The sequence below is a fragment of the Hemitrygon akajei genome, chromosome 17 (genome assembly GCF_048418815.1).
Source record: "Hemitrygon akajei chromosome 17, sHemAka1.3, whole genome shotgun sequence".
NCBI lineage: Eukaryota > Metazoa > Chordata > Chondrichthyes > Myliobatiformes > Dasyatidae > Hemitrygon > Hemitrygon akajei.
Genome location: NC_133140.1, coordinates 86505428 through 86649606, shown reverse-complemented (window position 1 = coordinate 86649606; position 144179 = coordinate 86505428). Strand labels below are relative to the sequence as shown.

The window sequence follows — 144179 nt, the reverse complement described above, 5'->3', positions numbered from 1 at the left end:
CTCTGCCCAGCACTGAGCCTTGCGGTACCCCACTAGTCACTGCCCAGCACTGAGCCTTGCGGTACCCCACCAGTCACTGCCCAGCACTGAGCCTTGCGGTACCCCACCAGTCACTGCCCAGCACTGAGCCTTGTGGTACCCCACTGGTCACTGCCCAGCACTGAGCCTTACGGTACCCCACTAGTCACTGCCCAGCACTGAGCCTTGCGGTATCTCACCAGTCACTGCCCAGCACTGAGCCTTGTGGTACCCCACCAGTCACTGTCCAGCACTGAGCCTTGTGGTACCCCACCAGTCACTGCCCAGCACTGAGCCTTGTGGTACCCCACTAGTCACTGCCCAGCACTGAGCCTTACGGTACCCCACTAGTCACTGCCCAGCACTGAGCCTTGCGGTATCTCACCAGTCACTGCCCAGCACTGAGCCTTGCGGTATCTCACCAGTCACTGCCCAGCACTGAGCCTTGTGGTACCCCACTAGTCACTGCCCAGCACTGAGCCTTACGGTACCCCACTAGTCACTGCCCAGCACTCAGCCTTACGGTACCCCACCAGTCACTGCCCAGCACTGAGCCTTGTGGTACCCCACTAGTCACTGCCCAGCACTGAGCCTTACGGTACCCCACTAGTCACTGCCCAGCACTGAGCCTTGTGGTACCCCACCAGTCACTGCCCAGCACTGAGCCTTGTGGTACCCCACTAGTCACTGCCCAGCACTGAGCCTTGCGGTACCCCACTAGTCACTGCCCAGCACTGAGCCTTGCGGTACCCCACTAGTCACTGCCCAGCACTGAGCCTTGTGGTACCCCACCAGTCACTGCCCAACACTGAGCCTTGTGGTACCCCACCAGTCACTGCCCAGCACTGAGCCTTGCGGTACCCCACCAGTCACTGCCCAGCACTGAGCCTTGCGGTACCCCACTAGTCACTGTCCAGCACCGAGCCTTGTGGTACCCCACCAGTCACTGCCCAGCACTGAGCCTTGTGGTACCTCACTAGTCACTGTCCAGCACTGAGCCTTGCGGTACCCCACTAGTCACTGCCCAGCACTGAGCCTTGTGGTACCCCACTAGTCACTGTCCAGCACTGAGCCTTGCGGTACCCCACTAGTCACTGCCCAGCACTGAGCCTTGTGGTACCCCACTAGTCACTGCCCAGCACTGAGCCTTGTGGTACCTCACCAGTCACTGCCCAGCACTGAGCCTTACGGTACCCCACCAGTCACTGCCCAGCACTGAGCCTTGCGGTACCCCACCAGTCACTGCCCAGCACTCAGCCTTGTGGTACCCCACCAGTCACTGCCCAGCACTGAGCCTTGTGGTACCCCACTAGTCACTGCCCAGCACTGAGCCTTATGGTACCTCACCAGTCACTGCCCAGCACTGAGCCTTGCGGTACCCCACCAGTCACTGCCTGAGCCTTGTGGTACCCCACCAGTCACTGCCCAGCACTCAGCCTTGTGGTACCCCACTAGTCACTGCCCAGCACTGAGCCTTGCGGTACCCCACTAGTCACTGCCCAGCACTGAGCCTTGTGGTACCCCACTAGTCACTGCCCAGCACTGAGCCTTGTGGTACCCCACCAGTCACTGCCCAGCACTCAGCCTTGTGGTACCCCACCAGTCACTGCCCAGCACTGAGCCTTGTGGTACCCCACCAGTCACTGCCCAGCACTGAGCCTTGCGGTACCCCACCAGTCACTGCCCAGCACTGAGCCTTGTGGTACCCCACCAGTCACTGCCCAGCACTGAGCCTTGCGGTACCCCACCAGTCACTGTCCAGCACTGAGCCTTGTGGTACCCCACCAGTCACTGCCCAGCACTGAGCCTTGTGGTACCCCACCAGTCACTGCCCAGCACTGAGCCTTGTGGTACCCCACCAGTCACTGCCCAGCACTGAGCCTTGCGGTACCCCACCAGTCACTGCCTGAGCCTTGTGGTACCCCACCAGTCACTGCCCAGCACTGAGCCTTGTGGTACCCCACCAGTCACTGCCCAGCACTCAGCCTTGCGGTATCTCACCAGTCACTGCCCAGCACTGAGCCTTGTGGTACCCCACCAGTCACTGCCCAGCACTGAGCCTTGTGGTACCCCACCAGTCACTGCCCAGCACTGAGCCTTGCGGTACCCCACTAGTCACTGCCCAGCACTCAGCCTTGTGGTACCCCACCAGTCACTGCCCAGCACTGAGCCTTGTGGTACCCCACCAGTCACTGCCCAGCACTGAGCCTTGTGGTACCCCACCAGTCACTGTCCAGCACTGAGCCTTGTGGTACCCCACCAGTCACTGCCCAGCACTGAGCTTTGCGGTACCCCACCAGTCACTGCCCAGCACTGAGCCTTGCGGTACCCCACCAGTCACTGCCCAGCACTGAGCCTTGTGGTACCCCACTAGTCACTGCCCAGCACTGAGCCTTGTGGTACCCCACCAGTCACTGCCCAGCACTGAGCCTTGCGGTACCCCACCAGTCACTGCCCAGCACTGAGCCTTGTGGTACCCCACCAGTCACTGCCCAGCACTGAGCCTTGCGGTACCCCACTAGTCACTGCCCAGCACTGAGCCTTGCGGTACCCCACTAGTCACTGTCCAGCACTGAGCCTTGCGGTACCCCACCAGTCACTGCCCAGCACTGAGCCTTGTGGTACCCCACTAGTCACTGCCCAGCACTGAGCCTTGCGGTACCCCACTAGTCACTGTCCAGCACTGAGCCTTGCGGTACCCCACCAGTCACTGCCCAGCACTGAGCCTTGTGGTACCCCACTAGTCACTGCCCAGCACTGAGCCTTGTGGTACCCCACTAGTCACTGCCCAGCACTGAGCCTTGTGGTACCCCACTAGTCACTGCCCAGCACTGAGCCTTGCGGTACCCCACCAGTCACTGCCCAGCACTCAGCCTTGTGGTACCCCACCAGTCACTGTCCAGCACTGAGCCTTGTGGTACCCCACCAGTCACTGCCCAGCACTGAGCCTTGTGGTACCCCACCAGTCACTGTCCAGCACTGAGCCTTGTGGTACCCCACCAGTCACTGCCCAGCACTGAGCCTTGCGGTACCCCACCAGTCACTGCCCAGCACTGAGCCTTGTGGTACCCCACCAGTCACTGTCCAGCACTGAGCCTTGTGGTACCCCACCAGTCACTGCCCAGCACTGAGCCTTGCGGTACCCCACTAGTCACTGCCCAGCACTGAGCCTTGTGGTATCCCACTAGTCACTGCCCAGCACTGAGCCTTGTGGTATCCCACTAGTCACTGTCCAGCACTGAGCCTTGTGGTATCCCACTAGTCACTGCCCAGCACTCAGCCTTGCGGTACCCCACCAGTCACTGCCCAGCACTGAGCCTTGTGGTACCTCACCAGTCACTGCCCAGCACTCAGCCTTGTGGTACCTCACCAGTCACTGCCCAGCACTGAGCCTTGTGGTACCTCACCAGTCACTGCCCAGCACTGAGCCTTGTGGTACCCCACCAGTCACTGCCCAGCACTGAGCCTTGCGGTACCCCACCAGTCACTGCCCAGCACTGAGCCTTGTGGTACCCCACCAGTCACTGCCCAGCACTGAGCCTTGCGGTACCCCACCAGTCACTGCCCAGCACTGAGCCTTGTGGTACCCCACTAGTCACTGCCCAGCACTGAGCCTTGCGGTACCCCACTAGTCACTGCCCAGCACTGAGCCTTGTGGTACCCCACCAGTCACTGTCCAGCACTGAGCCTTGCGGTACCCCACCAGTCACTGCCCAGCACTGAGCCTTGCGGTACCCCACCAGTCACTGTCCAGCACTCAGCCTTGTGGTACCCCACTAGTCACTGCCCAGCACTGAGCCTTGTGGTACCCCACCAGTCACTGCCCAGCACTCAGCCTTGTGGTACCCCACTAGTCACTGCCCAGCACTGAGCCTTGCGGTACCCCACCAGTCACTGCCCAGCACTGAGCCTTGTGGTACCCCACCAGTCACTGCCCAGCACTGAGCCTTGCGGTACCCCACCAGTCACTGTCCAGCACTGAGCCTTGCGGTACCCCACTAGTCACTGCCCAGCACTGAGCCTTGCGGTACCCCACCAGTCACTGTCCAGCACTGAGCCTTGTGGTACCCCACTAGTCACTGCCCAGCACTCAGCCTTGTGGTACCCCACTAGTCACTGCCCAGCACTGAGCCTTGCGGTACCCCACCAGTCACTGTCCAGCACTGAGCCTTGTGGTACCCCACCAGTCACTGCCCAGCACTGAGCCTTGTGGTACCTCACCAGTCACTGCCCAGCACTGAGCCTTGTGGTACCCCACCAGTCACTGTCCAGCACTGAGCCTTGCGGTACCCCACTAGTCACTGCCCAGCACTGAGCCTTGCGGTACCCCACTAGTCACTGCCCAGCACTGAGCCTTGTGGTACCCCACCAGTCACTGCCCAGCACTGAGCCTTGCGGTACCCCACTAGTCACTGTCCAGCACTGAGCCTTGTGGTACCCCACTAGTCACTGCCCAGCACTGAGCCTTGCGGTACCCCACTAGTCACTGCCCAGCACTGAGCCTTGCGGTATCTCACCAGTCACTGTCCAGCACTGAGCCTTGTGGTACCCCACCAGTCACTGCCCAGCACTGAGCCTTGCGGTACCCCACTAGTCACTGTCCAGCACTGAGCCTTGTGGTACCCCACCAGTCACTGCCCAGCACTGAGCCTTGCGGTACCCCACTAGTCACTGTCCAGCACTGAGCCTTGTGGTACCCCACCAGTCACTGCCCAGCACTGAGCCTTGTGGTACCCCACCAGTCACTGCCCAGCACTGAGCCTTGTGGTACCCCACCAGTCACTGCCCAGCACTGAGCCTTGTGGTACCCCACCAGTCACTGCCCAGCACTGAGCCTTGCGGTACCCCACTAGTCACTGCCCAGCACTGAGCCTTGTGGTACCCCACCAGTCACTGCCCAGCACTCAGCCTTGCGGTACCCCACTAGTCACTGCCCAGCACTGAGCCTTGTGGTACCCCACTAGTCACTGCCCAGCACTGAGCCTTGTGGTACCCCACCAGTCACTGCCCAGCACTCAGCCTTGTGGTACCCCACCAGTCACTGTCCAGCACTGAGCCTTGCGGTACCCCACTAGTCACTGCCCAGCACTGAGCCTTGTGGTACCCCACTAGTCACTGTCCAGCACTGAGCCTTGCGGTACCCCACCAGTCACTGCCCAGCACTGAGCCTTGTGGTACCCCACTAGTCACTGTCCAGCACTGAGCCTTGCGGTACCCCACTAGTCACTGCCCAGCACTGAGCCTTGTGGTACCCCACTAGTCACTGTCCAGCACTGAGCCTTGCGGTACCCCACCAGTCACTGCCCAGCACTGAGCCTTGTGGTACCCCACCAGTCACTGTCCAGCACTGAGCCTTGCGGTACCCCACCAGTCACTGCCCAGCACTGAGCCTTGTGGTACCCCACTAGTCACTGCCCAGCACTGAGCCTTGAGGTACCCCACTAGTCACTGCCCAGCACTGAGCCTTGTGGTACCCCACTAGTCACTGCCCAGCACTGAGCCTTGTGGTATCTCACCAGTCACTGCCCAGCACTGAGCCTTGTGGTACCCCACTAGTCACTGCCCAGCACTGAGCCTTGTGGTACCCCACTAGTCACTGCCCAGCACTGAGCCTTGCGATACCCCACCAGTCACTGCCCAGCACTGAGCCTTGTGGTACCCCACTAGTCACTGCCCAGCACTGAGCCTTGTGGTACCCCACCGGTCACTGCCTGAGCCTTGCGGTACCCCACCAGTCACTGTCCAGCACTGAGCCTTGTGGTACCCCACTAGTCACTGTCCAGCACTGAGCCTTGTGGTACCCCACTAGTCACTGCCCAGCACTGAGCCTTGCGGTACCCCACTAGTCACTGTCCAGCACTGAGCCTTGCGGTACCCCACCAGTCTCTGCCCAGCACTGAGCCTTGCGGTACCCCACTAGTCACTGCCCAGCACTGAGCCTTGCGGTACCCCACCAGTCACTGCCCAGCACTGAGCCTTGCGGTACCCCACCAGTCACTGCCCAGCACTGAGCCTTGTGGTACCCCACTAGTCACTGCCCAGCACTGAGCCTTGTGGTATCTCACCAGTCACTGCCCAGCACTGAGCCTTGTGGTACCCCACTAGTCACTGCCCAGCACTGAGCCTTGTGGTACCCCACTAGTCACTGCCCAGCACTGAGCCTTGTGGTACCCCACCAGTCACTGCCCAGCACTCAGCCTTGTGGTACCCCACTAGTCACTGTCCAGCACTCAGCCTTGTGGTACCTCACCAGTCACTGTCCAGCACTGAGCCTTGTGGTACCCCACCAGTCACTGTCCAGCACTGAGCCTTGTGGTACCCCACCAGTCACTGTCCAGCACTGAGCCTTGCGATACCCCACCAGTCACTGTCCAGCACTGAGCCTTGCGATACCCCACCAGTCACTGCCCAGCACTGAGCCTTGTGGTACCCCACTAGTCACTGCCCAGCACTGAGCCTTGTGGTACCCCACCGGTCACTGCCTGAGCCTTGCGGTACCCCACCAGTCACTGTCCAGCACTGAGCCTTGTGGTACCCCACTAGTCACTGTCCAGCACTGAGCCTTGTGGTACCCCACTAGTCACTGCCCAGCACTGAGCCTTGCGGTACCCCACTAGTCACTGTCCAGCACTGAGCCTTGCGGTACCCCACCAGTCTCTGCCCAGCACTGAGCCTTGCGGTACCCCACTAGTCACTGCCCAGCACTGAGCCTTGCGGTACCCCACCAGTCACTGCCCAGCACTGAGCCTTGCGGTACCCCACCAGTCACTGCCCAGCACTGAGCCTTGTGGTACCCCACTGGTCACTGCCCAGCACTGAGCCTTACGGTACCCCACTAGTCACTGCCCAGCACTGAGCCTTGCGGTATCTCACCAGTCACTGCCCAGCACTGAGCCTTGTGGTACCCCACCAGTCACTGTCCAGCACTGAGCCTTGTGGTACCCCACCAGTCACTGCCCAGCACTGAGCCTTGTGGTACCCCACTAGTCACTGCCCAGCACTGAGCCTTACGGTACCCCACTAGTCACTGCCCAGCACTGAGCCTTGCGGTATCTCACCAGTCACTGCCCAGCACTGAGCCTTGCGGTATCTCACCAGTCACTGCCCAGCACTGAGCCTTGTGGTACCCCACTAGTCACTGCCCAGCACTGAGCCTTACGGTACCCCACTAGTCACTGCCCAGCACTCAGCCTTACGGTACCCCACCAGTCACTGCCCAGCACTGAGCCTTGTGGTACCCCACTAGTCACTGCCCAGCACTGAGCCTTACGGTACCCCACTAGTCACTGCCCAGCACTGAGCCTTGTGGTACCCCACCAGTCACTGCCCAGCACTGAGCCTTGTGGTACCCCACTAGTCACTGCCCAGCACTGAGCCTTGCGGTACCCCACTAGTCACTGCCCAGCACTGAGCCTTGCGGTACCCCACTAGTCACTGCCCAGCACTGAGCCTTGTGGTACCCCACCAGTCACTGCCCAACACTGAGCCTTGTGGTACCCCACCAGTCACTGCCCAGCACTGAGCCTTGCGGTACCCCACCAGTCACTGCCCAGCACTGAGCCTTGCGGTACCCCACTAGTCACTGTCCAGCACCGAGCCTTGTGGTACCCCACCAGTCACTGCCCAGCACTGAGCCTTGTGGTACCTCACTAGTCACTGTCCAGCACTGAGCCTTGCGGTACCCCACTAGTCACTGCCCAGCACTGAGCCTTGTGGTACCCCACTAGTCACTGTCCAGCACTGAGCCTTGCGGTACCCCACTAGTCACTGCCCAGCACTGAGCCTTGTGGTACCCCACTAGTCACTGCCCAGCACTGAGCCTTGTGGTACCTCACCAGTCACTGCCCAGCACTGAGCCTTACGGTACCCCACCAGTCACTGCCCAGCACTGAGCCTTGCGGTACCCCACCAGTCACTGCCCAGCACTCAGCCTTGTGGTACCCCACCAGTCACTGCCCAGCACTGAGCCTTGTGGTACCCCACTAGTCACTGCCCAGCACTGAGCCTTGTGGTACCCCACCAGTCACTGCCCAGCACTGAGCCTTGTGGTACCCCACTAGTCACTGCCCAGCACTGAGCCTTGCGGTACCTCACCAGTCACTGCCCAGCACTGAGCCTTGCGGTACCCCACTAGTCACTGCAAACCAAGATTCCAGTTGCCATTGAGGCCTGGGTCTTGAAGCTTATTGATTAGTTTTGATGGGATGATAGATATAGTCAGTGAAGAGCGTTCTGATGATTTACATCTTCACTGCCCAGATGTCTCACGGTTGAGTGATGAGCCGGTGAAATGGTATCTGCTGACCTGTTGTAGCAGTAGGCAAATTGGAGTGGATCCAAGTTGCTTCTCGGACAGGAGTCGACACGTTGTCAAAACGGTTAAGCATCGTGGATATAAACACGTCTGGATGATGGTCTATGAGGCAGGTTACCACCTTCTTAGACCCCGCTATGAATGAAGCCTACTTGAAACAGATGGTCTCCAAGAGGACCACGTGGTTCGGAGGCTTGCGTGCCTCAATGGTCCAGAGGACTATGCAGGCAGGATCCAGGGCTTTATGCTTTGGCTCTTGGTAGGGTCACTCATACAGATGAAGAGGACAGTCTAAGAGTGGTCCACCGGTCCTCCAGGTTCGGGGGTTCAGCTCAGGGTAACAACCCTGACTGGAAAAACAAATAGTTACAGAAACAGCAATGAAGAATCCTTCTACATCTGAGTGTGACGGTATTCCTGAGCCTCCACCTGACTGACAGTAGTGAAATCTGAGAGGAAGCTACTGACAAGATGAAGGAAGCGCTGAACCCTGCCAGAGATGGAGGAGCTTCCTCTCTGCACCAAAGCCAGCGGCGTAATGGGCCGTAAGTAAGTCAGTAAAGCCGGCGGGAATCGCAGACTGTCAGAGGGATGGGTTCGAGATATCAGTGAACACTCCAGCACGTGGCCAGGTACCCCGTCTGGGCTGGATGTTTTCTGTGGGTTCACCTCCCTGAAGAATGTCCTCACATTGGTCTCGGAGACTGAAATCACAGGGTTATCTGCGGCTGTGGGAGGTTGTAAGGACGCCAGTCAAGCTTTTGACTCTATCTTGCTACATGTGTCAATACTAAATCAATACCTACTACTGGCAGGGTGTGTGGGTGTCCAGGGAGGGCTAGCACCTCTGATGAAGGGTCTTGTCATGTATTCTGGGACGGCTCAGTCACCTTTGATCCCCACCAGACACTCAGCTCTCACCTGTGGCTCCAAGCAGCAGCGGCCACACCCTGGTGCATCCTTTCAACAGACGGGCTAAACCAGGTGAGGGTAGCCGGTGGCCTCACATCCCACCCAGTGAGATAGGGGCATGTCTGTCCGACCATACGAAGTTGTCTCCGGTGGACTGGGGGGGGTGAGATCTACAGTGAGATCCAACGGCCAGGAAGCTGGTACTGCAACGCTCCGTGGAGAGCGATGTCTGGAAGTACCCTAGTGCAAAGGCTTTAAAAAATCTGCCGCACATGCTTCCTGTCATCGTGGGACACGAGGGACATCCCACAGATATTCGCTGAAATTTAAAGTAAATCAAGTTTACTTTAGAAGCTAAAGAAAAGGACGAGCAAGTTAACGGCAAAGACAGTCAACAAATACTTTATATTTCTCTTCAGAGTGGACTACACTGGAGGTCTAGCAAGTCAGTAAAGATTTCACAGAAAGAGAACTGGACAAATCAAAGGGAAAAGGTACTGATAAGCCCCCTGGATATGATATCCAATGGTTCTAAAAGAGATTAAAGAGATAGAGCTGAGCTTTACTTGTCACATGTATATGGAAACATAGTGAAATGCATCTGTTTTCATCAACGACCAGCAGAGTCTGAGGAAGTGCTGGGGCAGCCTGCAAGTGTCACCAACCAGTGTAGCGTGCCCACAACTCACAAACACTAACCCATACATCCTTGGATTGTGGGAGGAAACTGGAGCACAGACGGAAACCTATGTAGTCACAGAGAGAACATACAAACTGTGGCAGGAACGGAACATTGATCGGCCTTCACTGGTGCAGTAAAGCATTGAACTAACCACCAAGTTGTCGTGCCTGATCCCCTGCTGCCTGATGGTAGATTAATTACAACCCGATTACACCACCCTGCTGCCTGATGGTAGATTCATTACGACCCGATTACACCACCCTGCTGCCTGATTGTAGATTTATTATGACCTGATTACACTCCCCTGCTCCCTGATGGTAGCTTCATTACAACCCAATTACATTACCATGCTGAGTGATGGTAGATTCACTGACAGCGGAAGAGATACTAGATTTATTGGCTCTGACCTTCTTAAACAGAATAGATTCAGGAAAAGTTCAAGGGCAAAGGGAACAGAAATCATTAACACTTCTAAAGGCTAAAGCAGAGGATTTTATTCATTCTGCAAGAAAATTCTAGAATCCATTACATGACACAAAAGACATATAGAAAACTAAAAGGAGAAAGGACGAAACTTGTTCCCCCTCAAGAGGTTTGAAGACATGATGAGCACAGCAGGCTCATGCATGAGATATCGAGACTATGTTTTCTGCAGCAGGACAAGTGGCTGATGAGGTGTTGTCTGTTCAACCTTTCTGCCCAATGAGTCACACCACCTAATAACATACAGTTTTAACCCTAGCCTGATCACAGAACAATTTACAATGACCAATTATACTAACTTGTACGTCTTTGGGAAGTGGGAGAAACTGGAGAAAACACATGCACTTACAAGGAGGATCGTACAAAACTCCTTACGGAATGCATCAAAATTTAACTCCAATCTCTGATGACCCGACCTGTCATGGCATTGCACTACCCACTACATGACCATGGTGCCCCTAACCGTTACGCTACCATGGCAGTCATGTAATATAGAAATATTGGAAATGATTGACAAATAAGAACGAGGATAGTCCAAATAATTCAAGTTTAATTGTCATTCAGACAAACATGGATACCCATGAATACAGCCAAACGTTACTCCAGGGCCAAGGTGCAAAACGCGTTACCAGCAGTCACACTCAGCACAAAGCACAAATAGCACATCGAAGATAGCAAGCACATATAAGATATCAATGAAATACAGTTCGAGACCCTGAGTCCACAAATGTTGCAGCATCGAATACAGCTTGTCTTCTGCTGAGTGAACACTGGGTGGCAGCACCAACTCCAGTTTGGGCGATGCGCGACAGCGCCTCCGAACATGATCTAAATACACAAGCATGAAGATCGAGAGGGACCTGCATCAAACTTTTAAAGTGATAGGGCGTATTGAAGGAGAAGTTCATAAAGCAGAGATTTAAAGATTAGCTTTATTTGCCAGATGTAAAATGTGTCAATGACCTAAGGATGCGCTGGGGGCAGCCGACAAGTGCTACCACAGCTTCAGCACCAACCTAGCCGCCACAACTTCCTAACCCTAACCCGTACATCTTTGGACTGTGGAAGGAAACCGGAGCACCCAGAGGAAATGCGCGTGGTCACAGGGAGAACGTGGACAGCAGCGGGAATGAAGCCTGGATCACTGCCACCGTAAAGCACCACACTAAACGCTGTGCTACTGTGGCGCCCGGAGGAATGCACAGAGTCTGAAAGGAGCATGCCGGGAAAGGCAGGAAGAGGACACATTCAGAGGGTGGGAAAATCTGGAGCTCTCTTTGGAAAACAAGACTTGTGTATGGACCTGAGACCGATACACTTTTCAAATGTTGGTGCTGAAGCTGAAATTTGAGAAGAATGCGGAAAATTCTGGAAAGATAATCAGGTGAAGGAGCAGCTGTAGAGGAAGAAACTGAGCTCACCTTTAAAGTCAATGTCCTTGCTTCACATTTCTGCCAACAAAAGAGATCATGGGGCAGTACGGACCTTGTATCTGGGTCACAACCTCAGTGATGGGGGGGGGACACACTCACTAAAAACATTTTATTTTGGCTTGAACCTTCACTTTATAAGCAGTGGGATTGGTAGCCAAGGCTGAGATCGATCACTAGGTTTTGATTCATTGATAACAGGTTAGTGCTGATCATACCAGGTCTGATGATGGGGTAATTGATTTTCTAAGCCACAGATTGCTTACGTAGAACATAGCGCACAAAACAGTACAGAGCAGGCTCTTCGGCCCAATGCTGTGCCGAAACAATTCAATTAGGAGTCAAACGGCCAACCAGATAAGTGTGAAGTGCTTCATTTCAGTAGGTCAAATTTGAAAAGTGGATACATTATTAACGGTAAAACTCTTGGCAATGTGGGGGATCAGAGGGATCTTGGGGTCCGTGGCCATAGGACACTCAAAGCTGCTGCGCAGGTTGACAATGTTGTTGAGAAGGCGTATGGTGTGGTGGCCTTCATCAACCATGAGATTGAGTTCAAGAGCCGTGAGGTAGTGTTAAAGCTATATTAGACGTTAGTCTGACCCCCTTGGAGTACTGTGTGCATTTCTGCTCACCTCACTACAGGAAGGATATGGATACTATAGAGAGAGTGCAGAGGAGATTTACACGGATGTTGCCTGGATTGGAGGATGTACCTTACGAGAATAGGCTGAGTGAAATTTGGCCTTTTCTCCTTGGAGTGACGGAGGATGAGAGGTGACCTGATAGAGGTGTATAAGATGATGAGAGGCATTGATTGTGTGGTCAGTCAGAGGCTTTTTCCCAGGGCTGAAATGGCTAACACGAGAGGGCACAGTTTTAAGGTGCTTGGAAGTAGGTACAGAGGGGATATCAGGGGTATTTTGCAGAGACTGATGGGAGTGTGGAATGCACTGTCGGCGATGGGGGTGGACGTGGATACAATAGGGACTTTTAAGAGCCTCTTAGATAAGTACATGGAGCTTAGAAAAATAGAGGGTTGTGCGGCAGGAAAATTTTATGCAGTGTCTAGAGAAGTTGGCACAACATTGTGGGTCGAAGTGCCTGTAATGTGCTGTAGATTTCTATGTTCTGTGTTCTAAATAATCTCTTCTGCCTACACAATGTCCACATCCTTCCATTTTCCTCACATTCATGTGTCTATCTAAACGTCTCCAGTGTTTGGAGCATTTCTAGTGTTTCTGCCTCTACCCCCACCCCAGGCAGCTCCTCATACCTTCTTTGCAATTATCCCCTCTCACCCTAAATCCATGTCCTCTGGCATTAGACAATCCAACACTGAGGAAAAGATTCTGTCTGTCTCCTCTATCTCTGCCTCTCACAATCTTATAAACCTCTCTCAGATCTCCCCTCAGCCTCCGGCGCTCCAGAGAAAACGGCCCAAGTTTATCTAAGCTCTCGTTATAGCACACGCCCTCTAAACCAGGCAACATCCTGGGAAACCTCTTCTGCACCTTCCCCCAAAAGTGTTGACCTCCTTCTTATAAAGGGGCGATTAGAACTGTACACAATACTGCAGACGTGGCCCAACTAGAGGTTTAAAGCTGGAAGATAAGTTCCTGACTTTTGAACTCAATGCTTTGACTAATAAAGGCAAGCTTCTTGAGTGTCTGTACTGGACGATCTGTTAAAGAGCAGGTGCAGTGAGATTGAGGAAGAGAATATTCTTTACTCCTCGTGACTGAGGGTGTCCAAGGCTGCTTGTGACAGAGCTTTGCTCAGCAGGCTGTGCATTCTGTACAGATACTGAGATGTAACATCGGCCTTTCAAAGAAATACAGCTTATTGGACACAGGGGAGCATTTTACTGGAGGACAATGTTTCTCCTTCATATCAAATACAGCAGTTATGAAAATGGTGCACACCTATCAGATAAACAGACAGCTTCTACAGCATATAAAGCAGCCCAGAAACTGCAGTTTAAATGCATAGCTTCGCACTGAAGCCAGAATTCTACTCTCCCTCCAAATTAAATTTCCTGCAAAGCCTTGAGGGTAAATTTCAGCCGAGAGGAGAGTTTGCATTTCAGTGGAACAGCAAAATTAAACAGCAGATTCTTCCCCAATGCACTTCATCATCGAGCTCACTCCAGTTCAATATAACACCAAATCAATGAAGGAATGGAGCCCCACGTCCCCTGGCCTTGAAGGAAGGGGCATTTCTCATCAACATCCTGTGCCTCTTGGCAAAAGGGGACCCTGATGTGTGAAATCAGATTTGAGGGTTATGTGAGTGGGGACAGGTGTGTGGGTTATGTGAGTGGGGACAGGTGTGAGGGTTAGGTGAGTGGGGACAGGTGTGTGGGTTAGGTGAGTGGGGACAGATTTGAGGGTTAGGTGAGTGGGGACAGGTGTGTGGGTTAGGTGAGTGGGGACAGGTGTGAGGGTTAGGTGAGTGGGGACAGATTTGAGGGTTAGGTGAGTGGGGACAGGTGTGAGGGTTAGGTGAGTGGGGACAGGTGTGTGGGTTAGGTGAGTGGGGACAGGTGTGAGGGTTAGGTGAGTGGGGACAGATTTGAGGGTTAGGTGAGTGGGGAAAGGTGTGTGGGTTAGGTGAGTGGGGACAGGTGTGTGGGTTAGGTGAGTGGGGACAGGTGTGAGGGTTAGGTGAGTGGGGACAGGTGTGTGGGTTAGGTGAGTGGGGACAGATTTGATGGTTAGGTGAGTGGGGACAGGTGTGAGGGTTAGGTGAGTGGGGAAAGGTGTGTGGGTTAGGTGAGTGGGGACAGGTGTGAGGGTTAGGTGAGTGGGGACAGATTTGAGGGTTAGGTGAGTGGGGACAGGTGTGTGGGTTAGGTGAGTGGGGACAGGTGTGAGGGTTAGGTGAGTGGGGACAGGTGTGTGGGTTAGGTGAGTGGGGACAGATTTGATGGTTAGGTGAGTGGGGACAGGTGTGAGGGTTAGGTGAGTGGGGACAGATTTGAGGGTTAGGTGAGTGGGGAAAGGTGTGAGGGTTAGGTGAGTGGGGACAGGTGCAAGGGTTAGGTGAGTGGGGACAGATATGAGGGTTAGGTGAGTGGGGACAGGTGTGTGGTTTAGGTGAGTGGGGACAGATTTGATGGTTATGTGAGTGGGGACAGGTATGTGGGTTGGGTGAGTGGGGACAGGTGTGTGGGTTAGGTGAGTGGGGACAGGTGTGAGGGTTAGGTCAGTGGGGACAGGTGTGTGGGTTAGGTGAGTGGGGACAGATTTGAGGGTTGGGTGAGTGGGGACAGGTGTGAGGGTTAGGTGAGTGGGGAAAGGTGTGTGGGTTAGGTGAGCGGGGACAGGTGTGAGGGTTAGGTGAGTGGGGACAGATTTGAGGGTTAGGTGAGTGGGGACAGGTGTGAGGGTTAGGTGAGTGGGGACAGATTTGAGGGTTGGGTGAGTGGGGACAGGTGTGAGGGTTAGGTGAGTGGGGACAGATTTGAGGGTTGGGTGAGTGGGGACAGATTTGAGGGTTAGGTGAGTGGGGACAGATTTGAGGGTTGAGTGAGTGGGGACAGATTTGAGGGTTAGGTGAGTGGGGACAGGTGTGAGGGTTAGGTGAGTGGGGACAGGTGTGTGGGTAAGGTGAGTGGGGACAGGTGTGAGGGTTAGGTGAGTGGGGACAGATTTGAGGGTTGGGTGAGTGGGGACAGGTGTGAGGGTTAGGTGAGTGGGGACAGGTGTGTGGGTTAGGTGAGTGGGGACAGGTGTGAGGGTTAGGTGAGTGGGGAAAGGTGCGAGGGTTAGGTGAGTGGGGACAGATTTGAGGGTTAGGTGAGTGGGGACAGGTGTGTGGGTTAGGTGAGTGGGGACAGATTTGAGGGTTGGGTGAGTGGGGACAGATTTGAGGGTTAGGTGAGTGGGGACAGATTTGAGGGTTGGGTGAGTGGGGACAGATTTGAGGGTTAGGTGAGTGGGGACAGGTGTGAGGGTTAGGTGAGTGGGGACAGGTGTGAGGGTTAGGTGAGTGGGGACAGATTTGAGGGTTGGGTGAGTGGGGACAGGTGTGAGGGTTAGGTGAGTGGGGACAGGTGTGTGGGTTAGGTGAGTGAGGACAGGTGTGTGGGTTAGGTGAGTGGGGAAAGGTGTGTGGGTTAGGTGAGTGGGGACAGATTTGAGGGTTAGGTGAGTGGGGACAGGTGTGTGGGTTAGGTGAGTGGGGACAGGTGTGTGGGTTAGGTGAGTGGGGACAGATTTGTGGGTTAGGTGAGTGGGGACAGATTTGAGGGTTAGGTGAGTGGGGAAAGGTGTGAGGGATAGGTGAGTGGGGAAAGGTGTGTGGGTTAGGTGAGTGGGGACAGGTGTGAGGGTTAGGTGAGTGGGGACAGATTTGAGGGTTAGGTGAGTGGGGAAAGGTGTGAGGGTTAGGTGAGTGGGGAAAGGTGTGTGGGTTATGTGAGTGGGGACAGGTGTGAGGGTTAGGTGAGTGGGGACAGGTGTGTGGGTTAGGTGAGTGGGGAAAGGTGTGTGGGTTATGTGAGTGGGGACAGATTTGAGGGTTAGGTGAGTGGGGACAGGTGTGAGGGTTAGGTGAGTGGGGAAAGGTGTGAGGGTTATGTGAGTGGGGACAGGTGTGAGGGTTAGGTGAGTGGGGACAGATTTGAGGGTTAGGTGAGTGGGGACAGGTGTGAGGGTTAGGTGAGTGGGGACAGGTGTGAGGGTTAGGTGAGTGGGGAAAGGTGTGAGGGTTAGGTGAGTGGGGACAGATTTGAGGGTTAGGTGAGTGTGGACAGGTGTGAGGGTTAGGTGAGTGGGGACAGGTGTGTGGGTTAGGTGAGTGGGGACAGATTTGAGGGTTAGGTGAGTGGGGACAGGTGTGAGGGTTAGGTGAGTGGGGACAGATTTGAGGGTTAGGTGAGTGGGGAAAGGTGTGAGGGTTAGGTGAGTGGGGAAAGGTGTGTGGGTTAGGTGAGTGGGGACAGGTGTGTGGGTTAGGTGAGTGGGGAAAGGTGTGAGGGTTAGGTGAGTGGGGACAGGTGTGAGGGTTAGGTGAGTGGGGAAAGGTGTGAGGGTTAGGTGAGTGGGGACAGGTGTGAGGGTTAGGTGAGTGGGAACAGGTGTGTGGGTTAGGTGAGTGGGGACAGGTGTGAGGGTTATGTGAGTGGGGACAGGTGTGAGGGTTAGGTGAGTGGGGAAAGGTGTGAGGGTTAGGTGAGTGGGGACAGGTGTGAGGGTTAGGTGAGTGGGGAAAGGTGTGAGGGTTAGGTGAGTGGGGACAGGTGTGAGGGTTAGGTGAGTGGGAACAGGTGTGTGGGTTAGGTGAGTGGGGACAGGTGTGAGGGTTGGGTGAGTGGGAACAGGTGTGTGGGTTAGGTGAGTGGGGAAAGGTGTGAGGGTTAGGTGAGTGGGAACAGGTGTGTGGGTTAGGTGAGTGGGGACAGGTGTGTGGGTTAGGTGAGTGGGAACAGGTGTGTGGGTTAGGTGGGTGGGGACAGGTGTGAGGGTTAGTGAGTGGGGACAGATTTGAGGGTTGGGTGAGTGGGGACAGGTGTGAGGGTTAGGTGAGTGGGGACAGGTGTGTGGGTTAGGTGAGTGGGGACAGGTGTGAGGGTTAGGTGAGTGGGGAAAGGTGCAAGGGTTAGGTGAGTGGGGACAGATTTGAGGGTTAGGTGAGTGGGGACAGGTGTGTGGGTTAGGTGAGTGGGGACAGATTTGAGGGTTGGGTGAGTGGGGACAGATTTGAGGGTTAGGTGAGTGGGGACAGATTTGAGGGTTGGGTGAGTGGGGACAGATTTGAGGGTTAGGTGAGTGGGGACAGGTGTGAGGGTTAGGTGAGTGGGGACAGATTTGAGGGTTGGGTGAGTGGGGACAGGTGTGAGGGTTAGGTGAGTGGGGACAGGTGTGTGGGTTAGGTGAGTGAGGACAGGTGTGTGGGTTAGGTGAGTGGGGAAAGGTGTGTGGGTTAGGTGAGTGGGGACAGATTTGAGGGTTAGGTGAGTGGGGACAGGTGTGTGGGTTAGGTGAGTGGGGACAGGTGTGTGGGTTAGGTGAGTGGGGACAGATTTGTGGGTTAGGTGAGTGGGGACAGATTTGAGGGTTAGGTGAGTGGGGAAAGGTGTGAGGGATAGGTGAGTGGGGAAAGGTGTGTGGGTTAGGTGAGTGGGGACAGGTGTGAGGGTTAGGTGAGTGGGGACAGATTTGAGGGTTAGGTGAGTGGGGAAAGGTGTGAGGGTTAGGTGAGTGGGGAAAGGTGTGTGGGTTATGTGAGTGGGGACAGGTGTGAGGGTTAGGTGAGTGGGGACAGGTGTGTGGGTTAGGTGAGTGGGGAAAGGTGTGTGGGTTATGTGAGTGGGGACAGATTTGAGGGTTAGGTGAGTGGGGACAGGTGTGAGGGTTAGGTGAGTGGGGAAAGGTGTGAGGGTTATGTGAGTGGGGACAGGTGTGAGGGTTAGGTGAGTGGGGACAGATTTGAGGGTTAGGTGAGTGGGGACAGGTGTGAGGGTTAGGTGAGTGGGGACAGGTGTGAGGGTTAGGTGAGTGGGGAAAGGTGTGAGGGTTAGGTGAGTGGGGACAGATTTGAGGGTTAGGTGAGTGTGGACAGGTGTGAGGGTTAGGTGAGTGGGGACAGGTGTGTGGGTTAGGTGAGTGGGGACAGATTTGAGGGTTAGGTGAGTGGGGACAGGTGTGAGGGTTAGGTGAGTGGGGACAGATTTGAGGGTTAGGTGAGTGGGGAAAGGTGTGAGGGTTAGGTGAGTGGGGAAAGGTGTGTGGGTTAGGTGAGTGGGGACAGGTGTGTGGGTTAGGTGAGTGGGGAAAGGTGTGAGGGTTAGGTGAGTGGGGACAGGTGTGAGGGTTAGGTGAGTGGGGAAAGGTGTGAGGGTTAGGTGAGTGGGGACAGGTGTGAGGGTTAGGTGAGTGGGAACAGGTGTGTGGGTTAGGTGAGTGGGGACAGGTGTGAGGGTTATGTGAGTGGGGACAGGTGTGAGGGTTAGGTGAGTGGGGAAAGGTGTGAGGGTTAGGTGAGTGGGGACAGGTGTGAGGGTTAGGTGAGTGGGGAAAGGTGTGAGGGTTAGGTGAGTGGGGACAGGTGTGAGGGTTAGGTGAGTGGGAACAGGTGTGTGGGTTAGGTGAGTGGGGACAGGTGTGAGGGTTGGGTGAGTGGGAACAGGTGTGTGGGTTAGGTGAGTGGGGAAAGGTGTGAGGGTTAGGTGAGTGGGAACAGGTGTGTGGGTTAGGTGAGTGGGGACAGGTGTGTGGGTTAGGTGAGTGGGAACAGGTGTGTGGGTTAGGTGGGTGGGGACAGGTGTGTGGGTTAGGTGAGTGGGAACAGGTGTGAGGGTTAGGTGAGTGGGAACAGGTGTGTGTTAGGTGAGTGGGGACAGGTGTGTGGGTTAGGTGAGTGGGGAAAGGTGTGAGGGTTAGGTGAGTGGGGACAGGTGTGAGGGTTAGGTGAGTGGGGACAGATTTGAGGGTTAGGTGAGTGGGGACAGGTGTGTGGGTTAGGTGAGTGGGGAAAGGTGTGTGGGTTAGGTGAGTGGGGACAGATGTGTGGGTTAGGTGAGTGAGGACAGGTGTGTGGGTTAGGTGAGTGGGGACAGGTATGTGGGTTAGGTGAGTGAGGACAGGTGTGAGGGTTAGGTGAGTGAGGACAGGTGTGTGGGTTAGGTGAGTGGGGACAGGTGTGAGGGTTATGTGAGTGGGGAAAGGTGTGTGGGTTAGGTGAGTGGGGACAGGTGTGTGGGTTAGGTGAGTGGGGAAAGGTTTGAGGGTTAGGTGAGTGGGGACAGGTGTGAGGGTTAGGTGAGTGGGGACAGGTGTGAGGGTTAGGTGAGTGGGGACAGGTGTGTGGGTTAGGTGAGTGGGGACAGGTGTGTGGGTTAGGTGAGTGGGGACAGAGGGCACTCACTACCAATATGTCAGTTATTTATTTACAGGCACTAAGTATTCAGTAAACCAAGATACACTCGGTTTCAAGAACGTACCTAAACAGAGCCCAGATCTACTCTGCAAGGGTTACTGTTGAAGTGTGCTGCAGTAATGAAAGCCCGGGTTCACACTTTAGATAAGCATTTGCCACTGTGTGTATGTTCAGTGTCTGTTTAGTCCCGCAAAAGCTTATCTAAAGTGTGGACCTGGGCTCTCTGTACTACAGCAGTCATCTTTGCAGAGTAGAACTCCCTGTACATTCCCTTTCCAAGTTTATCCTGGACAGAAACAAATGGAGATGAAACCCACTAAGCTAAAATAATTTTGGACCCAGGTACCAAAACAGATTTGAGATGGTCCCACAAAAATTTAACCATCTCTGTTGGAAAACACAGATAGGAATTTATGCCAGCACATTTGGAAATCCTAATTGAATCAAGACATGCTCTATGTGAAAATTATTTTATTTTATTCAGAGATACAGGCCCCTCTTGCCCACCAAGCCTGTGCTCAACCCCACCAATCTGACCAATCTAACCTGTACATCTTTGCAATGTGGGAGGAAACCCGAGCATCCGGAAGAAACCTACTGGGAAAACATGCAATCTGCTTAAGGGCAGCAACAGGAATTGAACCCCAGTCTCTGGCATCCTGCTAACCATTACACTACAGAGCCAATCTAATTCAGTCTCCACAGCTACCAGGAGTAGATCCCATCCACCCATCAATTCCCTTCAATACCTTGAAAAGCCTCAGCATTCAGGGTCCTCTTCTCACTGTTACCATCAGGTAGGAGGTACAGAAGCCTGACGACACACACTCAGTGATTCAAGAACAGCTTCTTCCCACCACCATCAGATTTCTAAATGGACATTGACCACATGAACACTACCTCACTTCGGGTTTTTTTTGCTCTCTATTTCACTATTTAATTTAATTTCATATATACGAGTAGTACGCATATGTGTGTGTGTGCGCATGTGTGTGTGTGTCTGTGTGTTTGCGTGTGTGTGTGTGAGTGTGTGTGTGCATGTGTGTGTGTCTGTGTATGCGTGCGTGTGTGTGTGCCCGTGTCTGTGTGTGCATGTGTGTGTGTGTGTGCGCGTGCGTCTGTGTGTGTGCGCGCGTGTGTGCGTGTGTCTGTGTGTGTGTGCGTGCATGTGTGTGTGAGTGTGTGTATGTGTGTGTGCGCGTGTGTCTGTGTGTGTGTGCGTGTGTGTCTGTGTGTGTGCGTGTGTGTGTGTCTGTGTGTGTGTGCATGTGCCTGTCTGTGTGTGCATGTGTGTGTGTGCCCGTGTGTCTGTGTGTGCATGTGTGTGTGTGCGCGTGTCTGTGTGTGTGCGTGTGTGTCTGTGTGTGTGCGTGTGTGTGTGTCTGTGTGTGTGTGCGTGTGCCTGTCTGTGTCTGTGCATGTGTGTGTGTATATAATTGTAATTAACAGTTTTTATTATGTATTCCATTCTACTGCTGCCACAAAACAACACATTTCATGACACACATATGCAAGTGATATTAAACCTGATTCAAGCCTTTCCTCGTAATGCCACATTTGAAGTCCAGATTTAATTCTGTTGATTCTAAGATGTCCTTGTTCCTTCCCCCCGGTATCCACGACAATATTCACGTGTTGTTCTCTGTCTGAAAGTTTCAACTGGTCCTGAAGCAAACAGCCTTCAGGCTAAGAGACTGCCCACCTTCCTCCTCCACAGAGTCACAGATGAACCACCAGCCCTACCTCACTATTTTTGCTCCAGTTATTTATTCTTACTATGAGATGACTGAACAGCCTGCCCCCAGCCACATCTCATCACACCACACATGAAGAACCAGTGCTGTTGTACTGTTTACCTTTAAATGCACCTTATCATTTGCTACGTTATTCATAGTAATATTACTTTAGGGTGGCAGGGTAGATGTACATCTCTGCCAAAAGAGGTGTAAGAGGCTCCTTCCCTCCACTAGCCTGCAGGCTGCCCCTGAGCAGGGTGTAGCATCTGCCTAGCCCTTCCCCCCGATCACGGTCACGTGAAGCCATGGGAGCTGGAGGTGGATGGTTTTATGTGCTGTGTTGTGCACCTTGATCCGGAGGAAAGTTGTTTCGCTCAGTGATTACATGCAGATGGGTCAATGACAATAAATTTAAATTTTTTTCTGATATTTAATTCCAGTTGTAAATTATGGTGTATTTTCCATCTTGGACTGTACTGCTGCCTCGATGCAACAAATTCACAACATACCTCAGAGACAATAAACCTGGTTCTGATTGCACAGTGGAAATCTTTCGTTCTTTAGCCTTGCTTTCATCACTTCTGAAAAATACCTACAGATCCACTCAGCTTTCATGGTGAAGGATGCCTTTGACAATTTCCTCCCATGTTACAGATTAGTGTTAGTCAGCTGTGGGCTTGCTGTGTTGGCATCAGAAGCCTGATAGCACTTGTGGGATGCCCACAGCACAGCCTCGGCCTGTGTTGGTCATTGACATAAATGAATCTGAGCACCACTGACACAGTGGTTCGTGTGGCGTTATTACAGCTCAGGGTGGCAGAACTTGGCCTCCTTTGTAAGAATGGTTGTACTTTCTTCCCGTGAGCACTTGGGTTTCCTTCGGGTGCTCCAGTGTCCTTCCGCTGTCCAAAGACATACCGGCTAATGGGATTTGTACACTGTCCTGTGATGCGGCTAGGGATTAACGAGTGAGATGATTGGTGGTGCGGTTTGTTGGGCCGGTAAGAGCCTGCTCCATGCTGTATCTCCAAATAAAATAAAATTATACAGATTAATATTCACATTTTCTAGCTGTAACTCTCACAAATGTGCTGCTTAATAATTTACCTTCTGTCCTTTGGCTACAGAACACACTGCACTCTCCTGCCTTCCTGTACTGCAGCACCTTCCACTTCAGCCCCAAGCTGGGACAGTTAGTATTACACGATTCCAGTGCCATCCACCTGGGGTCCGTTCCCACTGCTCCCTGTGAGGAGTTTATACGTTCTCTCTATCACCGAGTGCTTCAGTTTCCTCCCACATTCCAAGGACGTACGGGTTAGTAGGTTAACTGGTCACGCGGGTGTAATCGGGCTCGTTGGGCCGGAAGGACCTGTTATCGTGCTGTATCTCTGAATAAGAATTAAAATCAGTGAATTAAAACAGAGTGAAAGAATGCCCAGAGTGTATCACTATATTTAACTTAGAACAGTACAGCACAGGAACAGGCCCTTCAGCCCACAAAGTTGTGCTGATCCAATTAAATTAGTAATCAAATGGCCAACTAAACTAATCCCCTCTGCCTGCCCAATGTCCACATCCTTCCATTTTCCTCACAGTCATGTGCCTGTCTAAACGTCTCATAAAATTCCCCAATTTTTCTGCCTTTACCCCCACCCCAGGTAGTGTATTCCAGGCACCCACCACTCTCTGTGTAAAATCTTGCCCCTTGAATCTACTTTGAAAATACCCCCTCTCACCTTAAATGCACACCCTCTGTTACTGGGAAATAATGTGCCATCTGTCTGCTCTATCTGTGCCTTTCATGATCTTAAAAGCCTCGATCAGATCTGCCCTCAGCGTCCGGCACTCCAGAGAACACAACCCAAGTTTGTTCATCCTCTTGTTTGTCTGGATTAGAGGCACATTCCCTCTAATCTAGATAACATCCTGGTAAACCTCTTCTGCACTTTCTCCAAAGCCTCGACATCCTTCCTATAGCTGGGAGACCAGAACTGGATGCAATACTCTAGAAGTGGGCAAACCAGAGCTTTAAGAAACTGCAACATAACCTCCTGACTTCTGAACTGAATCCCTCAGCTTATAAAGGCAAGCTTTTCATGTGGCTTCTTCAGCACCTTATCGACCTGTGCTGCCACTTTCAGGAAGGTATGAACTTGGACAAAACATTAACCATTTGCCCAAAAATGCATTCACTGTCTCCTATTGTGCCGGAAAAATCACTGTGCCCCCCTAGACTCCCAGGGGGTTCTTCCCATGCACCTGGGGTATCTCGGCTGGAGGGTGCTGCATAGAGCGGTGCCCTGCAATAAGTTTTTCAGTTTGTACATGGATCTCCCACCCGCATGCCACTTCTGCGGGCTGGAGGAGACCGTGTACCACATGCACATGGAGTGTGCGAGGCTGCAGCCTCTTTTTGCGTATTTGCGTGGGCTGCTTCTCGCCTTCTGGCTGCATTTTAGCCCCACCCTATTTATATACGGTCATCCGATAAGGAGGGGGCATGGAGGGATGAGGATGTCCTAGTTAACTTGCTCCTGGGGCTGGCGAAATCCGCCATCCGAGGGTCTTGGAAACGGGTGGCGGGAGGATCTCCCCGGGCAGACTGCCTGGCAATGTTTAGAGGGTATGTTCGTGCCCGGGTAAATATTGAAAAAGAACACACGCAGTCCACGGCGACATTAGAGGTGTTTTGAGACCATTGGGCTCCGCGGGTTGTAAATGCCATCGTGGATAGAGATGGCAACATTTTGGTGTAATGTCTATTGTCTATTTCTAGTTTAGTAATTGTGTTTGCCACTGTTTTGTATATATTGTATAGCACCGATATTTGTAATAAAGGATTTTGTAATAAAAAAAAGTGGCACACACATCGACGCCCTTAACAGCCCTCCTCAGCAACTCAGCATTCACACATTTCTGGATCACACTGATACTGCGATGAAAAATTAATATGACACTGACAGACATAGCAAAAATAAACCCAGCTAAGTACCTGCCACTTGCCAACACATCTTGAGCAAGTCATTTCACATTCCGAGAGGTGTCTGCAGACTGCCTGCTGTGTGATGCAAGTTTAATCAAGGTTGTTAGAAAGTTCCTGCATTTCTCAGTGTTTTTCTGCGTTGCAACACATACAACACACTGGAGGAGCTCAGCCAATCAGGCAGCATCTATGGAGAGGAATAAACCAAAGGTGTTTGGTGCCGAGAACCTTCATCGGGATTGAAGCACGGAAACGCCAGAAAGATGACGACACTTGCGAGACCATAAGGCATAGGAGCAGAATTAGGCCTTTCAGCCCATCGAGTCTGCTCTGCCATTCCATCATGGCTGATCCCGGATCCTACAACTGTCTTGTCGCTATAACCTTTGATGCCCTTGACCAATCACGAAACTATCAATTTTCACTTTAAATATACGCACAGACTTGGCCTCCACCGCAGTCTGTGGCAGAGCATTCCACAAATTCATTACCCTCTGGCTAAAAAAGTTCCTCCTTACCTCCGTTATAAAGGGTCGCCCCTCAATTTTGAGGCTGTGCCCTCTAGTTCTGGCCACCCCCACCAGAATGCCTACCGTGTTATTCCACGCCCTCACTTTGGGAATTCTGATCACCTGGGTGCTTTTCTACTCCCTGAGTACAGGCAGAGACTGAAGACTGCAGCACCAGCAGTGAGGACCAAGAAGGTTTGGACAAGGGAAGCACAGGAGCGCTTACAGGACTGCTTTGAATTGGTGGACTGGACTGTATTCAGGGATTCATCTTCGAACCTGGATGAGTATGCTGCAGTTGTTACCAACTTCATTAAAACCTGTGTGGATGAGTGTGTGCCCACAAAGACTTACTGTACATTCCCAAACCAAAAGCCGTGGATGAACCAGGAGGTATGTCGTCTGCTGAAGGCAAGATCTGCGGCTTTCAAGTCTGGCGACCCAGGCCTGAAACAGAAAACCAGATATGATTTGCAGGTGGCTATTTCAAGGGTGAAGAGACAATTTCGAACGAGGTTGGAGGCAACGTCAAATGCACAACAACTCTGGCAGGGTTTGCAAGACATTACTTCCCACAAAGCGAAACCCAATAGTATGAATGGCAGCGATGCTTCACGACCAGGTGAACTCAATGCCTCCTATGCCCTCTTTGAAAGGGAGAACACAACTACAGCTGTGAAGATCCCTGCTGCACCTGATGACCCTGTGACCTCTGTCTCAGAGGCCGATGTTAGGCTGTCTTTAAAGAGAGTGAACCCTCGCAAGGCAGAAGATCCAGATGGAGTACCTGGTAAGGTTCTGAAAACTTGTGCCAACCAACTAGCAGGAGTACTCAAGGACATTTTCAACCTCTCACTGCTACAGGCAGAAGTTCCCACTTGCTTCAAAAAGGCAACAACTATACCAGTGCCTAAGAAGAATAATCTGAGCTGCCTTAATGACTATTGCCCCGTAGCACTCACATCGACAGTGATGAAATGGTTTGAGAGGTTGGTTATGACTAGACTAAACTCCTGCCTCAGCATGGACTTAGACCCATTGCAATTTGCCTATCATCACAATAGGTCAACGACAGATGCAATCTCAATAACTCTCCACACAGCTTTAGACCACCTAGACAGCACAAACACATACGTCAGGATGCTGTTCATTGACTATAGCTCAGCATTTAATACCATCATTCCCACAATCCTGATTGAGAAGTTGCAGAACCTGGGCCTCTGTACCTCCCCCTGCAATTGGATCCTCGACTTCCTAACCGGAAGACCCAATCTGTGTGTATTGGTGATAACATATCCTCCTCACTAGTGCACCTCAGGGGTGTGTGCTAAGCCCATTGCTCTACTGTCTATAGCTCAAATACCATCTATAAATTTCCTGACAATACAACCATTGTTGGTAGAATCTCAGGTGGTGATGAGAGGGTGTACAGGAGTGAGATATGCCAACTAGTGGAATGGTGCCACAGTAACAACCTGGAACTCAATGTCAGTAAGACGAAAGAGCTGATTGTGGACTTCAGGAAGGGTAAGATGAAGAAACACATACCAATCCTCATAGAGGGATCAGAAGTGGAGAGAGTGAGCAGTTTCAGATTCCTCAGTGTCAAGATCTCTGAGGACCTGGTCCCAACATATGATGTAGTTATAAAGAAGGCAAGACAGCGGCTATACTTCATTAGGAATTTGAAGCAATTTGGCATGTCAACAAATACACTCAAAAACTTCTATAGTTGTACTGTGGAGAGCATTCTGACAGGCTGCATCACTGTTTGGTATGGAGGGATGGGTTGGGGCTACTGCACAGGACCGAAAGAAGCTGCAGAAGGTTGTAAATCTAGTCAGCTCCATCTTGGGTACCAGCCTACAAAGTACCCAGGACATCTTTAGGGAGCGGTGTCTCAGAAAGACAGAGTCCATTATTAAGGACCCCCAGCACCCAGGACATTCCCTTTTCTCACTGTTACCATCAGGTAGGAGGTACAGAAGCCTGAAGGCACACACTCAGCGATTCAGGAACAGCTTCTTCCCCTCTGCCATCCGATTCCTAAATGGACATTGAACCCTTGGACACTACCTCACTTTTTAAAAATATACAGTATTTCTGTTTTTGCACATTTTTTAAAATCTGTTCCATATATGTAATTGATTTACTTGTTTATTTATCATTATTATGTTTTATTCTATTTATTTATTATTATTTTTCTCTCTCTGCTAGACTATTGAACTGCTGCTGCTAAGTTAACAAATTTCACGTCACATGCCGGTGATAATAAACCTGATTCTGATTCTGATCCATCTCCCTCTCAACCCCATTCTCCTGCTTTCTCCCCATAGCCTTCCATGTCCTGCATAGTCAAGAACCTATTAACCTCTGTCTTAAACAGCTGTCTGTGGTAATGAGTTCCTGAGATTCACTATCGTCTGCCTAAAGAAATCCCTCCTCATCTCCGTTCTAAGTGGACGTCCCTCTATTCTGAGGCTGTGTCCTCTGGTCCTAGACTCACCCTCGACAGGAAACACTCTCTCCACATCCACTCTCTCCAGTCCTTTCAACATTTAATAGGTTTCAATGAGATAGCTCCATTCTTCTAAATTCCAGTGAGTAGAGGCCCAGAGCCCCCAATCGCTGCTCATATGTTAACCCTTTCATTTTTGGAATCATTCTCGTGAACCTCCTCTGAACCCTCTCCTTTCACATCCTTTCTTAAATAAGGCCCCCAAAACTGCTCACAATACCCGTGAGGCCTCAGCAGTGCCTGATAAAGCCCCAGCAATACATCCTTGCCTTTATATTCCAGTCTTCTTGAAATGAATGCTAACATTGCATTTGCCTTCCTCACCACTGACTCACTCTCCAGATCATTCTACAAACATTTGTATAAGAATCCTCCCTGAGGATTCTCAAGTCCCTTTGCACCTCGTATATTTTAATTTTCTCCCCGTTTAGAAAATAGACTATGCTTTATTTCTTCTACCAAAGTGCGTGACCATACACTTCCCTGCACAGTATTCCATCTGCCACCTCTTTGCCCACTCTCCAAATCTGTTGAAGTCCTTCTGCAGTCTCCCTGCATCCTCAACGCCACCTGCCCCTCCACCTATCTTCATATCATCCATAAACTTGGCCACAAAGCCATCAATTCCTTTACCCAAATTGTTGACATACAGCGTATAAAGACCCATCCTTGTGCGACTCCACCAGTCACCACAGACAATCAGAAAAGGCTTCTTTTAATCCCATTGTTTGCCTCCTGCCAATCAGCCAATGCTCTATCTATCCTAGCATTCTTCCTGTAATAACATGGGCTCTTACCTCAGTAAGCAGCCTCACATGCTACACCTCGTCAAAGGCCTTCTGAAAATCCAAGTACACAACATCCACCGATTCTTCTTTGTCTATTCTGCTTGTTATTTCTTCAAAGAATTCTAACAGATTTATCAGGCAAGATTTACCCTTAAGGAAACCATGCAGACTATGGCCTATTTTAGTCCCCCTGACGTTAACCCTGTTTTCCTGTTTATAAGTTCAAAACGTCTGTGACATGGAAAGTCTACTTATTCCTCACCATTGACAGAAGAGAATTAATATCTCCATAGTGTTAACCGTTCCAAATCAAACTACAAATATACACCAGTTTTGCAGGTAGCTGTTTTGGGACACGTGCACCCTTCTCAAAGACACTCTCCCGGTTGACAGCACACACACAAATGCAGCCCACTGCTTACAGTACAGGGTAGATAAAAGTGTGTACCTTCTCCCTGACGAAGTTTAACCTCAAAATGTAATTTCTTATTTATTCTGGTCAGACGAATGTTATGAAGGTGATGTGATCCCGACTGGGTAATGAAATTGTGTGTTCACCAGAAGCAAAGAAAGCAGGGTTGGGGAAGGTTGCTGCGGTAACCATCTCCAGAACAATCCACCCGTCTGTGACTGCAGGCCGATTCTTCACCTTAGGCACTGGTTGCAGAGGGAGAGAGGAGGGGGAAAGGAGAGAGGGGGAGAGGGAGAGGGAGGAGAGAGAGAGACAGGATAGGGAGGGAGAAGGGGAGAGGGGGAGGGAGGAGGAGAGAGGGGATGGAGAGAGAGGGAGGGAGGGAGAGGGGAGGGAGAGAAGGAGAGGGAGAGGTGAGGGAGTCAGAGGCATGAAGAGAGGGGAGGGAGAGAGGGAAGGAGAAGAGTGAGGGGGAGAGGTGGGAGGGAGAGAGAGGGAGGGGGAAAGAGAGGGGGAGGGGAAGGGAATGTGGGAATGAGGAGAGAGGGGAGGGAGAGAGAAGGGAGAGGGAGGAGAGGGGGAGAAAGGGAAGGAGAAGAGGGAGGGGAGAGGGGATGTGGGAATGAGGGAGAGAGGGGAGGGAGAGAGAAGGGAGAGGGAGGAGAGAGGGGGAGGAAAAAGGGGGAGAGAGGGGAGGGAGATAGGGGAATGGTGGGAGGGAGAGAGAGGGGCAGAGAGGAGGAGGGTGGGAGGGGAGAGGGGATGGAAGGAAGGAAGGAGGAGGGAATGAGAGAAGGAAGAAGGGAAGGGATATAGAGAGATAAAGACAGACAGAGGGGGAGAGAGAGAGAGACATAGACAGTGCTCCTCAACCAAATGTCAATCAGCCTTGCAGAAACAACAGTGGGCACAAAAATACTGATGATCCCCCCCCCCCACCGAATGATTCACAAAATTCTCCACCTGCGAATTATTTCATTGGCCTGGTTCAGATTGCAAGGTAGGTGAGCTGGGGTGGGGGGGGAGGGGGGAAGCGGAGGGAAGATGGGTTCCATGTTCCAGTCAAAAATAAAAATGGTCAATAGAAACCAGAAAAGAAATCCCAAAGCCTTCAATAAACAACACCAGCTGAAAAGAAACACCACGCTTCGAGACTCAGTATTCCAGACGTAAAGGAGCCAGGCCAGTTCACTACCTTGTCCTTGAAACAGAGAGATGAACGGGCAGCTATGTCCATACATAAACACAAGAAATTAGGAGCAGGGAAGGCTACTCGGCCCCTCAGACTGGTCCACAATTCAGTACGATCGCATAACATCGACTATACCAGTGACTCCTTCCTAACACTTTAAGCAACTTCAAGGCCTGCAACACGACACTGGCCACGGACGCTGCCCCTCCCCCTCCCCCAGGTGATCAGGCATTGTCCATAACAGCAGCAGATGTGAAACGGACTCTGCAGAGAGTCAGTCCCCACAAGGCGGCCAGGCCTGACCGCATCCCAGGCCGAGTACTCATGGAGTGTGCACACCGGCTACCGACATCTTCAACACATCACTCATGCAGGCTGCAGTCCCACACGATGATTCAAATCAACCACCATCACATCTGTACTCTACACCTCTAGAGCTAAACAACTACCGCCCAGCACCACTGACTCCAGCCATTATGAGATGCTTTCAACGGATGTCGTCTATTTGTCCAGCTTCATCTTAAATAAATCGAGTGATCTGGCTGTGGTGTTACCGAAAGAAAATCCTCTCCAAACCTACTGTGGGGGGGGGGGGAGAGGGTTGTTAGCTACAGAGACACAACATTTATAACACTACCCCTCACGATCATGGCTACAGCCTATTAATGAGGATGTAGAATTTTTATTTCTCTTGCTGGTTAACTTTCCTATGCTTGCTTATAATTCTTATATAATCACCGATATATCTGTAATTGTTCAGTGAATTTTCCAGTAATTCCTCCAAGAGAAGCACAGCCTTGTCGCAGGGTTTGGAGGCTTGTGTGCCTCAGTGACCAGCAGAGTTCTGTTGATGGAGTCAGGCCTTTATGCTTTGGCTCCTGGTAGGGTCACCCATGCCAAACAGGTCAAAGGGCAGAGGCCAGACTAAGAGTGGTCCACAGGTTCCGAGGTTCAGCTCAGGGCTAACAGCTGTGACTGGTCAAACAAAACTGTTACAAAAACAGCAATGAAGTATCCTTCTACATCTGAGTGGCCAAGGACAGAGAGATGGAGGACCCTAAATGCCAGCAGGCGTAACGGGCAGTAAGTCAACAAGTTTCCAGTAACTGCAGTTCAGCTGCATCTGTATTTTTCTAAAAACTTCGTAGTGTTTCTGCAGCAGGTGTTAAGCCGCTTGAATCTGCCTACATCACTGCAATATTGTCATTTCTAGCTTGAGTATCAGGTGACTATAACTTCTTTTTCAGATTTCGGAGACATTAACGATGATCTTTCAAGAATTGGTAGATTCTGGCATTGTACCAGATGACTGGAAAATTGCAAATGTTACTCTGCTATTTAAGAAGGATGGGAGGCAGCAGAAAGGAAACTATAGACCAGTTAGCCTGATGTCAGTGGCTGGGAAGTTGTTGGAATTGATTGTTAGGGATGAGATTACGGAATACCCGGAGGCACATGACAAGATAGGCCAAAGCCAGCATGGTTTCCTAAAAGGAAGATCCTGCCTGACAAACCTACTGCAATTCTTTGAGGAAATTACAAGCAGGGTAGACAAAGGAGATGCAGTAGACGTGGTGTACTTGGATTTTCAGAAGGCCTTTGACAAGGTGCTGCACACAAGGTTGCTTAGCAAGGTAAGAGCCCATGGAATTACAGGGAAGTTACTAGCATGGGTGGAGCATTGGCTGGTCGGTAGAAAACAGAGAGTGGGAATAAAGGGATCCTATTCTGACTGGCTGCCAGTTACCAGTGGAGTTCCACAGGGGTCGGTGTTGGGACCGCTGCTTTTTACAATGTACGTCAATGATTTGGACTACGGTATTAATGGATTAGTGGCTAAATTTTCTGATGATACAAAGATAGGTGGAGGAACAGGTAGTGTTGAGGAAACAGAGAGCGTGCAGAGAGACTTAGATAGTTTAGGGGAATGGGCAAAGCAGTGGCCAATTAAATACAATGTTAGAAAGTGTATGGTCATGCACTTTGGTGGAAGAAATAAACAGGCAGACTATTATTTAGATGGGAGAGAATTCAACATGCAGCGATGCAAAGGGACTTGGGAGTCCTTGTACAAGATACCCTAAAGGTTGACTCCAGGTTGAGTCAGTTGTGAAGAAGGCAAATGCAATGTTGGCATTCATTTCTAGAGGTATAGAATATAAGAGCAGGGATGTGATGTTGAGGCTCTATAAGGCACTTGTGAGACCACACTTGGAGTTTTGTGTGCAGTTTTGGGATCCTTATTTCAGAAAGGATATACTGACATTGGAGGGTTCAGAGAAGATTCACGAGAATGATTCCAGGAATGAAAGGGTTACCGTATGAGGAACGTCTGGCAGCTCTTGGGCTGTATTCCCTGGAGTTCAGGAGAATGAGGGGGGATCTCATAGAAACATTCTGAATGTTAAAAGGCCTGAACAGGTAAGATATGGCAAAGTTATTTCCCATGGTAGGGGAGTCCAGGACAAGAAGGCAAGACTTCAGGATTGAAGGACGTCCTTTTAGAACTGAGATGCGGAGAAATTACTTTAGTCAGAGGATGGTAAATCTGTGGAATTTGTTACCTCGAGTAGCTGTGAAGGCCAAGTCATTGGGTGTATTTAAGGCAGAGATAGTTAGGTTCTTGATTAACCAGGGCATCAAAGGGTGTGGGGAGAAGGCAGGGGAGTGGGGATGACTGGAAGAATTGGATCAGCCCCATGATTGAATGGCGGAGTAGACTCGATGGGCTGAATGGCCTACTTCTGCTCCTGTATCTTATGGTTTTATGGTCTTTTTCTTTCTCCTTCTGGAAATAAAAACCCTCCCCTCCCCTCTTCTTCTATTCCCTACTCTGGCCATTTATCTCTTCTCACCTGCCTATTCCCTCCACTGTGCCCCCTTCTCCTTGCCTTTCTCCCATGGTCCACTCTCCTCTCCTGTCAGATTCCTTCCTCTCTAGCCCTGTACCTTTCCCTCCCTACTTGTTTCATCTATCACCTTCTAGCTATCCTCCTTCCTCTACCCCTACCTTTTTATTCTGGCACCTTCCACCTTTCTTTCCAGTCCTGATGAAGCGTCTCGGCCTGAAACACTAATTGTTTATTCATTTTCATAGACGCTGCCTGGCCTGCTGAGTTCCTCCAGCATTTTGTGTGTGTTGCTTTGGATTTCCAGCATCTATAGACTTTCTTGTGTTTATTCCTTTTCTTTGTCTGTTTTATTGTTCATTCTTATATTGCAATATTTATCTACTTGTTGATTGATTACTTGATTGATCTAACACGGTAAATAAAACGATGGTAACCGCCAAGTTTTTTTCTTGACTTCTGAAGAACCTTTGGGTCAGTAATGCAGATCCAACAAGCCTGAGCCAACCATCCTCAGCCGGAGTCCGCAGGTCAGGTAGCATCGTGGACGGAAGAAACCTGTCGGTGTTTTGGATCGAGCCGCTGAGAGTGGAGAATGAGTCACTCTGTAAAGGGGAGAGGGAGAGGGGAAGCAGTGAGACAGGAGACAGGAGTCGAGGTGGCAGGTGAACCGTGGTGTGTGAAGGACGATGGTGAGATGGAATCAGGGTGAGTGTGACGATGAGACGGGGGTCGATGATCAGTGACGTCACAAAGGTTACAAGTGTTGGGATCTGAATGTGTTCTCTCCCTCCTCCAGTCCTCCAATTAATGCCCCCTTTCCCATATCACCCTCCAGGCTCTCAGCACCTATTTTTCTACCCCTCCCATTTCCAAATTACCTGCAACTCTGAGAATTTACCTACTGATTCCCTCTCCCTCCCCCCATCCCAGCCTCACACAATCTAATTCCACCTACCTTTCACCAACACCTCTACTTCCTCAGGAGACAGGAAAGTCAGTATAGATTTTATTGATGCACCATAGAAAGCGTCCTGTCCAGATACAACTCATCTCGGTACGGCAACTGCTCTGCCTGTGATCGCAGAGACGGCTCAGCTCGTCACAGGAACCAGGCTCCCTCCCTCCCTGTCTACACTTCTCACTGCCTCAGTAAAGCATAATCAAAGACCCCCCCACCTCCCTCATCACCTCTTCTCCCATCCCCCATCAAACAGAAGATACAAAAGCCTGAAAGTACATACTACCAGGCTCGAGGACAGCTTCTACCCCCACTGTTATCAGTCTCCTCGTTTGATAAAATGGACTTTATCTCACTAGGATCCTGTACTTCATTGTTTACCTGTGGTTTGTCTGTAGATTGTACACCTTATTCTGCATTATTATTATTACTATTGTTTTATCATGGTTCTTTAAGGTTGTTATAGCCAGGGATGTTAACGCTCCCTTTGCCTATTAAATGCTCCCAATGGCCTGCGTCTCAAATAGCCTCTGACAACCAAGTCCAGCTCCTGGCCTTCACGTGTGGCTCAGCTACGAAGCCTAACAGAACCGTTTCTACTGACAGGAGAAGGGGCAAAGGCGGGTTACTGGTGCCTTAAAACCAGTCACTTCGGGCAGATGGGGCTCACCAGCTGTGGTTAGATAGATAGATAGATAGATAGATAGATAGATACTTTATTCATCCCCATGGGGAAATTCAACATTTTTTCCAATGTCCCATACACTTGTTGTAGCAAAAACTCATTACATACAATACTTAACTCAGTAATAATATGATATGCATCTAAATCACTAACTCAAAAAGCATTAATAATAGCTTTAAAAAAGTTTTAAAAAGTTGGCAGCTCATCTAGGAGAAGGAAAACTCTGATCTCAAACCTCTGCTGCCTTGTGGCTGAACCCACTCATGGGGAAGGCTTCAGGAGTAAACCTCGAGGAAAGATCTGGAGTTGGAGTCCCTAAGGCAGTCCTACGTTGACTGGCAGCTCCAGTGATGTCAAATGGTATCGGTCTCTGCCGTTCCTTAGGGTTCATCAGCACTGTAGAGAGGGGGAGCCTGTGCACGGGGCAACAGCTTGTTTTCCGTATCCTCCTGCCCAGGCTTGTGTATCTAGCCAGCTAGGACTCAAAATCCACGGTCGACCCTGACCGATGGAGGCTCCTATCATGCCATCTTGATTTACCTTGTTCTACCTCAATGCACTGTGTGATGATCTGATCTGTATGAACTGTCGTAAGACAAGTTTTTCACTGTATCTCGGTACATGTGACAACAATAAACCAATACCTCTTCCCTAATGGCTCCCGGTATTAACTAGCATGTTCATCAGCTCCCAACACTGCAGAAACACAAGAGTGGGCATCACGAGCAAAGTATACAAAATGCTGGAGGAGCTCAGCATGTCAGGCTGCCTGATCTGTTGAGATTCCACATCACCCCCTCCAGGCAGCTGTCACAACCTTCTCCTTCCTCATCCCTACCGTCCTCCATCCTACACCCTCCTTGGTTCACGACTTACCCTCTGGAAATCCCACCCTATTTGCCTCCCCCTCCCCCTCCTCACTAACTCCCTCTGCTGAGGCATTGGTCAGACCACACTTGGAGTATCACAAGCGGTTTTGGGGCCCTTAACTAAGGAAGGATATGCTGACATTGGTGAGGTTTGCAAAAATGATCCAGCAATGAAAAGGTTAACATTTGAGAAGCATTTGATCGTTCTGGGTCTGGCCTTGCTGGAATTTAGAAGATTGAGGGGAGCTCATTGAAACCTATGGAGTATTGAAAGGCCTCCAGAGAAAGGACGTGGAGAGGATGTTTCCCATGGTGGGGGAGTCTAGGACCAGAGGGCACAGCCTCAAGGTTGAAGGATGTCCTCCTTAGAACAGAGATGAGAAGGAATTTCTTTAGCCGGAGGGTGCTAAATCTGTAGAATTCATTGCCACAGACAGCTGTTGAGGCAATTCATTGGGTATATTTAAAGCAAAGGTTGATAGATTCTTGATTAGTCAGGGTGTCAAAGGTTATGGACAGAAGGCAAGAGTTGAGAGGGATAATAAATCAGCCATGATAGAATGGCAGAGCTTACTTGATGGGCCAAATGGTCTAATTCTGCTCCTATGTCTTGTTGTCCTCCTATACAATATACGGTCCCTCTCCACTCTCGACCTGAAGCGTTGACTGCCCACTCACCTGTCTCTCCACACCCACACAGTCACTGCTGAGCCTGACAGTACATTGTGCTGCTCCTGGCTCCGGCGTCTGACTCCACAGCGCCACCTGCAGGAACTGGGCAAAACTGCATCCCATTTCAGATTAAAGTTTAGCTTTACTTGTCACAGGGGGTGAAGCCACCAGCACAGTCCGGGGATGTGCTGGGGCAGTGTGTAAGTGTCACCACTCCTATGAAGACATCAAACACGCCCACAACTTCCTAACCCAAACCCATACGCCTTTGGACCGTGGGAGGAATCTGCAGCACCCGGAGGAAACCCACGGTCATGGGGAGAGCATACAAGCTCCTTTCAGCCATGTCACTGGTGCTGTAAAGCATTATGCTAACCACTACACTACCATGCCAAACCAGCAGGGGCACAGAAATGCAATGTTAGATCATTTCGGGAGGGGGTGAGGTGAGGGGGGTGGGAGATGGAGAGAGGGGGAGCAATGTTTTAAAACTGTGTGGATGAACAAATCACATTCCTGTGATCAGGGCAGACCAACATTACAATAATTAGTTAAATTAGTTAAATTAAAGAAACGTGAAAGTGACAGAAATTACACAAAACAAAATCGCTTCCGGGTCAGTGGCTGGTGCAGTTGAACAGGGCTGAAAATGTGCTCTTCAATTTAGTCTCAAAGTGTGTCAAAGAAACTCTTCCACCTTCCAGCCCAGCTTGTTCCCTGTGAGCTAGTGGCACTGCCTGCCTTTGGCTCCTTTCACTCTAAACCTTCCCTAACCTCGTACGTATCTGTAAAATGGCCTGATACAGATAAAAGGCAACACGAGTGAATCTGCAGATGCTGGAAATAAATAAAAAACACAAAATGCTGGCAGAACTCAGCAGGCCAGACAGCATCTATGGGAGGAGGTAATAACGACATTTCGGGCCGAAACCCTTCATCAGGAGTGAAGTAACATGGGATGGTCGAGGGGGGATAAGAAGTGGGGGGAGGGATAAAGTAGAGAGCTGGGAAGTAATAGGCTGGAGGGAAATGGGCTGGGGGAAGGTGGAGAATTATGGGAAATAAAAGAGAAAGAAAGGTAGGGCTGGGGGGAGAGATTATAGTGAGGGGGGAAAAGAGAGAGAAAGAGAACCAGACTAAAATAATAGATAGGGATGGGGGTAAAGGTGGGGGGTAGGGGTATCAACGGAGGTCAGTGAGTTGGATGTTCATGCCAGCAGGAAGGAGGCTACCTAGGCGGGAGATAAGGTGTTGCTCCATCGACCTGCGTGTGGCCTCATCTTGACGGTAGAGGAGGCCATGGACAGACATGTCGGTGTCATCCCTGCAAACGGAAGAAGTGCTACACCTGCCCCCACACTTCTTCCCTCACCACCATCCCAGGCCCCAGACAGTCCTTTCAGGTGAGGCACCTCTTCACCTGCGAGTCAGCTGGGGCGATATACTGTATCCGGTGCTCCGATGTGGCCATTTATACATTGGGGAGACCCGCCACAGACTGGGAGACCGTTTCGCCGAACACCGGCGCTCAGTCCTCCAGCAGTGGCGGGATCTCCCTGTGGCCACACACTTCAATTCCACAGACCACTCCCACTCCGACATGTCTGTCCATGGCCTCCTTTACCGTCAAGATGAGGCCACATGCAGGTCGATGGAGCAACACCTTATCTCCCGCCTAGGTAGCCTCCTTCCTGCCGGCATGAACATCCAACTCACTGACCTCCGTTGATACCCCTGCCCCCCACCCTTACCCCCATCCCTATCTATTATTTTAGTCTGGTTCTCTTTCTCTCTCTTTTTCCCCCCTCACTATAATCTCTCCCCCCGGCCCTACCTTTCTTTCTCTTTTATTTCCCATAATTCTCCACCTTCCCCCCCCCAGCCCATTTCCCTTCAGCCTATCACTTCCCAGCTCTCTACTTTATCCCTCCCCCCACTTCTTATCCCCCCTCGACCACCCCATGTTACTTCACTCCTGATGAAGGGTTTCGGCCCGAAACGTCATTATTACCTCCTCCCATAGATGCTGTCTGGCCTGCTGAGTTCTGCCAGCATTTCGTGTTTTTTATTTGATACAGATAAAAGCCTGAATTATCTGTTTATTCTCCTCCACAGATGCAGCCGGATCCACTGAGTTCCTCCAGCAATTCCCATGCATTCCTCAATTCATTTGAGCAATATAATTGCTCCTGCCCTATCAGCTCCTCTCCCTTTGATTTCAGACTACCCACCCTGGGGGGAAGGCAATGACCATTCCCTTTCCCTATTCCCCTCATGATTTTAAATAACTCCACGAGGTCACCCCTCAGCCTCCTTCCCTGCATAGGAAATCCACAGCCTATCCTATGACTCCTCATGAGACGCCATGCTAGCGTAGCAGTTAACATGATGCTATTACGGTTCAGAGTTCAAATCCAGCTTCCTCTGTAAGAAAGTTTGTGGAATGTGTGGGTTTTCTCTGGGTGCTCTGGTTTCCTCCTACAGTCCAAATACGTACCGGTTAGTGGGTTAATTAGTCATTGTAAATTTGTCCTATGATTAGGCTAGGGTTCAGTTCGTGGGTTGCTGGTCAGCATGGGTCAGTGGGCCAGAAGGGCCTGTTCCGTGCTGTATCTCTAAATAAATAAAATTATAAGTACTAAATGAGTAAACAGTCGACGTGTGTAACATCAGTTGTTTGTTCATTTTCATACCTGCCTGACCCGCTGAGTTCCTCCAGTGTTTTGACTGTGTTGCCCTGGTATCCAGCATCTGCGGAGTCTCATGTGTTTATAATTCAGTCCTGCCAGACCCGGTCACATCCTTACACCAGGAGCAGAATTAGGCCATTTGGCCCATCGAGTCTGCTCCACTATTCAATCATGACTGACTGATCCTTTTTTTCCCCTCCTCAGCCCCACTTCCCAGCCATCTCCCCGTAATCTTTGATGTTGTGTCCAATCAAGAGCCTATCAATCTCTGCCTTAAATACACCCAACAACCTGGCTTCCACAGCTGCATGCGGTAACAAATTCCACAAATTCACCACCCTTTGGCTAAAGAAATTTCTCTGCATCTCTGTTTTGAATGGATACCCCTCTATCCTGAGGCTGTGCCCTCTTGTCCTAGACTCCCCCACCATGGGAAACATCCTTTCCACATCTACTCTGTCTGGGCCTTTCAACATTCAAAAGGTTTCAATGAGATCCCACTCATTCTTCTAAATGTGAGTACAGACCCAGAGCCATCAAACATTCCTTGTATGATAACCCTTTCATTCCTGGAATCATCCTTGTGAACCTCCTCTGAACCCTCTCCAATGCCAGAACATCTTTTCTAAGATGAGAAGCCCAAAACTGTTCACAATACTCAAGGTGAGGCCTCACCAGTGTCTTATAAAGCCTCAGCAACACATCCCTGCTCTTGTATTCTAGACCTCTTGAAATGAATACTAACATTGCATTTGCCTGCCTCTCCACCAACTCTACCTGCAAGTTAACCTTCAGGGTGTTCTGCACAAGGACTCCCAAGTTCCTCTGCATCTCAGATTTCTGGATTTTCTCCCCATTTAGAAGATAATCTGCACATTTGTTTCTTCTATGGAAGTGCATGACCATGCATTTTCCAACATTGTACTTCATTTGCCACTTTCTTGCCCATTCTCCAATATAAGTCCTTCTGCAGCCTTCCTGTTTCCTCAACACTACCTGCCCCTCCACCAACCTTTGTATCATCTAAAAGCTTGAAAACAAAGCCATCTATTCCATCATCTAAATCATTGAAATACAGCATAAAAAGAAGTGGTCTCAACACCGACCCCTGTGGAACACCAATAGTCACTGTCAGCCAACCTGAAAAGGATCCTCTTATTCCCACTTGCTGCCTCCTACCCATCAGCCAATGCTCTAACCATGTCAGTAAATTTCCTGTAATACCATGGACTCTTAACTTGGTAAGCAGCCTCATGTGTGACACCTCGTCAAAGTCCAAATACACAACATCCACTACATCCCCTTTATCTATCCTACTTGTAATCTCCTCAAAGAATTCCAACAGTTTCGTCAGGCAAGATTTTCCCTGAAGGAAACCATGCCGACTTTGTCCTATCTTGTCCTGTGTCACCAAATACTCTATAACCTCATCCTTAACGATTGAATTCAACATCTTCCCAGCCACTGAGGTCAGGCTAACTGGTCTATAATTTCTTTTCTGCTGCCTTCCTCCTTTCTTAAATAGAAACATTTGCAACTTTCCAGTCCTCTGGCACCATGCCAGAGTCCAATGACTTTTGAAAGACCGTTACTAATGCCTCCACAATCTCCATTGCTACCTCTTTCAGAACCCTGGGGTGCAGTTCATCTTGTCCGGGTGACTTATGTACCTTTAGGTCTTTCAACATTTTGAGCACCTTCTCCCTCGTAATAGTAACTGCACCCACTTCTCTTCCCTCACACCCTTCAACACCTAGAACATTGCTAGCATCTTCCACAGTGAAGACTGATGCAAAATACTCATTTAGTTCAGCAGCCATCTCTTTGCCGCCATTATTATTTCTCCGGCCTCATTTTCTAGCGGTCCTATATACACTTTTATCTCTCTTTTATTTTTTACATACTTAAAAAAGCTTTTACTATCCACCTTGATATTGTTTGCTAGCTTGCTTTCATATTTCATCTTTTCCCTCCTAATGATTCTTCTAGTTGCTTTCTGTAGTTTTAAAAAGCTTCCCAATCCTCTACCTTCCCACTATTTTTTGTTTTGATGTACATTAGCTTTGACTTCCCTTGTCAGCCACAGTTGTACTATTTTGCCATTTGAGTATCTCTTTGTGTTTGGAATACATCTATCCTGCTCCTTCCTCATTTTCCCCAGAAACTCACACTGCTGTCATCCCTGCCAGCATCTCCTTCCAATTTACTTTGGCCAACTCCTCTCTCATTCCACTGTAATTTCCCTCACTCCACTGAAATACTGACTTTACATCAGACTTTACTTTCTCCCTATCAAGTTTCAACTGGGTGAATCCACAACCTTTTTGTATGCAGATAGTTCGAGGATGTAATCATGCTTCTCTTGTACTGGAAGAATCCACCTACGAATTTTCAGAGTTAACCTAACATTTCCAACAAAGCACAGCTCAGCTCCTCAAGATGGAAGGACAAGCCTGGTGGTTCAATTGTTTCAGTCTTGACAAAAGCAACAGCCATCCTGCAAATTCATTACTTTACTTTCTCCCTATCAAGTTTCAAGTTGAACTCAACCATGTTGTGATCTCCTAAGGGTTTCTTTACCTTCAGCTCCCTAATCACCTCTGGTTCATTACGTAACACCTAATCCAGTATTTCTGAGCTCCAAGTAGGCTCAACAACAAACTGCTCTAAAAAGCCATCACGTAGGCATTCAACAAACTCTCTCTCTTGAGATCTGTTACCAACCTAATTTTCCCAATTTACCTGCATGTTAAAATCTCCCATGACTATCATAACATTGCCTTTTTGAAACACTTTTTCTATTTCCTGCTGTAATCTGTGGTCCACCTCCCAGCTACTGTTTGGAAACCTATATATAACAGCCATCAGGGCCCTTTTACCCTTGCAGTTTCTTAACTCAATCCACAAGAATTCAACATCTTCCGATCCTATGTCACATCTTTCTACTGATTTGATGCTATTCTTTACCAGCAGAGCCACACCACCCCCTGCCCACCTTCCTATGTGTATAACCTACAATGTGTAACCTTGAACATTCAGCTCCCAACTACAACCATCCTTCAGCCATGATTCAGTGATGTCCACAACATCACACCTACAATCTGTAAAAGAGCAACAAGATCATCCACCTTATTTCCTATACTCCATCCATTGAGATACAGTATAACACTTTGAGAACTGAATTTTGTCTGATCATCTACCTGTCCTTCCTGACAATCTGACTGCATGCTATCTTTGCTTCTTTAACTATCTGTCCTATTCTGAATCCTGTCACTCCTGTTCCCATTCCCCTGCCAAATTAGTTTAAACCCTCCCCAACAGCTCTAACAAATCTGTCCGCGAGAATATTGGTCCTCCTCGGGTTCAGATTCAACCCGTCACTTTTGTACCAGTCATACCTCCCCCAGAAGAGATCCCAGTGATCCTGCCCCCTACACCAGCTTCTTACTCACACATTAATCTGCAAAATCATCCTGTTTCTGCCCTCACTGAACCTTTTCAGCATCCTTTCCAGGTTAATGATGTCCTTGCCACAGCCAGGCAACAAAGAACTGTACAAAATATGGTCTCACCAACACCTTATACAGTTCTAGTGTGATGCCTCAGCTCTTGTCCTCCGCACAGACACAAGACAGTAGACGCTGCAGTCTGGTCCAACACACTATCTGCCGGAGGAACTTTGCAGTTTCAGCAGCGTCTGAGGGCAGGAGGGAGGGAAGGGAAGGAATTGTTGATGCTTCTGCTTTCTCCTTGCATCAGGACTCTGACCTGGTGAAAGATCTCAGCTGCAAAACTGTTTACCCTCATCCGTGGATGCTGCCTGACCTGCCGAGTAAACATCAACTGTTTACCCTCATCCATGGACGCTGCCTGACCTGCCGAGTAAACGTCAACTGTTTACTCCTTGTCCGTGGATGCTGCCTGACCTGCCGAGTAAACGTCAACTGTTTACTCCTTGTCCGTGGATGCTGCCTGACCTGCCGAGTAAACGTCAACTGTTTACTCCTCGTCCGTGGACGCTGCCTGACCTGCCGAGTAAACGTCAACTGTTTACTCCTCGTCCGTGGATGCTGCCTGACCTGCTGAGTAAACATCAACTGTTTACCCTCATCCATGGACGCTACCTGACCTGCCGAGCAAACGTCAACTGTTTACCCTCATCCGTGGATGCTGCCTGACCTGCCGAGTAAACATCAACTGTTTATTCCTCATCCGTGGACACTGCCTGACCTGCCGAGTAAACATCAACTGTTTACTCCTCATCCGTGGATGCTGCCTGACCTGCCGAGCAAACGTCAACTGTTTACTCCTCATCCGTGGATGCTGCCTGACCTGCCGAGTAAACATCAACTGTTTACCCTCATCCGTGGATGCTGCCTGACCTGCCAAGCAAACATCAACTGTTTACTCCTCGTCCGTGGACGCTGCCTGACCTGCTGAGTAAACATCAACTGTTTACCCTCATCCATGGACGCTACCTGACCTGCCAAGTAAACATCAACTGTTTACCCTCATCCGTGGACGCTGCCTGACCTGCCGAGCTCCTCCGGTATTTTGTGTGTGTTGCTTGGATTTGCAACATCTGCAGAATCTCTTGTGTTTGTGATCAGGACACTCTGCTCTGACTGATAAAGACAAGCATGCAAAACACCTCCTTCACCACCTAGTGTGTGTCACCTTTTTCAGGGAACGATGTACTTGTAGGGCTGTGCTCTACACCACTCCGTCATTTACTGTGTAAATCTTCCTGGTTTAACTCACCAAAATGCAACATCACTGCCCTGTCTGAAAAGACTCCTGTTTTATATTTGGAATATTCCTTCATTACTAGGTCTAAATTCTGGCTGATCCCATCTCAACAGTAGCCATGTGGGCTTCTTCACTCCGTGAAATACCCTCCGTCCGTGAGTCCTGGGGTCGATACTGAGCGTTGTAGACCAAAGTTGGCAAGTCCAGAGTCAAGGGCAATGGTCAGATACTGGTGGGGGGGGGGGGGGGGGAACCATGTCTGGATGTCAGAGGCTGAAGCCTTGTGAGTCCACAGAAGCGTCGTTGCGGGCAGTGGAGTGAGCCGGGAGTAGAGTGGAGGCCTAAGGGCTTTGGCTCAACGGGCTTCGGCGGAACCGGGCGAGACGAGGCGAGGAAGACCGGAGCTGCAGAGCTCTCACAGCTAGTTGCTTGGTAAGTAGTCCTGCTTCCTTTTACACTTATAACTTTAAAAGTATTGTTAAATAGTGTGATAGTTAGCTGTATCGGGGCAAAGGGTTCTTGCATAACTAATACTAGTACATTAAATGAACTATATAGCATGGAGCAGGTGATGTAATACTGCTGCGAGATGTGGGAACCAGTAGACCCCATTGAGGGACACGGCGACTACATTTGCAGCAAGTGTTTGTTGCTCGAGGAACTCCAGCTTCATATTGATGAGCTGCAGTCCGAGCTTCAGACACTGCGACACATCAGGGAGGGGGAGAGTTACCTGGACTCTGTGTACCAGGAGATAGCCACACCTAATAGATTAACTAATGTAGATTGCAGTCAAGCACAGGATGGTGTGGCTATGAGTGAGGCAAGTAGGGGAATCCAGGAGGTAGGGCTGGAGGAGATGCAGGCCTCGCTCTTGTCCAACAGATTCGAGGCTTTAACTCCCTGTGAGGGCAGGAGCGGGGACTGTGGGGAGGATGAGCAACCTGCCCATAGCACCGTGGAGTGGGGGGCCATTCCAGAGGGGGGAGTCAATAGAAATGTTGTAGTAATAGGGGACAGTATCGTCAGGGGGATAGATAGGGTTCTCTGCAACCGAGAGCGAGAGTCCCGAAGGCTATGTTGCCTGCCTGGTGCCAGGGTTAAGGACATCTCTTCTGGGCTGGAGAGAAACTTGCAGTGGGAGGGGGAGGATCCAGTTGTCTTAGTACACATCGGTACTAATGACATAGATAGGACAAGGAAGAAGGTTCTGTTACAGGAATATGAGCAGCTAGGGGTCAAATTAAAAAACAGAACCTCAAGGGTAATAATCTCTGGATTATTACCTGAGCCACAAGCAAATTTGGCTAGGTTAAATAAAATTAGGGAGTTAAACGCGTGGCTCAAAGACTGGTGTGGGAGAAGTGGGTTTTGCTTCTTGGGACACTGGCACCAGTACTGGGACAGGAGAGAACTGTTCTGGAGGGACGGGCTTCACCTGAACCGGGCTGGGGTTAGTGTCCTGGTGAATCATATAACTAGGGCTGCAGAGAGGTCTTTAAACTAACTAGTGGGGGGGAGGGTTCTAGAGAGCAAATAATTAAAAAGACAATGGAGAAGGTAATGGATGTAGGTAAAAGTGGAGGAATAAAAAGACAGAGTGTGTCAGGAGGGGAAAGAATGTACGGAGATAAGCGTAAAGTTGTACAAAAGGAAAAGGTAGGAAATAAGTGTCAAACATATTTGAAAGTCCTTTATTTGAATGCACGTAGTATTAGGAATAAAATTGATGAGTTGACGGTACAAATAATTACGTATGGTTATGATATTGTGGCAATTACGGAAACATGGCTGCAGGGTGACCAGGACTGGGAATTAAACATACAAGGGTATTCGACAATTAGGAGAGACAGGCAAGAAGGAAAAGGAGGTGGGGTGGCTATGTTAATAAAGCAAGAAATCACTGCAATAAAGCGAAATGATATTGGCTCAAAGGATCAGGATAACGAAACAATTTGGGTAGAAATAAGAAATAGTAAAGGGAAAAAAGCAGTGGTGGGAGTAGTCTATAGGCCTCCAAACAGTTGTAACTCAGTTGGTCGGAGCATAAATCAGGAAATAGTTGGGGCTTGTAATAAGGGAACAGCTATAATTATGGGGGATTTTAACTTTCATATTGACTGGAATAATCAAGTCGGACACGGCAGCCTTGAAGAAGAGTTTATTGAGTGTATTCGGGATGGGTTCCTTGAACAATACGTTACTGAGCCGACAAGGGGGCAAGCAGTCTTAGATCTGGTCCTGTGTAATGAGACAGGACTAATAAAAAATGTCCTAGTAAAGGATCCCTAGTAAAGTGACCATAACATGGTCGAATTCCATATTCAATTAGAGGATGAGAGGGTTGGATCTCAAACAAGTGTACTGAGCTTAAATAAAGCTATGATGGTATGAGAGTGGAATTGCTTAAGATGGATTGGGAAAATAGATTAAAGGGTAGATTGGTACTTGATCAGTGGTGTATATTTAAGGAGTTATTTTACAACTATCAAGAAAAATATATTCCACTGAAGAAAAAAGGGTGTAAAAGAAAAAATAGTTATCCATGGCTAAGTAAAGAAATAAAGCAAAGTATACGACTAAAAAGAAAGTTATATAAGGTAGCTATATCTAGTGGGAAGGTTGAAGATCGAGAAGCTTTTAAAGATCAGCGGCAAATAACAAAAAGATTGATTAAGAAGGGGAAGATAGATTATGAAAGTAAATTGGCGAAAAACATAAAAGCAGATAGTAAGAGTTTTTATAGTTACATAAAAAGAAAAAGGGTGGCTAAAGTAAATGTTGGTCCCCTAGAAGATGAGACTGGGAAATTAATGGTAGGGGACATGGAGATGGCGGAAACGCTGAACAAATATTTTGTATCAGTTTTTACAGTAGAGGACACTCAAAATATCCCAACACTGGATAAACAGGGGGCTCTAGGGGGAGAGAAGCTAACTACGATTCAAATCACCAAGGAAATGGTACTTGATAAATTAATGGGACTGAAGGTGGATAAATCCCCTGGACCAGATAGCTTGCATCCTAGGGTCTTAAGGGAAGTGGCGGTCGGGATTGTGGATGCATTAGTGATAATTTTTCAAAACTCGCTGGACTCGGCAATGGTCCCGGCAGATTGGAAAAATGCTAATGTAACTCCTTTATTTAAAAAGGGCAATAGACAGAAGGCTGGAAATTATAGGCCAGTTAGCCTAACATCTGTGGTTGGCAAAATGTTGGAATCGATAATTAAGGAAACAGTAACAGGGTATTTGGATAAACATAGCTTAATAGGACAAAGTCAGCATGGCTTTACAAAAGGGAAGTCATGTTTGACAAACTTGTTGGAGTTCTTTGAGGACATAAAATATAGGGTAGATAAAGGGGAACCAGTGGATGTGGTGTACTTGGACTTCCAAAAGGCATTTGACAAGGTGCCACACCAAAGATTATTACTTAAGGTAAAAAATCATGGGATTGGGGATAATATTCTGGCATGGGTGGAGGATTGGCTTTCTAACAGAAAACAGAGAGTTGTGATAAATGGTTTATTCTCAGACTGGCAGTTGGTGACTAGTGGTGTTCCGCAGGGGTCGGTGTTGGGACCCCAACTCTTTACAATCTATATTAATGATTTGGAGAAAGGGACTAAGTGCAACATATCGAAGTTTGCTGATGACACAAAGATGGGAGGGAGTGTAATGAGTGTGGAGGACATTGAAACCCTGCAGGGGGACATAGATAGGCTGAGTGATTGGGCAGACATTTGGCAGATGAAATATAATACTGACAAGTGTGAGGTCTTGCACTTTGGCAGGAAAAATAATAGAGCAAGTTATTATCTAAATGGAGAGAAACTGGAAAGTGCTTCTGTGCAAAGGGATCTGGGGGTCCTGGTGCAGGAAACACAAAAAGTTAGTATGCAAGTGCAGCAGGTGGTCAAGAAGGCCAATGGAATGCTGGCTTTTATTGCTAGGGGGATGGAGTATAAGAACAGGGAGGTCTTACTGCAGTTGTACCGGGTATTGGTGAGACCACACCTGGAGTACTGCGTGCAGTTCTGGTGTCCATATTTAAGAAAGGACATACTGGCTCTCGAGGCAGTGCAGAGAAGGTTCACTAGGTTAATTCCGGGGATGGATGGGTTGATGTATGATGAGAGGTTGAGTAGATTGGGACTCTACTCATTGGAGTTCCGAAGAATGAGAGGCGATCTTATTGAAACATATAAGATTGTGAAGGGGCTTGATCGGGTGGATGCGGGGAGAATGTTCCCAATGATGGGTGAAACTAGGACTAGGGGGCATAATCTTAAAATAAGGGGATGCCGTTCCAGGACTGAGATGCGGAGAAATTTCTTCACTCAGAGGGTAGTGGGGCTGTGGAATTTACTGCCCCAGAGAGCTGTGGAAGCTACTACACTCAATAAATTCAAAACGGAGATAGACATTTTCCTGGATAAAAATGGCATTAGGGGATACGGTGAGCGAGCAGTTAAGTGGACATGAGGCTAGGTTTAGATCAGCCATGTGATCTCCTGGAACAGTTTTCGATAGCCTGGATGGGTCAGAGAGGAATTTTCCAGATTTTTTCTCCTAATTGGCAACTCGGTTTTTTTTCCCCGGGTGATCACATGGGTTTGGGCGGGATGAATAATAAAATAAAATGGGCGGCATGGTGCCCTGTTGGTTGGCACTGTTGCCTTGTGGGATTCGGTGAAAACTAGAGTTAAGATTGGATCAGCCATGATCTTGTTGAATGGCGGAGCAGGCTTGAGGGGCCGATTGGCCTACTCCTGCTCCTATCTCTTATGCTCTTAAAGACTGGAAGTGCAGAGGTGGCCCGTCCTGGGGTCAGTAGGTGGGAATGGATAGTAAGGAGAAAGGGTTTGTCTTGTTGTTGTTGCTGGTGATGTTCAGCTGAACATGGTGGGCATGCTACGTTGGTGCTGGAATGTGTGGTGACACTTGCAGACTGTGCTGGTTGTCAACGTAAATGATGCGTTTCACTGTACATGAGGGCAGCGGGTCACACCCCAGCTTACCATCTTCCCACGGGCTTTTAATGCTGAGCGACTGATCATCCCCACCCACAAACTAACAAACAGCAGGTTTTGTAAACTGTGTTTAACTTTTGTTTTCATTCTGAATGCTGCTTACGCGAGTCCTTGTGTCTGTGATGCTGCTCCGGATAAATACGTCATTACACCTGTGCCTACTGGCTGGCAGTTAGCGGAACATTATTACAGTGCCAGTGATTGGTGTTCAGTTCTGCCACCGTCGGTACGCTCTCCCCACCACCATATGGTTTCCTCCGGGTGCTCCGGTTTCCTCCCACATTCCGAAGACGTGTGGGTTAGAGTTAGTAGTAAGCCGTGGGCTTGATACGTCAGTGCCAGAAGCAGCTGGCCTCGCTGATTTGATTTGATTCAAACACCTCATTTTGCTGTTTCCAATGTACTGTATTTCTGGCAAATAAAGCTAATCTTTGTGCACATGACAATAAACTCAACATTAACACTGGCCCTTGCTTCAACAGCCTCTGGTAACTCCCCCTCCAGATCTGATGTTTCCATGAGAATACTTCATCCTTCTGAACTTCAGTGACTATCAGGCAAACTTATTCAGTCTCTCCTGAAGAGGCCAAACCCCCCATGCAGTGGATGAGCTGAATGGCACCATCACCAAAGCAGGTAACCTTCCTTCCCCTGAGACTGAATAAAGACCAAACGGAGAAATCAATTGCTGATCAATTTAAAATGTGCTGTTTCTTCAGCTGGCTCTGAGTCTGTCTGTCTATTGAGAGATTCAGCAGGCCATTCCAGCCCAACAAGCCTCATCACTAATTACACCCTGTGACCAATTAACCTACTGTTACGAATGTGCCACAACTCTGAGGGGCCGAAGGGTACAAAGTAGCCCCCTCCTTTCTGAGAATCGCAAGATTGCTATTAATTCAGGTCTGGGACCCAGGAAATGAGAGAGAGACACGCAGAATCCACAAGGGTTTGGAATGTGTCCTGGCCCCCAGAAAGGCGGAACCATTGATAACGGCTATTGTCTCTTGGAGACGGAATTGTGTATTGAGTACTGTACTATTCATTGAAGCCCTCAGGGAATGACCAGAGTGGGCTGGTTGAGGGATGGCATCATCCCAACCTGATTGACATCTGAGACCCCGTGAGTAAGGATAAAAGAGGGTCTGGGGAACAACCCCTTTAGACGCACCAGGAGAGACGCTAGAAATCCCGTGACAGCGTTTAATAGCGACAGCCAGTGGGGGGCTCGCGTGTGTCCTTTCCCTTTGCCAGGATTGGGGCCTTACCACGGAAGAACGGCTTAGCTAAAGAAGAGGCCACCACCAACGAAATTTCGAAGGATCAACATCATAAAAAGGAAAAGCTGGCAAATTTCTAAAATTTGTCTCTCTCCAACCAAAAAGCTGCAGCCTGAATGAACTGAGTGACTTTTATATTTCCATCGGACAATACATTATCCCCTAGACAACGATAGAGCTATTTCTTATTGATTATTATTATACCCGCACTTTTAGATCTAGTATTGATGACGTATATTATCTGTATGTTTGCATTGATATTATTTTTGTGTATTTTTACCAATAAATACTGTTAAAAATAGTATCATCAGACTTCAACGGACCTCTCTATCTTTGCTGGTGAGTGACCCAGTTACGGGGTTCGTAACACTACTAACCCGTACATCTTTGGTTATGTGGGAGGAACCCATGTGGTTGGGGGAAAGCACAGAGACAGCAGCGGAATTGAACCTGTGTTAAAGGTGTACTAACAGCTACTGTGACACATGGCCAAATGGTTAAGGCGTTGGTCTAGTGATCTGAAGGTCGCTAGTTCAAGTCTCAGCAAGGCACCTAACCACACATTGCTCTGCGACGACACCGGTGCCAAGCTGTATGGGTCCTAATGCCCTTCCCTTGGAGAGGGGAGACATGCAGTATGGGCAACTGCCAGTCTCCCAGTCTCAGTCATCATTGAAAATCGATGGACAGCCAACGGAGAATAAGACTAACAGCTACACTATCATGCTGCCCACAGCCACAGCCACTTCAAAGGACTGCCAACCTCTATCGCATGGATGTGGGGTTACCCCTGACAGTGGTAGGACTGAGCCACTCAAGTCCACCCAGTGACTGAACCTGGAACACCCCTGGGCTGCAAGTCACCTGATGCTCTCATGTAATCTCTTTGACCCACTACTGTCAGGAAGGAGGTACAGGAGCATCAGGACGAGGACTGTCAGACTGGGTAACAGATTCTTCCCCCAGGCTGTGACTCTAATGAATACCCTGCCACCACCGAGGTCTTGTAACTAGGACATTTTACTAACTTAATTATGGTAATATTTGTTTATGTGCTGTGTGTGATATATGTTTTATAGGTGACGGAGGTCTGTTGTTTCATTTGATTGTATATACATAAAGCCAGGTGACAATAAACTTCAACTTAAGAACACTCCTCAGTCATGAATTCAATTGATCCTAGCAAGAAAGCATTTGTCATCATCAAATCATGATCAAAACTGACGCTAGGAATAAAGTGAACACTCCCAACCTCAGATGGTAAGGCAGGAGATGGCAGACTGCGTCGCCATCAGGGAAACATCCGCCCAGGTGGCAGTGGAGGACGTTGCCACTAGAGGGCAGCATCGGTCCGTTTCTGCTGACCCTCCGCTCACCTTCTCCCAGGTATTCACACAGGGGACAACACCCATCTCTACTCCCAATCATCTTCTCGAGATTTGCCTGTTTTGCAATAGCAGTCAAAGTCGAAATGCTGATGTTTAAAAACAAACACGGAGAATGCTGTTTCTCACATTCTGTTTACTCCTGGTGCCGGGGTTAGACATTAGAAAAGAAATAGGTTTAGGAGTAGGTTATAAAGACTATCGAGCCTTCTCTATCATTCAAAGTCATCACCTTCGCAACATTTTCCAGCACGATCCTGTTCGTTGATTCCCTTAACATCCACATACCTATCGATCTCCGTATTGAATGATTAGATTAACTTTATTTGTGACATATATATCGAAACATGCAGTGGAATCTGTCATTTGCGTCAATGACCAACACAGTCTGAGGATATGCTAGGGCAGTCCACAAGTGTTGTCAAATCAAATCAAATCAAGTTTAATTATAATTCAAACTATACATACATAAAGCTGAACGAGACAGCGTTCCTCTGGGGTCAAGGTGCAAAGCATTCAAAATTAGCAAGCAAACTTGAAAATAGTGAGTAAAATTCAGAAAACGAGTACATAATTCAAAAATAGTGAGCAAAGAGGCACGTTCACTCGAAGGAAAAACCCCTGACCGTGACGGACAGAAGTCTGGCAATGGTACCGTCTCCGGCAATGGCAGTCAGCCTGTCATTCCACCGCTCGGACACGGGAGGGCAGCACCGACCGAGAGGCCGGGCTGCGCAGCTTGTGTTGTTCTATGTTAGTGCCGGAATGTGCGGCGACACTTGGGGATCCCTCCAGCACATCCTTGGGCTTTGTTGAGGGCGAGAACAAGATTGCCGGAGAATATGTTGTCTCCCGGGTGCCAGGGTCCGGGATATCTGGGATGGAGTCCCCAGCATTCTTAAGTGGGAGGGTGAACAGCCAGAAGTCGTGGTCCATGTTAGTACCAATGACAGTAGGAGGAGTGACGAGGTTCTGCAAAGGGAGTTCGGTGCAGGATCTCCAGGATTGTGATTGCTACCCGTGCCGATGCTAGAGAGGCCAGAACTAGGAAGACTAGGCAGTTAATACGTAACTAAGCGGTAGGTGTAGAAGGGAGGGCATGCGATTTCTGGATCATTGGACTCGTTTCCAGGGAAGGTGGGACCTGTACAGAAGGGGTGGCTTGCACCTGAACTGGAGGGGGACTGATAGCCTAGTGGGAAGGTTTGTCAATGCTGCACAGTGGTGCAAGATTTGGCCCATCAAACAATCTGCTCTGTCATTTCATGGTGGCTGATCCAATTTTCCTCTCAGCCCCAATCACTTACCTTCCCCTCATGCCCTGACCAATCAAGAACCTATCAACCTCGGCCTTAAATATACATCAAGACTTGGCCTCCTCAGTTGCCTGTGGCAATGAATTCCACAGATCTCCACTCTCCGGCTAAAGAAATCGCTCTTTGTCTCGGTTCTAAAGGTATGCCCCTGTATTCTGAAGCTCTGTCCTCTGGTCTTAGACTTTCCCACCACAGGAAACATCCTCTGAGAAGTCAAAGCCAACATAAAAGCCAAAGAGAGGGCATATAATAGAGCAACAATTTGTGTGAAGTTAGAGGCTTTTAAAAACCAACAGAAGACAACTAAAAAGTTAAGAAGGTAAAGATGGAATAGAAAAGTAAGCTAGCCTACAATATTAAAGAGGATACCAAAAGTTCTTTCAGATACATAAAGAGTAAAAGAGAAGTGAGAGTGGATATCAGACTGCTGGAGAGGTAGCAATGGGGGACAATGAAATAGCGGACGAACTGAATAAGTATTTTGCAACACTCTTCACCATGGAAGACACTAGCAGTATGGTGGAAGTGCCAGGTGTCGGGGGCACAAAGTGCGTACAGTTAGCATAACTAGAGAGAAGGTACTTGGTAAAGGTCTGAAGGTAGATAAGTCATCTGGACCAGATGGTGTAACCCCAGAGTTTTGAAAGAGGTGGCTGAAGAGATCATGAAGGCATTAGTAATGATCTTTAAAGAATGGGTCTGGAAGATTGGAAAATTGCAAATGGCACTCCACTGTTCAAGAAAGGAGAGAGGCAGAAGAAAGGAAACTATGGGCCAGTTACTCTGATCTCAGTGGTTGGGAAGATGTTGGAGTGATTAAGGATGAGGTCTCAGGGTACTTGGAGGCACAGGATAAAATTAGCCGTAGTCAGCATGGCTTCCTCAAAAATCAACAGATCTGTTGGAATTCTTTGAAGAAATAATAATCAGGATAGACAAAGGAGAATTGGTTGATGTTGTGTACTTGGATTTTCAAAAGGCCTTTGACAACGTACCACACATGAAGCTGCTGAACAAGCTACTAGCCCATAATATTACAGGAAAGATTCTAGCATGGATAAAGCAGTGGCTGACTGGTAGGAGGGAAAGAGTGGGAATAAAGGGAGCCTTTTCTGGTTGGCTGCCGGTGACTAGTGATGTTCCACAGGGGCCTGTGTTGGGACCGATTCTTTTCATGTTCTATGTCAGTTATATGTCAGTTCATGTTATATGTTATATGCCCAATAGATGATGGAATTGACGGCTTGGTTGCAAAGTTTGCAGACGATATGAAGATAGGCAGAGGGACATGGAGTTTTTGAGAAGTAGAGATGTAATGTTACTTTATAAAGCAGTGGTGAGCAGTTTTGTGCCCCTTATCTAAGAGAGGATGTGCTGAAACTGGAGAAGGTTCAAAGGAGGTTCACAAAAATGATTCCAGGATTGAATGGCTTGTCATGTGAAGAACATTCGATGGCTCTGGGCCTGTTTTCACCAGAATTCAGAAGATTGAGGGGTGACCTCATTGAAACCTATCAAGTGGTGAAAGGCCTTGATAGAGTGGGTGTGGAGAAAATGTTTCCTGTGGTGGGAGAGTCTAAGAATGGAGGACACAGCCTTCGAATAAAGGGGCATCCTTTTAGAATGGAGATGAGGAGGAATTTCTTTAGCCAGACAGTGGTGGTGAATCTATGGAATTCTTAGCCACAGGCAGCTGTGGAGGTGAAGACTTTTATGTATATTTAAGGCAGAGGTTGATAGATCCTTGATTAGTCAGGGCAGGAAGGGATACAGGGGGAAGGCGTATGCAATAGTAGGCCAATTGCTCAATGTAAATTGTCCTGTGATTAGACTAATGTTGGATAGGTGGGTTGCGGGACGGCACAGCTGATTGGGCTGGGAAAACCCATTCTGCACTGTATCTCTAAATAAACAGAGAAATAATAGATAGGCGGGCTGCCAGTCGGTGATTGGGCAGCCACTGGGTGGCCATCGCTCTCCACAGAAGGACCGAGCTCGAGTCATCTCTCTCTGTGATGTGGACGGAGGATGTTTTCGTAATTCTCAGATTTATGGGGTTTTTGGTGTGGACTGTAGTTTATCTTGCTCTCCTTCAGTTTTCTGTATTTTCTTTCTTGTTGGCAGTCGGCGGGATGGGGTTTGGGAGCCTGACGTCCTTCTTAGCTTTTGTGCGGGGTGGGGTTGGGGATTTGGGGCTGATGTTCTTGAGGTGTTTTTCTGTGTTTGTTGTGTGCAAGAGAGGGGCTTGGGGTTTGATGTTATTATTGCTGTTTTTGTTTTCCTTGTTGACGATGTCAGTTTTTTTGTGGGGGAAGGGTTTGGAGGTTTAGGATCTGATGTTCTAGCTGCAGTTTTCAGTGTGAGTGGTACATTGGTTTTTTTTGCGAGGGAGGGTGTTTGGGGTTTGCAAGTTTTATTTCCTTTACCTGGGGGGAGTGATGTCTTTTCTTTCAATGGCCTCCATGGTTTTTCTGTATTTCATAGTAACATAGAAAACCTACCGCACAATACAGGCCCTTCGGCCCACAAAGTTGTGCCGAACATGTCCCTACCTTAGAAATTTCGAGGCTTACCCATAGCCCTCTATTTTTCTAAGCTCCATGTACCCATCCAAAAGTCTCTTAAAATACCCTGTATGTTGATAAATAAGTAACATAATTCCATTGCGTGAGAATGACGGCAGAGTTAATGACAATGTCCACAACATCGATCATGAACATTCCTTGTAATTACCTCAGCATTCCCAAAGATGTTTTTTTTACTCCTTTAGTGGCTGACAAGAAACTGGTATGCTGAGCAGCTGCTTGAAACTTGTACTGACTGTATTTACGCAGCTAATCCTCTGCCCAGACACCAGACTCTGTTTCTAATTCATGTTCTAATCCAGTGTGAGATTAAAGGAAGCTTTCTTTCACATGATGTATTCAGGGAAACTCAGCAGGCCAGACATCATCTATGGAAAAGAGTAAACAGTCAACATTTCAGGCCGAGGCCCTTCATCAGCACTGGAAAGGAAGGGTGAAGTCAGACAAGCTACGGAGAGGGGAGGATGAGGTACAAGGTGGCAGCTGGTGATAGGTGAGACTGGGAAAGGGGGAGGGGTGAAGTAAAGAGCTGGGAAGTTGTTTGGTGAAAGAGATACAGGGCTGGAGGAGGGGGAATCTAATAGGAGAGGGTGGAAGACCATGGAAGAAACAGAAGGAGAAGGAGCACCAGAGAGAGATGATGGGCAGGTAAGGGTAGAAGATGTGGGAGGGAAACAAAATGGTGAAAGGAGGGGGCAATTACCAGAAGTTTGAGAAATAAATGTTCATGCCATCAAGTTGGAGGCTACCCAGATGGAATATAAGGTGGTGTTACTGCAACATGAGTGTGGCCTCATCATGGCAGTAGAGGAGGCCATGGACTGACATGTCAGAATGGGAATGGGAAACAGAATGAGAAACCCTGCTTTTTGTGGCAGATGATGCTAAGGCGCTCGACAAAGCAATCTCCCACTGATACACAGGAAGCTACTCCAGGGGTACTGGATATAGTAGCTCACCAATATACAGAAACGTAGAAAACCTACAGCACAATACAGGCCCTTTGGCCCACAAAGTTGTGCCAAACGTCCCTACCTCAGAAATTACTAGGCTTACGTATAGCCCTCTATTTTTCTAAGCTCCATGTACCTATCCAAAAGCCTCTTAAAAGACCCTATCGCATCCACCTCCACCACCATTGCCGGCAGCCCATTCCACACACTCACCACTCTCTGGATAAAAAAACTTACCCCTGACATCTCCTCTGTACTTACTCCCCAGCACCTTAAACCTGTGCCCTCTTGTGGCAACCATTTCAGCCCTGGGAAAAAGCCTCTGACTTCATTAAGCACTTGTCTGGGTAGCCTCCAACCTGATGGCATGAACATCGATTTCTCAAACTTCTGGTAATTGCTTGCCCCCCGCCCACCACCCCCTTCATCATTCCTGTTTCCCTCACTCATCTTATCTCCTTACCTGCCAATCACCTCCCTCTGGTGCTCCTCCTTCTTCCCTTCCATGGTCTTCTACCCTCACCTACCAGATTCATCCCTTCTCCAGCCCTCTCGTTCACCCATCAACTTCCCAGCTCTTTACTTCATCCCTCTCCTTCTCCCAGTTTCACCTATCATCTACCACCCTGTACTTCTTCCTCCCCTACCCCACCCTCTTACTCTAACCTAATTTTTTTCGCCAATCTTGACGAAGAGTCTTAGTTTGAAATAGCAACTGTTTATCCCCCTCCATAGATGCTGCCCAGTCTGTTGAGTTCCTCCAACATTTTGTATGGGTCTTCCTTGGATTTCCAGCATCTGCAGACTTTCTTGTGTTAATGTATTCAGGGAGATGTTGCTCTAACACCTGGTAGTTATTTACACCCTGTCCAAGTGTAAATAGATGTTCCTTTTAGTTCCTTACCCCTTTGCGTTCTATAGCATATTGAAGAAAACGAGATTTAGAGATGCCCCATTACCATGGGGAGAGGGGGAGGTATAGCTCCCAGAGTTCAGGGCTTTGGTAGTTAATAACACTAGTGCGCTGCCCAACATTCAGCCTCTGATGACAGTGAGTTGTCACCATTCCCTGCTGCAATACAATGAAGTACTTTGTGCCGTTCTGATAGGCACACCTGAAATGCCATTTATAAATTGTTGACAGAATACCAGATGGTGATGAGGAGGCACACAGGAGCAAGACAGATTAGATGGTTGAGTGGTGTCACAACAACCACCTTTCACTCAACAATAGTAAGACCAAGGAATTGATTGTGGACTTCAGGAAGGGGAAGTCCAGGGAACATTCACCAGTCCTCTAGGGATCAGCATTGGAAAGGGTGATCAGTTTCAAGTTGCTGAATGTCAAATTCTCAGTTCAATATATTGAATCAATCGCAAAGAAAGCACGACAGAGATCATATCTCAGTAGGAGTTTGAACAGTCTAGATATGTCAACAAAGCTTGAAAATGCCCACTGCTGTACCATGGAGAGCGTTCTAACTGGTTGCACCACTACCTGGTATAAAGGATTAACTGTAACGGAGCAGACTCAGCTAACTTCATCATGGGCACTAGCCTCCCCACCATGAGGACATCTTCCACCATTGACCCCGTCACCCAGGACATGCACTCCTCTTGGAGAAGGTACAGGAGCCCAGAGGCATATACTCAATGTTTCAGGAACACCTTCTTCCCCACCATAAGATTTCTGAATGGACAATGAACCCATGTACACTATTTTCTTCCTTTTTTGCTCTCTTTTTGCACTATTTGTCTAATTCATTTTTATATATACTTTTTATTGTAATAGTTTTTATTATGTATTTAAAAGTAAATTTTATTATCAAAGTACATATATGTCACCATATACCACAATGTGGTTTGTTTTCCTGGCATACTCAATAAATCTACAGAATAATCACCATAACAGAATCAATGAAAGACCACCTGCACATCCAGAGTGTAGAAGACAAGAAACTGTGCGAATACCAAAAGGAGAAATGATAATAATAAATAAATAAATAAGCAATAATATCAGGAACATCAGATGAAGAGTGTTTGAAAGAGTTCATAGGTTGTGAAAACATTTCAATGGTAGGGCAAGTGGAGTTGAGTTCAAAAGCATGATGGTTAAGGGGCAATAACTGTTCCTGAACCTGGTGGTGAGGCTCCTGTACTTCCTTCCTAATGGCAGCAGTGAGAAGAGAGCGTGTCCTGGGTGGTGGGGGGCACCCTGATGATGGATGCTGATTTCCTGCTACAGTGTTTCATCAGCTCAGATACCTAAAGCACAACACGTGCCTGGCTGTGCCTGGCCAAACCTGGCAATCTTCTTCATTATTTAACTAACTTTGGTTTCCATTCACCATTTGTTCATTTCCCTAAAACTGGTTACAAGAAGTTTACAGTATATCACTATGTTATTGTTGTTTACTATTCAGCTAGGTCTTCTAATAAAAAGTAACAAACTACAGCAAGTTACACCACATTATTTTACTTGCAAGGGAAGTTCTATTTTCCAGCCAAGTACCGTCCGGAAAATATCTTCAATCTTGTGTCTCAAACAAATCAATTTTATATATTTTACAGAAAACAGTACATAAGTTGCTCCATTCCATAACATTTCTCCGTTATCTTCATTCCTATCTGGTTCTGACATTTGTACTTTAGAAGCTCTGTCGTGTTTATCTCTGTTGTCAAAACATCCTCCAGCCATAAAACAAATCTCCTGTCAAAAAAAACATACTACAGGTTCCCATCATAAAACACAGACTTTTAATCCTCCCATCCAAACCAGCAAAGCACCTTGGGATTTCATAGGTTCCATTTTATTATATTACATTTTACAAGGGTTACAAATTCATAAAGACTTCAGGATTACAGATATATTTCCATATTATGGTTTGCACTGTTGAGTACTGGACAAAGCCATTTAGACCCGGATGTTGTTACCGATCTATACTAATCCTCCTCTTCCCATGTATCCTCCATTCCCTTCAAACTCATGTGTCCATCTAAAAGTCTCTGAATTCCACAGGACTGCCGGCTTCCTTCACCAACACGGAAACCCTTTCCAGGCACGTACCGCTCTCTGTGTAAAACAAAACTTTAAACCATGTCCTCTGGTGTTTATCATCTCTACCTGGGGAAAAGATCATGATTGTCTATGACTCTATTGGAATTCCCCTCAACCTCTGGTGCTCTGGGAGAACAACCCACATTTATCCAACCTCTCCTTATAGCGCATACACTCAAATTCGGGCAGCATCCTGGTGTCCTCTTCAGAATCAGAACCAGGTTTAATATCACTGGCATATGTCATGAAATTTGTTGTTTTGTAGCAGCAAAACATTGCAATGCATAATAGTAAAATCTATAAATTACAGTAAGTATATATATATTTTAAATTAGTGCAAAAATAGAGGAAGTGTACGTAGGTTCATTGTCCATTCAGAAATCTGATAGCAGATGGAAACAAACTGTTCCTGAAATTTGAGTGTGTGTCTTCAGGCTCATGCAGATGGTAGCAATGAGATCGTATCCAACTGCAATCAGACTGAGGTTTTTTAGAATATCAATTTGTATTAATTTCCAGACAAATTTAAAGCATTATTGTTTGAAGGTTCCTCACAGGCACAAATAACTCCAGGCACCATATTTCTATATGACTATCCCATAGTTCAAAGCCACAAGGTAATGTTGCAGCTTCATGAAACCCTGATTGTCCATACTTGAATATTGTGTTCAGTTCTGGTCACCTCATTTTTGGAAGGAAGTGGAAACTTTAGAGATGGTGCAGAGGAGATTTACCAGAATGGCTGCTGTCTGTATTAGAGAGCATGTCTTATGAAGATAGGCTTTTTTTCTTTGGAGAGGAGGAGGAGGAGATATGACTTGATAGAGGTATACAAGATGTTGAGGCAAAGATAAAGTAAACATAGAACCATAGAACATTACAGCACTGAAACAGGCCTTTTAGCCCTTCTTGGCTGTGCCGAACCATTTTGCTGCCTAGTCCCACTGACCTGCACCTGGATCATATCCCTCCATACACTTTTCATCCATGTACCTGTCCAAGCTTTTCTTAAATGTTAAAAGTGAGCCCGCATTTACCACTTCATCTGGCAGCTCATTCCACACTCCCACCACTCTCTGTGTGAAGAAGCCCCCCCCCCAATGTTCCCTTTAAACTTTTCCCCCTTCACCCTTAACCCATGTCCTCTGGTTTTTTTCTCTCCTAACCTCAGTGGAAAAAGCCTGCTTGCATTCACTCTATCTATACCCATCATAACTTTATATACCTCTATCAAATCTCCCCTCATTCTTCTACGCTCCAGGGAATAAAGTCCTAACCTATTCAACCTTTCTCTGTAACTCAGTTTCTCAAGTCCCGGCAACATCCTTGTAAACCTTCTCTGCACTCTTTTAACCTTAATATCCTTCCTGTAATTCGGTGACCAAAACTGCACACAATACTCCAAATTCAGCCTCACCAATGCCTTATACAACCAGGTTATACAGACTGGCAGGGATGATGGCAGAACTCACGGGAAGTTAATGTACAGGCTGAGCCTGTGTAATGAAGGCAAATGCAATATTGGCATTTCAATGGGAATAGAATATAAAAGCAAGGAGATAATGCTGACACGAGAAGATCTGCAGATGCTGGAAATTCAAGCAACACACACAAAATGCTGGTGGAACGCAGCAGGCCAGGCAGCATCTATAGGAAGAAGCACTGTCGACGTTTTGGGCCAAGACCCTTCGTCAGGACTAACTGAAAAAGATACTAAGAGATTTGAAAGTAGGAGGGGGAGGGGGAAATCCGAAATGATAGGAGAAGACAGGAGGGGGTGGCGTGATTTTGCCAATCACCTTTCCAGCTCTTAACTTCACCCCATCCCCTCCTGTCTTCTCCTATCATTTCAGATTTCCCCCTCCTACTTTCAAATCTCTTTAAATTGGTATATATTACCATATACTAACCCGAGATTCACTTCTTGCAGGCATTTATTTACAGGAAGAACTACTGTATAATAAAAAATATAAATTAATAAAGCCTGGTGCACACCAAAGTACATTGTGCAAAAATAGGAGAAACTGTCCAAATAAAAATAATACTGAGAGCATGAATTGTAAAGAGTCCTTGAAAGTGAGTTTTCAGGTTGTAGAATCAGTTCAGAGTCGTAGCAAGTGAAGCTATCCCCGCTGATTCAGGACCCTGCCGATGGAGGACCTTCTGCACCTCCATCACACTTCCGAACAGTCAGTGAACCCATGAACAATGCCTCACTATCTTTAAAAACACAAAATGCTGGCAGAACTCAGCAGGCCAGACAGCAACTATGGGAGAAGGTAGTGATGACGTTTCGGGCCGAAACCCTTCATCAGGAGTGAAGTAACATGGGATGGTCAAGGGGGGGATAAGAAGTGGGGGGGAGGGATAAAGTAGAGAGCTGGGAAGTGATAGGTTGGAGGGAAATGGGCTAGGGGGAAGGTGGAGAATTATTACTATTTTTACTCTCTTTTTGCACTACTTATTTCAAATTCTAGATCTATTTAATTGTAATTTATAGTGTACATGTCAATGGTAATAAACCTGATTTTGATTCTGCAGGGTCATAACTTTCTGAACTTGGTGGTGTGGGATCTGAGACTCCTGTTCCTCCTTCCTGATGACCGCAGCAAGACGAGAGCATGGTGTGGACGGTGGGGTCCCTTGATGATGGATGCTTTTCTTGTGGTAGCATTCCTTGTTGGATCGTTAAGTGCCCAACTGTAGACAGTGAAAGCCATTTGATCAAGTTTGATTTATCCTTGTGATATCACAGTTTGATAATGTCTCAGCTTTGCAAAATTCAAAGTTCAAAGTAAATGTATTATTAAAGTACATATATGTCACCATATACAACCCTGAGATTAATTTTCATGGGGGCACTCACAGTAAATACAACTCAACACTAGACTCAATGAAACACCACAAACACGGACAAACAACCCATGTGCAAAGGACAAGCTGTAATCAAATGCCCAACTAGCTCATCCCTTCTGTCTATACAATGTCCTGTCTTTCTTCTCCCTGCTTTCATGTCTGATAACCTCTTAAAATTGTGCCTGAAAGTCCTTTATCAATAAAAACAACTAGGAAAACAAAACGTTATGGTGCTTTTTAAAAAGACAACTTCCCGAGAAGGGTAAGATTACTTTGCGGTGTGTCTCTCCAGTCTTTAACTCCCAGCAACTGAGGGAAGCAAATGCCGGCATAGTTTCTGCGTCCCCGGTGCAGCCTGAGCGCCGTGGGCCGGCTGAGGCAGGCCGGGGAGCCGGGAGCGGGCAGCCGGGCCTGCTGCGCCAGCCGGGCCGGGCTCTGCGGGCGCCATGTTGGCCGCTGCCTGACAACGTCACGACACGGAGCGGAGAGAGAGGAGGGGAGGCCGACTCCATCGGCGTCCATCCGCGGCTTCATCCAGCTCGCCGAGGGACCGCCACCACACGGGCAGCACCATGAGCGGCGGGACTCCGTACATCGGCAGCAAAATCAGCCTCATCTCCAAGGCGGAGATCCGCTACGAGGGGATCCTGTACACCATCGACACCGAGAACTCCACCGTCGCTTTAGCCAAAGGTAAATGGCGCAGAGCGGGAGGCGCCGGGCCTAGCGAGCGAGAGAGAGAGAGAGCGGCCCGAGGCCGGCTCACAGCCTCCGACTCTCCCCTCACACCTCAGCGTGCTGCCCCGTGCAAACCGGCACCAACGGCGGCCGGACTCCGTGCGCTCCCGAGTTACGGAATATAAAGGATATTATTTAAAATGGCGGGTTTGTCAACAGGATATTGTGTCCTTTCAATTGCATTTCGTTTTGTCTCCCTGAGTTTTACCATATTTTGATTTCTGGATTGCCTGGTTTAACGATTCTCAGTGGGTCTGACGATCGGGAAACTCCAATTTCCATCTACAAGAATTTTTAAAAAAACAACTTTTTCCTCTGTCAAACTTAATGAAACACTTCGGGCTTTTTGAATCTCACTGATCAGTTTGTGAAATCAAATGTACTGCACCTTGTTCCAAAGTAGACGAGCGGATTATCTTAGCTTGGTTTTGGAAGATGAATTAAGTTGAAATTTGTGAATAAATTCTGTTTAAATGCAGAGTATTTTCAGCAGAATTTTTTTTTACGTTGAAAAGACCTCAAGGTGCTGTTTACAGTTGGCTCAAGTCGTAAACTTGGTTTCAAAGATACTGACCAGTTCGTTGGCAATGCCCTTGCTTTTACTTTGTTAAAACAAACTTCAATGCAATATTTGAAAGAATTGTTTAGTTACTAAAGACAGTTTTGTCTGCTAGTGTTTTGTTATGAAGGGGGAGGAGTTTGAGAATTGTGCCTAATGTGTAGATAGGGATATTACTGGTAATTATAGTGTCCTGTCTGATTATCTGGCTTGCAGACTGGCCAGGTTTTGTATTGAAAGAGGGTGATAGTGTATTTATATTGGTCTCCTAAAATAACTTTTGTTATTTTGCCAAATACACCCGTTGTGTTATCCACTATTGATTTTAGGTTGGGTTCCAAGTTCTATCAAATAATGTCTGAGATTTTACATTACAAATATTATAAAGTAATTTTTAATGTAACTCAAAACTGTCAAATTCAATACTAAAAACTATAAGGGATGCAAACTCAGCTGACATTTTAAAGCACCTGCTTAAACCTAAAAGCAAAACACAAAATGCGGGAGGAACTCATCAGGCAAGGCAGCATCTATGGAAAAGAGTAAACAATTGATGTTTGGGTCCGAGACCTTTCATCAGGACTGGAAATGAAGGGGAGGTCAGATTAAGAAGATGTGGGTAGGGGAGGAAGAAGTACAAGGTGGCAGGTGATAGGTGAAACCGGGGAGGCGTGAAAAAAAGAGATGGGACGTTAATTGGTGAAAGAAATCAAAGGCTGGAGAAGGGAGAATCTGATAGAAGAGGGTACCATGGAAGAAAGGGGAGGGGAGGGCAGTTACTGGAATTTCGAGAAATCTATGTTCATGCCATCAGGTTGGAGGCTACCCAGACGGAATATAAGATGTTGCTGCTCCAACCTGAGTGTGACCTCATCGTGGTCACAGAGGAGGCCAGAATGGAACGGAAAGTGGAAATGAAATGGGTGGCTACAGGAAGATTCTGTTTTTTTCTGGCAGAGGCTAGCTACTCAGCAAAGCAATCTCCCAATCTATGTTGGGTCTCACTGATAAACAGGAGGCCTCACTGGGAGCGCAGGATACAGTAGATGACCCCAACAGACTTACGGGTGAAGTGTCACCTCACCTGGAAGGACTACTTTGGCCCCTGAATGGTAGTGAGGGAGGAGGTGTAGGGGTAAGTGTGGCACTTGTTCCACTTGCATTGAATTGAATTGACTTTATTTCTTACATCCTTCACATACATGAGTAAAAATCTTTACGTTATGTCTCTGTCTAAAATGTGTAATCATAGCAATTTATAATAAATAGAACAGTCAATGTAATATAGAGTACACTCAAATCAGTGTGAGTTCATCAGTCTGATGGCCTGGTGGAAGAAGTTGTCCTGGAGCCTGTTGGCCCTGGCTTTCATATAGCGATACCATTTCCCGGATGGTAGCAGCTGGAATAGATTGTGGTTGGGGTGACTGGGGACTCAATGATCCTACAGACCTTTTTTACACACCTGTCCTTGTAAATGCCCTGAATGGGAAGTTTCACAACTACAGATGTGCTGGGCTGACGGCACCACTCTCCAACGATTGAGGGAAGTACAGTTCCCATACCAGGCAGTGATGTAGCCAGTCAGGATGCTCTCAATTATGCTCCTGTAGAAAGTTCTTAGGATTTGGGGGCCCATACCAAACCTCCTCAACCGTCTGAGGTGAAAGAGGCACTGCTGTGCCTTTTCACTACACAGCTGGCGTGTACAGACCACGTGAGGTCCTCGCTGATGTGGATACCAAGGAACTTAAAGCTGTTTACCCTCTCCACCCCAGTTCTATTGCTGTCAATAGGGGTTAGTCCGTCTCCATTCCTCCTGTAATCCACCACCAGCTGCTTTGTTTTTGTGACATTGAGGGACAGGTTGTTTTCTTGACACCACTGTGTCAGAGAGATGACTTCTTCCCTATTGGCCACCTTGTTATTGTTTGAGATAAGGCCAATCAATGTAGTGTTGTCAGCAAATTTAATTAGCAGATTAGATCTGTGGGTGGCGACAGCCATGGGCATACAGGGAGTAAAGGAGAATACTCAGTACACAGCCCTGAGGGGCTCCTGTATTGAGAGTCAGAGGGCTGGAGGTGAGAGAGCCCACTCTTACCACCTGCTGGCGACCCGACAGGAAGTCCAGGATCCAGCTGCACAAGGCAGGGTCAAGGCCAAGGTCTCTGAGCTGCTTGTTGAGCCTGGATGGAATTATGCTGAATGCTGAACTGTAGTCCAAGAACAACATTCTCACATAAGCATCCTTCTCCAGATGTGTAAGGATGGTATGCAGAGCAGTGGCTATTGTGTCATCTGTCGATTGGTCGAGTTGGTAGGCGAATTGTAGGGGGTCCAGTTTGGGTGGTAGCAAGCTACAGATAAGTACCAGGAGAGAGATTAGTGGGGAGGGACAAATGTACAGGGCAGGCTCGTAGGGAGTAATCCCTGCAGGGAAGAGGAAAAGATGTGCTTGGTTGTGGGATCCTGTTGGAGATGGTGGACGTTAGGGAGAATTATGTCCTGGACAGGATGTGGTAGATCGTGTGGTCAAAAGTCCATATCAGGTCTGTTAATTTAACATCACGTCTCCCCTTTGCTCTATTGGAGCTGCCTTCCCTATCCAGTTTACCATGAAAAGATGCAGTTGAGCTTAACTTGTTTTTATGGAAGAGAGTTGTGGGAGAATACTTGTCAGAATTTGGATTAAAATGCTTTTTTTGAATACCTTGTTTGTTAATTTCAAAGTTTGATCAATCTTCATGTCTCTGCAATCAAATTGTTTCATGATTAAAATTTCTCTGAGCATCTGTTGTCCTGCTTTTCTGTCAAGCAATCCGTGACTACACCTTTACCTATTACTTCACCAACCTCTACCAGTACATTTCTTTAAATCATTAAGTTCAACATATGTTGCATTCTTGCACTTGTTGCAGTGAGAGAGATTTGAACCTGTTGCCCTCAAAGGGCTTGTAGTACAGTTCACTTTGAACCAGTTACCTCAGGTTGCATCATCAGCCCCCTTTTCTGCTGACTGTGTGGTCACATTCTGCCCTAACTCTGTCTACAAGTTTATAGGTGATATAGCTGTGGTGGGGCGTATCTCCAAAACATTGAGTCAAAGTACTGAAAGGAGATGGGGAGTTTAGTGATGTGGTGTCCTGACAAAAACCTTTCCCCTCGATGTCAGCAAAATGGAAGAGCTGCTCATTGGCCCTAGAAAGAGGAGTGTTGCACATGCATCTGTTACACCAGTGGTGTTGAGCTGAAGAGCTTCAAATTCACTAAGAGCTCGCACTGGTCCAAATAGTAGAAAGCTATCAATGCCTCTGCTTCCTCAGGAGGCTGAGTAAATTCAAGTGTCCCTATTGACTCATCAGTTTTTACCAATGCACCATTGAAAGCATTCCGGTTGGATGCATAAAGTCGTGGAATGGTAACTGCTATCTGTCACTGCAAGAAACTGCAGAATTGTGGACATAGCTCAACATGCCACAGAAACCAGCTTCCCCTCCATGGACTCTGTCTACACACCTCACTGCCTCACTAAAGCACAGCATAATCAAAGACCTCTCCCCCCCCCCCCCCCAGACATTCTGTCTTCTCACCTCCCCTCAGGCAGAAGGTACAATAGCCTAAAAGCATATACCACTAGGCTCAAGGACAGCTTCTATCCCACTGTTGTTAGACTCTTAAATTGTATTTATTTAAATCTTACATCTGTCCCACAACATGAGGGAGTAAAAATCTTTGCATTATCACTCCGTCCTAATGTACAGGCATGTGAATTTATAAGTCTAATGGTTTGTAGAAAGAAGCTGTCCTGTAGCCTGTTGGTCCTGGCTTTAATGCTCTGGTACTGTTTGCCTGACGAAAGCAGCTGAAACAGTTTATGGTTGGGGTGACTGGTGGTCCCGATGATCATCCAGGCCTCCTTTATGCACCTGCTGCTATAAATGTCCTCAATGGAGGGAAGTTCACATTCACAGATGCGTTGGGCTGTCCATACCACTCTCTGCAGTGCCCAGCGATCAAGGTTGGTGTAGTTCCCATACCAGGTGGTGATACAGCCGAACAGGATGCTCTCAGTTGTAGAAGACCTCGAGGATTTGGCGGCCCATGCCAAACTTCTTCAGTCGCTTGAGGTGGAAGAGACTTTGATGTGCTTTTTTTAGTCACACAGCCGCTGTGTACAGTCCATGAGATCTTCGATGATGTGTATACCGAGGAACTTGAAACTACTCATCCTCGAGGTCGACTGCAGTCCCATTGATGTTGATTGGGCCGAGCCTGTCTCCATTCCTCCACATTCAGCTCTTTTGTTTTTTGGACACGGAGGAAGGGATTGTTATCGTGGCACCACTGTGTCAGGGTGTTAACCTCTCCTTTGCAGGCTGTCTCGTCGCTGCTAGAAATAAGGCTGATCACTGTCATGTCATCTGCAAATTTGATCAGCAGATTGGAGCTGTGTGTGGTAGCACAGTCATAGGTGTAAAGGGAGTAGAGGAGGGGACTCAGGACACAATCCTGGGGGCACCTGTATTGAGGGGTGGAGGTGAGGGAGCGCATCCTTACCACCTGTTGGCAATAGGATCCAGAGGGCACAGCTTCAGAATAGAGGTGTGTGGATAGGAAGTCTAGGATCCAGCTACACAAAGTGGGCTGCAGGCCGAGGTCTCTGAGCTTATGGTCAAGTCTGGAGGGAATTACGGTGTTGAATGCTGAACTGTAGTCCAGGTAATGCATCCTTCTTCACCAGGTGAATGAGGATGGTGCGTAGTGCAGTGGCTATGGCATTGTCAGTGAGTGAATTACAGGGGTCCAGTGTGGGTGGTAGCATGCTGCAGATGATAGTCTTTAACAAGCCTCTCAAAGCATTTGCTTATAATTGTGGTGAGTGCAACGGGGCACCAATAGCATGCTACTTTGGTACAGGTACAATGATGGACGATTTGAAACAGGAGGGCACTACACATTGGAAGTGGGAGAGATTAAAAATGTCCAGCTGTTCCGCACACACTTTGAGGACCTGCCCTGGGATGCCTTCCTGTCCCGCTGCCGTGCGGCTGTTGACACTTTGGAATGTTCTAAGTACCTCAGCCTCAGAGATGACTAAGGAGCAGGTCTCGTCAACGGCTCTCCTCGGGGATTCAGTTTTATCAACCTCGAATTGAGTGTAAAATTTTTTTTAGCTCGTCCAGGAGCAAGCCAGCAATGTTGGCTTTACTGCTGCGTTTCCTCTTGAGTCCACAATGATGTGCAGTCCTTGTTATATGCTGCATTATCGCAGGGTTGTCCCCGTTTTGCCACCTTGATGGCTCTATGCAGATTATTGTGGCATCTCTTGAGCTCCTAGTGGTCTCAGGAAGCGAAGGCCACCTTTATGATAAAATGGACTCTTAGCCTCACTGAGAACACCCAGTATTCTTAGTGCAGTTTAGAGTTTTTGGTACAGTATTTTGTAAAAGACTCGTTGGAGTGTGTGTTTGAGGGGGAATTTTGGGATGGTCTGGAAGATCAGAGGGAACTTTCCACAGCTGTTTGTAAAATAGTTGAGATGTCTAAAATGTTGCAAACTTTTTGCTGTGAAGTAGTGAGCAGCCCCAGTCTAATCACAATTCAGTTTACAAGTTCTACATCTATAGAAAGAGAAATAGGGCAAACATAACACATAGAAGAAGAATTGGGCCATTCAGTCCAACGAGTCTGCTCCACAATTCCATCATGGCTAATTTATTAGCCCTCTCAACTGCACTCCTACCTTTTCTCTGTAACCTTTTATGCACTGACTAATCAAGAACCTATTAACCTCTGTTTTAAATATACCCAGTGACTTGGCCGCCACAGGCGTCCTTTGCAATGAACTCCACATTTTCACCACCCTCTAGCTAGAGAAATTCGTCCTCATCTCTTTCTAAGTGGACATCTCTCTATTCTGGAGCTGGTCCCTCTGGTTCTAGACTCCCCCCACTATAGGAAACATCCTCTCCACACCCACTCTTATCTAGGTCCTTCATCAGAACATGGACTTGAAATGTTGATTCAGCTTCATTTTGGAGTATTTTTGAGTTTTTTTCCTTACTGTTGATAGCAAACTTGATTCCTACTGCTCAGGTTTTGATTGTACAGCACTTGGAGGATTCAGTGCAGTTCATTTGCCAGTAGATGGAACATAAGCCCACCAGTTCACCACAGAGATGGGAGGCTAAGTAGAACAATCCTTTCTTTGCAGATGAGTAGAGTGATTCCAGAAGTATTTCTTTATTTAAAGATACAGCACAGAACGGGCCCTTGCAGCTCTTCAAGCCACACTGCTACCAACCCAGTGATTTAACCCTACTCTAATCACGGTACAATTTACAATGACCTATTAACCCACTAACTCAAAGGTCTTTGTACTGTGGGAGGACACCAGAGCACCTGGAGTCACTGGGGGAACGTACAAACTTCCCTACAGAGGACACTGGGATTGAATTCCGAACTCTGATGCCCCGAGGTGTAATAATGTCACACTAACCATTAAGCTACCAGCCTCCCCATAACATAGTGTTATAGTCTAGGGGAAAGAGGTGGTCCATTTTGGACATGACGGATTTCTTAATTGAGATTGCTATTATTCTTTAGAATTATCTGTCTTTTGGTCTAAGGATGCTCAGTTTTTGAGAATTTTCATGACTTGGACTGATAGACTTTGTATATGAAGGGGATCAAGGGTTGCATGGGAATTAGATCAAAAGGTAGTTGTGGACCATTCAGAATCTTACTGGTGCAGCTTGTTTGAGAGATGTATTAGTTCGAAGTAAAATTTGTATCCAGTTTACATATACGTCACCCTGAGAAACTTTTTCCTGCAGACATACTTAGCAGATCTATAGAACAGTAACTGTAAGCATTAGGAGCAATAAATTGTAAACAGTGCAAATGCAGATATAAATAAATAGCAATAAATAATGAGTACGAAATAACAAGAAAAAGAGTCCTTAAAGTGAGATCGTTGGTTGTGGCAACACTAGAAGTGGAATGAGTGTAATCATCCCTTTCAGAGCAGGCGACAAGGCAGCCCTAACAACAGCAAGGGCCAATCTGTCGTGGGCCATCAGAGAGGCAAAGTGTGCATATACCCTGCGAATCCACAGCCACTTCCGGGACAGCAGCAACACACAGCACATGTGGAAGGGCATTTAGTTCATCATCAAATACAGGACAACATCACCTGACTGTGCGGGTGATGCCTCCCTCCCAGATGCACTGAACAACTTCTACGCTCGTTTTGAGGCGGAAAATGACGTGGCGACGAGGAAGTCCACCCCTCCTCCAAACGACCAGGTGCTCTGTCTCTCCGTGGCCGATATGAGAAGAACCCTATGCGGGGTCAACCCACGGAAGGCTGCCGGACCAGACAATATTCCTGGTAGAGGGCTTAGAGGATGTACAGACCAGCTAGCAGATGTTCTCACTGACATCTTCGACATCTCCCTGAGCAGCGCCGTCGTTCCAATGTGCTTCAAGGCCCCCACCATCGTCCCCGTGCCGAAGAAGTCTTCAGTGTCCTGTCTAAATGACTACCATCCCGTTGCACTCACATCCATCATCATGAAGTGTTTTGAGAGGCTCGTCATGAGGCATATCAAGACCCTGCTGCCCCCCTCACTGGACCCCCTGCAGTTTGCATACTGTCCCAACCGTTCAACAGACGACGCCATTGCCATCACCCTCCACCTGGACAAAAAAGACACGTACGTTCGAATGCTGTTCATAGACTTCAGTTCAGCATTCAACACAACCATCCCTCAGAAACTGATTGGAAAGCTGAGCCTACTGGGCCTCAACACCTCCCTCTGCAACTGAATACTAGACTTCCTGACTGGGAGACCTCACAGTCCGGATTGAAGGCACACCATCACACTGAGCACGGGGGCCCCCCAGGGCTGTGTGCTCAGACCACTGCTGTTCACTGTGCTGCAACACACAGCTCGAACTTCGCCGATGACACGACCGTGGTGGGTCTCATCAGCAAGAATGACGAGTCAGCATACAGAGAGGAGGTGCAGTGGCTAACAGACTGGTGCAGGGCCAGCAATCTGACCCTGAACGTGAACAAAACAAAAGATGTTTATTGACTTTAGGAGGGCACAGAGCGACCACTCTCCGCTGAACATCGACGGCTCCTCGGTAGAGATCGTTAAGAGCACCAAATTTCTTGGGGTTCACCTGGTGGAGAATCTCACCTGGTCCCTCAACACCAGCTCCAGAGCAAAGAAAGCCCAGCAGCGTCTCTACTTTCTGCGAAGGCTGAGGAAAGTCCATCTCCCATCCCCCATCCTCATCACATTCTACAGGGGTTTTATTGAGAGCATCCTGAGCAGCTGCATCACTGCCTGGTTCGGAAATTGCACCAACTCGGATAGCAAGACCCTGCAGCCGATAGTGAGGTCAGCTGAGAAGATCATCGGGGTCTCTCTTCCCACCATTACAGACATTTACATTACACGCTGCATCCGCAAAGCAAACAGCATTATGAAGGACCCCACGCACTCCTCATACAAACTCTCCTCCCTCCTGCCATCTGGGAAAAGGCACCAAAGCAATCGGGCTCTCACGACCAGACTATGTAACAGTTTCTTCCCCCCAAGCCATCAGACTCCTCAATACCCAGAGACTGGACTGGCACCAGCTTACTGCCCTCTACTGTGCCTATTGTCTTGTTTATTATTTATTGTAATGCCTACACTGTTTTGTGCACTTTTTGTAGTCCTGGGTAGGTTTGTAGTCTAGTGTTTTTTTTCTGTGTTGATTTTACGTAGTATTTTCAGTATTTCTGAAGATTACTGGCTCAATTTCCCTCTCCTGAAGTCCACAATCATTTTCTTGGTCTTATTGACATTGAGTGAGAGGTGGTTGTTATTAAACTCAGCCAAATTTTCAGTCTTCCTCCTGTATGCTGATTCATTACCACCTTTGTCACAGTCCACAACAGTGGTGTAATCAGCAAACTTGTATATGTTGTTGGGGCTGTACTTAACCACACAGTCATAGGTGTAGAGCAGGCGGCTAAGCACACATCCCTGCTGTGCTGATGGAGATTATGGAGGAGATGTTTTTGCCAACCTGAACCGATTGGGGTCTACTAGTGAGGAAATCCAGGATCCAATTGCATGAGGGGGTATTGAGGCCCAGGTCTTGGAGTTTACTGATTAGTTTTGAGGGGATGATGGCATTAAATGCTGAGCTGTAATCGATCAAGAGCATCCTTATGTATGCACTTTTGCTGTGTTCTTGTTTCTGGACTTGTGTTCTCCTTTCTAAAAACTGAGGAGTCTGAGCTTAGCGTCTACTTGTTTTTATGTGTTGGAAACGATTTTGTGCTTTACAAGCCAACCCAGGCATAGTCTGAGCCTTGTTTCAGATTAGATTTGTTGTGGCAAATGCTGGAGAGCAGATGAGTGACAAGAATTACTGAAATTGGTTTTATGAAAGTCTCACAAATTAAAACAGATTTATTTCTATTTTTTCTGTAGGTAAATGTTGTTGAATAATTGCATTTATAGACCACTTTGCTACAAATTTTGAATTTTATATTCATTGAATTAATTGCTGGTTCATGTGCATATTAACAAATTAGTTATTTTCTGCACTATTTAATCACTCAAAGCTTTGGAGCAATAAAACGTTCTCTAGCCTTTGGTTCTGTTGGTAGAGTGGAAAGTGACATTATTGGAAATGTTCTACCCTTTTCGTGATGTGCAGTTTTAATCCTTGGAGAAAGCTTCAAGTTTCCATGTATCAGCTAAAAATATGAATCTATATTAGCTGGAGTAATGTTAACCAGCGATCTGATTATGATACAAATACAGAATATATCAGTTAATGTTTCAGATCAGTAAGCTTTCCTGATAATGCTCAAATTGTGATATTTATAAAGCAAACTTAAGTGAACAAAGGAACTGAATACTGTATTTCTGGTATTGTCTTTAGTTCAGATTCTGCTGGATTTTATTGCCCTTTGCCCTCTGCTTGTGATGGTATGTTTAAAATTGGAGTCCCTATCTTTCTGGGAGATAGCTGTTTATCTCCTTAACCTAGGCCAGATCAGTATTCAGGGCAGAACCAATAGGTCAGAGATAATGTTTGAACTGTAATGTAATTAATATTTCAAATAGTAATCACCTCCCCCCATTAATGCTCAGCCATCCAGCTTTTGTGCAGTCACCATCAGGTTAATTATCATTGACATATATGAAATTTCAAACATGAGAAAATCTGCAGATTCTGAAATCCAGACACACGCACACACACAATGCTGGAGGAACTCAGAAGGCCAGGTAGCATCTATGGAAAGGAATAAACAGTCAACGTTTGGCTAAGACCCTTCAGGGCTGGAAAAAAGATGAGAAGTCAAAGTAAGAAGGTGGGGGGGGAGGGGAGGAGGAATTACAAGGTGATAGGTGAAACCGGGAGAGGGGGAAGGGTGAAGGAAAGGGCTGGAGGAGGGTGAATCTGATAGGAGTGGGTAGAAGACCATGGAAGAAAGGGAAGGAGGAGGAGTGGGGCGGGGGGGGGGGGTTGATGGGTTGTAAGGAAAAAGGTGAAAGGGAAATGGGAATGGTGAAGGTAGGGCAATCACTGGAAGTTCAAGAAAATGTGAAATTTGTTGTTTTGTGACAGCAGTACAGTGCAAGACATTAACAAGCTATAAATTACTGCAATCATTGTAAGACAGTAAAACAATACTGTAAGTTCCAATTTTAAAAACTGAAATAAATAGTGCAAGAGAGGTAGTATTTGTAGGTTCATGGCCTGTTCAGAAATCTGTGAATGGGGAAGAAGCTGTTTCTAAAACATTGAATATATGTCTCCACGCTCCTGCATCTTCCTCTCCGATGATAAAAATGATCAGAAGAGGGTATGTCCCACAGTCTGCAGTGTACATCAAGAACGCATTTGAATTCTATCCACTCAGCTAGAAAACTGTATCTTCAAAAAAATCTTCCAAATTGATTGGCACCTATTGACCCCAACCCCAATATAAACTTAACTCCTTTCATATGATGTATTAAAGCTTCTTCTTCAACATTAATTAAAGATGCAACTTTATTTCTTTGTTTAGAGATACAGCTCAGTAATAGGCCCTCCTGTCCCAATGAGCCTGCACGTGCTCTATTACACACACATGAAAAATTAACCTACTAACCTGTGCATCTTTGGAATGTGGGAGGAAACTGGATCACCTGGAGGAAACCCACACTGTCACGGGAGAACATACAAACTCCTTACAAACATTGGCACGAATTGAACCTGTATTGCTGGCACTGTAATAGCAACATGCTAACTGCCAAGCTACCGTGCTGCCCCATTGTAATGACTTTAATCAAATGTACAACATGTAACACGAAGGATTACAAGGGTGGCAAATGTTTGGAAACAGTTCTATCATTAAGTTTCAATGTGCCACAAAGCATTTTAATTTGGAAATCTATTGCCATTCCTTCAAACTTGCAGTCAAAATTCTGGAACTGCCCACTTGATAATTCTGTGGTGATACCTTCAGCACAAGGATGTTTGTGGTTTATGACAGTGGTTCACCTTCACCTCAAAGGCATCTCAGGATGGGCTGGATTATCCTAGAAAATGAAAGCCTGAACTAGTTCTTTACTTCATTCTGCTGAATGCTGTGTAAATATTCAAGATCCAAAATTCAAGATTGTTCAATGTCATTTCCAGTAGATAAGTGTAAAAGATAATTATTACATCAGTTTTGATGCAGCACAACAAAAAAGCGCCATAAGATGATGAAAACTCAAATATAAGTACGTAAGGTAGCTTGCATCAAAGGTTACGGGAGAAGGCTGGGAACTGGGGTTGAGGAGGAGATTTTAAAAAAAGGATTAGCCATGATCGAATGGCGGAGCAGACTCAGTGAGCCAGATGGCCTAATTCTGCTCCTATGTCTTATGGTCTTAAATACATTGATTGCATGTCCATAAGGTGACACTAGGTACAGGATTGTCTCTATACAGGTTTCCCCCGCTATTCAAAGGTAGAGCGTTCCTATGAAATGGTTTGTAAGCTGGAATGTTGTAAAGTGAAGAAGCAATTACCATTTATTTATATGGGGAAAATTTGTGAGCGTTCGCAGACTCAAAAAATAACCTACCAAATCATGCCAAATAACACATAAAACCTAAAATAATAGTAACATATAGTAAAAACAGGAATGATCTGATAAATACACAGCCTATATAAAGTAGGAATACTTTTCTACAATTATTGCAGCACTGACCAGTGTAGTGAAAATCTCACGCAAGCGCTCTCAGCAGGAGCACCCTTTCCAGTAACCTTTCAGCTATGAAGCTGCCAAATCATATCAAATAACACATAAAAATACACGGCCTATATAGAATAGAAATAATGTACGTACAGTGTAGTTTCGCTTACTGGAGTCGGGAAGACTGAGCACACTGATGAAGGTGTGTTAGGCTGAGTCGTCAGAGGTTGGGGTGGTGGGAGACTGGGGTGTCATCTCATCGTCGTCTGTTTCCATCAGGGCAGGCAGGTCATCTTCTATGTCTGCCTGCCTCGATGTCAAAGGTCAAGTTTCGTCGTCTGATGTGGAAGGCTTGAAAAACGACTGTATGCTTGACTGCTTAACCTCGTGCATTTTTCTATCATACAGTTCTTTGTAAGCACTCAAACCATCCTGCAAATATGCCCTAAACCTATGTACCCTTTCAAAATTAAAGTCATATTTTTCTGTACTCATTGCAGCGTTGTTAATCTCTCACGCAATTGCTTCACGTTCAGTTCCTGGACGACTTCACTTTTGGTCTGTTCGCTACTGCGTTTGGTTTCAATTGTCATCCTTTCCTCTTCATCAGCTCTTCATCTGTCAGTTCCTGGTCATGGGATGCCAAAACCTCTTCAACATCATCTTCGTCAACTTCCACAAACCCTTAGCCAAACTCACTATATCCTTATTTTGTTCACCACGATCAAAACACTTAATTATGTCTAGTTTTACGCTAAGTGTAACACCCTTACGCGCTCTTTTAGGTTTTTCCGATACCTTAGAACATCTTGCTAACGGATGCGCAAAATAAATCGACATAAAGCACAAATGCTCACAGGCACGTGTTTAAGCAATGCCGACTAGAATGCGGTTCCAGGGGAGTAGGTTGGCTACTCGGCGCGTGCGCTGCCTTTTTTCGTAATAGTGAAAACACCTTCTGTTAGCGAAAACAGGTAACTAACGTAGGTCTTTCATAACAGCGAGGTGTCGTAAAGCAAACGTTCGAAAAACGGGTGACATCTGTATAAGGTGACTGACCGGAAATGATAAAATTGTGGAGGTTGGGGGTGTGGAGGGGTGGATTAGTGGGTTAAGGTATTGATCAACCCTTCTGCTTGGGGAAGGTAACTGTTTTTGAGTCTGATTGTTTTGGCTTCAGTATCGGTGATTTGTCCTCATTTCAACGTAATTCACCTCCTAGGGACAGTTTACAGCTCGCAGCTTTGACTCGTTGTCTCCCTACATGACTTTTCAGCTTGAGACTTCAATGTGTGGTTCTATTGGTGGCAGTTTCTGGTGTCTTGAATCTGAGGAGGAGCTCATTTGATGCACTCTACTGAAAAGCCACTTAATTTGTCCTCGTAGCCCTAAATCTTCATCTCCTTCCATTGTCTCTCTCATATTGCGATAAAGCACCATAGTAGCTTAGCACAATGTTATTATAGCTCAGGGCATTGGAGTTCAATTTCAGTACCATCTGGACAGCAAAGATGTATACATCAGTATGCTCTTTATCAACTACAGCTAAGCATGTAATACTATCATCCCCTCAATACTTATCAATAAGCTTCAAGACCTTGGCCTTAATACCTCCTTGAGCAATTGGATCCTCTATTTCCCCATTGCAGATCCCAGATAGTTTGGATTGGCAACAACATCAGCTCCACAATCTCCATCAGCACAAGTGAACCACAAGGCTGTGTGTATAGTCCCCAGCTCTACTCACCTTACACTTATGACTGTGTGGCTAAGCACAGCTCCAATTCCATATTTAAACTTGATGACGACATCACTGTCATTGGCTGACAAAGCTGGTGACGAATCAGCATATAAGAGGAAGAATGAAAATCTGGCTGAGTGATGTCATAATAACAATCTCTTGCTCAACGTCAGCAAGACCAAGGAGCTGATTATTGACTCAAGGAAGAGGAAATCAGAGGTCTATTTTTCATTAGGGGATCAGTGGTGAAGAAGGTCAACAAACTTCAAATTCCTAGGTGTTGTCACTTCAGGGAATCTACTGGGTTCAGCACATGTGAAGAAAGCACGGCAATGTTTCTACTTTCTTAGAAGTTTGCAAAGATTCAGCATGTTATCTAAAACTGTGACAAACTTCTATAGATGTGTAGTGGAGAGTATATCGTCTGGTTGCATCACAGCCTAGTACGGGAGCACTAATGACATTGAATGGAAAGGCCTCAGAAAGTAGTGGATATGGCCCAGTCTATATCACAGTTAAAGCCCTCCCCACCATTGAGCACATCTACATGGAGCACTGCTGCAGGGAAGCAGCGTTCATCATCAAGGGCCCTCCCACCCTCCAGGCCATGCTCTCCTCTCGCTGCTGCCATCAGGATGAAGGTACTGAAACCTCAGAACCCACACCACCATGTTCAGGAACAGTTATTACACCTCAACCATCAGGCTCTTTAACTAGACAGGATAACTTCATCATTGAACTGTTCAACAACCTAGGGACTCACTTTCAAGGACTCTTGGTCTCATGTTCTCAATGTTGCTTATTTTTTACTATTTTTTTTTGTTTGTTTTGTATTTGCAGTTAGTTCTCTTTTGCACGTTGTTTTTTTTTTTGCCCTGTTGAGTGTGGTCTTTCATAGATCTTATTACGTTTCTTGGATTTATTGGCTAATTATTGTGTTATAGCACGGAGTAGTCTTTTCAGCCCTTTGAGCCGCACCATCCAGCAACCCCTGATTTAACCCTAGCCTAATTATGGGACAATTTACAATGACCAATTAACCTACCAACTGATACATCTTTGGACTAAGGGAGGAAAGCGGACCACCTGGAGGAAACCCAGACAGCGGCTGGAATTGAACCTGGGTTACAGGTCCTGTAAAGCGTTGTGCTAACTGCCTCGCTACCATGCCACCCAGATCTCAGGAGAGATCTGTCAAGAGTTGGTATTTCTTGCCATGACCACTAAAGTCTCCTATGGGTGTTCTGGTTTCCTTCGACAGTCCAAAGACATATTGGTTAGTTGGTTAATTGATTATTGTAAATTGTCCAGTGATTAGACTAGTGTTAATCAAATAGGTGAGTTGCTGTGTGGTGTGGCTTATTGGGCCAGAAGGGCCTGTTCCATACTGTATTTCTAATTAACCAAATCCATGCCCTTTGGTTACTGATACACTCTTTACATCAAAATCTTAATTTTGATGACCTGGTTTAAATCTTCCACTAGTCACTACTCGAAGGAGAAGATTCCATTTTTTTCATTATCCTGTGTGCTCCTCCTGACGGTCTTGATATTCTTCCTAAATTTATGTCTTTTACCTGTACTCTTTCATTCTTAGCTGAAGCTGAACTCAAGTTCAATAATGGTTGTGCATAGCTTCCCAATTTTCTTTGCATTGTCCATTTGCAAAGCAACGTTCATAACTCCAATCCAATCTGCCATGCTGTCATATCAGAACACAGCAATTCCAGCATCTACAATTTAAAAAAAACTCACTTTTAAAATTACATTTTTTCCCAAAACAGCTTTCTTTGACTTTCAGCAAAACCAGAGAGCTGAATATTGACTACAGGAGAAAGAAACCAGAGGTCCATGAGCCAGTTCTCATCAGGGGATTGGAGCTGGACAGGGTCAGTAACTTTAAATTCCTTAACATATAAGAGGTCTTTCATGGACCAGCACATAAGAGTTATCATGAAGAAAGCACGGCAATGCATCTACTTAGAAGTTTGCAAAGATTTAGCATGTCTCAACAATGATGACGTAACAGTGCTTCTATTTCCTTCGAAGTTTGTGTAGATTTGGTATGTTACCAAAAATTTTGACAAACTTCTGTAGGTGCACAGTGAAGAGTATCCTAACTGGTTACATCATGGTCTGGTTTAGAAACACCAATGCCCAGGAATGGAAAAGCCTACAGAAAGTGGTGGGCACAGCCCAGTACATCACAGGCAAAGCCCTCCCCTCCAGTGAGCCATTTACCATGGAGTGCTGTCACAGAAAGCAGCATCTGTCTCTTCTTCCAATGACCATTGGGCAGGAGGTACAGGAGCCTTGGGTGCCACACCACCAGGTTCAGGAACAGCTATTACCCTGCAACCATCAGACTCCTGAACTGGCATGGATAACTTCACTCACCACAACTCTGACTGATCCTGCAACCTATGGACTCACTTTCAAGAACTCTACAACTTATGTTCTCAGTATTATTTCTTTTATTTGCATAATTTTTTCTTCTTTATGTTTGTCAGTCTTTATTTTTTTTGTAAATTCTGTTATATTTTGTTATTTTTCCTGTAAATGCCTACAAGAAAATTAATATCTGGGTTGTATATGGTGACATATACATACTTTGATAATAAATTTACTTTGATGTTACGTCCATGTCCTTTGTTGTGATCAAGTCTAATTTTCTCTCGGTGCAATTGGGTTTTAGAGCTAAATTCAGTCTATCACTACAAGCATATTACTTGCCTTTTTCTCTAAATTATTGCTTTTTTATGGGTTGAAATCTCAATGCAGATCCCTGTACTTAATGGTTGATGAAATATCAAGTGGCACACAGCAGTAAGTACAGTGTGTCTGAGATATCTGCCCTTGTGATTGGTGGGGAGGGGGTGATTCCATCCTGTTCAGAAAAATGTCTCCTTAACCAGTTATGTAGGTGAGGAAGTTTTCTTTTCGAGGTCAGTGTACAATCAGTATAGTGAAGGTCTCAGTAGCATTTGAAGTTGCTCCTCTTGCTGTGCGCACAAATTGCTGTGATTGTGGGAGGAAATTGTTTCATTTTTGTTCAGTAAGTCTTGGCATGTGCACAAAGCTGCCTGATTAGCAGTTATTGTCCAGTCGAAAGGCTGGTCATGGACTGCTTTTTATGGTGTGTTCTTTGCTATTGTTAGATGCACATTGGCCTCTACACAGTGAAGTTCATTATGATTTTGAAGAGTCAGGCTTTGGCTGGACAGGAAAACTATTGACTGCGTTTCTTTCCTCAAAGCAACTGTGCACTTGCACTGACAGCAATGGTGACTCCGTGGCCACTTTATTAGGTACAGCTGTACACCTGCGCATTAATGCAAACATCTAATGAGCCAATCATGTGACAATACATAAAAGCATGCAAACACGGTCAAGAGGTTTGTTTGTTGCTCAGACCAAATGCCAGAATGGGGAAGAAATGTGATGTAAGTGACTTGAAAAGTGGAATGGATGGTTTGAGTATCTCAAAAATTGCTGATCTTCTGGGAGTTTCATGCACTCTAGAGTTTACAGAGAATGGTGCAGAAAACAAAAAATATCTAGTGAGTGGCAGTTCTGGGGAGGAAAATACTTCCTTAATGAGGGAGGTCAGGGGAAAATGCTAAACTGGTTCAAGCTGACAGGAAGGCAGCAGTAAGTCAAATAACCACATGTTACAACAGCGGTGTGTAGAATCGCATTTCTGAATACACAACATGTCGAAACTTGAAATGGATGGACTACAGCAGCAGGTGACCACACCAGGTTCCACTCCTGTACCACTGACTGTATATCACTATATACTACCCTGAGATTCACTTTCTTATGAGCATTTACAATAGAACAAAAAAGAACAATAAATGAAAAACTACATATCAAGATTGACACAACCAATGTGTTTTTAAAAAAAATCAATTTGTGCAAATACAATAAATAGATATCTAATACTGGTAATATGAGTTGTAGAGTCCTTGGAAATTACTCCATAGGTTGTGAATTAAGTTGTTTGATCTTCTGGTCAATATGGCACCAGCGAACAACAATTCTATGGGCGATATTTTCCCTATAGCAAAACTTCCTGATTATTTCATGTTCTCTATGCCTTCTGTTTATTTTTTGTGTCTTGTTTTTGTTACGGAAACTGGTGGAGCCTGTGATGTACAACTTGAATCTTGATCACGGGATCCAGTACAGTGCTGTGCCCGGAGAGCTGCCCAGTGGAGATCAGAGACAAGGGGCAGAAAAAGTCGGAGAACACAAACTGACTTATAGAAAAGACCAAAGATGAGGTGTAGGGTCAAGAATTCCGATATCCAGGCATTCTTTCTTTCTTTCTTTTTTCTTTTTTTTATATAGGGATATGTTTGGGGGGAGGGGGGAAGGGTTGGTAATTTTTTTTTCTTTCTGTAACCTATTTGAAGATTCAATAAAAAAAATTTTTTTAAAAAGAATGACTCCATCACGAAGTGGTGAGGAAGATTAAAGCATCGAGCTGAATGCTGAGGGGGCCAGCAATGGATCATCGTGTTCAGCCTGGATCAGCATGGGCAGCATTTGGTCCTGGGTTGGTGGTGTTAGAACCCAGGTCGCCAGTCACTCTTTACAGAAGTACTGAGCTTGTGTGTCTGCTCTCGTTGTATGCAGCGAAAAGACATTTCCCATATATTCTGAGATTTATGCGATTATTGGACTGTACTCTATATTGGTTTCAATAAGTACATTTAATGTCAGAAATGTATGCAATATACATTCTGAAGTTCTTTTTCAATTTTTCAGTGTTTTCTTTCTTGTGGTCAATTAGCAGGTGGGTGATCTGTTAATTTTTTTGTGTGTAAGGGGTGTTAGAGATTTGGTGCTACTGTCACTGTTCTTTGCTGCAAGTGGGGGGGCAGAGATTGTTAACGAGTAGAGAATCATTGATTGTTTTTGTGGCTGTTTTTTTACTGTGGGTGAGGGAGTGATTTTGGGGTCTGTGAATTTTGCTGGGGGGGGGGGGTTGATGTCTTTCATCCACACCCATGTTCTATATTTAATGGGTATCTGGAATAGACAATTATACATGCATACTTTGACAGTAAAATTAAAGTTCAGAGTTGGCATGGGTGAAGTTATCCCTTCGGTTCAGGAGCCTGATGATTGAGGGGTAATAACCAGATGGTGTAAGTCCTGACACTCCTCTACCTCCTGCCTGATGGCGGCAGCGGGAAGAGAGCATGGCCTGGATAGTGGAGGTCGTTGATGGTGGGTGCTGCTCTCCTGTAGCAGTGCTGCATGTAAATGTGCTCAGTGGTGTACAGGGCTTTGCCCGTGATGTACCAGGATATATCCACTACTCTTTGTAGGCTTTTCTGCTTTTGGGCATTGGTGTTTCCATGGTAGGTCGTGATGCTACTGTTCAGGATACTCTCACAATGTATCTAGCGAAGTTTGTCAAAAATGACATGCTGAAGCTGCACAAGCTTCTAAGAATGTAAATCTACTGCTGTGCCTTCTTTGTAATTGCACATGTGCTGGTCCCAGAAAAGATCCTTTGATATAACGGCAAGGAATTTGAAGTTACTAACCCTCTCCACCTCTGATTCCCTAATGAGGGAGGACTAGCTCATAGACCTGCGGTTTTTTCCTCTTATTGATAATCAACTCCTTGGTTTGGTAGCTAACTATCACCTCTGATTGTGATCTGTTGATTTGTAGTCCAGAAACAGGACCATCAGAGCCTGAGCTTTTTGGAGGCAGAGGTCATTTGCTAATAATGGCTCGAGATAACTTGCTATTGGAGTTGAGAGTGAATTAGAAGAAAGCCAGTTTGCTTTTATCCACTTTGCATCTGGTTTCCTTTTCCTGAAAGGTGCTCTTTTAAAAAATAAACTGCTAAAATCATGACTTGTTACATTTCCCTCAGTCTTAATGCAGTGACCTTGTTAAATTCTGAGTTTGCGCTTAAGTTTAATGTAAAATTGTTGTGCCAATGTTATCGGGAATGGTGGTGAGATCGTGCCCCGTGGTCAGAGTTCTGTACTGTGCTAATGTTATCGGGAATGGTGGTGAGATCGTGCCCCGTGGTCAGAGTTCTGTACTGTGCTAATATTATCGGGAATGGTGGTGAGATCGTACCCCGTGGTCAGAGTTCTGTACTGTGCTAATGTTATCGGGAATGGTGGTGAGATCGTACCCCGTGGTCAGAGTTCTGTACTGTGCTAATGTTATCGGGAATGGTGGTGAGATCGTGCCCCGTGGTCAGAGTTCTGTACTGTGCTAATGTTATCGGGAATGGTGGTGAGATCGTGCCCCGTGGTCAGAGTTCTGTACTGTGCTAATATTATCGGGAATGGTGGTGAGATCGTGCCCCGTGGTCAGAGTTCTGTACTGTGCTAATGTTATCGGGAATGGTGGTGAGATCGTGCCCTATGGTCAGAGTTCATTGTGTTGTACATTTCCCATGTCATTATTGTGGAGTGGTGTGTGCTTGCAACTGGTCCTCAGTTGGGAGAGAAATTGGTATGTTAACCAGTCGATGTTAAATTGTCTTTTTATAATAAACGTTCTAGGTCTGTTTGTGTACTTATTTAGAGATACAGCACGGAACAGGCTCCACTAGCCCAATGAGCCACACTGCCCAGCAACCCAATTATTTAACTCTAGGCTAATCACGGGACATTTTACAATAACCAATTAACCTATTAACCAGTACATCTTTGGACTGTGGGAGGAAATCAGAGCACCCAGTGGAAACCTACTCGCACATGGGAAAGAACATACAAACTTGTTTACAGAGGGTGCTGGAATTGAACTCTCAAACTCCGACGCCCTGAGCTGTAATAGGGTTGTGCTAACTGCTATGCTACCATGGCACCCCTTGCCATGGTGTTTTTTTTAAATATAAATTTAAGCTGTGCCCTAAAAAAGAATCCCAAATCCCTTAACTTAAATTATTTGAGGTCCTCAGTTGGTCAGGCCTCATTCACACAGTGATTGCATGACTTTTTCTGTTCATGGCTACTTCCCAAGAAGGTTCATTGACTGAAATACTCACTGGACTGAGTTGACTGCGCCTGGCCAGTCCCAAAGGGAATGCTGGTATTCAGCTGTTCCCATTTGTGACAATGTATACCACAGTGGAAAATTGTCTTCATGCATCTCCTCCCTTTGGGTCAGAGATAGTCCAATGGGAATTCTCAACTTAGAGGTTTATAGTGGTAAAACAGGTTGAATTTTATGTATTTAATATTTTTATGATTTGGTTGTTTAACTTGTTGCATAAGGAGTTAATTAATTTTTTTTAAAGAGCAATGAGCCATCCAACAGTTGAAAAGTTTATCGAAACCTGACCAAATACCACAATAAAATGATACAATTATAACAAGTATTGTGATATAAAATGTTACATAACTTTTCATTAATATAACTTCCTGCATTCTATATCTTACAATGCTTTAAACTTTGACTGTAGTTCCTTTACTTATTATTACTTACCGTTTAATTATTATTTTTCCATTATATCCTGGTGAATTTAGACAGAACTCATGATGATGACCACTCAAAAATGTTTTTAATTTGACAGGTATTAGTTAATCAGTTATCTAAAACTTGCTAATGACTATTTTTCTAAATACAGTGGATTCTGGTTAATCAGGGCAGCTTCTTATTTGGGACAATTTTTAAAGAACAAGAACTATTCAAGAAAATAGCTGGGATTCCCTTTGTTTATTTGGGAAAGTATGCCATTTAATTAGGACAGGAAACAATTGCCGAACAGTTTCAAACTAGCATCAGTTGTATGCAATGGAGTGGCTGTTGGACACTACACCATGCTCAGAGCAAACTGTTACATCAGTTATGTATGCTTGTGTGAAGTTAATCATTTGGGCTGATGGACACTGAATTAAAAAGCAGTGATTTTTGGCACTGTTTCATACAGGAAGGCATTGAAGGCTGTCCATTATCTGCACTAGGTGTCTGCGGTGATTTTGTTCATTTAAAGAACAGGGCAGAGTACATTGGATGAGTTCCTTTGTCTATGACCATTAGGAACTAATACAGTTTTATAGTATTGTAGGATTGGTAGTGTTCTAATTTGTTCTGTATTTTATTTCAGTACATAATTTTTTTGTACTTAGTTAAATGATAGTTTGTCTTTTTTATATCTTTTTAACAATTTCTTTGAAACTTTGGCTAATTGGGGCAGCCGCTTAGTTGGGCCAAAATGCACTGGTCCCAATGTGTCCCAGTCAATCCACTATATATAGCAAAAGCAGATGATCAGTTCATGATCACATTTTTCACAATTCGCTGCCATAGTAATTTACAATGGTGATGATACTTCATATGCTTCATTGATTGTACAGTAGTTTTGAATGTCACAAGGTCATGATAGATGCACAAGAAATGTTCATTTTGAGTTTCAGGCACTTTCGTGGCTCTAGCAATCAAACCTTCTCATTTTGCTTGCATAACACAGGACACAATTGGTTTCATTTGGCTCGGGTTATAAATGGGTCAATTATCTTGTCTGCCCTGTATATTTCTGTTTAGGGCAACAATGAAGGTCCTCCACCTTTGGCAGTGTTCAGGGCTTCCTTCATCGTGCCAGCAGCTGCCTCTCAGTTTTAACTACTGTCAGCCATGCAAGTCCCAGGTGGAGACTCAGGAATACAGTTGCATTCAGATGTAGGGGATTCTTCATTGTTGTTTCCGTAGCCATTTTGTTTGAACAATCAGGGTTGTTAGCCCTGAGCTGACAACCAGAAGGACCAGTGGACCACTCTTAATCTGGCCTCTACCCTTTGACCTGTTTGGCAAGGGTGACACTACCAAGAACCAAATCATAAAGCCCTGACTCCAGCCTACATAGCTCTTTGAGTTATTGGAGCACGCAAGCCTCTAAACCATGACAGGGTTGTGGTCCTCTTGGAGGTCATCTGTGGTTGCATGTGGTAATTCCCTCTTTGTATTTATGGTTGAATTAATTACACAGTTTGGTATAACAGGCTGTTTTGTTGCTGACCTCACTATGACAGTGCTACAATCAACAAATCTTTTGTTCCATAAGAAGCAGGAGCAGAATTAGGCCATTCAGCCCATCAAGTCTGATTTATTACCCCTCTCAGCTCCATTCTCCTGCCTTCTCCCCGTTCGTTACCTTTGATGCCCTGATTGGTCTAGAATCTATCAACCTCTGCCTTAAATATATCCGATAACTTGACCTGCACAACTGTCTCTGGCAATGAATCCCACAGATTCACCATCCTCTGGGTAAAGAAAATTTTACATATCTGTTCTAAATTGAGACTTTTTTTAACACTGATTTTTAAGACTCTCTGAGTGCATCTGCACCTGTAAGGCATTGGGCCAACAGACCTACAGAGGATTATAAAAAGCACTGAGAGGACCTCGTTCCTCCCCTATTTGTGACTTTTACCAGGAATGTTGCAGACTACCACTCATTCCACAATCTCTTCAACCGACTGCTATCAGAAAGGAGGTACAAGATCATCAGATCTAGGACTGCCAGACTGGGTTACAGCTTCTTCCTTCAGACTGAGATTAATGAATACCCTACCACCACCAAGGTTTTGTCACTAGGGCAGCAAGCTGTTTACCGTTTACATGTGCTGCACACTACATACATTTTGAATTATATTTTATTGATCTGTGTATAGTAATACAGTGGATTCTGGTTAATTGGGCTATCAGTTAATTGAGACAGCTCCTTATTTGGGGCAAAAGACTCGCCGAACAGGTTCTAACTAGTGTCAGTTGTGTGCACTTGTGTGGCCGTTAGACGCTGTACTGTGCCTGGAGCAAACAGTTTTTAAATAGTATTAGTTGCATGTATTTGTGTTCAAAAAGCAATGTTCTTTGTCACTAATAGTTGGCAGTACACCGCTTCAACAGATGGGCTAAACAAGGTGAGTATAGCCAGTGGATCTCATAGCCCAGAGAGATGGGAACATGCCTTTCCTAACATGCGAAGTCAGCTCCAGTAGATTTGGCAGATGAAATCTACAGTTAAATCCAACATCCAGGAAGGCGGTTCCGCAAAGCTCCATGGAGAGCAAAGGGCATGACAAGACACAGAAGAAGTCATGGTCATCCACTGAAAGACCCCAGTTGTGACGTCTACTTGTACCACTGAATTTAGACTGCTGAGGTTGAGAAGGTGGAACTGACCCAGTGCAACGGCTTTTCCACTTTAAAAAAAAATTCCCGCGCAGGTTTCATGCCATCGTTGGATATGACAGACAACCACCAGTGGTTTTGGTAGCATTCTAATTTGTTCTATATTTAATTTAAATGTATTATTTGTTACTCAGTTAAAGGGTAGTTTTTTTCATATTTTAACCATGAAACCACTTAATTGGGGCTGCTGCTTAATTGGGCCAAAATGTACTGATCCAGGTATGTCCCCATTAACTGGAACTCACTGTATTTTGGTTTATCTGTGGGTTATGCTATGTTTTGTGGTACATTGTGGTCCGGTGGAGCGTTGTTTCATTTGGTTGTATATATGTACAGTCAGATGACAATGAACTTGAACTTGAATGTTTGAGTGCATCATTTGATTGCTGGTGGAACTTTTTGATGGCCAAACATTTTAATTCCCATTCCAATTCCAGCATGTCGGTCCATAGCCTCCTCTTGTGCCTAGATATGAGGGCCCCCTCAAGGTGGAAGAGCAACACACACAAAATGTTGGAGGAACTCAGCAGGCCAGGCAGCATCTAGGGAAAGATTTAAAGTGGAAACATTGACTGTACTCTTTTCCTTGACGCTGATGGCCTGATGAGTTCCTCCAGCATTTTGTGTGCTTGGATTTCTAGCATCTGCAGATTTTCTTTTGTTTGTGACCCTTGTATTCCGTCTGGGTATCCTCCAACCTGATGACATAAATAACGATTTCTCCTTTCAGTAAAATATTTGTTCCCTCTTCTTCAATTCCCCTCTCTGGCCTCTTGCCTTTTCTCCTCACCTGCTATCACCTCCCCTTGGTGTCCCTCCTCCTTCCCTTTCTCCTATGGCCCACTCTGCTCTCGTATCTGATTCCTTCTTCTCCAGCCCTTTAACTTTCCCACCTATCATCTCCTAGCTTCTTACTTCATTCCCCCCACACCCACTTGGCTTCACCTATCACATACTAGCTTGTCTTCCTTCTCCTTCCCCCATCTGTTTATTCTGGTGTTTTTCTCCCTTGCTCTTAAGTCCTGATGAAGGGTTTCGGCCCGAAGCATCGACTCTTTATTCCTTTTCGTAGATGGTGCCTGACCTGCTGAGTTCCATCAGCATTTTGTTTGTGTTGCTGTGTGTTTCTCTGGATTTCCAGCATCTGCAGACTTCCTCATATTTGATTCCTGTGTTGTGTAGAAGCTTTGTCCTCCTACTTTGCAGATCTCACAGGAGAGTACTGACAATAAAAATGTTTTAGTTCCAGCTGCAGGGGATGCTGAATAGTACTGGATCACTCTTCTTTGGTGCTCTGTGATGAGTTACCTTGACATTTTATTGATATTCTGGATTACACCTTACTAGAGAGTGCATTCATCTGTCAGACACCTGGGGACTTCATGTCAGATGTTATTTTTTTTCGTGAAACAGTTTGTTCGTTCTTTCTCTGAATGATTGATCATCTGTGACTTGGATTTCTGTTCCCTGTTATTAAAGGTTAGCATCATCGTGGTGCAGCATTGGTTGTGTATGTATATTTTACTCCTTTGGTGTTCCAGATTACAGATACATCAATTCTTCGTATTGCAGGTTTATTGTCATTCAACCATGCATATGTATACAGCTAAACGAAGCATTATTCCTCCAGAGCCAAGGTGGAAAACACAGTATACACAAGGGATTCTGCAGATGCTGGAAATCCATAGAAACACATACAAAATGCTGGAGGATCTGAGCAGGTCAGACGGCATCTGAATAAACAGCTGATGTTTCGAGCCGAGACCCTTCATCAGGACAGTCACACACAGCACATATAGTTACAATCCAGCACATAGCCATCAAATAATATTAGCTCAAATCCCTGAGTGGTCTGGCTTGAAGAGTGGCCTGACATCACTAAAGTGTGATGTGTATGTTTATCTAGACAGTATAATGTTACTTGGCATGATTATAATAAAATATGCAGTCATATCAATATGTGAAAGAACAGCAATAAAAAATGAAAAGTGACCAGTGCAGGATGAGAGTGTGTCTGTGAGTCAGTGAATGATGGGGTGGGGGGGGTGGGAAGTAGCAGCAGGGTGTTAAGCCTGGGGGTAGAAGCTGTTACCCAGCCTGACAGTTCTGGTTCTTAATGCTGCAATACCTTCTGCCTGATGGCAAGAGGTCAAAGAGCTTGTGGGAAGGAGAGTGCAGCGCTCCTGATGTATGTCTTGCTGAGTCCTTTGACGACCACCTTCTCAAACCAGAGCTCCTGATTTTCATATTGTCTACAACCTTATTAATTGGTCGAACTACACATATGCATTCAGTGGCCACTTTATTAGGCAAACCTGTAAACTTCATTGATGCAAGTATCTAATCAGTTCATTGTGTGACAGCAACTCAATGCATGCTCAAGAGGTTCAGTTGTTATTCAGGCCAAACATCAAAGTGGGGAAGAAATGTCATCTGTGACTTTGACTGTGGAATGATTGTTGGTATCAGATGTGTAGATTTGATTATCTCAGAAACTGCAGTCCCTTGTGATTATCATACACAAATTTCTGGAGTTTACAGAGAGAGGTGCGATAAACAAAAAATGTCCAGTGAGCAGAGTTCTGTGGTCAAAAGTGCCTTGTTAATGAGAGAGCCCAGTGGAGAATGGCCAGACTGGTTCAAGCTGACAAGAAGACATTACAACAGTGATGTGCAGAAGAGCATCTCTGAATGGGTTACCATGGCAGAAGACCACAAGCATACACTCAGTGGCCACTTCATTAGGTACAGGATGTACTTTATTAGATATTGGTGATCCTAGTGGAACACCATTAATTACAGACCTCTCCTCAGAGTAACACCACTCCTCTGCCACAACTTGTTTGGCCAGATTAATTTTGAATCCTATTTGCCCGATCTCCATGGATTAATCTTATAGGACAACCTGCCATAAAGGAAGTCCAGGTAGGGAACATCGACTGCCCTACTTCCGATCATCTTTGCAGCATTTTGAGCTGCACCTTGAACCAACTTGATTGCCAAGGTTAGTTCTGTACAGCTATTGCTTTTTGACCTCCTACGACTTCAGGGTGTTCAATTCAAAAACCTAGTTATTATCTATGGACTGTGAGTGAACATTATTTAACATTCCCCTTATTTTATTCACCTTTGGCAACAGAGACTTCAGGCTTTTTTTTGTCACAATATGACACACTTTGAAAAGCCCCTTCTGCCTCACCCCACTGTTCACTTTTCACCCTCAAAAGCTTAGAAATACCTTGCGTATTAATCTTCATTTACTTTATCTAATTGTGAATTATGTGCCTTATTGACTTTAAATAAAGGCTTTTAATTTAATCTTATTAACATGTTGTAATATTTATATTGAAAGTGATCATTAGGAGTCACTGTCACTTCTTTTTTACCATTCGCAGAGTTAATACAGAACAGAACTTGAATCCTTCCCCAAAGCTCATCCCCTGCTGAGTGCCTCTGCAACACTTGTGTAGTTGGTTGAGAGACATTGCAAGTGTCCTTTGTCTGACAATCCAACTGTTGGATTCAATGGATATAATTTCAGAACACAGCAAATTTCTGATTAATTCTATCCCTCATCTAGGACAAGTACTTTGAATCAAAACATATTTTGGGCTTTTACTTGGTTTTAAAGGTATTGGAATATTTAATTTTTGCACAATAGATCAGATTAGCTTTAGTTGTCACAGGCATATTGAGACATATGGTGAAATGCATTGTTTGTGCCGAATCAACTCAGCATCCAGGATTGTGCTAGGCAGCCCAGAAGTATCACCATGCTTCCAGCAGCTTGCCCACAAATTAATAACCCTAAATCATATGTCTTTGATATATGATACTGCTGTCACAAAATCTTCGTGAATCAATCAGAATTGAATTTATCATTAAATGATGTGAAATTACATGGATTTCCATTTATTTAGTGAGCCCGTAGGGGAGCAGATCACAAGAGAACAAGCACAGGAATTTCAGGAGTCAGGGAGACTCATTGGACCAAATGACGTAGCAGGCCAGATTTCCGATTCAGATCGATTTACCACATAAACATTTAAGCTTACAGTGAAATATATCGTTTGCATGACAACCAATAAACCTAAGGATGTTCTGTGGACAAGAGTCACTATACATTTTGGTGCCAGCATAGCGTACCAACAGTGTTCAGCGGAACAAGCCATTCATTATATGGGAAGCCTAGCTAAACCAATGGCTTAATTAATAAATAGGATTAGTCTTGGAAGTGTTTGAATAGTTCAAACACTCGTGTAGTCCATGATTGATTGTCCTTTTCCTGTGTTGGGTATTATACCTGGTCCTGTGTGTAAGAACTTAGAAGTGGTGTTCATTCTTTATATTATTTTATCAGCTGTTCAACTAATACATTATCTCATTTGTTCAATTGAAAGTAAAGTGAAACATGAGAAAGATCAATAGGGTGATGGATTTTAGAGGAATCAAGGTATGTGATAATACCAGTAGATGGTTGAGCTTAGCCCATGCTTTTGGTAAATGTTGGACCCACTCATACTATTGCTGTACACAAAAAAAAGCACTGGAGGAACTCAGCAGGCCAGGCAGTATCTATAGAAAAGAGTACACAGTCGACATATCAGGCCAAGATCATTCATCAGGACAGATGAAGCGTCTCTGTCCGAAATGTTGACTGTTTACTCTTTTCTACTGATGCTGCCTGACTTTTTTTCCTCCCGCATTTTATGTGTGTTGCTTGGATTTTCAGCATCTGCAAATTTTTTTTCATCTTTGTCACACTACTACTGTTCCTATACCTAAAGTACAGGAGTAATTTGACTCATAATTTAATCTTGTGCTCAAGCAGTTGAGGGAGAAAAATAACCTTGGGTCATTTGGGGCAATGTTTGTGCTGCTACCGTGGTTAATTTTTGTCTGGCTCTGATTTGAACTTGCAATCTTTTAGGCAGCGCAAGTGTGGGATGTAGAGTGTCATTCAAGGTTGAAGCCCGAGGGGTGTTCTCAGCTCCATTATTGATCAAAGGCAGCTGTCACTGTTAATTTAGATGCTGGAGTTAACTGGCTCCTTGAAGCTCTACACCTGTAGTGATTGAGAACGTTTGACAAGGCTTAAGCCATGTTTATTAGCTTGTGAAGCTGTGTGTTTGAAATTATGTTGCTTGTTCTTTACTGTGAAGATATCCAGTTTACACCTGCCCAGTGTTGTTTTCACAGTCACAATAACAGGAGACACAATAACTTGTGAAATGTGGAGTTGCAGTTTGTGTATACAATGTGTGACAGGTTGCTCCTAAACCAGAAGTTTTTGTTTATTTGCTTATCCTGATTGATGTTCCAGATCCCGACATTTTCGAGAAAGTAGTTGAAAGTGGTGAGGTGATTGGCTGTGTCAGCACAGTCCCTTTAGATGAGAGTCTAGTGATGTAGTTTGATGTGGATGCATGTGTAGTTAACCACTACAGTAGGAAAGGTAAGATTTTATTTAAATTGGAATTCCCAACTTTTTTTTATGCCATGGTCTCCTAACATTAACCAAGGGATCCATGGACTCCTGATTTAAATTGTGATAGATCAGGAAGTGTTGCTGTATCAGGTACTTAATGGACCTGGTATACAGGTCTTTGAAAACAAATATCCAGGTGCAGCATAATTAAGAAATGAAATGGTAAATTGGTTGATGTGGCATGAAGTTTTGAGTACGTGTAACTCCAGTTTCACAGCACTGGCATTATTGTGCGCAAATCTGGTATTCCTACTTCAGAAGAAATTTTAGACCCTAGGAAATACAATAAAACTATGTTAAAAATGACTTATTCTGGAGGAATAAGGGGAGATTTGATAAGGATATACAAAATTGAGGGGTGTCATCATTATGTGCGTGACTATGATGTAGGCAATCCTGGTCTACATTCTGGACAGTGTCTTTACAAGATGGGTGACCCCCAGCCATTATCAATACTTCCTTCAGAGCTTGTCTGCCTGGCATCAGTGGTCTCATAACCAGGACTTGTGATATGCACCAGCTGCTCATACAACCATCCAGCACCTGCTCCCATGGCTTCATGTGACCCTGATCAGTGGGCTAAGCAGGTGGTACACCTTGCCCAAGGTTGACCTGCCAGCTAGTGCCTTGCACCTCTATGGTAAAGACATATCTCCACCCCACCACCCCAAAAGGTATAGATAGGGTAAATGCCTGGTGAGAGTGTGGAATGAGCTGCCAGGGGTTCAGGTGCAAGATTTAAGAGAAGTTGATAATAGTAGATGCACAAGGTATGGAGGGTTATAGTCCAGGTGCAAGTAGATGGGAGTAGGCAGAAAACCAGGCCAGCAAGGACTAGATGGGCCAAAGGGTCTGTATCTTACACTCTTATGACAAGCTGATTGTTGGTGTTAATAATGAGGTGGGTATGAGCATAAAATGAATAGAGTAATGGCAAGTGGAAATTCAACGTGAGAAGTGTGAGGTGATACATTATGTGAAAAGTCTGTAGAGCATATACACAGTAAATGCCAGGATGTACTGAGTAACAAAGGGATCTGAATGTACAAGTCCAGGCATCCCTGATGAGCTTGTTAGGTAGGTCTGTGAGATTTCCCTGAATTAGCCACGTAGGCGAGTTTTGGTATACAGGTGGCCCCTGTTTTTCGAATGTTCGCTTTACAACAGCTCGCTCTTACGAAAGACCTACATTAAGACCTGTTTTCACTAACCAAAAGGAATTTCACTTTTACGAAAAAAAATGCCTGCTTTATACGTGTGTTTACCCCAAGAAAGACTACAATGACCGTGAAGCGTTGTGCGGGCAGTTGTGTGCACATGTGTGTACGTACGTATGCATGTACATGAGTAGGCGTGTACGTGCGCATGCGCGTATGTGCCGATTTTTTTTTTCTCCAAATCAATTTCGGCTCGCTGTCTTCCCGATTTTGATAAGTGAAGCTACACTGTACATACAGTATTTCTACTTTATATTTATCATATAATTCCTGCTTTTACTATATGTTGGTGTAATTTTAGGTTTTATGCGTTATTTGGTATGATTTGGTAGGTTATTTTTTGGGTCTGGGAACGCTCAAATATTTTCCCATATAAATTAATGGTTATTGCTTCTTCACTTTACGACATTTTGGCTTACAAATGGTTTCATAGGAATGCTCTACCTTCGGATAGCGGGGGAAACCTGTAACTATCTGCAGTTGGAGCACTGTCCAGGTTGATGCGGTTAGTCAGCTGTGGTTGGCAGCTCATCTAACAAAAGTTCAAAGCAGATTTATTTTCAAAGTATGTGTACTTTACACAACCTTGAAATTCGTCTCCCAGACAGCCACAAAACAAAGAACCCCAATAGAACCCATAATGTGCAGGGAAAAAAAGAGCAAATCTTGCAAACAATAAAAGTAAGCAAATTACATTTAGAACTGAATTTCACAACAATGAGTCCACAGTCATGAATCCAATCTCAGCAAATCCAGGAGCCTGTTAGTTGTAGGCCACAACCTGAATTCAGTGCAGAGACGAATAAGCCTTGCAGAAGAGCAAGCTGCACACTGTCCCGTCCCTCTCCTCTGGCACTGACACTCTGACCTTTTCGTTTTTCCCCGCACATAAATCAGCCAAACCCCAAGTTGTTCCTCACTCTTGAGTTTTCTTTGGCCCAGCTAGGGAAAGCTCTGATCTCAAACCTTTGCTGATTTACAGTAGTGCCCCACTCGTGGGGAAGGCTTCAGGAGTAAACTCTAAGGAAGAGTCTGGGGCTGGAGTCCTATGTTGAGTTCAACACTGACTGGCAACTCCTGCAACACTGCTGGTGCCTAACTGTATTAGTCTCCGCCTTTCCTTTGGATTTATCGGCTGCATAGAGAGGGGGAGTCTGCTGCATGAGCAGCAGCTTGCTCTCCATATCGTACTGTCCAGGCTTCTGTATCTAGACAGCTCGGATGTAACATCCATTGTCAACCCTGACCAACAGAGGGCCTCACACTGGAGAGGGTGGAGAGAAAATTAACTGCGGTGTTGTCTGGGGTGGAGTTTCAACTATGGGGGAGACAGAATAGACTGTGTTTGTTTTCATAGCAGTGGTGAAGACCGAAGGAACCCTATTGATATATATAAGATTGTGTGGCATAAGTGGGTAGAAAGTAGAAATTGTTACTGCATCACTTTGTAACAGCAGTGATCAGTGATAGGGTTCAGTTCCCACCAGTGTTTAAGAAGTTTGTATGTTCTCCCCATCACTGATTGGGTTTCCTCCAGCTGGTCTGGTTTCCTCTTTCATTCTTAAGACACATGGGTTAGAGTTAGTGAGTTGTGGGTATGCTATGTTGGCACTGAAAGTGTGACATTTGCAGGCTGCCCAGCACAATCCTCACTGATTTGATTTGACACAAACCACATATTTCACAGTATGTTTTGATGTACACATGACAAATAAAAACAATTTTTTCCCCTTTATTAGAGATGACTAAAGTTAGAGGGCATGGATTTAAGTCAAAGTATGTATACATTATACAACTTTGAAATTTGTCTCTTATGGCCAAATTTATGGACAGCCATAAAACAAAGAGACCCAATAGGACCCATTTTTAAAAAAAAGACAAACACCCAACTTTCAGGGATTAAAAAAAACAAATTGTGCAACAGCATTCGGAACAAAAGTGAGTCCATAGGCTCAAAGCTGGAGCAGGCTCACTATTTTCTCAATTAGTTTTTGTTCTTTAAGAGTTATCCCAAATAAACGGCTGTCCTGATTAGCCAGTAGTCCAATTAAGTGGAATCCACTGCGTAACCTTCCAATACGGCTTGCAGTCAGCAGTGGGCAGCCACTGGCTTTCTACCCCAGATTCTCCAATATAACCACAGTCTTCAGTGTGATTGGAACAATTCATGGGTGCTTTGTACTAAACCAAAGCACATTTTATTTTATGTAGAAATACAGGCCCTTCCAACCCAACATACCCACATTGTCCAGTTACAGCCATATGACCAATTAACCTACTAACCTACACTTCTTTGGAATTTGGGAGAAAACCAGAGCACCCGAAAGAAACCCATGCAGTCATGGGGAAAATATACAAACTCCTTACAGACAGTGATCAGTTGGATCCAGGTTGTCAGCGCCATAATAGCATTTTGCTAACTGCTACACTACTGTGCCATCCCAATTTTATCCATAAGCACAAGAAATTCTGCAAATGCTGGAAATCTTGAACAATGCACACAAAATACTGGAGGAACTCAGCAGTTCAGACAACGTCTATGGAGGAGAATAAACAGTCGACATTTTGGGCCACTGGCCAGTGGTATAGTGGCATCTGCACTGGGCTTCGAGGCGAATGCTCCAAGGTTCAAATCCATCTGCCTCCTTGCACGCTTTCCAACCATGCTGGGTTGGGCATTGAGCTAGCAACTTGGCCTTGTAAGCAAAAACAAACAAATGCTAAAGAAACGACAAGGTTGCTGCCCAGTGCGCCACAACGGACTCAAAAAACATTTGGCCAAGCCCCTTCATCAGGACTGAGCTCTGCATCCTTCCTCTCCAGTTCTGATGAAGAGTCTCAGCCCAAACTGTTGACTGTTTATTCCCCTCCATAAATACTGCCTGACCTGCTGAATTGCTCCAGCATTTTGTGTGTGTTGCAGATTTTTTCCAGATGTCTTTCAATGTTATACTGAGAAAATAGCACAATGGTTTGCTGTAATATGTGTTACTGTCTTGCAGTTCGCTCATTTGGGACAGAGGATCGGCCTACGGACAGACCAATCCCACCACGCGATGAAGTGTTTGAGTACATCATATTTCGGGGCAGTGATATCAAAGACCTCACAGTATGTGAGCCTCCAAAGCCACAGTGTTCTCTGCCTCAGGATCCTGCCATTGTTCAGGTAAGTTACCATGCATTTAAAGAGCAATAAATGCATTGCAGATTGAGACCAGCAATCTCTTGTGCTTCTGGGGGTAAGGTGATGCATTTGAGGAAGGACTGTCTATAAGCACCATTATGGAACATCTCATCAACTACAGTTGACTTCACTGGCAAGTAGGTTTGTCCATGATGTTTGTCTCTGACTGTTTATGTATACACGACATGTTACTAGTTTATTTGTTATTTATTTAGGGATACAGCTTAGTAACAGGCCCTGCTGGGCCAACAAGCCCGTGGTGTCCAATTACATCCATGTGACCAATTAACCTACTAAGCCATACACCTTGGAATGTGGGAGGAATCCGGAGCAGCCAGGGGAAAGCCACACGGTCACAGGGAGAATGTACAATCTCCTTACAGACAGCGGCAGGAATTGAACCCGGGTAACTGGTACTGTAAAGCATGACACTACTAAGCTGCCCCTTGTTCTTTGAAAATTATCCAAGCAGGGGGATAGAGAGCTCAGAGAGGCTGGAGTGTGAAGTTAGAAATAGTTGTTCTTGAGGTTGCTGACCATCAAGCTGTTTGGTTAAGAGTGCATGACTGACAAGCCCGTGCGTATCTTTGCTGTATATCTGCACTTGTAGTAAATCTGTGTTTTATGCTGATCTGAAAAGCTTGTTGAAAGTAAAAGTTGAGGGGATACAGACAGGAGAAATAGATTAATGAGCATATGAGAGATGAAATGTGATGTGGAAAATGTGAGATCAGCCACTAATTTTGGTTTATTTGCACAAGGGTATGTATCATTGTGAAGCAGCCCCTCAGTTATATAGGTATGGCAAGCCATTGGAAGGTAAATGCACTGTTGACCTTTGTCACTGAGAAAATTGCTGGGCAGTACTGTCGTGTTGTGACTAGCATAAATTTGATGGAGATTTCTCCGTGCTCTGGCGGCTCAGTTACTGTGTTTATTCGAGACCAAGATCGGTAAATGTTTATATGATAAAGCAATGAAGGTGTCTGTGTAGGGGAGTGGAGCATGGGTGAAAAAAAACTAGGCATGTAGCGTCGGTGCAAGGAGCCGAATGACCTCCATTCTGTGTGCTTCCTTTCAATGACTTGGGGTGGTGATGAATATAGATGGTTACAATTGTGACTCTAATGCACACCGGCCACTGCCCCTCTTATCTTCCAAGGCAATTCCTGGAATCCAAGTAAAGATTTGATAAATTGACTCCTTTCTGTCCCAATATGATTTTAACACAACTCCCTGATAAACAGTTGATGAACTTTGATTGGTGTTCGTAATATTTCCTAGATAGTCTTTCATGGACTTCTGTGGAGTGGCATGGTAGCGAAGCAGTTGGCATGACACATTTACAACGCCAGCAACTCCACCGCTTTCTGTAAGGAGTTTCTCCATTCTCCCCACGACCATATGTGTTTCCTCAGGTGCTCTGGTTTCCTCCCGCATTCCAAAGATGCACAAATAGTAGGTTAACTAGCCACATGGGTGTAATTGGACGGCTTGGGCCAGAAGGGCCTGTAACCATGCTGTATCTTTAAATAAAACAAAATTAATAAACTTAAAAAAGCAGCCTTTTAGCGCAGCTGGTCTACACCCATGTGAGTCTACTCCACCCTGTTCCATATGGTTGTTTCTTCTGAATCTCATGGATTTAATAGTGACTTTTATTTAGGTTTGGGTGCATTCATTTAAACATCTTCTGCTTTCTACTTCTATTTTCTCAAAACCTCCAGTGATCTTAAACCTTGATCAAGCCACTCCTCAGCTACTTTTTTTTCGTGCAGAAGGATTGAAAAGTATAGCTTTAGAACTCTTAGTTCAATTTGCCATTGGCAAATACCGGTAGTTTAGGTGTTAAAGGGAAGATTTCACAGCAGGAGAGTAATCAGAGAGTTTCATCTGGCTCTTGATCTTTTCAAGGAAACGCTCTTGATCTTTTCAAGGATTTCTGGTTCCCTGGCCCCCATCATCTTATTTTTACTATGGATGTCTAGTCCCTATGCATCTCCATCCCCCACCAGGAAGGCCTCAAAGCTCTCCATTTCTTTCTGGACACCAGACCCAACCAGTTCCTCTCCTCCGCCTAGCGGAACTTGTCTTCAATCTAAATAATTTCTCCTTTGGGTCCTCCCACTTCCTTCAAACAAAAGGGGTTGCCTTTGGCACTCGCATGGGTCCCAGCTTTGCCTGCCTGTTTTTTGGCTATGTGGAATAGTCTAGGTTCCAAGCCTACACTGGCGATGGTCCCTCACTTTTCCAATGCCACATCAGTGACCACATTGGGGCTGCTTCCAGCACCTATGTTGAACCCGCTGATTTCATCCACTTTGCATCCAACTTCCACCTGGTCCATTTCCTTCCCTTTCTCGATCTCACTGTCTCTATCTCCAGAGACAGCTTATCCACCGATGTCTATGATAAGCCAATTGACTTTCACAGCTACCGAGACTATACTTTGTCCCACCCTGCTACTTGTAAAAACACCATCACCTTCTGTCAGTTCCTCAGTCCGCTGCAAGTGCTCTAACGATGAGGCTTTTCATTCTAGAATGAAGAAGTCCTCCTTTTTTCAAAAAAAAGAGGCTTCCCTTCCTCCACCACCAATGCTGCCCTCAACCACATCTCTTCCATTTCACGCACATCTGATTTTACCCCATCCTCCCGCCACTCTACCAGGGATAGGATTCCTCTTGTCCTCACCTACCACCCCACCAGCCTCCACATCCAGCACATAATTCTCCAAAACTTCCACCACCTCCTACTGGATCCCACCACCAAACACATCTTTCCCCTCCTCCCCACCCCCATCTTTCAAATTTACTCCTCAGCTTTTTTTCTCCAATCCTGCCAAAGGGTTTCGGCCCAAAACGTCGACTGTACTTTTTCCCATAAATGCTGCCTGGCCTGCTGAGTTCCTCCAGCATTTTCTGTGTGTAGGTGATGAAGGCTTGTGTGTGGTAGTTGACTTGGCTATCCAGCATGTGAAATGATTGGGAGTCTTGAAGGGCGGTGGGGGATGCTTTGGAAGAGAAGTGCTTCCTTCCAGCAGATCTCAGAGTACTTTGGGTACAGTATCCCTAACTTATTTTCCTTTGTTTCTGTAGTCTTCCCTTGGCTCGTCCTCAAACTCATCTTTTCAGTCAGTTGGTTCCTATCCACCGTTCAGCAGAATGCCAGCGTACAGCCAGTTTGGACCAAGCCCACTCGTGACGCAGCAGTACAATGCAGTGGGTGTTGGTAAGTTTAGGATCGATTTTGCTCTAAGCTAGAAAGTAAAATTTCAGTCCAACTTAGAGGTGTTAATATTCTATTGTTACTGAGTCTTTCAACTAATATTAACAACATTAGAGCTATCATGTTTCCAGTGAGATGCTGACCCTGTGATCACATGCATAAAATCTGAGGGCTTGTGGAGGTCCTGTAGTACAGTTTGAATGACAAGTGTATTCCAGGTGTTGTACTCATTTGTAAGACTATAAGATATAGGAGCGGAATTAAGCCATTTGGCCGTAGTGTCTGCTCCGCCATTTCATCATGGCTGATCTGATTTTCTGCTCAGCCCCTATCTCCTGCCTCCTCCCCATATTCCTTCATGCTCTGAGCAATCAAGAATCTGCCAATCTCTGCCTTAAATATACATTAAGACTCGGCCCGCACAGGCACCAGTGGCAAAGAATTCCGCAGATTCACCACTCTCTGGCTAAAGTTGTTCCTCCTTGTATCCGTTCCAAAAGGACGCCCCTCTATTCTGAGGCTGCGTCTTAGATTATCCCACCATAGGAAACATCCTCTCCACATCCACTCAGTTAAGCCCTTTCACCATCCGATAGGCTTCAATGAGGTCACTGCTCATTCTTCTGAATGCTAGTGAATACAGGGCCAGAGCCATCAAATGGTCATATGTGACAAGCCATTCAATATGGGAATCATTTTCGTGAACCGCCTTTGAACCCTCTCCAGTTTCAGCACATCCTTTCTAAGCTTGAGCTTTTTGTTTTTTTTACTTTCTCTTACTGAAGCCTCAAAGACCTAAAGCCTGAACATCACCACTCTGACTCTGTCCACTCAGACGATGGCCGCTACGCTTCCCCATCTTCCTTTAATTTTCTTTTGCTAATCAATCCCAAACACTGATTTGTTACAGGAAAAAGCTCTTTTTTCAGTATAGTGACCAGCTGCTGGCTTTTCTACCCGGGCAGTAGACCTGAGTGAAATTCCTTCCTTCTGATGTCCAGGTTGGTCGCTGGTCAAAGCTGTTTCAGCTGTAGCAACCTGTTGCTGGCTTTTCTACTTGGGCAGTGGACCTGAGTGAAATTCCCTTCTTCCGATTTCCCAATTGGTCGCTGGTCAAAGCTGTTTAGCTGTAGCGACCTGTTGCTGGCTTTTCTACTTGGGCAGTGGACCTGAGTGAAATTCCCTTCTTCCGATTTCCCAATTGGTCGCTGGTCAAAGCTGTTTAGCTGTAGCAACCTGTTGCTGGCTTTTCTACTTGGGCAGTGGACCTGAGTGAAATTACCCCCTTCTGATGTCTGGATTGATCGCTGGTCAAAGCTCTTTGTCAAAACAATTCTGAACAAATTAAATAATTGTGTGCTTCATTGATGGTTTGATGATTTGTGATGTGCAAACCGACATCAAGTTATGAGCACGCTTCAAAAAAAACGTAATATTTGTGAAATAAGCCTTATTCATTTATTTGGAGATAACTGCGTGGAATAGGTCATTTTAGCCCTTTGAGCTTTGCACCCAGCAACCCACCGATTTAACCCTAGCCTAATCAAGGACAATTTACAATGACCAATTAACCTACTAATTAGTACATCTTTGGACTGTGAAAGGATACCCATGTACACACGAGCAGAATGAGGATGCTGGAATTGAACACTGAACTCCTACACCTGAGCTGTAATAGCATTGTGCTAACTACTTTGCTACCATCTGCTTCTTTATTTGCCTTAATGGTGTCTGATGCAAGCCTCAGCTTGTGTAGGGAGTGGAGATGTGGTTTTTTTCCCTCAGGTGGATGAAGGAAGAAGTTGTTGCCTTTGTCCCACTAACTGCTGCAGGACAATCAGTGGGCTTGAAAATCTCAGAAATGATGCTATGAAGTGAAATTGGAAATGTTGGGAAGTGACAAGCAAGATTTCCCTTGAGAGAAATCTGTTGATTGATCTCCATTGATTGAAGTTACTTGACATTATGATTGGAAATGAGACAATTTGACTAAATAGAATTTGAATGTATTTATTCATTTTGTCATTTCCTTTAATTAAAGCCCAGCCAGGTAAAGGCTGTATGTATTTCTGCACTCAGCCACGACATCACCTAGGACATTGCTACCATCAGGAGGGTGGTACAGGAGCCTGAAGAGACACACTCAATGTTTTAGGACCAACTTCTACTCCTCCACCATCAGATGTCTGAATGGACAATGAACCCTCAATATTTTTATTGCTCTCTTTTTGCACATATAGACAAGTATATGTATGTGTATATATAAAGGGCTGGAGAAGGGGGAATCTTATAGGAGAGGACAGAAAACCATGGGAGAAAGGGAAGGAGGTGGAGGTGATGGGCAGGGAAGGGGATATAGTGTGAGAGGGAACCGTGGATAGGGAATGATGGCAAGGAGGGGGGCAATTGCCAGAAGTCTGCAAAATATTCCAATCTGAGTGCAGCCGCATCGTGGCAGTAGAGGGGGCCATTGACTGACATGTTGGAATGGGAAGTAGAATTGAAATGGGTGGCCACTGGGAGATCCCATTTGTTGTGGCAGGTGGAGCGAAGGTGTGTGTATATATTTCTTATTGTAATTTTAAAAAGTTATTTATTGCACTGTACTGCTGTTGCAAAACAACAAATTTCATGACATATACCAGTGATATTAAACCTGATTCTGATTCTACAGCATGTTATGCACACTGCCAGTAGAAGTGGTGAATGTGGGTTTGATTTCAACATTTAAGTGAAATTTGTACAAGGACATGAATTGGAGCGCTGTGGTTCAGGTGCAGGTCAATGGGACAAGGCAGATTAATAGTTTGGCATGGACTAGATAGGCTGAATAACCTGTGGTGCTCTATGACTCTATTGCCCTCCAATAGAGGTAGATAGAGATAGAGATAGACCCCTGTAGGGTCTATCAACATTCATCAGACCAGACTTGCATTCCTGTGTTAAACGTTGAAACAAAGTAAAAGTTTGCTGTTCTGTAACAATCTCGTGCTATGGACAGTTGCTCATCAATATTTATGCCATTAGTTTTTATCTCAGATGCACGCAAACCAACTGGGACTGATGCAGAGCTAATGTGAGAAGCTTGTTCTTCAGTGTGGATTCATGAGTTGCTGGAATTTTATTTCTGAAAAATAAGCAGTGAAATCAAAGTGCTGACATGAAAATATTTGAAGCTATCCAGTTTACAGGGGCGATATCCCATGAACGTTCAGGTAGATAAACAACTTGTAGTAGAAGATAGAACAGTTCAACACAACAGGAATGAACCACTCACAATAACCATACAGACCATATCAGTTTGAACAAATCCCATCTGCCTGCTGGTGAACTATGTCCCTCCATCCATACCCTGCCTGTTTGTGTTTCTGAATGCCCTTTAAATGTTGCTATCTTATCTTTGTCCACTGGTGACACAGTCCACCTTCTACTCAAAGTTCAAAGTAAATTTACTATCAAAGTACATCTATTTCAGTACATACAACCCTGAGATTCAATTTTCTTGCAGGCATTCACAGTAAATACAAAGAAACACAGAAGCAATGGAAAGTTGCACACAACAAAGATGTTACTTGAAAGAAAATTACAGGCTACAGATTGCAATGATAGTTCAGAAGTACAGTGCATCCAGAAGTTTTGTGAGCTGTCCCACTCTGTGTGAACGAAGATGTGTAAAAACCTTACTTTACACATCTTCATACTTCTCTGCTCTCCTCCTTAAGCTTTCCTTTTGTCCATTCACCTGAAGTGTGTACCCTCTAGTATTTGACATTTCTACACCTGCACCTTGTGCCACCTCAAGTAAGTTTATGTTTTTGCTGTCGGCACCATCTCTCTTCCTGTTCCTTCAGTATTCACACGGCTGGAGAATGTTGGTGTAACTATTTTTATTTTGTATGCTCTCTTTTTTGTCTCTGACTTTCTTTGGCAGTTTGGTTCTTAGATGTTCATTGTTTTGCATCAGTCATGTTTGTTTTTCTGGTTGGTTTAGCCCTGTATTTTGTTTTGGTCATCTGGGGCCCTCTGACATTATTTTCCCTTTCAATCTCTGTTCTAGTGATGTTTCTCAACTCTGGCTGAAACACCTCACCTTTAAAACCTCCAGAGATTTATCACATTGATTATTGCAATGTGGACTTCATCCTTTAGTGAGGGGAAATTTCTTCACTCAGAGGGCTACAAGAGTGTGGAATGAGCTGCGCACAAGTGGTACATGTGAGATTGATTTCATCATTTAAGCAAATTTTGGATAGGTACGTGGATAATACAAGTATTGTTGGATATGATCCTGGTGCAGGTCAGTGGGTGTAGGCAATTTAAATGGTTTTGGCATGGACTAGATGGGCCAGTTTCTCTGCTGTACTTTTCTATGACTCTGACTTTACAGAGGTGTACAAACTGCTTAATCACTTTTCAAAGTTTAGAAGAATGAGGGGTGATATATCCAGTAATGAGAGGTGAATGAGGTACCATGGTAGCGTAGCAATTGGCACAGTGTTATTTCAGCTTGGGGCGTTATTGTAAATTGTTGTGTGATGAGGCTAAGGTTAAATTGGTAGGTTGCTGGCGGCAAAGCTCGAAGGGCTGGAAATGCCTGTACCACACTTTATGCCTAAGTAAAATAAAAATATGGCCATCCTCAGCCCTATCAGTCCAGTTCCTATCCTCCTGCCAACTTAATTTAAACCCTCCCCGACAGTTCTAGCAAACCTGCCCGCAAAGATATACATCCCCCTCAGGTCCTGTTGTAACCCGTCCTTTTTGTACATACCTTCCCCAGAAGAAATTGCAATGATCCAGAAATCTGAAACCCTGCTCCCTTCTCTTTATCATCCTATTCCTGTCCTAACTTGTATGTGGTACTGGGAGTTATCCACAGATTCAGCCTTTTTCCTATCTCCCTATACTCACTATGCAGGATCGCTTTTCCTTTTCTACTTATGTCATTGGTGCCAATGTGCACCACGACCTCTGACTGCCCATCCTCCCTCTTCAGAATCTTCTGCAGCTGCTCTGAGACACACTGGACCCTGGCACCTTGGAAGCCACATACCATCTTGGCCTCTCTTTCACAGCCACAGAATCTGCTGTCTATCCCCCAACTATCGAGTCTCCTATCATTGCCGTCCTGCCTGACTTTACCCTTCACTGCTGACTTTTTGCTGAGGGGATTGGCCACGAGGGAACCCTGCACTGTCAGCTTACTCCCTTGCATCTCTTGCTGGTCACCCATATACTATCTGAAGCCTGCATTCTGGGTGTGACCACCTCAGTAAAAGTCTCTATGAGGTTTTCAACCTCCTGGATAATCTTAAGTGCATTCAGCTCCAGCTGCAGTTCCTTGACCTTGTCAGTAAGGAGCTCCAGTTGGGTGCACTTCCTGCAGATGTATTCATTGGGGAAACCATTAGGTACCCTGAAATCCCACATCTCACAGGAGGGGCATTCTACCACCATAACCCCCATCCTGCCTTCACTTGTTATACCTCTAACTTCTAAAACCCAAGATTTAGCCTGTGTCTGTTCTCACTTAAGCCTCTTGAGCCAAAGCCTGTCCACTCCTCACAAGTCAAGTCAAGTCACTTTTTATTGTCATTTCGACCATAACTGCTGGTACAGTACAAAACGAGACGACGTTTTTTAAGGACCATGGTGCTACACAAACAATATAAAATCTACACTGAACTACATAAACCAACACAAAAACTTCACAAGACTACAGACCTACCCAGGACTGCATAAAGTACACAGAACAGTGCAGGCATTACAATAAATAATAAACAAGACAATAGGCACAACAGAGGGCAGTAAGTTGGTGGTCCGATAGCTTGGGGGGAAATCTGTTACATAAATAAACAGCTGAAAGGCAGCGTCCAGGATTCCATCCTTTTCTGTACTCCTGCCGAGTATTTCATTGCCACAGATGTAGTCCAATTTATTGTCCATTGGAGAGCAGAATGGACGGGAGAGCCGGCCGGCTAGGGCTTGCTTTTTCCTGGCACAGACTGCTGCCCGCTCGCCTCGCTTCCACTTCCTCGCACACCGCTTACAACATCCCCAACTCTGGCCACCAGCATCAGGCGACTCCAAGGACTGCAGGCCCGATTCCCTCAGCAAGCTGAGGTCGCGCAATCCAACCAGCAGATTTTTTAAAATTTGTTTTTCAAAACATTTTACAAATTAAAAACCCCAAATCCCAATGAGGAGCATTAATACAGTGCAAAATTAAGCATACAACCAGCAGATTTCTATTACGGTTTGTTTTTCGGCGATCTCTGTATTGTAGCAGTACCCGGCGATGGTAGATAGTCGCTCTGTTATCCATTGCCCTAAACCCTAATTGTGCCTTAAAATTAAATTAAAAAACTAAATTAAAGTAAACTAAAGCAGCACAATGGTCACTTCACTTAATCCTTGCTTCTTTTTAGTTATCATTATAAGTTACTATTAACCCAAGCAATTTCCTGCTCCACAGACAAGTCTCAGCAAGCACAGCTTGCTTTTTAAAACTGATGCATGAAGTCCACAAGGAACTTTCTCCAACTTGCTCACCCTTGGCCAGGGTATCAAGAGTAGTGGTCAGAGCCAGTTGGTCAGGCAGGAAAGAGATGAGAAGAAATGTTTTTACTCAATGGGTAGTGATCTTTCAACTCTTTTACTATGATGGCTCAGTCATTGAGAATATTGAGGACCAAGATTGGTGGAGTTTTAGGTATTTAGAAAATTAAGGGATATACTTTTGATTCAGGAAAGACCCTGAGCTGGAAGATCAGTAATGGCTGACATAAAGGTTGGAGCCAGTTGTAAGGACCTCCTGCTGCTTCTCTAAGTTATTTTGTTCAGTTACTGTTCTTCATATTTCCCCCTCCCCTTCCCTCCTCTTACATTCCCCAGTCTAGCATCTTACCACTTCCCCTCACCTGCCTATCACCTCCCCCAGTGCTCCTCCTTCCCTTTCTCCTATAATGCACTCTTTTCTCCTATCAGATTCTTTCTTTCAAGCCCTTTACCTTTTCTACCTATCACCCTCCCCCACAGCTACTTAGTTCACCCCCCCTCCCCCATCTCCTTATTTTGGCATCTTTCGCCTTCCTTTCCAGTCATTGATGATGCCCTGAAACATCACAAACAAGAGGGTTCCTCCAGCATTTTGTGTGTGTTGCCTGAAAGACCAACTGTTTATTCATTTCCATATACACTGCCTGACCTCCAGCATTTTATGTGTTGCTCCTCTGTGCTTTTTTTTGCATTTCATCCAAGCCGCGTCTTGTTCTCATTCATTGTTGGAGTTTTCTGTGTTTTACACAGAAATGATACAAAGTGTGGAATTGGTTCCCGTTCCTATTTGGCTTGCATCACAGAGTTAAGTCTAACAATCTTGTCTTCCTCTTTGGGTCAGAAACATATCAGTCAGGAAATCTGCCGTGAACTTAACGCAAAAACTCTTTTCAGTGGTTTGTCCTTCATTATCACTTGTCTTTGGGTTTTGTGTACCGCGGGTTCTGATTCATTGGGACACATCAGGACCAGTACATTGTGGTCCAATTAGCCAAAGTTTCTTGGAAATAGTTAAAAGAGTATAAAAAAGACAAATTACCATTCAACTAAGTAACAAATTGTGTATTTATTGAAATACAGAACAAATTAGAACACTAACAATTCTACTAAAGTATTATAAAACTATATTAGTTCCTAATAGTTATCAACAGAGGAATTCATCCATTGTGCACTGGCATGTTCGTTTGATTGTAAATGAACAAAATCAGCGCAGACACCTACTGCAGATAATGGACTACCTTTTATATTTCTCCAAATCTTCATTTTCATTGTATTACTCAAGATGATTGTGGATACCTTAAAATTCTTCGTAGTACCTAACCTGTTGATGTAGTGAAATCGTTTGATTTTTCACTACTGGCCTTTCTTGGCATCTCCAAGCCTGAATGCTTAAATCCACCAGATGTGATGCTGTGGTCTCACCTCCACCTGTTCCTCCTAAATATTCTTCATGTTCTCAGAGAAATGGAGACTCTGCTTGAGTCAATTCTTTAAATCCAAGTATGTTCAAACATGTTGCATATCAACCCAGTTAAATACTGCCCTTTGGGTGGTGGGTTCATTGTATGTACTGTGTAGATGAGTTTCATTTTGCAGTGATAATCTCCAGGAGGGGGCAGTTAGTATTGTAATGAGAACAAACTCCAGGCTATCAAGTAAGCCAAGGTGATGCCAGTGGTAATCAGAATCAGGTTTAATAGCACTGGCATATGTCATGAAAATTGTTGTGTTGCGGTAGCAGTATATTGTAATACATAGTGATAAAAGGCTATCAAATACAATTAGAAATATATACGTATGTAATTAAATTAAGTAAGTGGTGGAAAACAAAGAGAGAAAAACAAAACTATTAAGATGGTTGTTCGTGGGTTCGTTGTCCATTCAGAAATCTGATGGCAGAGGGGAAGAAGCTGTTCCTGAAACGTTGAGTGTATGTCTTCACGCTCCTGTACCTCCTCCTTGATGGTAACAATGAGAAGACTGCATGTCCTGAGTGATGGGAGTCCTTAATGATGAATGCTGCTTTTATAAGACATCGCCTTTTGAAGGTGTCCTGGAGCTCGCCTTTCTTAATGTCTGGGAATATTAAACTTTCTTGTTTCAAAATTAGTTATGATGTATTTTTTAAAAATTTCTGATAGTGGGAGATTAAGTGTTCTTGAGTTTACATGTGATAATACCAAAGTAGATTTTTACATTTGTTAAAAAGCTGGTCTGAATGGTGGGTTATATTTAGTTCTTCATTGTCAGTATTGATGAGTTTTAATGTGCCAGACTGGGCAGACTTCATAATCACTTTTTTAAAAATTGACTTTCTTTCCTTGTTTTTGTTCCAAAACCACAAACAGGAGGCCCCTCGTCTTCTTTCAACAGCAACAAAACCAGCTTCGCATCACTTACACAGACCAGCTCACTGGGTTCGACCGTCAAACCCGATTCGAGCTCTCTGAAATTGCAGTTAGCTTTTCAGGGTAAAGTCTTTCACATTTTCAGTCTTTCTTTGAAAAAAAAACAAATAAATTCTTTCCAAAGCATAATTTTGAATTTAAAAGTTGATTTAGAGATGATCTCCCTAGTCATTGGCCAAGTTGAGCAATATGATTTAGAAATGCTTTGTCTGCGCTTGCTTCGGCAGCACATATACTAGAAATGCTTTGTCTTCTCTAGATTCCAGCATAAGCAGTAAGTTTCAGCCAATCTCCTATCTGAATGGTTCTCCTCAAGAATGGTTCTGACCTGCACTGCCTGCAGTTTTATTTTTCTTCTGGCCAATTTTCATTGTTGTATTCAGTTGGTTGCATTCTGTATATATCAAACAGAATGTTGCTGTCTGCCATTTCATTCCTGATGCTGGTCTTGCCATATCCTGTGTCCTGTAATTGGGAATGGAAGCCTGATTTTCTCTTACTTTCCACTCTGCTTTGCCTAAAGACCCAAGGTGAATGGTATTATCCCAAGAATAATTAACAAAGGCAGTATTGAGGGACTTTCAATTCTGGGAGCTTCTAATTTTGGGTCTACAGGAACCAGTAAACTTTACCAGGATGTGTGTCTTTCTAATTATTTTTCTTGGGAAGGTTAAATTTTTGCTCGTGAGCAAATGGAATTAGATTTTGAATTCAAGACAATTTCAGTATTATTGTTTTATATTCAGTGAAAACTCTTTTTGCTTACCAAAATGGGAGCCTTGAGCTTTAATGCCATTGTTTGAGAAATCAGTGTTTACCACAATACTAAAGAACTCCTGTTGTCCTCTTTGAAGCTAGAACTGATGATCTTTTACATCTTTCTGACTGTGCTGATGGGCCTTTGATTATCACTTTTATCCCAGAGACTGCATCTCTTGTATCCTTTCCTCAGTACTGCACTGATGGGTTTACCAGGATTTTTCTGCTTGGGCTCTGGAATGAGACTTGAACCAGGAACTGCTGACTTGTGTGTGAGTGCTACCAACCGAGCCACAACTCTTGTCCTCTTATCATCCCACTGATTGGAGCTCCTGCCTGACCTCCTTAATTCCATTCCTAACACTAATGGGCAGAGGACTCCCTGCAGTGGCTTCCCTTAATAACCCCTACCTCATTGTCTCATGTATTCTACAATGGTCACTGGTGGGCTGTTCCGTGTTTGTCAGCTTGTCCTCGTCACCTTCATCTTCACTGAACGATTACCATATTTTTCATTTGTCCACCACTGTGTTGCGCTGCTTTCCTATGTCTGGCATTGAGACCATAAGATACAGGAGCAGAATTAGGCCATTCGACCCACTGAGTCTGCTCCGCCATTCAATCATGGGCTGATCCAATTCTTCCAGTCATCCCCACTCCCCTTCCTTCTCCCCATACCCTTTGATGCCCTTGCTAATCAAGAACCTATCTATCTCTTCCTTAAATACACCCAATAACTTGGCCTCCACAGCCACTCATGGCAACAAATTCCACAGATTTACCACACTCTGACTAAAGTAATTTCTCTGCATTTCTGTTCTAAATGGACGCCCTTCAATCCTGAAGTCGTGCCCTCTTGTCCTGGACTCCCTACCATGGGAGATAACTTTGCTCTATCTAATCTATGAGATCCCCCCTCATTCTCCTGAACTCCAGGGAATACAGCCCAAGAGCTGCCAGACTTTCCTCATATGGTAACCCTTTCATTCCTGGAATTATTCTCGTGAATCTTCTCTGAACCCTCTCCAATGTCAGTATATCTTTTCTAAAATAAGGAGTCCAAAACTGCACACAGTGCTTCAAGTGTGGTCTCACAAGTGCCTTATAGAGCCTCAACATCACATCCCTGCTCTTATATTCTATACCTCTAGAAATGAATGCCAGCATTCACCTTCTTCACAACCAACTCAACCTGGTGCAGAAATTGAATGAGCAGAAAAATCTGTCCTGGACACGTCTGTTTCCTGCTATGGGTTCTGTTCCTCTTCCTGGCAACTGTCTGGAATTGTCCATCACTAAGACTCCCTTTTAATGTTGGCAGTATTGGTCCTTGGCCTGGTCATGTATTTATTACCTCCAGACTTCAGTACTTTCCTGGTCTTATGTCCTCTGATTTGAGCTGATTCAAAACATTGGTACTCATATCTGTACTTGCATCAGGTAGGCAGGGCCTCATTTTATCTTCAGAACATATCATTTTTCATATTCTCTCAGTAAGAAGCAATAGGCTGTTTGCTTAGATTATTGCCAGTTGTAGGAGTGTAAAGGTGTAACCTTAAAGAATGTGACCATACAATGATAATTAACTTTACTGTAAATGATACTTTTAAAATGGTGTCTGCATTTTCATGCCTTTCTCTTCATCTTCCTGCCCTCCCTTGTTACCAACTGTCTCTTTGAAAATGAAAACAGTGATTCATTTTAAATATCAGACCAGGGGTTCAGGGCCCTGAGTCAAAAATCTGCACAACCCTTTTGGATGATCTGATGCATCTCCCTGTTGGTCATTTTAGCAATTTTTTTTGAGTTTGTGAAGCTTTGTGGGCAGGCAGGGAGCCCTGGAGATGGCTAAGGTTCCACATTGATGTAGTTCAAAAGTTGTCTTTCAGAAACCCTAAATACCAACCTTTGGTTAGATGCTCTCTGATTCAGTTAAAATGTTTGCACTGTGCAGCCACTTTCTGCATCTCAATTTATTTAATCTGTGGATTATTTTTCAGGCCGATCAAGTCCAAAACTAGAGCCCTTAAGAAAAAGTCCAACAATGGAGCAGGCAGTGCAGACACACACTTCTCAAGCGCCTGTAGGGAGGAGGAGCCCTGTGCTAGCTAGGCCACTGCCCTCGGTTCAGCAGAAACCAATGGATACTCATGATACAAGGAAAGGTAAGACAGGTAATCCATGAACCACATGGGTGGCCCACAGTTGTTGAATCAAGTGGATCCCTTTAATTCATTGAATAGTATTTTTTGAGCATTAACTAGCACCATTTGTACTAAAAAAAATAGCTCTGGTTTGCTCTGGAGAGCAAAGTTCATATCAGTTCATGTCGTCACTACCTCCTCCCATAGATGCTGTCTGGCCTGCTGAGTTCTGCCAGCATTTTGTGTTTTTTATTCATATCAATTTCATCATTTCATCAATAGAATGGCAGTGTAGCATTTAGCATAATGCTATTACAGTGCCAACAACCTGGGTTCAGTTCTGCTGTCTGTAAACAAAGTGTACATTTTCCCATGGTGCTCCAGTTTCCTCCCATGTTCCGAAGACTTTTTTTTGTGCTGACTTCTTGGGCCAGAAGAGCTTGTTACTATGCTATGTCTCCCCCCTCTATACATATAATTTTTTTCCTTTTTTAATTCCTAATCTTGCCCATCCACTTTGATATTATTTATACCATCCCTCCCTGTCAATAAAGTCAGTTTTCACTGGCCTTGCAGTTATATCTTTTGAAGGATGCGGTTAGAATGAGCTGGTGGGAAGTGGAAGTGTGGTGTAAGTAAAGGGGAGAGTGGGATTGGTCACATGAAGGATTACAATGAAAGTGTTGAATTCCGTGGATGTGTTGTGAATTTAGCATAACGTTTTGAACATATATTGACTTGTTTCAAATTAGACAGAAGTATGTTTAAGGGACATCAACTATTTACAAAAAATTAAACAAGATCTGCAGATGCTAGAAATCTTCAACAACAACTCAGAGAATGGTGGAGGAACTCCGCAGGTCAGGCAGCATCTATGGAAGGGAATAATCAGTTGATGTGTCTGACTCCAGCCCTGAAGAAGGGTCTCGGCTCAAGACATCAACTATTTATTCTTCTGCTGCTGAGTTCCTCCAGCATTTTACAAAGGATTGTGACTTCCTTTGGAGACAGCTAATCAAAATTGCTAATATTCATTAAAAAATTGCAGATACAACTTGTGAAAGGTTACCTTTTTTAAGAAGTAAGCACCTTTCAAATGAGAAAGAAGTATACACTCAGTGACCTCTTTATTAAGTACCTCCTGCTTCAAAGTTCAACATGTTGTGTATTCAGCGATGCTCTTCTACACACCACTGTTGTAACGTGTGGTTGAATTACCGTCAGCTTGAACCAGTCTGGCCATTCTCCTCTGGCTAGATGTTTTTGCCCACGTAGCTGCTGTTCACTGGATGTTTTTTGTTTCTTGAAGCAGTTTCTGAGATAACCAAACCCCGTCTGGCACCAACTATTATTCCACGGTCAAAGTCACATAGATCATATCTCTTTGCAATTCTGATATTTGGTTTGAACACCTGAACCTCTTGACCATGTCTGCATACTTTTCTGCATTGAGTTGCTGCCACATGATTGGCTGATTAGGTATTTGCATTAACGTACAGGTGTACCTCAAAGTGGCCACTGAGTGTGTGTGGTGCATTATTCCTGCATACTGATGTAACAGCATATGAGAGACAAGGATCACATGGAAATAACCTTTGCTTGTTGGCTTCAAAAAATTAGTTTATTTCAAAAAATTGTCTGAAGTATAAATGCAGAGCAACTTTAATAGCTGTTTACAATTGCTGGTATATTTCATGATAATTCTTGAGGATAGAGACTTTGATAATCATTTGAACTTTGACTTTTGTGTACCAAGCAAAACTGGTGATAAAATGTCATTGCCTAACTATAATTTTTTTTTGTGTGTTTTCTTTTGTATCTTAATCAGCTTTTGAGTCACAGAAAGCTCTGCGGCCAGAGAATGATCACTTTAAGAATGAAAATCGGGAACCAAACAAGAGGCCATCAGGTATGGTACTTTACATCTGTACAAAACAGGCACTTTGTTCTGTGCAACTAATGTACTGTTAATATTTACACCTGAGAGGATGTGAATGCCAAGATGAAATACTGTGGTGCCCATATCTGACCTCTGGGGCTGATTTGCTCTGCAGGTCTTGCAGAGTATCAACTGCAAGTCAAATTCTTTTTCTCCAGGGTAGATATAGCAAATATTAGAGTATATGGGTTAAAGGAAAGAGGGGAAAAGTTTAAAGGAGATTTGCAAATTTTTCTTTAAACAAGTTCAAGTTTATTGTCATCTGACTGAATACATAAAGTTGCAAGAAAATGTCTGTGAACCCTTTACTTGGTTTTCTCCATTAAATACTCAAAATACCAAGGTATACCCCAGGCTACTGTGGGAGGTAAGGGAGGAGATTGCTGAGCCTCTGGCAATGATCTTTGCATCATCAGTGGGGACAGGAGAAGTTCCGGGTGATTGGAGGGTTGCAGATGCTGTTCCCTTATTCAAGAAAGGGAGTAGAGATAGCCCAGGAAATTATAGATAATAATTGAGTCTTACTTCAGTGGTTGTTAAGTTGATGGAGAAGATCCTGAGAGGCAAGATTTATGAACATTTGGAGAAGCATAATATGATTAGGAATAGTCAGCATGGGTTTGTCAAAGGCAGGTTGTGTCTTACGAGCCTGACTGAATTTTTTTGAGGATGTTACTTAAAACATTCATGAATGTAGGCAGTAGATGTAGTGTATATGGATTTCAGCAAGGTGTTTGATAAGGTACCCCATGCAAGGCTTATTGAGAAAGTAAGGAGGCATGGGATCCAAGGGGACCTTGCTTTGTGGATCCAGGATTGACTTGCCCATGGAGTGGTTGTAGATGGGTTATACTCTGCATGGAGGTTGGTGACCAGTGTGTGCCTCAGGGATCTGTTCTGGGACCCCTTCTCTTCATGATTGTGGAGGATCAGAGGGATCTTGGAGTCTGAGTCCATAGGACACTCAAAGCTGCTGTGCAAGTTGACTCTGTGGTTAAGAAAGCATATGGTGCATTGGCCTTCACCAATCGTGGGATTGAGTTTAGGAGCCGGTCAGACCCCACTTGGAGTATTGTGCTCAGTTCTGGTCACTTCACTAGAAGAAGGATGTGGAAACCATAGAATGGGTGCAGAGAAGATTTACAAGGATGTTGCCTGGATTGGGGAGTATTCCTTATGAGAATAGGTTGAGTGAATTCAGCCTTTTTTCCTTGGAGCAACGGAGAATGAGGGATGACCTGATAGAGGTGTATAAGATGATGAGACGCATTAATCGTGTGGGTAGTCAGATGTTCTTTCCCAGGGCTGAAATGGCTAACACAAGAGGGCACAGTTTTAAGGTGCTTGGAAGTAGGTACAGAGGACGTAAAAACAAGCTGGATGAACTCAGCAGGTCGGGCAGCATCTGTTGAAATGAGCAGTCAATGTTTTGGGTCGAGACCCTTCATTGACTGCTCATTTCAACAGATGCTGCCCGACCTGCTGAGTTCATCCAGCTTGTTTGTATGTCTTGATTTGATCACTGCATCTGTAGTGTACTTTGTGTTTAGGTACAGAGGAGATGTCAGGGGTAAGTTTTTTATGCAGAGAATGATGAGTGCATGGAGTGGTCTGCTGGTGACAGTGGTGGAAGCGGATACAATAGGGTCTTTTAAGAGACACCTTGATAGTTACGTGGAGCTTAGAAAAAATAGCGGGCTGTTGGTAACCCTAGGTAATTTCTAAAATAAATACATGTTCGGCACAACATTGTGAGGCAAAGGGCCTGTATTGTGCTGTAGGCTTTCTATGTCTAAAAATACAGGTGAAGAGCGCAGCACAGGTAAAAAGTACAGTAAACAGCTCACTGCCCTAGTGATGAGGCCTGGGTGGTGACACATTAGTCCCACAGCCTGAGGGAAGAACCTATTACCCAGTCTGGCAGTCCCAGTCCTGATGCTCCTGTACCTCCTTCCTGATAGTAGTGGGTCAAAGCGAGAGTGGGAGATGCCTGGAATGCCCCATCAGGCCATACAGTAAGAGAGGCATATAGACAGACAATGAAGGGATACAGACCATGTGTAGGCAAAACAGATTAATTTTTGCCCATGATGGGCTAAAAACTAAGTGAAACAAAGGCTATTCTGGGTAAGAGTTCAAAATCCAATGAAAAGAATTTTTATGTCTGAGTAACCTTGGAACTTCAGGATGTTTGTCTGTTGATCATCTGTCCAAATCAAATATTTAATGATTAAACACGCATCATTTGGTTTTAGTTTTTTTAAAAAAAATCATTGGTGCTTAATGTATCGTGGTTGTCCATCATGTTCAATGACGACAGGAAGCCTGTGCAGGAAAGTTTTTAAAGTAGAAAAGCCATTACACTGGGGCAGTTCCACTCTCGACCTTAGAAGAGTCCATAAGACTATAAGACATAGGAGCAGGTTTAGGCCATTCAGCCCATCGAGTCTGCTCCAGCATTCCTTCATGGCTAATCCCAAATCCCACTCAACCCCATACACCTGCCTTCTCGCCATGTCCTTTGATGCCCTGACCGATCCGGAAACGATGAACTTCTGCCTTAAAAATACCCATGGATTTGGCCTCCCACTGCAGTCTGTGGCAGAACATTCAATGGATTTACTACTCTCTGGCTAAAAAAATTCCTCCTCACCTCTCTTCTAGAGGGTTATCCCTCAATTTAAGGCTGTGCCCTCTAGTTCTGGATACACTGACCACAGGAAACATCCTCTTACCTAGTCCTTTCAACATTTGGTAGCAACAATGAGATCCTCCCTGCATGCTTCTAAATTCCTATGAGTACAGGCCCAAATCTGCCAAATGCTCCTCATGTGTTAACCCCTTCATTCCTGGAATCATGCTCGTGAACCTCCTCTGGACTCTCCAATGACAACACATTCCTTCTCAGAAAAAGGTCCAAAACTGTTGTCAATACTCCAAGTGTAGCCTGACTAGTGTCTTATAAAGGCTCAGCATTATCTCATTGCTTTTATATTCTATCCCCTTGTAATGCCAACATTGCATTTGCCTTCTTTTCCACAGACCCAACCTATAAATTAACCTTCTGAGAGTCTTGCACGAGGACTCGTAAGTCCCTCTGCACGTCTGATGTTTGCACTATTGTTCCTTTTACCAAAATACATTATCATACATTTCCCAACAATGTATTCCATCTGCCACTTTTTTTTACCAATTCTTCCAATTTTTCTAAGTCCTGCTGCAATTATATTGCATCCTCAGCACTATTTATCCCTCCAGTTATCTTCGTATTGTTACGTATTCAGGCAACAATAAATATATATGAGTTAGGCAAGGGTTCTCATAACAAATAACACGTTTATTAAACACTGAAAACAAACCCCCCCAAAAGTAAACAAACACTAGCGTAACCGGAAAACAGCTGCTGTGCGGCAGCTCAAACAGTTCTTAAAGCGATGCAGCAAAAACAGTTCTTAAAGCGGTATTGAAAAAAAACAGTTCTTTAAAGCGGTATGCCGAAAGTTCAAAAGCTCACAGTCCATTTTAAAAGGAGAGACTTTTTAAGGCGATTCAAATTCTCTTCCACGTCGTTGTCCTTCGATCCCCGGCGTCGAACTCTTCCCACGTAGAATTTTTATGAAACGTAACAGTTTAAAGGCACTAACCTCTTCTTCCACACTCTGTCCTCAATCTCCTGCTATCCCAGCAGAGATTAACACGAGAACAGTCAACGAAATCCTTCCGAATGAGGATCACACAAGGTCGAACTTTCCACCGTCGAAAATCGATTCTCCTCAATCTTTAACTTCCAAACTCCGATATTCACTCTCCACTAGCAGTATTGTAAGAAACTGCTGGCAATGACCTTTTAAACTTTAGGCATTAGATAAAACTTCATCTTTTAACTAAACTGCGTCATCACATTAAATCACGCAGTGGCATGAAGTCAACTTGGCAAATTCAGCCACGAACTGCCCCACCCCACAGGGTGGGTCTTCCTTTTATAACCTGTAAAAAAAAGCCTGTCACATGACCTCTACTGGCGGGAAAATGACGTCACTCCACCATCACAAGACCATTACCTCAAGTCCAGTATAACTTCAACCCCAGTCATGTGACAAGGGTACCACTGTCACGTGTCACGGGTACGTAACAGTATCATCCGCAAACTTTGCCACAAAGCCATCAGTTCCATTATCCAAATTAAATGACAATGTGAAAAGTAGTGATACCAATAATGACTCCTGAGGAACACCACTAGTCCTTTGTCCACGCTGCTTGTCCTTGAAGAGCTCTAACTGATTTGTTAGGTAGAAACCATGCTGACTTTTACTTATTTTAGCATTAGTCTCCAAGTAGCCTGAAACCTCGTCCTTAATAATGGACTTCCAACTCTTTCCCAACCACCAAGGCTAACTGGCCTATAATTTCCTTACTTTTGCCTTCCTCCCTTCTTAAAGAGTGGAGTGACATTTGTAATCTTCCAGTCCTCCGGGACCATGCCAGAATGAAATGATTCTTGAAAGATCATGACCAGTGCATCCATTATCTCTTCAGCACCCTCTCTCAGGACTCTGGGATGTAGTCCATCTGGCCCAGGTGACTTATCCACCTTAGGACCTTTGTGTTTGTCCTGCACTTTTTCTCTATGCATAAAAAAGCTTATCCCTGACATCTCCTCTGCGCACTTACTCCCAAGCACCTTAAAACTGTGCCCTCTCATGTTAGCCATTTCAGCCCTGGGAAAAAGCCTCTGACTATCCACACAATCAATGCTTTTCATCATCTCATACAACTCTATCAGGTCACCTCTCATCCTCCGCCACTCCAAGGAGAAAAGGCTGAGTTAACTCAACCTATTTTCAAAAGGCATGCTCCCCAATTCAGGCAACATCCTTGTAAATCTCCTCTGCACCCTTTCTATAGTTTCCACATCCTTCCTGTAGTGAGGCGACCAGAACTGAGCACAGTATCGAAGTAGGGTCTGACCAGGGTCCTATGCCTTATGCCTTCTTAACCTGCACAGCAGCTTTGAGTGTCCTATGGACTTGGACCCCAAGATCCCTCTGATCCTCCACACTGCCAAGAGTCTTACCATTAATACTATATTCTGCCATCATATTTGACCTGCCAAAATGAATCACCTCACACTTATCTGGGTGAACTACGTCTGCCACTTCTCAGACCAGTTTTGCATCCTATTGATGTCCCGCTGTAACCTCTGTCAGCCCTCCACACTATCCGCAACACCTCCAACCTTTGTGTCATCTACAGGTTTACTAACCCATCCCCCCACTTCCTCATCCAGGTCATTTAGAAAAATCACGAAGAGAACGGGTCCCAGAACAAATCCTGAGGCACCCCACTGGTCATCGACCTCCATGCAGAATATGACCCATCTGTAACCACTCTTTGCCTTCTGTGAGCAAGCCAATTCTGGATCCACAAAGCAAGGTCCGCTTGGATCCCGTGCCTGCTTACTTTCTCAATAAGCGTTGCATGGAGTATCTTACCAAATGCCTTGCTGAAATCCATTTACAGTGCATTTAATGCTCTATCTTCTTCCTCTGTGGGACATATCTATCCTGTGCCTTGTGAACTATTCCCAGAAACTTCAGCCATTTCTGCTCTGTCATCATCCCCACCAGTATCTTCATCCCGTCCACCTGGGCAAGCTCCTCTCTCGTGCCTCTGTAATTCCCTTTATTGCACTGCAATACTGATACTTGTGAATCGTAGTATGAATTCAATCATATTATGATCACTGTCTCCTAAGGGTTCCTTTACATTAAGCTCCCTAATAAGTTCTGGGTTATTACACAGCACCCAATCTAAGATAGCCTTTCCCTGAATATGCTCAAGCACAAGCTACTCTAAAAAGCCATCTCTTAGGAATTCAACAAATTCCCTCTCTTGCAATTTAATACCAACCTGATTTTCCCAATCCCCTTGCATATTGAAGTCCCCCATTACATTTGTGTCATTACCCTTATTTACATCCCTTTTCCAGTTCCCTTTGCAATCTCAACCCCACGTCTTGGCTACTAATTTAGAAGTTTGTATATGATTTCCACAATGGGTTTTTTAACCTTGCAATTTCTTAACTCCACCCACAAAGACTCAGCATTCTCTGACCTCTTTCAAAAGACGACCACCTATGCCTTCCTGCCTGTTCTTTCAATACAAAGAATATCCTTTGATATTAAGCTTCCAACAACGGCCTTCTCTCAGGCACGACTCAGAGATGCGCACAACGTCATACTGACTAATCTCTAGTTGCGCTGCAAGTTCATACACCTTATTCCAAAAAGTGGTTATTGTGTTTTTACACTGAGGTGGTGATGAGGGTTATGCAGGTTGGTTCAGGGACTGATGGTTGAAGGGAAGTAGCTGCTCTTGAACATAATGGTGTTCGTGAATCCCATTTCAGTCAGGAGTTTATCACTTTTAAAAGATATATGGATGTTTATGGTGCCTCCATCTCTTTATTCATGCACTGGGTTCCAGACCTAAAGTACTAAAGGGTGGATAAAAATTCCCTCCTCATCTTTCAGTTAAATCAGTGTCCTACACTAATTTAACTTTTTGCTAAGAGAATTGGCTTTTTACCAGTCACCCTGTGTAGACCCTAAGTCTTCCCTCAGAGGCATCATGGTCGAGTAGTGGTTAGTGCAAGGCTATTAGAGCTCAGGACACCAGAGTTCAGAATTCAATTCCAACAGCACCTGTAAGCATTCTTATGTCCTCCCTAAGGAATGTGTGAGTTTCCTCCCAGCATCCAGAGATGTACTGTTTGGTAGGGTAATTAGTCATTGTAAATTGATTAGGCTTGGGTTGTAGGGGTGGCACGGCTCTTAAGATATAGTGTTCTACACTATATCTCTAATTAAGTAAAAATGACCAAGTTTGTCATCAAACCATGGCACCATAATTTCCTCTTTAACTGAATCTAAATTTTGTAATAAATCTGCCATGATCAAATGGTAGAGAAGTCTCAATGAGCCAAGCAGCCTAATTAGCTCCTCTGTCTGTTTTCTGGTCTTATTGTGTATTCCTCCCCAAATTCATCTTTACTGCTCCTTGGTGAATCTAGCCTGTTCCTTGAATAGCTGCCTAAACTATCCAGGCAACTTGCTTAAATCTCTGTAGCCACGCCGCCAGGTCCATCAGCAAACTTAATCATGCCACCCGCATTCCATTCCAGATCTATGACACCACAAAGAATATTGGTCACAGTGCTGAGACCTGTGAAACTTCAACCTTCCAGTTACTGAAATTCCAGCTGATTAAGACTCTTATTTCTCCACTCAGATCTCAATCCCCTGTGCCAATCTCTGTGGGTTCCCATTAGTTTTTACTTGATTATCCAATCTGCTTTACATATTTCAAATCTTTAACTGAAATTTGTACTACCTCCATCAACCCTCTTTTTAAGCTCCTGAATGTTTGTATTTGTCAGACATGGCCTTCCCTTGACAAGACTGTTCTCAGAGTTATTGTTTCACAGTGAAAACGGACTTGATGGGTCAAATGGCCTAGTTCTGCTCCTGTGTCTTATCTTGGGTATCTACATTTTGAATAATATTTTTCCTCAATAATTTTAGAGGGAAGATTAGCTTTGTCACGTGTACATCAAAATTTCAAAACATACAGTCAACTACGTTATTTGCATCAACAACCAACAAACAAGCATGTGCTGGTAGCAAGTGTCACTTCTGGTGCCAACTTAGCATGTCCACAACTTACTCACCCTAGCCCGTACGTCTTTGGAATGTGGGAGGAAACTGGATCATCTGAAGGAAACCCATATGATCATAGGGAGAACATACAAACTCCTTACAGCCAGCAGTGGGAATTGAACACTGGTCATTGGCACTGTAAAGCATTATGCTCACCGCTACACTGTCGTACTCCCCCGCAACAGAGACAGTCAACTGTGCCTGGACCTATCACTGGACAGGAGACCTGGCTCAGCCAGACCAGAAACTAAATGAATGGTGCTCCTCCGAACCAAGTCTGACTGATATCCATGGAAGTACAGATTCATCACCAGAACATCTCTTTAATATTCTGCCCACCAAACGCTATCAAAATCAGTGTGCCTGAGAACATTTATAGTAATGCAAAATTAACACTTAAAAGAAAAGATAAATTAATTACAGTACATTCAGACCCCGCTTAATACCAAGGATGTGTTCCTCGGAGGTGGAGCACTATGTAAATCAGTGCAGTGTGGGGTCATTATAACATTACACAATCAGGCTTGTGTGCCTGATTTAATTCGAACTATGTGTTATTTTATGTAAAAACTGTAATTTGTAGAGTAACAAACAGGCACATAGGTCTAGCCTGTACATTAGTGGAGCAGCAACACAGTGGAGGGAAATGGGTGGTGGTTACACTTAGAGGAGGGATCAGGCTGTGGGTCCCCCTCTAACCTTGGCTGCTTCTTCAAGTAGGCATTGAGATTTGACTGCAGTTTCCTTTCATGAAGCAGTTCTCGGTAGTAGGAAATCATATGAACACCTCTCTTGGCCTTTTTGCTTTGCTCCCTGTCAGGGTCATTCTGTCTCTGTTCTAAACTGACACCTCCAAGTTCAAGTTCATGATAGTTTAATATCATTTCCAGTACACAAGTGTAAAGGAGAACAATATAATTGTTACTCTGGATCCGATGTAGCACAAAAAAACACAAGATAACACAATAATAATTTTAAGAAACAGAATAAATACATAAGATAGCTTTTTTTTATATATATACATATATATATATATATATATATATATATATATATAGATTAATCACATGTTCATAAAGTGACACAGGAGTGTCTGTACATAAAGTGACTGATAGGAAATGATAAAGTGGTGGTGGTTGGGGGTGTGGAGTGGTGGGTTAGTGGGTGGAAGTGTTGGTGAACTGTACTCAAAAAAAAAAGTCTGGTGGTCTTTATGTGGATGCTACATTGCCGCTGCCTTTGAATTTCAATGGTGGGAAGGGCTTTACCCACGGATGGACTTTTTGTAGGATTTTCCATTCAAGGACATTGGTGTTTTCATCCCAGGCTGTGATGCAACCGGTCAATATACTCTCCACTGCACTTCTATAGAAGTTTGTCAAAGTTTTAGGTGATATGTTGAACCTTCGTAAACTTCTAAGAAAGTAGAGGTGTTCCTGTGCTTTCCTTGTAATTGCACTTGCAGGCCCAGATCAAATCCTCTGAAATTATAAAACCAAGGAATTTAAGGTTGCTGACCCTCTTGACCTCTGATTCCCCCAATGAGGCAATGAAGACTGGCTTATGGAAGTCCAGTTCCCTCCTGCTGAAGCCTCACAGTAATAAATATAAAGCAAGTAGAGCAGGGGGCAGGGCTAAGCACACAGCTTGTGGTGCACCTGTACTGATGGAGATTGTGGAGGAGATGTTGTTACAAATCCGAACTGACTTGGGTCTGCAAATGGGGAAATTGAGGATTCAGTCGCACAAGGAGGCATTCAGGCCAAGGTCTTGAAGTTTATTGCTCCATTTTGAGGGAATGATACTACTGAATGCTGAACTGTAGTCAGTCAAGAGCACCTTGATGTTATGTATCTTTGCTGTCCATGTGTTACAAGGTTGGGTGAAGAGCCACTGAAATAACATCTACTGTTGACCTGTTGTGACGGCAGGCAAATTGGAGTGGATCCAAGTCACTTCACAGGCAGCAGTTGATATGATTCATCACCAACCTCTCAAAACACTTCATCACTGTGGATGCAAGTGCTACTGGACAATAGTCATTGAGGCAGGTTTCCATGTTCTTCTTGGGCACTGGTATAACTGAAGCCTGCTTGAAGCAAGTGGGTACTTCAGACCGCTGAAGCAAGAGGTTAAAGATATTGGTGAACACTCCAGCTTTTGGATGGGAGTCGGGCAAACTCATAATGTTTTTGGCCCTTTAACTGCACCTTTTTGTATGTATAGATACAATATATATTGACCTTCCTTTTCCTTGTCACCAGGTGGCCAGACTGCCAGAAGAGGCCGTGGAGGAAGTCGAGGAAGGGGTAGGTTTGCTGTCAGGCGAGACGGGCCAATGAAGTTTGAAAAAGACTTCGACTTTGAGAGCGCAAATGCACAATTTAACAAAGAGGAGATTGACAGGGAGTTCCAGAATAAGCTGAAATTGAAAGGTAACATTCCATTTTGTTCTGTGCACTTAACGCACCTGAGACCAGGTGACTATCTGTAAGAGCTTATTTCTTTTGGGTCAAATGATGGGTTTGAGTCATTGAATTACCAAATTGTTAAAACTAAGACAGATGTTCCATATAGACAGAAGAAACTTACCTTCATTTGATGCTTCACGGTAGCGTAGCAATTGGCGCAACGCTATTTCAACTCGCATCAAAGTTCAAACCTGACGTCCTCTGTAAGAAAATTTGTACATTCCTACCTGTGTGCTCATGGGTTTCCTCTGGATGTTCTGGTTTCTCCCCACAGTCCAAAGACATACTGGTTAGTAGGTTAATTGGTCGTTGTAAATTGTCCTGTGATTAAGCTAGTAATAAATCAGTGGGTTGCTGGGTGGCGTGGTTTGTTGAGATGGAAGGGCCTGTTCCGTGCTGTATCTCTAAATAAATAATTTAATCCAGAAAGACATTTGCTGATTCAGCACTAACTGGGTTGAGAAAGTGTAGTTGGCAAGGTAGTGAATGAGAGTGAAATACAGAGTGTTTTCCACTTGATTTATTGAAGATGCAGTTTATGAATCTTGTGCATTTGTGTTTGGGATAAATCATAAATATTGGATTGCTGAGAAGATGTAATTTACTGTGGAAACAAGGAAGAAATGAGAGGAATTTAATGCATTGTAGTCAGGAACAAATTCCTGAACAGTGAAGGAAATTGACTCAGTGGCACTTTTAATAGAGAACTATGAAGTGCCAGGTTCCTTAATGTTGTCAAAACCGGAGGGGGAGTGTGTGGTGTGAGTAGTGAGGATAATCTTCCACTATCTATTCAATGCTCCCAATGGCATGCATCTCAAATAGTCTCTGACAACCAAATCCAGCTCCTGGCCTTCACGTGGCTTAACTACTAAACCCAGCAGAACTGACAGGAGAAGAGGCATGGCTGGGTTACTGGTGTCTTAAAATCAGTCTCGGAGTGTAGAAGGCAAAAGGATGCCATGGTAGCATAGTAGTTAGCAGGACACTGTTACAGTTCAGTGCATTATGGAGCTCTGACACAGCCTGTAAGGAGTTTGTGCTTTCTCCCCACGGAATACATAGGTTTTCTCCCACAGTCCAAAGATGTATTGCAACTCTACAAATCTCTGGTGAGACTGCACTTAGAGTATTATGGTCAATTCTGGTCACCTCATTATAAGAAGGATGTGGAAGCTATGGAGAGGGTGCAGAGATTTACCAGGATGTTGCCTGGTTTGGCATATGGAGCAACGTTAGCAGAGCTGGGACGTTTCTCTTTGGAGCGTAGAAGAATGAGAGGGGACTTGATAGAGGTCTACAAGATTATGAGAGGCATAGATAGGGTGGGTAGTCAGTACCTGTTTCCCAGGGCACCAATAGCAAACACCAGAGGGCATATGTACAAAATTAAGGAAGGTAAGTTTAGGGGAGACATCAGGGGTAAGTTTCTTACACAGAGGGTTGTGAGTGCCTGGAATGACTTGCCAGGGATGGTGGTGGAGGCTAAAACATTAGGGGTATTTAAGAGCCTCTTGGACAAGCACATGGATGAAAGAAAAATGGAAGGTTATGGGGTAGTGTGGGTTTACTACTTTTTTTTAAGGATTATATGGGTCAGCACAACATGGAGGGCTGGAGGGCCTGTACTGTGCTGTAGTGTTCTATGGTTCTAGGGTATTGGTTAGAGATTAATTGGTCATTGTAAATTGTCCCTTGGTTATGGTAGGCTTAAATCAGTGGGTTACTGGGCGGCCTGGTTCGTTGTGTGGAAAGGGTTTGTTCCGTGCTGTAAGATGCATTCCAGGACCTATGCATTTGAAGTGTACTGATCTCCAGTGCCGTATCATTACAGATGAAACTGACAGCCACCTCCTATACTTTTCAAAGAAATATCACACAGTCTTTCTCCCCAAGGAAGGGAAGCTTAAAACTAGAGGGTACAAGTTTAAGGTGAGAGGTGAAAGATTTAAAAGTTGCCTGATGGGCAACTTTTTCACAGAGAAGCTGATACATATTGGAGCCCGAGAGTGGTTGAGACAGGTACAATAACAACATGTAAAACATTTGGATAAATAGACAGATAGGAAAGGTTTAGAGAGATGTGGGCAAATGGGACTAGCTTGGGCATCATGTTTGGCATGGATGTGTTGGACAGAAAGGCATTACTCTCTATTTATACTGGAGGTTGATAGGTTCTTGATTAATCAGGGCATCAAAGGTTATGGGGAGAAGGCAGGGGAATGAAGTTGAGAGAGATAATAAATCAGCCACAGTGGAATGGTAGAACAGACCCAATGGGCTAAATAGTCTAATTCTGCTCCGATGTGTTATGGTCTTATAACACTCTGACCTCAACACTATTCATCCAACCAGCATTGCACAAAACGTGTTTATTGGTCATTGGTCTCTTTTTTGAAATGAGATGAATTGGGATATTTATTTTTTTATTTAGCAATACGGTGCAGAATATGCTCTTCCAGCCTTCCGAGCCATGTCGCCCCAGCAACCCCCAACAAATCCGATTAACCCTAACCTAACCACAGGACAACTTACAATGACCAATTCACCTACTGACTGGTACGTTTTTAGACTGGGAGGAAACCAGGGCACCCGGAGAAAACCCACACATTCCACGGGGAGGACATACAGAGACTCATAACAGAACACACCGGAATTGAACTCTAAACTCCAGAAGGCCCCAAATTGTAATAGTGTCACTGTGCTGCAGTGGCACCATGAAAAATCAGGGGCTGGAAGTACGAGTCTCAGCTAATTTCTCTTTCACCATTTCTAATGTAAAGCTTAACATTTTAATTAAAGACACTCAGCAAAACAGTGAGAGGTAGTAGGACAAAGCAACTTACAGTGAGACAGGCAAACCCCAAATAGTAGTGGTAATTTGTAATAAACACAAGAGATTCTGCAGATGTTGTAGATCCAGAGTAACACATACAAAATGCTGGAGGAACTCAGCAAGTCAGGCAGTGTCTGTAGAAAGGAATATATCGTCAACATCTTGTGCCAAGACCCTTCATCCGGACTGGAAAGGAAGGTAATGGGGAGTGAAATTAAGAAGCTTGCAGGTGATAGATGAGACTAGCTGAAGGCGTGAGTGGGTGAGGGAGAGGGGTAAAGTAAAAGAGCAAGAGGATAAGACATGAGAGAATAGGACCAATCAAGTGTGACAGTGGAAAAATATGTGTTTGGAACCAGAGGAGATAGTGGAGGAATACTTTGCTTCAGTATTCACTACAGAAAAGGACCTTGGTGATTGTAGGGATGACTTACAGCGGACTGAAATGCTTGAGAATTTAGACATTAAGGAAGAGGATGTGCTGGAACTTTTGGAAAGCATCAAGTTGGATAAGTCACTGGGACCGGACAGGATATACACCAGGCTACTGTGGGAAGCAAGGGAGGAGATTGCTGAGCCTCTGGCAATGATCTTTGCATCATTAGTGGGACAGGAGAGGTTCCAGAGGATTGGAGGGTTGCAGATGTTGTTCCTTATCCAAGAAAGGGAGTAGAGATAGCCCAGGAAATTATTGACCAGTGAGTCTTACTTCAGTGGTTGGTAAGTTGAAGGAAAAGATCTTGAGAGGCTGGATTTATGAACATTTGGAGAGGCATAATATGATAAGGAATAGTCAGCCTGGCTTTGTCAAAGGCAGGTCGTGCCTTACAAGCCGGATTGAACTTTTTGAGGATGTGACTAAACACCTTGATGAAGGTAGGGCAGTAGATGTAGTGTATATGGATTTCAGCAAGGCATTTGTTAAGATACTTCATGCAAGGGTTATTGAGAAAGTAAGGAGGCATGGGAACCAAGGGGACCTTGCTTTGTGGATCCAGAACTGGCTTGCCTACGGAGTGGTTGTAGATGGTTAAATTATGCATAGCAGTGCTGTGCTTCAGGGATCCGTTCTGGGACCCCTTCTCTTCGTGATTATGACAAGGATTTTCTTGGAGTACTATAGTTCATTATATCCTTCAATTAATAAATAAAATATGTGACTTTTCAATTTTCATTCTAAATATTCACAGTATGCATAATTATAAAAAATATTTAAAAGTGGCATGCAGTATTTAGGCTGCCTTTTTTTTTTGAATTCCTGTTCTGGACAATAGATAGTCTGTGCAACTGGTTTTAAAAAAAAAGAAAAGGATCATAGTTTCATGGATCCTTGGATATCTGCTCCTCAATACTTCCCATCTTGTTAACAGATGATAAGCAACCAGATAAAGCGGAGAAGGCGATAAATGGAGAAGATAAAGGAGACTCGGGGATTGAAACACAAAACAGCGAGGGAAATGCTGATGAAGAGGATACTTCAGGACCGAAATGCTACTATGACAAAACCAAATCATTTTTTGACAACATCTCCTGTGATAGTGAGACAAGGTATTTATTTGTTACAAGCTCCCTCACTTGCCCCAGCTCCTGACTTCAATTTCAAACTGGCCCTCTCCTGGGATTTGGCCTCGTACTTCAAATACATGCGTTGGGACTTGATGCTTGGTTGCTTGGAAACAAAATCTTAGTAGAATACTTAAGAATCAGGTTTAATATCACTGGTATATGTTGTGAAATTCATTGTTTTGCGGAAGCAGTGCTTTGCAATACATAATAAGAATTATAATAAGAAAGATATATAAATAAAATAAACAAGTATTATAAATGAGAACAAAAATGGGGGGAAAAATAGTGAGGTAGTGGTCATGGGTTCATTGCCTATTCAGAAATCTTATGGTGGAGGGGAAGAAGCTGTTCCCTGAAAAGTTCAGGCTCCTGTACCTCATCCTTGATGGTAGCAATGAGAAGAGGGTGTGTCCTGGGTGATGGATACTGCCGTCTTGAGGCATTGCCTTTTGAAAATATCACTGATGCTGGGGAGGCTAGTGTCCATGATGGAGGCGGCTGTAGCTTTTACAGTTCCGGTGTAGCATCCCCTCCATACCAGACAGTGATGTTAGAATGCTCTGCATGGATCATTTGGGGCTTAAGATGTTTGAGTGTGCAGGAATCATGGGATGTTGCATCAAAAATGGGTACTTGAAGCCCCATCAATAATGATTTATGTGATGACATGGTAGAATCCAGGATCGGTATAGCCTTCTCTAATGTTAGATACGTATGGAAACTTCTGTGTTCATTGAGAATTCAGTTTAACTCTCCCTTCAGCTATTTTTCTTCCAGGGATCGGAGACCCACCTGGGCCGAGGAAAGGAGGATAAATGCAGAAACATTTGGAATCCCGCTGCGCCCAATGCGTGGACGTGCAGGCTACAGAGGCCGTGGTGGCTTTGCATACAGGGGTGGGCGGGGTCGTGGTGGGAGAGGAAACTATGGACCTCCCCGTGGTGGTTTTCGTGGAGGATTCAGAGGAAGCCGTGCTGGAGACAGAGAGCTTTCAGACTTTGAATACAGGGTAACTCTTCCCAGTTTTTCTTTTCAAAACATTCAAAGGTTCATTTTATTGTCAAAGTGCGCGTGTACAATACAACTGTGATATTCGTCTTCTCTGGATAGCCATGAAATACAGGACAATCGTGGGCTGGAACATCAAAAACCCCAAGCTCCAAAATTCCACTTTTGCAAAAACAAAAGACAATAGGATGAAACCCCCCCCCCCCCAACCCCTCCTCTCCTCCCCTGCAAAAGAAGTGACAATTTAATTGTTCATATCCTGCCAGAGATTGAAATGATGGATTTACTGGCAGCTTTCCGAAGGTTGTTTCAGACAAATGTCATGCGTTCTAAGTTTGCTATTCTTGGTGACCTATGATGTTGGACCATAAGATATAGGCCCATCAAGTCTGCTCCATCATCCCATCATGGCTGATTCATTATCCCTCTCAATCCCATTCTCCTACCTTCTCCCCATAACTTTTGACACCCTGACTAATCAAGAACCTATCAACCTCAGCTTTAAATATACCCAATGACTTGGCCTCCACAGCTGTCTGTGGTAATGAATTACACAGATTCACCATCCTCTGGATAAAGAAATCCCTCATTTCTGTTTTAAATGTATGTCCCTCTATTCTGAGGTTGTGCCTTCTGGTTCTAGACTCGCCCTCGATAGGAAACATCCTCTCTACATTTATTCTATCTAGGGTTTCCAATATTTGATAGGTTTCAGTGAGATTACCCCCCACCCCCATTCTTCTAAACTCCAGTGAGTAGAGACCCTGAGTCATCAAACACTCCTCATATGTTGCTGGAATCATTCCTGTGATCCTTCTGTATACCCTCTCCAATGCCAGCACATCTTTTCTTGGATATGGGGCTCAAAGCTGCTCACAATATTCCAAGTGGGGTCTGACCAATGCCTTAAAGCTTCAACATTGCATCCTTACTTTTACATTCTAGTCCTCACAAAATGAATGTTAACATTGGATTTGTCTTCTTTACAACTGACCCAACCTGCAAGTCAACCTTTAGGAAATCCTGCAGGAGGATCTCAAGTCACTTTGTACCTCCAGTTTTTGAATTCACTCCCCAGATAGAAAACAGAAAATACCACAATGCATGACTATACACTTCCCTATATTCCATCTCCTGTCAACTTCCCCTTTCTCCTGTTCTGCTTCCACAGCACTATGACATGATGGACTCTTGGCCTCACAATCTACCTTGTTATGGCCTTGCACCTATTGTCTGCCTGCTCTGCTTTTTCTCTGTATTTGTAGCAGTTTATTTTGCATTCTTGTATTAAATCAGTGCACAGTTGCAATGAACTGACCAGTATGGATGGCATGCAAAAATAAAGATTTTTGCTGTACCTCAGTACATGTGACAATAATAAATCACATTACTAAGTGTTACTACAGCATGAATTCTACCTATCACCCTACACACTGGGTGATAGGTAGAAAATGGCCATTTGACCTCCCGATATCTGTTGAATTCACTACCACAGACGGCTGTGGGGCCCAACTCAATGGGTATATTTCAAGTGGAAGTTAATATGGTCTAATCAAGAACCTAAGACATAAGAGCAGAATTAGGCCATTGAGGCCTGTTGAGTCTGCGCCACCGTTCAATCATGGCTGATCCTTTTTTCCCCTCCTCAGCTCCACTCCTCAGCCTTCTCCCCGTAACCTTTTATGCCGTGTCCAGTTGAGAACCTATCAAGCTCTGCCTTAAATACACTCAAGGACCTGGCCTCAACAGCTGCCTGCAGTAATAAATTTCACAAATTCAACACCCTCTGGCTAAAGAAGTATCTCTGCACCTCTGTTTTAAATGGACGTCCCTCTATACTGACGCTGTGCCCTCTTCTGCTAGACTCCTCCACCATGGGAAACATCCTTTCCACATCTACTCTGTATAGTCCTTTCAACATTCGAAAGGTTTCAATGAAATCCCCCCCTCATCCTTCTAAATTCCAGCAAGTACAGACCCAGAGCTTTTAAATGTTCTTTGTGTGATAACCCTTTCTTTCCTGGAATCATCCTTGTGAATCTCCTCTGAACCCTCTCCAACGTCAGCACATCTTTTCATAGATGACAAGCCCAATACTGTTCACAATACTCAAGGTGAGGCCTCACCAGTTCCTTATAAAGCCTCAGCATCACATCCTGCTCTTGTATTCCAGACCTTTTGAATGAATGCTGTTACGTACCCTGTAACTGGGTCACTTACCAGCAAAGATAGAGAGGTCCGTTGAAGTCTGATGGTACTATTTTTAACAGTATTTATTGATAAAAATACACAAAAATAATATCAATGCAAACATACAGATAATATACGTCGTCAATACTAAATCTAAAAGCGCGGGTATAATAATAGTCAATAAGAAATAGCTCTATCGTTGTCTAGGGGATAATGTATTGTCCGATGGAAATATAAAAGTCACTCAAGTTCATTCAGGCTGCAGCTTTTGGTTGGAGAGAGAGACAATTTTTTTTAGAACTTGCCCGTTTTCCTTTTTATGATGTCGATCCTTTGAAATGTCGTCGGTGGTGATCTCTTCTTTAGCTAAGCCGTCTTCCGTGGTAAGGCCTCAATCCCAGGCAACGGGAAAGGACACACGTGGGCCTTCCACCGGCTGTCGCTATTAAACGCTGTCACGGGATTTCTAGCGTTTCTCCTGGTGCGTCTAAAGGGGTTGTTCCCCAGACCCTCTTTTATCCTTACTCACGGGGTCTGAGATGTCAATCAGGTTGGGATGATGCCATCCCCCAACCAGCCCACGTTGCTCATTCCTTGAGGACTTCGATGAATAGCACAGTGCTCAATACACAATTCCGTCTCCAAGAGACAATGGCCGTTTCCCGTGGCTTTGTATCGCTGAGGGGCCAGGACATTCCAAACCCCTTGTGGATTCTGCGTCTCTCTCTCATTTCCTGGGTCTCCTGACCTGAATTAATAGCGATCTTGCGATTCTCAAAAAGGAGGGGGCTACTTTGTACCCTTCAGCCCCTCAGAGTTGGGGCACAGGCGTAACAATGCTAACATTGTATTTACCTTCCTCACCACCGACTCTTATCTGCAAGTTAACCTTTAGGTTGCATTTCAGATTTTTGGGTTTTTCCCCATTTAGAAAATAGTCTGTGTATTTATTTCTACTACCAAAGTGCATGATCATGCATTTTCCAACATTGTTTTTTATTTGCTATTCTCTTGCCCATTCTCCTAATCTGTCTAAGTCCTGTATCTTACCCGTTTCCTCAACACGACCTGCCCCTCCACCAATCTTTGTATCATCTCTAAACTTGTCAACAAAGCCATCTATTTCATCATCTTAATCATTGATATGCAGCATAAAAAGAAGTTATCCCAACACCGACCCCTGCGGAACTTTAATAGTCACTGCCAGCCAACCAGCAAGGATCTTTAATTCCCACTCACTGCCTCCTGCCAATCAGCCAATGCTCTAACCATGCCAGTAACTTTCCTAAAATACCATGGCCTCTTAACTTGGTAAGCAGCCTCATATGTGGCACCTTGTCAAAGGCCCACTGAAAGTCCAAAGACATGAAGTCCTCTGCATCCCTTTTATCTATCCTACCTGTAATCTCCTCAAAGAATTCCAACAGTTTTGTCAGGTAAGATTTTCCTTCAAGGAATGCTGACTTTGTCCTATCTTGTCATGTGTCACTCCATAACCTCATCCTTAACAATTGACTCCAACTCTTCCCAACCACTGAGGTCAAGCTAACCGGTCTATAATTTCCTTTCTGCTGCCTTTTCTCTTTTCTTAAAGAGTGGAGTGACATTTGCCATTTTCCAGTCTTCTGGCATCATGCCAGAGTCCAATGATTTTTGACAGATCGTTACTAATGCCTCCACAATTTCTCCTCCTACCTCTTTCAGAACCCTAGGGTGCAGTTCATCTGGTCCACGTAACTTATGTGCCCTTGGGTCTTTCAGCATTTTGAGCACCTTCTCTCTCGTGTTGTAGTAACTTCACTCACTTCTCTTCCCTCATACCCTTCAACATCTGGTACACTACTAATGTGTTCCACAGTGAAGACTGATGCAAAATATTCATTTAGTTCATTTACTATCTTTTTGGCCCCCATTATTATTTCTCTGGCCTCATTTTCTAGCAGTCCTACATCCATTTTCATCTCTCTCTTATTGCTTACATATTTAATTTCACTTTGATATTGTTTGCTGGCTTGCTTTCATATTTCATCTTTTTCCTCCTAATGATTATTTTAGTTGCTGTCTGTAGGTTTTTAAAAGCTTCCCAATCCTCTATCTTCCCACTAATTTTTGCATTGTTGTATGCCCTTTCTTTTGCTTTTACATTAGCTTTGACTTCCCTTGTTAGCCAAGATTGTACTATTTTGCCATTTGAATATTTCTTTGTTTTTGGAATACTGTATATCTATACTGCACCGTCATCATTTTTCCCAGAAACTCATGTCATTGCTGCTCTGCTGTCATCCCTGCCAGCATCTCATTCGAATTTACTTTGGCCAACTTCTCTCTCATACCACTGTAATTTCCTTTACTCCCCTGAAATACTGCTACATCAGACTTTAATTTCCCCCTATCAAATTTTATGTTGAACTCAAATCATATTGTGATCACTGTCTCCTATGGATCCTTTTATCTTAAGTTCCCTAATCGCCTCCGGTTCATTACGTAACACCCAATCCAGTATAGCTGATCCCCTAGGAGGCTTAATGACAAACTGCTCTAAAAAAAAACTATCTTGTATCATTCAACTAGCTTATTTTCCCAATTGACCTGCATGTTGAAATCTGCCATGAGTATCATAACATTGCCCTTTTGGCTCGCCTTTTCTATTTGCCATTGTAATCTGTGGTCCACATCCCAGCTACTATTGGGAAACCTGAATTACCTGCCATCAGGGTCTTTTTACCCTTGCAGTTTCTTAACTCAACCCACAAGAAATCAACATCTTCTGATCCTATGTCACATTTTTCTACTGATTTGACGCTATTCTTTACCCGCAGAGCCCCTCTGCCTACCTTCCTATGCCTCCGATACAATGTGTAACGTTAGTCAGGTATCAAAGGTTACAGGGAGAAAGCAGGAGATTGGGATTGAGATAGATAATAAATCAGCCATGATTGAATGGTGGAGCAGACGCGATGGGCCTAAAAGAGCACCCGGGGGTGGGGGGGACGACTATGTAATCACAGGGAAAACATGCAAACTCCACACAGGCAGCACCAGATGTCAGGATTGAACCTGGTTACTGAAGCTGTGTGACAGCAACTTCAGCTTAGAATTCAAACTTCAACATTGTTTAATGTAATTTCCAGTACACAAGTGTAAAGGAGAATAAAATAATTGTTACTCCAGATCTGATGTAGCACAAAGAAAACACAATAAGATTAAAGAACACAATAAATATGACTAAATGAGATAACTTATATATATTAATTGTATGTCTATAAAGCGACACTAGGCACAAGTGTGTTTTTAGTGTAAGGTGACTGACAGGATATGATAAAGTAGTGGTGAAGTTAGTGGGTGGAGGTGTTGATCAGCCTTGCTGCTTGGGAGAAGTAACAGTCTTTGAGTCTGGTGGTCCTGCATGGATGCTATATAGTCTCCTCCCTGATGGGAGTGGGACAAACAGTCCTTGAGCAGGGTGAGTGGGATCCTTCAAGATGTTACGGGCCCTTTTCCAGCACCTTTCTGTATATATGTCCTTGATGGTGGGTAGACTGGTGCCATTGATGCGTTGGGCAGTTGGGAGAACTAAGAACAAAACTGATTTAACCACAATATAAATCATTTATTAATTTCTTTCCATTCTTTCCTCTACAGAAGGACAGTAAAGTTGCTGCATAGTATACAAGACAGCGTTTGCAAAAGAAGGACTTTAGATCTACTTGGTTCAGAGAAAGTGTTTAGTTTTAAACTTATTTTTGACAGCAAGAATGAAGAAATAAATTTGCTGTTCATCTGTCACCAGCACTGGTATCTACGTGCTTGACTTCAAAGGGGGAACACGCAATGTCTTGTTGTGGAGAAGGTCCGTCTTTATGATGTTGAGCATTAAATATTTGTCTTTGAAATAGAAGGAAAATTTGTAAATGTATAGATGAGACAAAAAAATACGACTAGTATGTTGGAGCTTTCCAGTATTTTTGCATTGATAATGAGACCGCTTTCTTATTACTGAAAATGTTTGATAAAATGCTGTCAGTTGCAAGAAATACTGTATGCAGCCGGCCATCTACTGTGATTTGCATTTTGACTCGCTCTGATTCACAGGAAATTACATTGAAAACTTTTAAGATTTATTTTTTTCAGTGAAACAGTAAAACAGCTTTATTGTGCGTAGGATATATATAAAAAAACTCAAACTTAACACACGGCTGTGCTTATCTTATAGAGGAGAAAGATGGAATCAGAAATGTTTTGTGACACACTCCTCTCTGGAGATAGCTAATCTTCACCACCTTCACTCCCAACCCAGTTGGGTGGGGATGATTTACAAGATTCTGCTTTATGAAGATGTTCCCCAATAGAATTTTTGATATTGAACCAAAATATGAGGGGGAGAAACAATGCATAGTGTTTTCTTTTTTTTAAAAATCAGTAAATTTAGCTATAAGGCATATAAAGCATAAAGGGATCCAAAGAGGAATAATTTTTGATTAATGTAGATATTATGTGAACAGTTTCTGAACTCTGGTGTTTGCAAGTAATATATAGTGTATGATTAGTCCCCCCGATAACATATTTACCAGAAATTGAGGTTGAAGGTGCAGGAGATGAAATTTCTCTGTTGTCCTTGTTCATCTTTCATCCACTTCCTTGCTATATATGCCATGTATCAATAAAAGTAACTCTACACTAAGTATAATTGAATGATTAACAAATGTCAGTCGTGAGCTTGACAAAGTACTCACAGGAGATTTCCTTCTGTGCTTCATGAGATCCAAGCTGCTTGATTTGAATTATTTTTGTGGTACTTGCTGCCGATTTTATTTGAATTTTTCATACATTCTTTGTGGGGAGGGGTGGAAATCTTTTAGGTCAGGGGTGAGGGTGTTCAAGGAATCCAGATAACTAGATAATCAATAACTTCATGCTTATCAGCGTGGTGGAGTTATCCGCAATCTGGTCACAGGTTCGTTTGAGTTTGTTTCCTGCTGCACCATACATGAAACCCTTCTGTTCAGTTGTAAAACAGAAATATATAAATAATGCTTAGGAATAGCATTAGCAAGTGTGCAGTTTCCAGTGAATTTTATGAGAAGGGGTAGATGTTTGAGAACACATTATTTAAGAGAAGGTGAGGATGGGACTTTTATTTTAATTTTGCAGTTCAGAGATGACTCCCACCAAAAACCAAGTCCAACTTTGACCTATGGGGTCTTCATTGTTATTAGTTCATACGCATGACAGGACATTTATTTTTGGTAGATACCATTATTATCCCCCAGAGTTGCACATTAGGGTTATCTGGCTCTTCAATCACAACTCAGTGTCGTTTTTACAGAATGAATCCCAAATATAATTTGAACTGACTGAGATTGTCCTGACCTGTGGATGTCATGATATACTAACAACAGTCTGGAAAGATGCGATGGACAGGCTGACGACTGGTGACAATACACCACTGTTCAAGTGGTACCTCCTGTTTATTTGAATCAAACTGTCCCTTTTTGGCATTTGACTAAATGGGTCAGAAGCTGTGAAGGAAGAATTTTTCTATTTTTTCCATCCTCCTTACCTCTCAATATTAATCAGATGCTTTCATTATTTACGGCACGGTGTTTCGATGTACCTTCTTTATACCTCACTGACCTGACATGCAGTTTTTATTGTAATAATAAATAAACTATTGTTCAGTAAATTCAGCTGCCTGTTTGTAGGACTGCATTTATTGAAAAAGAAACAAATCAATTAGTGGTTGAGAAGATGCCAAGACCCTTGATGAAGGGTCTCGGGCCAAAAAGACAACTGCTGATTCATTTCTACAATGCTGCCTGACCTGCTGAGTTCCTCCAGCATTTTATGTGTGTTGCTCTAGATTTTCACCATCTATGCAATCTCTTGTGATTCTGTTGTGGAATAAATCCCCTTACTGACCCTCAGTGCATTGGCTCTGCTGAAGTGGGAATGAGCTACAGGAGAGTTATTCATTTCACTTTTTGTAACACTTCATGAGTGTCGTGGGTGGGGAAGTATTGAAACCTATACATTGACTTGTACCCTTCAAGGGTGATGGGCCAAATGACCTGCTTGCAATAAGCTGAATGATAATTTTCTTCAGTTACAGAGAACTCTACTGTTAGTCATAAACACAAGAGATTCTGCAGATGCTTCAAATTCAGAGTAACCCTTACAAAATGCTGGAGGAGCCTAGTAGGTCAAGCAGCATCTGTGGAGGGGCATAAACTGATGTTTCAGCCCGGAACAGCAACTGTTTATTCCTTTCCATAGATACTGCCTGATCTTGCGAGTTCATCCAGCATTTTGTTGAGTACTCTATTATTAGTACTGTGATTCTACGAAACTAATGGGTTGAGTCACTCAGCCTCTTACTGAGACTTTCTTTGTTTTCCCAACTTGGATTAGTAGAAGAGAAAGCAACTCAATAATTATGAGCCTTGTTGAGTAGACGACCAGTATAGTGAACTGTTGCAGCTGTGTGCAAAATTCAGTGGTAGCTAAGTGCAGGGAAATGCTGGCAGGAGATCTGCATGAACTCATCTGGAGGCAGCTGGGTAGAATAGAGAGATCCTACAGCTTCTTAACCAAAGTATGAAACCTGAGATCCAGTCACTGGTATGGCTAGCTCCACTGTCTTCTCTCTGGAAGGAACCCATAGGAAATGACTATGGGTGCCACAGTAGCATAGCAGTTAGCACAATGCTATCACAGCTCGGAGTTCAATCCCAGCACCCTCTGTAAGGAGCTTGTACATTCCTCCAGGTGCTCCAGTTTCCATCCACGTTCCAAAGACATACTGGTTAGTAGGTTAATTGGTCGTTGTAAATTGTCCCATGATTAGGCTAGGGTTAGCTCAGTGGTTTGCTGGGCAATTCACTCAAAGGGCTGGAAGGGCCTGTTCTGTGCTGTATCTCAAAATAAAATAAATTATTGATTATTGATTTTAACCCAACTTGTGGAGGCTGTGCACTGCACTGCAGACATCTATATGGTCATCACTGTAGCGATGTCTGATAAAGAGGCTGGAAGAAGTGCCAATTGATTTATTGGAGTTGGAGTTGTGCAGAGAGACCCTACATTTTGTACTGAATCCTTGCTGAACTTTTACAAATAGTCAAAATTGTAGTTTTGATCTGATGAAAATCGCTGTCTCCGGTGAAATCAGATTCAGAATCAGGTTCAATATCACTGGCATATGGCATAAGATTTGTCCTTTAGTGGCAGCAGTACATTGCAATTAACAATACTGATAAAAGTACCTATAAATTACAGTAAGAATAGGTTACAAACTAAATTAGTGAGTCATGCAAAAAGAAGGCAAACAAAAATATAGTGAAGTAGTGTTCATTGTCCATTCTGAATCTGATCACGGAGGGGAAGAAGTTGTTATTGAAACATTGAAAATGTATCTTCAGGCTCCTGTACCTCTTCCTTGATGGTGACAATGAAAAGAAGGCATGTCCTGGGTGATGGGGTTCCTTACTGAGTGTTACCCTTTGGGGTTGTCCTTGATGCTGGGGAGGTGAGTGCCTATGACGAAGCTGGGTTTACCTAATCATTTATTTAATAGTCTAAAAGGTAGGCTTGCATTTTGTTGATCTGTTTGCCCCTATATATTCACAGCTGAAACCTCATATTGATTATCATCGTTCAGTAACATTTTGGTAGAGGCATTTAGTTTCTTGCCTTGCATTTTAAGATTTGGGTAGCTTTGTTTCTTATACAGATGTTATCAGGTAGGTTTGCAATGCATTTAATCAGGTATTGTCTTTGATATTGTCTCAAGATGCTCCTTCATTTAGATTACATACGTACGCACTAATGTAAAGTATCCATGTTTTTACTTTTGAGTGGAGAGATTATGGGCGCCACAGTGGCACAGCAGTTAGCGCAACACTATTACAGCTCATGTCATCAGAGTTCAGAGTATAATTCTGGTGTCCTCTCTAAGGAGTCTCTGTATGTCCTCCCACAGTCCAAAGATGTACCGAGTAGGTTAACTGTAAATTATTCTATGATTAGGTCAGGGTTAAATTGTGGTGGTTGGTGGTTGCTGGGGTGGTACGTTTCAAAGGGCCTGAAGGCCCTATTCTGTGCTGTATCTCTAAATAACATTTTAAAATTATTTAAAATCTGTAAGCTTTAAACCAAGTGGCTTTGTCAATCTTACCTGAATATCTGAACTCTCAAATGCCTCACAGATGGAAGCAAGATTTAGATATTAGCTTTAATGTTACTGTCATTTTAAAATTGTAAAATAGCTGAATTGGGGTGTATGTGGAATAGAGCTGCAGGTTAACAATTGATCTGAAGGAATAGAAATGCAGAGTTGTGAACTTTTGTAAATGGCCTGGGCTTTGCAAGTATTTTAATATTCATCTTTTGGATTTCATTGGAGTCACAGCATATTGCTCCTTGATTCATTTGTGTTTATGTCATTTAAGTCCAAATAGATGTTCAAATAATGTACAAGCTATGGCAATGGAAGAGATTCTGATGTTGCACATGGTAATTGCAAGAATTGCAATGCCTGTTTTTTTCTGGTTTCAATTAGATGGAGAAAACATACATCGATTTATTTATTTATTTAAACTTTTTTGTGTACTTTGTTATAAGACAATTAGAGATGGGAGTAGGATTGCATCATTTGGCCTATCAGATCTGCTCCACTATTCCATCATGCCTGATTATTTATCCCTCTCAACCCATTCTCCTGCCTTCTTGCAGTAACTTTTCATGCCCTGACTAATCAAGAACCTATCAACTTCCACTTTAAATATACCCAGTGACTTGGCCTCTGCAGCGCCTGTGGTCTCGGTACAAAAAGGACATCCCTCCATTCTGACACTGTGCCCTCTGATCCTGGGCCCTCCCACTAAAGGAGACATTCTCTCCATATCCACTTTACTGAGGCCTTTCAATATTTGATAGGTTTCAATGAGATCCCCCCTCCCCTCATTCTTTTAAATTCCTGTGAGTACAGGCCCAGAGCCTTCAAATGTTACTCATTCATTAATTAATTAATATAACAATGAAGGTTGAGGGCCTGTTGTCGGTGCTGAATTTTGTTGTCATCAACAGGTAGATTCCAACAGGATCTAACTTGACTCGAGGCATATATGATTATCACCTGTCCTCACGGACAACAAACATCTGGGAGCAGTGGGTGGTAGCTAAATCAGTTCACGTAAAAAGGGATCTGGATAAATCACAAGCAGGATTGAAGACTAACGGGCAGAGATAGGATCTGAGCTGTTCTAATGAGCTGTGAAGGTTCATGGTTCAGATGTCAATAGTGTGACAGGAGGAAGTTGTAAATGGATTGTCTGTGATGGTAGAGCCACTATTTGATGGTCCATTTCAAGTTTAGGCCATCACTAAGTTTGTCTTACTTTTAATATAGATGTTTTTTCAGAAGAAAATCTAGTTCTTTGGGAAATGAAAACATTTTATATGGAATGAACATTTGAAGGTGAAACACAGCTTCTGAGTCGGGTGTAGAATTCCTATCAGAAACAATGCCTTGTTCTGGCTTTTGATTGAGGAATTCACAATTATGTATAAATTGTGTGCTTTGAAACATGTCCATGGTGACTCTGAGTGTAGCAGTGACTGAACTCATTTTAACATGTGAATGGAAAATATGGGCTTAAATACACCCATTAACATTGAAGCTCATGATGTCCTTTCTGTATGTATAATGGCTCCCCATAAGTTGAATCGGGTTTGAGAAGGGAAAACGCCATGACTTTTCCACAATGGGTGTGCGGGAACCTGTTTATATTTGACAATTTCATGTTCCTTGACATTCAGTTAAGGGACCATAAAATTTTAGACTTGAGACATAGAAGCAGAATTAGGCCATTTGACCCATTGAGTCTGTTCCACCATTCCATCATGGCTAATTATTAACCCTCTCAACCCTATTCTTCAGCCTTCTCCCCATAACCTTTGACACCCTTATTATATGTGAAAATTGTTTAATACCTACTTTTATTGAATTGAGGATTTGTTAAATCTGGTCTTGGTACTTTTGAGATGATGAGGACTTACGGCACTACTCATTATTTTGGTATTTGTCTAGATTTTAGAAGATCTCTGTTACCTTTACAATCCTTTCCTGTTGGGCTGCCTTGAAGTTGTTGTTTGCCTATTTCTATAATGGTGAAGAGTGAAGGCAAACCAAGCCAGAACTTCCTCAGTCATCCTCCATTGCCTTTTCAGGCCGGGGTATTTGATTAAGAGAGTTCAATTGCAGGAGATGGCATATACAGTACTGTGCAAAAGTCTTGCTACTTACTGCCTGTTATGCCAGCCGGCATTTAGGGCAGTAGTGAAGGTCCTCAGTATCTGTTTGTCCACCATCGCATACAGATGTTGGAAAACTTCTTCATTGCTGTTTGTGTAACAGTTTTGTTTGACCAGTCAGGGTTGAACCCCAAACCTGGAGGGCCAGTGGCCCACTCTTAGTCTGGCCTGTTTACCCTTTGACCTGTTTGGCATGTGTGACCCAGCTAGACTCCAGCTAGCATTGCTCTTCAGGTCATTGAGGCACGTAAGCCTTCAAACCACAAGGCTGTGGTCCTCTTGGAGGTGTGCAAAAGTCTTAGGCACTGATAAATTTGGCTAGGATGCCTAAGACTGTAGGACAGTACTGTATTTTATGCCTTTCCAGTTACCAAATAACACCTAATATTACTGAGCTAACACAAAGCTGAGTAGTCTTATTTCTGTTTCCCAACCTATTTTAACCAATATATAGAAATGTGCAAATGTCTTAGCCACCCTGGCTATGTATATATACCTAAGACTTCTGCAAAATACTGTATATTTGATTTGCAAAATTTAAACATTAGCCAGATCAATTTTCCTGCCATCAAAAGGGGCTTTCACCCTTTCTGATAATTGTACAGGGATTGTGGGGGAGGGACATCTATAAATCTTAAAGTACTGGATTGCAGTATCCTCGTCTAGAAGGATTTTCTTGTAATCCATTTTCAAGTCAGCAAAATAAGTATTGATAGGGCTGGATGCTTGAAAATTGTATCTGTGGCTAAAGATGGTTTCTGTAACTACTAAGAAAAATTTTGTACAATCACATCTAAGGCATGATCAAGTAGCAATAATAGAATTAATGGGTGGTTCTACTGAAGAGCTGACAATCCTGAGGTTGCAGGCTCTGGTTTGTACACATTTGTTCCTGAAGCACCAGCCCCTTGTTTCTCCTGTCACCTGCGCACCAACCCCTCACTGTGCAGCATAATTAAATCAAGACAGATCGATTTTCCAATTTAAAAAAAAACTGGGCATTAATGGACTGACTGACTTGAGAGCATAACATTTCCTACTGAGCTTTCTTGAATAATTGTACTTCTGTGTCTATGTATGTACTTCAAATACCTTAATAATAAAAAAGTTAAATTCACCAAGAGTTGCCAGGTGTGACATTTATGTATGATTGCTTGATAGGTAACTTGGTTTTGTTGGAAAATTGATGTTGATCATAAACACAAGATTCTGCAGATGCTGGAAATCCAGAGCAATGCACACAAAATGTTGGAGGAACTCAGCAGGTCAGACAACATCTAGAGTAAACAGTTGATACTTTGGATTGAGAACCGGGACTGGAAAGGAAGTGTGCAGAAGCCAGAATGAAAAGGCGGAAGGAGTACAAACTGACAAGTGAGTGGGTGAAGGAGGAGGAATGAAGTAAGACCATAAGACATAGGAGCAGAATTAGTCTACTCACCCCATCTCAACTGCCCCACCATTCCATCATGACTGATTTGTTATCCCTCTCAACCCCATTCTCTTACCTTCTCCCATAATCTTTGACACATTGACTAATCAAGAACCTATCAAACTCCACTCTAAATATACTTAATAACTTGACCTATACAGCCAAACGTGGCAATAAATTCCACAGATTCACTGCCCCCTAGCTAAAGAAATTCCTCCTCGTCTCTGTTCTAAATGGATATACCTATATTCAGAAGTTGTGCCCTATGGTCCTAGACTCACCCATTATAGGAAATATCCTTTCCACATCCACTCTATCTAGGCCTTTCAATATTCAGTAGGTTTCAGTGTAATTTCTCTCCACCACCACCATTCCCCCCCCCCCCCCCCAACCATTCTTCTAAAGTCCAGCAAGCACAGGCCCAGAGCCATCAAATGCTCCTCATACCTGG

At 44.9% G+C, this 144179-nt stretch overlaps 1 protein-coding gene across 2 annotated transcripts; it reads left to right on the top strand.

Moving 5' to 3' along the window:
- The first annotated feature begins 62231 nt into the window (after positions 1-62231).
- On the top strand, positions 62232-143413 carry LOC140740882 (protein LSM14 homolog A-like). 2 transcript variants are annotated; one of them, XM_073070479.1, is made up of 10 exons: positions 62232-62500; positions 96979-97142; positions 100259-100391; positions 109295-109417; positions 112114-112278; positions 114086-114166; positions 124179-124349; positions 128592-128769; positions 129550-129796; positions 135628-143413. In XM_073070479.1, the coding sequence occupies exons 1-10, from the start codon at positions 62380-62382 to the stop codon at positions 135649-135651; spliced, it is 1407 nt and encodes a 468-aa protein (XP_072926580.1). In that variant the 5' UTR covers positions 62232-62379; the 3' UTR covers positions 135652-143413. The 2 variants fall into 2 exon arrangements, with proteins under 2 accessions (XP_072926580.1, XP_072926582.1); XM_073070481.1 differs by lacking the exon at positions 109295-109417.
- Positions 143414-144179: the final 766 nt, after the last annotated feature.

Excerpts from the sequence above, each read along its gene's own strand:
- LOC140740882 (XM_073070479.1), top strand. The coding sequence starts at position 62,380 with ATGAGCGGCGGGACTCCGTACATCGGCAGCAAAATCAGCCTCATCTCC. Across the intron at positions 112,279-114,085 it reads TACTCATGATACAAGGAAAG|CTTTTGAGTCACAGAAAGCT; the intron begins GTAAGACAGGTA and ends TATCTTAATCAG. Across the intron at positions 128,770-129,549 it reads TCCTGTGATAGTGAGACAAG|CTATTTTTCTTCCAGGGATC; the intron begins GTATTTATTTGT and ends CTCTCCCTTCAG.